This window comes from Gymnoscopelus microlampas, assembly GCF_963454915.1.
Source record: "Gymnoscopelus microlampas genome assembly, chromosome: 23".
Lineage (NCBI taxonomy): Eukaryota > Metazoa > Chordata > Actinopteri > Myctophiformes > Myctophidae > Gymnoscopelus > Gymnoscopelus microlampas.
In genome coordinates, this window is record NC_139960.1 from 22564520 (window position 1) to 22708698 (window position 144179).

At 41.9% G+C, this 144179-nt stretch overlaps 4 protein-coding genes across 4 annotated transcripts; 2 read left to right on the forward strand and 2 right to left on the reverse strand.

The window, feature by feature from the left end:
- Window positions 1–2054: 2054 nt before the first annotated feature.
- Window positions 2055–5584, reverse strand: phax (phosphorylated adaptor for RNA export). Its single transcript, XM_084049790.1, has 2 exons — window positions 5443–5584; window positions 2055–4229 (listed from the first exon to the last, which is right to left on the reverse strand). The coding sequence occupies exon 2, from the start codon at window positions 4220–4222 to the stop codon at window positions 2990–2992; it is 1233 nt and encodes a 410-aa protein (XP_083905916.1). The 5' UTR covers window positions 4223–4229; window positions 5443–5584; the 3' UTR covers window positions 2055–2989.
- A 1128-nt stretch (window positions 5585–6712) lies between these two features.
- LOC311040298 (mitochondrial-processing peptidase subunit beta-like) lies at window positions 6713–14076 on the forward strand. Its single transcript, XM_084050494.1, has 13 exons — window positions 6713–6815; window positions 7388–7531; window positions 7617–7703; window positions 8033–8162; window positions 9029–9227; window positions 9321–9400; window positions 9888–10000; window positions 10120–10263; window positions 10632–10792; window positions 11205–11290; window positions 13186–13274; window positions 13388–13463; window positions 13839–14076. The coding sequence occupies exons 1-13, from the start codon at window positions 6732–6734 to the stop codon at window positions 13901–13903; spliced, it is 1458 nt and encodes a 485-aa protein (XP_083906620.1). The 5' UTR covers window positions 6713–6731; the 3' UTR covers window positions 13904–14076.
- On the reverse strand, window positions 14022–23816 carry dnajc2 (DnaJ (Hsp40) homolog, subfamily C, member 2). Its single transcript, XM_084050493.1, has 16 exons — window positions 23619–23816; window positions 22262–22452; window positions 21420–21495; window positions 21197–21295; window positions 20590–20812; window positions 20076–20141; window positions 19880–19971; window positions 18776–18897; window positions 18384–18533; window positions 17604–17692; window positions 17193–17262; window positions 16542–16723; window positions 16073–16173; window positions 15618–15728; window positions 15077–15222; window positions 14022–14160 (listed from the first exon to the last, which is right to left on the reverse strand). Exons 1-16 carry the CDS (start codon window positions 23686–23688, stop codon window positions 14098–14100), a joined length of 1851 nt encoding a protein of 616 aa, XP_083906619.1. The 5' UTR covers window positions 23689–23816; the 3' UTR covers window positions 14022–14097.
- Window positions 23817–38895: 15079 nt separating this feature from the next.
- Window positions 38896–115408, forward strand: kcnc2 (potassium voltage-gated channel, Shaw-related subfamily, member 2). The gene is made up of 5 exons (XM_084049467.1): window positions 38896–39586; window positions 101189–102128; window positions 103748–103924; window positions 112963–113058; window positions 114416–115408. The coding sequence occupies exons 1-4, from the start codon at window positions 39032–39034 to the stop codon at window positions 113022–113024; spliced, it is 1734 nt and encodes a 577-aa protein (XP_083905593.1). The 5' UTR covers window positions 38896–39031; the 3' UTR covers window positions 113025–113058; window positions 114416–115408.
- Window positions 115409–144179: the final 28771 nt, after the last annotated feature.

The window sequence follows — 144179 nt, forward strand, 5'->3', positions numbered from 1 at the left end:
CCTGATAGAAGAGTTATAAAACAAATCAAACATCACAGGTACTACAGCAAGCCTGATGACGCATGCAGTCTCAAGTTAATATTTTTGGTTTATTGTACTTTTTGTGCAGTTGTTTTTTTGTTGTCCATGTATGTCATGTTGATGCATGCATAATATATAAGATTGTCAATAAAATAAAAGAAAAGAAAACTTTCATTTCAAGGACCCCAAATATTTATATTTGTCCCAAGACCCCCATCTGAAAATATTTTGTGCCAGGGACGGTATTGAGTAACCAGGTTCCCCAAGACAGCAAGTAAGCTGTGAAACAAATGTGTGTGTGTGTGTGTGTGTGTGTGTGTGTGTGTGTGTGTGTGTGTGTGTGTGTGTGTGTGTGTGTGTGTGTGTGTGTGTGTGTGTGTGTGTGTGTGTGAAGCAAGCTTCTTGCATCTGGTGGAGCCAGGTTACCCCCATACAAGATTAGTGTGTTAAAATAATCCAAGAATATTCCAAATTCTTCAAACATCACACTTCATTGAGCTTCCAGATTGGCTATTTTCAAATAGCCACATGAGTTTAAAAAATAACATTATAGAGTAATGGCTTTAAGTGGTTAAACTGATTCTACCTTTGTTGCACCCAAAGCAGCACACCGCCAGACATCAACACAGAATTTCAGTCAGCTGAGAGCTTTAAAGGGGTTCTTAGGCTGCTAATTGTCTACTGAGCCAATGGCATAGAGAGAGGTGTGAGTTAAAAAGCACCTCCCCAGATCTATTAGATAGGCAGGGCAATTAAGCAGGCTGTTTACACTGAAGGTATCTAGATTAGATTAGATTGGAACTATAACACTACAAAATTGAAGCTGATGAATCAATGGGTACCCTTTCCTCATTGGATGAAATGTTGTTAACTCACCTGAAAAAGTATTTTCAGCTGGAGCCTGGAGGCTATTATTGTTTCCGTGCCTGGATGGACCATAGGGGGAGTGTTCAACGACAACAACACCTGTTGTTGAACACTCTATTGAATTATAGCAATGAACATCAATGGACCTTACAGCTCTAGCAATGATTACTTACAGAATATAGATGTTTAACCTTTTTTAAACCAAAGAAATATCACTTAAACTTTAGCAGATGCTAACCCCATCCAGATTAAGTTTACAAAGTGGCATAGTCAGCCAACAACAGGATAAGTCCTCATTAACTATATAGAATGCCAAAAAAACGTCAAAAATTACAGTTAACTTAAAGGTAGAAATACTACAATTTAGAAATACTCTGTTACAACTCCTGTACATGGAATTTTTCTTATGAGTAAAAGAAAAAAAGCATTGGCATCAGAATATACTTACAGTACAAAATTACTCAAATTCTTCACAATTTGTAAAACTTTTTCAAAAATAGCCCATCTACAATCACACAATGCATTGCATTGTGTTGCGTTGTAAGCTTGTAGTAGATACATGTTTTTTAAAAGTACTCATTGTCTAATTCCTGAGCATGACCACAAACACATTGCTTTGTGCCTATATACCCAGGCAGTGCAGGTAGCATTGCTGATTAGGTTTAGTTTGCAACAGAAAAAGCGTTACTACCATCTAGAGGACATTAAGAGCATTGAAACAAATAGGCTACAAGTCATTGAGGGTTGAGACTTGAGACATCCTATTTTCTAAGAACTTGACTGCCCATCACTAATATGCTATATTTATAAACAGCTATTTTACGTGGCATATATTAGTGTAAGAGCACCACATTTCTGCAATTACGTTTTCTCATGATTGCCAAATCTGACTCCATCCCAGTACCATGCTTAGATTAGAGGTCCAGGTTTGTGTGTAATTAATTTGCATTATCCCACCAATTCTAACTGCAGTATTAGCCCACTGAGGAATCATTTAAAAATATCCCTGTCCAGAAGTTAATAGGCTCCTAGTTCCAAATATATACAGGGTTTGTCACTTTATAATCCCCACCTGTGTTATCCGTCTGGAGTTTGCAAAAGGTGCAAACAAAACATTATTCAGACAGCTTTGCAAGTTTCTCATTTCACAGAGACAGACAGCCAACTTTGTTTTTGAAATGTATGCTTTATGTGGCGGAAATTCAGTTACATTTCAGGAACCTACAGTATGGACTCCAATATCTCAAATTTCCCAGAATAATGTCACAGGAAATTTGAAATTTAACATTTCCTAGCATAGCCCTTTCAGAAATGTCAAAATTATGTCAAAATAACAAACTGAAAACAACTGGACGTACAGTGTTGTTCCAAACTCAAAATCAAAAAAGAAAAACAAATCTTAACGCCACTAGACAATGTTTTTAAGTGCCATTTTCAATTTATATAACTCACACTGCTGGAGAACACAATGAAAGAACATTTTTAAAGTTTAACACTACAGGAATAGGAAGAAACAATTTGAACAAAAATCAGTAGTGAAGACAACGTAAGTAAGCAAGCAATGTTCTTTTTTTTTAATCAACTCAGGTCTAATGTGTAACAAAACAATTTTGACACCTCACTCATAGATTGATACATAACTTTCAACTAGAGCCAGACTGATATATCAGCCAATATTTGCCTTTTTTTTGTAATTGAAGATTGGAATCTTCATATGTGTCCCATTGGCCAATTTTAACCTAGTGTCCCTATTTTGTGCACGTCATTATAGGCGAACATTTTCAAGTTTTCAAAATTGTTCAAATACAGCAGATCTAAAAGCTCCCAACACAGCTGTCAGCTTGAAGAACTGCCGTTTTTTAATTTTCTAGTTAATATTTGTTTTCTCTTCAAATTGATCAGAGTTGATTTTGCGACATGGGTGATGCAACATGATGATGACTAACACATGTATCAATGTGTTGCCATTAACATCAGATGAGTTGAATAGTAACGCATGCGTGGATGTCCCACGCACAGAAAATGCTCTCTACATTTAAATGTAATCACAGTCCACGATCAGATCAGCACCGTAGGTCAATAAGGAGGTGGTCATTTTGCCTCAGAAGACCTCGAGGTCTGTGGCGTTGTAGACAACAGGCGTGTCCTCTATGCCCAGGGCAGGCTCTGGCTGGTCCTCTTCTTCAGCCACTTCCTCCAGGGATTCCAAAGCCTCGTTGGTGTCGCTAGCAAAAGTCTCTCTGGACACGTCGTCGTGTTCCTGAAGGTTCAACGTGTTGATGGCCTGTTTCATCTTCTTGGCCACAACGTGTCGCCTCCGTTTCTGGGCAGCCTTTTTGCTCTTGACCTTCTCCGTCGTCTCCTCTTGAAAGACCTTCTTGACCTGTGAGCCCGTGATGCTGGGCGTGTTCTTCAGCAGGTTCAGATACACTCCCCCTGGAGTGCGCCGCCTGCTGCCGTCCATAGTGTACACGCCGCCATTTTCCTCAAGCGTGGCAGTCTCTCCGAGTAGCTCTATTGCCTTCTTCTTCCCGATCACACTGACGACGCGCTCTATCAAGTCCTTCTTGGGCTCCTGCAGCCTGTACGCTATCTCATCGATCACGCTGTGATCAGGGTCATCTTCAGTGATCTCATAGCGACCTTTAATGTCCATCTCAGCTCGCGGGCCCAGTCTCTGTTTCGCTGACCGCTTCCTCTTCGAGTGGCCACCTGCATCTTCGTCTGCATCCACCTTGCCCTTCATGTAGGCATCGAGCTGGGCATCCAGCATGGACACTTCCCCATGGTTCATCTCCTTCTCCTCTTCCTCTCTCTCCTTCTCCATCATCTTGCGGGCCAGGACGTAGTTGTAAGTCTCCACGTTTCTGCTAGCCATGCTAACCTCCCCCTCCATGCCAAATATGCCCAGCTCTGCTGCGACAGACTCCTGGCATTGCTCCTGAACCACAGAGCCCCAAATGTTGTTGATCTTGCGGCCCGCCGGTGCAGACTGAGCGCTTGGAAAGGCTGTGCAGCTGGAGGTGGGAGGAGGTGGTGGTGGTGGCGGGGCGTTGGAGACTTTTTGACGTTTGTGCCTCCAGACGGCTGCTTCTTCGTCGTCGTCCGAGTCACTGTCGCTGGAGTCTGCCGTCTTTGCGGTGCTGCGGTAGCTCGTGGCAGAGAACTGGGGCATGGCCCTGCTCTGGAAGGCCTGCCCACTGAAACCTGAAGCACCTGCAGCCCCCTGGGGCCCGGCGTCTGCACCGCCCCCCATTTCTGAATCAGAGTTTGGGCCGGAGGAGATCTCTCCATCTTCCAGGTCGTCGTCCATTGTGTTCCTGACCCCAGCCATTTCTTCCCTGCACGTCAAGAGCATAATAAGGAACAACCGTTGTTTTCCAGCTACTTCACAGTTAACATGTGTGGTGTACTGCTACAACTTTTGGTAGGCTTAAATACAATTAAACAGTGGTGGAAAAAGTACTCACATTCTTCACTTAAAGGGATATTTCACTTTCAAAAAAACTTTTGGTCATTTTATGGTCTACTCAGGCTTTAGTGAGCCCTCCAGACCGTTTTTAAGTTGCTTTATTCAGTATTTAGATATTTGATATTCATTTTACCAGCCACGCCCCCTTCCTATACAAACCCATTATAACTTAAAACTAAAAATGTAATCTGTTTAACCATCAAAAACACCCGTCCTTGGTTCTGGTGACTCACCCTGCCCTCCTAATGCGTGAGGGGGCCGTGTTTTTTTTATTACTTTTTTCATTTATTTTTAATATTTTTTTTTTGGAAAATGAAAAAATTAAATACAAAAAATATATATTAAAAATAAATGAAAAAAGTAATAAAAAAAACACGGCCCCCTCACACATTAGGAGGGCAGGGTGAGTCACCAGAACCAAGGACGGGTGTTTTTGATGGTTAAAAAGGTTAAAAATTGAGTTTGAAGTTATAATGGGTTTGTATAGGAAGGGGGCGTGGCTGGTAAAATGAATATCAAATATCTAAATACTGAATAAAGTAACTTAACAATGGTCTGGAGGGCTCACTAAAGCCTGAGTAGACTATAAAATGACCAAAAGTTTTTTTGAAAGTGAAATATCCCTTTAAGTAAAAGTATCAATACTGCAAGATAGTAAAAGTCCGGAATTCAAAATGTACTTGAGTAAGAGTACAAAAGTATTACCATCAAAATGTACTTAAAGTACCAAGAGTAAAAGTACTCATTATGCAGAATGTCCCATTTCAAGTTTTAAAATGTATACAAATCTTTTGAAAATAGCAGATCTACAAGTTCACAATGCGAGGCATTGTGAGCTTGTAGATGGACTATTTTCAAATGGCCGAAATATATGTAGGTCTGGATACACTCAAGTAAAGTACAAATACCTCAAAATTGTACTTAAGTCCAATACTTGAGTAAATGTACTTAGTTACGTTCCACCACTGATTAAAATACTGCAATCAGCAACAATAAACAAACAGGCCTAATACACAAATGTATAACTGTGTCATTCAAGAAGCATGCATTTCGTCTCCATGGAGCCTTTGCTTATTGCTCACCTCTTCACTTAAATTGACTTCTTGTTGCGTTGAGTGTGACGCTTCAGAGAATGAATGGAGGTGGATTAGCAGCAGATCCTACGTTAAAACGTTACTGTTTAGTTGTTGTTCATTCTCTGGGCGCCAGTGTTTCTCCTCGCCTCCAGACAGAGAATGCTAGTGTTGCCAGATTGTGCGAAAGAAATAAGCAACCAGGTCTAGGAAAACAAGCCCAAAAGAAGCGACTAGGCCACACGAGCACTTAAACACTATGCATCAGCTATCTGAAAATGGCAGATCTACAAGCTCTTAACGCGTCTGCTATTTATTTTTAAGTGAAAAAAGTGAAGAATAAATGTTAATATTCATTAAAGACAAATCTGATACAGGTTGTCCCTGGCACACAATATATTTAGATGAAGATCCATGGCCAAATATATAATTATTCATTTGGGGGTCCTTGACATGAAAATGTTAGCGAACCACTGGTTTAGACAACATTAGGAAACAAGCAACTTCACAGAAAAACAAGCCCAAAGTCGCTTATAAAAAGCAGACATGGCAACGCTGGAGAGTGCGCGCTTGGCTCGTCGACCAGCAACTTCCTTAACATTTCCTTATTGGACTTTTCAAAATAAAGCAGCATTGCCAGGTTTTGCGAGAGAAACAAGCAACCAGGTCTATGAAAACAAGTGCAAAAGAAGCGAGCCCAGTCTTCGCCCTTTAAACATAATACATCGGCTATTTGAAAATAGCCAAAGTATATACAAAATAAAATTGTCCTTAAGTACAGTACTTGAGTAAATGTACTTAGTTACTTTCCACCACTCCACTGTCTAAACTACAAAAACATTATTTTCTAGGAGCAGTGAGCGTTGGTCTTTCTTGAATGGGATCAAGTCACGTTGCAGTTTGCTGATCCGGTCTACTTCTAGAACGGATACGGAAACGGTAGGTACATGTATGGGTATGGGTGCAAATTACCGGATACAGTAGGCAGGCTCTAGACAGGATGTACTCAGAGTTATAATATATCTAGAGGACGCACTGTTAGAAAGGCACTGTTTACTTTTTTAAATGACACTAGGTTGAGCAGCAGAATTTGACTTTTTGCAGAATTTTAGATTTCAGTGATGGGATATTTGACATGATGCTACACACTCGTGTACAGTAGGCGGCGATATGCACCTTTAAGTTGGTTGCGAACCGCCATTAAATAAGAGAAGAAGAAGAAGAAGAAGAAGAGGACGCACTGCCTGGTGACGCGAGGTCACGCTTTCCTTGCGTAAGATTTCATCATCACAAACAACATGGCGGCCTCCTTACAGCGCCTCACGTCCGCAGGGAGATATCTCGTTAAGAACAACGCTTTGAAAACAAACATCTTAACCAGGGTAAAAAGACTCACTTACTATAGACGTTGCTGCTGTATATAATCTGCCTAAACTGTGCCATTATTCTCAAACATTCTCATGTCAAGGACTCTAGTCTACGCAGTAACGTTACATACAGAGACAAGACAACTCCCCCAACCGTCTAGATGCAGCTTGACAGCTTGACAACACTTATGCCATGATTAGGCCTATATATGTCCTTATTTTAAGAGTCATCGCGATTTTTTTCAGTCAGGTTGTTTTTATTTATCTACCACCCATTTTTCTTCTTAGAACTTCTATCTAACTCACCACATATCTTCTCTATCCCATAGTTGGATCACACAGACTTCTATCTAACTCACCACATATATTCTCTAGTCCATTGTTGTATCACACAGACTTCTATCTGACTCACCACATATCTTCTCTAGCCCATAGTTGGATCACACAGACTTCTATCTAACTCACCACATATCTTCTCTAGTCCATAGTTGGATCACACAGACTTCTATCTAATTCACCACATATCTTCTCTAGTCCATTGTTGTATCACACAGACTTCTATCTAACTCACCACATATCTTCTCTAGTCCATAGTTGGATCACACAGATTCCAGGCAACTCAAGCTCAAGCTGCCAATCACGTGGTCCTTAATGTCCCTGAAACCAAAGTGACAGCTTTGGAAAATGGACTACGCGTTGCTTCCGAAGACTCCGGTCTCTCTACATGCACAGTAAGTTTAGAGTATGTAACCTGTTTATATAAGAAACGTTGCCCTAAATCAGAGGTTTAATCGGTTATAATCGACTGTCTTACAGGTGGGTCTCTGGATAGATGCTGGCAGTCGTTATGAGAATGAGAGGAATAATGGCACAGCCCACTTCTTGGAACACATGGCATTCAAGGTGAGAAGATACTAGTAGAGCTGCTTTTGCAATACTGACTGCCACTGAACAATTCTTTTCACCTCTGCCTTCTTCTTTATTTTGGGCTGGGTCATTGGGTGGGCTGCAATCTGCGTTAATGACCTTTTTTTTCCAACAGGGTGATTTAGTATGCCTGCATAGCTTCAATGCTAGTAAAGTTGGGCTGTTTTGATAAACATTTTTTCACTGATGAATGATACGTTATTGAATGGTATACTAGCTTTTACATTTTTGAGGACCCCTGTCAAGTTGAGCCTGTGGAATCATCCTAAACTACGACTCATATTATCTATCTGTGTATCTGACAGGGTACAAGAAAGCGTTCCCAACTTGATCTTGAACTGGAGATTGAAAATATGGGAGCGCACTTGAATGCCTACACATCGAGGGAGCAGACTGTGTATTATGCCAAAGCCTTCTCAAAGGACCTGCCAGGAGGTACGATCAGTGTTGTAGTGCTCATTTGATAGCTGGTTATATGCTATTTTAATGACGTCACATGCACGAATATGTGCACATGCATACATGGCACGCACGTACACGATCAAAATCACAAATGCGCAACAGAGTCGCTCTGACTAGGCTATTTTTTGTGTGTGTGTGTGTACACAAAAAAGTCAGCATGCTGCTGATTATAGCTTCTTTCACGCTAAAACTCAGAAACTCACTTTTTCAGCATGTGCAGTTGTTGTAGAACCTAATAATTCCATGTAGACACGCACAGCCACAGACAGAAAAGAGGCGAAATGACCTCGCATTGCTCTGGCTGCCTGGGACCAACATTGTGAGTTTGTTTAGAGAGATGGGGTGTTGAGGTGTTAACTGCTGTCTATTATTTCTTTAAGTACCATCAACAAAGCTGCATGCTAGGCTTCTACAGTGTATGTAAATCGTGCAGGCATTCAATTTGATTCGATGTAGCAGGCAGGCACGCAGTCTCGTGGGCATGCACGTGCATGCCAGTGTATCTGCGGCCGTGTGTGTTGGTCACAAAAGGCGGTCACGCGCGGTAGCAGCGTATAGCAGACCACTGCACCACTGGATATGACGGAAGAGAAGATCTGTATGTTTATTATGTTTAAAGGGCGAAGGCTGGCTCGCTTCTTTTGGACTGGTTGGACAAATTCCTCAAAATAGGATGATGATGACAATGTTGGAAACAGCCAGCATCCAAGGCACTTTAGCTGGAGCCTGGGATTTGAAACGGTTGGAAAGGATACCGAAAAGAAAAGTGTTCATTTTAAATCACCCATAACACAGTGTTTCTGTTTCCGCTCTAATTGTCCCCGTTTTCGTACACCAAGCTGTGGAAATCCTGGCTGACATCATTCAGAACAGCACGTTGGGTGCGGCAGAAATCGAACGAGAGCGAGGAGTCATCCTGCGGGAGATGCAGGAAGTAGAGACAAATCTACAGGAAGTGGTCTTTGACTATCTTCACGCAACTGCATACCAGTCGACAGCTCTGGGCAGAACCATCCTCGGCCCCACAGAGAACATCAAGTAAAGCAGCTTTACTTTCTATTGTTTGTTTTATTAAGTTGTTTGTCAGAGACTACTAATAAAGCTATAACTATAAATGTGTTTGTGATGCAGGACCATCAACAGGGGAGATCTTGTAGAATACATTACCACTCACTACAAAGGGCCCAGAATAGTGCTAGCTGCTGCTGGAGGTAAGTCTGTATATCATTTGAGTTATAAAGTCAATTTGTCACTTAGGTTTGACGGGCCTTTTACAGATGTTACATTTAAAGCGATGTGGAACTTTGGTAGAACCTTGGGTTTTGTAACTACCGGGCCATGATATAAGTCCAAATATTGTCCATCTTTATTATCTGTTGCTTCTACCACTACTAATTCTTGTTTGACTTAGTTTATACTGAATGCTAAAAGTGTGAGACTTACGTCACCTATTTTGGCGTAAATAAAGGAAACTTTACTTCTATGTAACTTATTAAAAATGACAGCAAAGAACAGAGATACCACCAACCATATAGCAACAGGTTTTTCAGAAAACTGTTAGGATTTAGAGGGCCTTTTTAGAATTGGCCTCAGGTCTATAAAGAATAAAGAAGTGGGAGCATATTACCAGTGTGCATATTTTATTTTATTCACATCAAGATATAAACCTGAATACATTTGTTGTCTATCTTTGATCAGGAGTCTCACACGATGAGCTAATTGATTTGGCCAAGTATCACTTTGGCAAGCTTCCAGCCAGATACAAGGGAGAAGCCCCAGAACTTCCACCATGCAGATTCACAGGAAGTGAGGTAAGGAGCAAGTTTTCAACGGACACATCATCTCACCTTGCAGTCAACTTACAAATAAATTGACTAGAGTGACTGATTGCATGATCTAAGATTACAGTGGAATTATTATTTCCTTCTAGATCCGTGTACGAGACGATAAAATGCCACTGGCTCATATCGCTATTGCAATGGAGGCAGTAGGCTGGTCACACCCTGACACCATACCTCTCATGGTGGCCAACACTCTAATAGGGAACTGGGATCGTTCCTTTGGTGGAGGTGTAGTAAGTACAGTGTGAATGTCAAGTCACTCACATGATATGATCCAATGTTAGCATTGAGCTCATCAGCAAAAAAAATAATGCAGGGAGTCTCAACCTTTTTTAATTTCAAGGAACTCCAGTGTGATATGCACTGAGCCATAACATGGACCCCCATTTGATACGATGTACCTCTCAGACCCCAATCCACAAAGTACAAACTTTACTGTTAATTTAACTCTGAGAATGTAAGACCTGCAAGGGTCCATTTGGTGCCTATCAATCATTTTAGCCGAGGACCCCCTGAAAGCCCTTCAAGGACCCCTGGGGGTCCCCGGACCCCACATTGAGAACCTGTGTCCTACTCCTAATGGACCCTTTCATCCTTGTAGAATCTGTCCAGCAAGTTGGCACAGATGGCCTGTCAGGGGAACCTGTGCCACAGCTTCCAGTCCTTCAACACATGCTACACTGACACAGGTCTGTGGGGTCTCTACATGGTGTGTGAACCTGGCACCATCAACGACATGATGCACTTCACTCAGATGGAATGGTAAGCACTGTGTGGCCGTGGCATGGAAAGAAGTCATCACACCAAAATGAGTTGAATGCTTACAAATGGGGCTGGGCAATACTACCGATATATTGATATCGTGGTATTAGACGTCTTAGTCTTTTAAAAAAGAATTATATTTTGTCACAATAACCATAAGATAAAATATTTTCCCAGCCCTACTGTTGCACTGTTAAGCCTAATTTATACTCGGTAGTACTGTACATTGTCACTTATCAGCAAGTGACAACATTGTGTGATGGGAGTATACATTATGCTTTTGAGCAAACATGCACTTCACCAGCATGAAAGGGTACATTCAAATATATCTTGTAACAGCGCAGTATCATGAATAGTCTTGGTTCATGCCTCATATCTAAGCAGTGTATATTTTTGGGGCAAATGACTACAGGATGTCACTATGTACGAGTGTGACGGAGAGTGAAGTGGCAAGGGCGAAGAATCTTCTAAAGACTAACATGCTTCTGCATCTCGACGGTAAGGCAGACTCTTATTGGCCCTCATTTATCAACGCAGCGTATAAACCGCCGTATATTTTTCCATATATTCGGCGTACACCAACGTCGAAGTCACATTTATCAACGCATCCTACACAGCTGATCCGAGCTTACACTTGGTCCCAGCGTTGATAAATGTCACGGCTGAAACGAGCGTCATTTAAATAACACGCCCCATAAATATTCTCAAAACGCCCCGATTTTACGACATGAAGACGAACCAGAATACGACCAAAGACATGAAAAGCCAATAAGAAACAGCCCCCCCCCCCCCCCGCTGGCCTCGCCGCACACGCACACGCACACGCCTCTCTCGCTCGCTCTCTCTCTCTCTCTCTCTCACACACACACACACACGCCCGTAGCGTATTGTCACGTAGGCTTGTAGCCTACATGAATGACATATTATGATACCAATCACATCGGCATGAATGGAATACTTTTGGAGATTAATGTATTTAACCCATACCGAGCAGTGCGCGTTCGAGTTACACTAAAATAAAGCCCTCATGTAGGCTATTCCCATTTCCCAGTGAGACTCGGACCGTCGGACGGGCGAGTCCCGTCCCGCTCCGCATTAATGAGAGATAGCCTGGAGAGAACATTAATGAATGAAGGCTGGTGTGTGTTGGACCATGGGTTAAATGTCTGATCTCCCGGTGGCCATGAAAATATAACAGCAGCGCCGCCTGTTAGACCGGTGCTCGCGCAGAAGAGTGCTCTCGCAGAAAGCGCCCGTATATTTTGAAAATAGCAGATCTACAAGCTCACAACGCGTTGCTGGCTTGTGAGCTTGTAGATCTGCTATTTTCAATACAGACAGATCTACAGTCTTATCTGAATGACTGTTAAAGCAGTTTGTTTAAATTACTTTATAAAATGTTATATTTTCACAGGGATTATTTATTAGTGTAGATATACAGATTTATGAGTGGATTAGGTGTCTAATGCCTCTCAGACAGTCAAACAATGCTGCTCCGCAGGTCTAGGATGGAATAAACGGGTGCAGCCAACGTCAACAACTGGTCTCGACCAGACGTGAGATCTCAGCGTACCGTAGGATAAAGCCCACGTCAGGATATATTGATAAATGCCGAAAATTGCGGTGATCTCGCCGTACGCCCATTATTTGGTCTACACCGCGTTGATAAATGAGGGCCATTGTCTCCGCCAGGCCGAAGGCATGGTGGAGAGTATGTTTTCGTTTGATTTCCTTTGGTTCCACCAAGCTAACATTGGTCAAGCTTCACGTGACAATATGTTGAAAGGGTGTGCTTTGATTGGCTAGCAAGACGCATGACGAAATACATACCTATAAATAGGTGAGTCACTTCGAAACATTGCATTGCATGTTTCGAAGTGACATCAGTGCCATCAGCCAAGCTAACATTTAGTCAGGAGATATTAGCAGAAAAAGTTTATTCCAATATTTGCTGGCGGAGACTTGTGCTCCGAGGAGCACATTTTCTAGTTATATATTCTATTATACCTCCCCAATTTTGCGCATTACCCATTGCTGCCAAGACGCTTTTAAAGAGGCTTTGTGCATCTTACATTTGCTTTTGTTATAACCCCCTAATACCTGAGGCAGATTATACAAAATTAATGCCTTCTAAATCAGTAGTTCTCACGCATTCAAGGTCTGTTAAAAAATAGCATATGTACAAGCTCACAACACGGCACGAAGTAACACGGCGTGGGCTTGTAGATCTGCTATTTTTTAATAGCCAACGCTAAAATCTAAAAAGATTTCCCGGTTTTAATGGGTTAACAGTATTGTTTTTAAATTCATTAGTCTGGTATTAGCTGAGTGACAAACCCCTCGATTCTAGTATTGCTGCTAATTTATTTTCCTTTTTACATTCAAATTGTCAGGATCCACCCCGATCTGCGAGGACATTGGCAGGCAGATGCTGTGTTACAGCCGCAGAATCCCCCTGCATGAGCTGGAGGCCAGAATCGATGTGAGTGAACACAAACAGAATGATCAAGACACTGAAGTATGTAGCAGGGTCCTTGACAATTGTGTTGTCTGTTTATTTTTTTTAAATGTTGCCGTCTGTGCCCCTCACTCTAGGCCATAGATGCCAAGACCATCAAAGAAGTGTGTACAAAATACATCTATGACAAGGAGCCAGCCATCGCAGCAGTAGGTATGTTGGAAACCCTTTTCAGTGAACATTGGTAGAATGTTCACACTACAGTACATCTCCATGTGTTCATTAAAAGATTAGCTGCCCTGATATTGGTCACCACTGATTCTAATGTCCAAAATATGGACACTTGCTTATGTATTGAAGGCAACTAAGACTATACTTATTGCTGTGTCCATCGCCATCATTACATTAGTAATGTACACCGAAATGTTTTCTTTGAAAAAGTATCGAAATCAGCTTTAAGAATTTCTTTTACAAGCAGCCTTAATAATTAGGCCACTAATCACAGCCAACAAATGTATGTACAGTACAATATTGCACAAATTCAAGGATTTGTTTTGCTATTAAACGTAATTTATTTATTCTTTACAGGTCCAATTGAACAGCTCCCAGACTACAACCGGATCCGTAGTGGGATGTACTGGATGAAAACTTAAATGAACACAAGCACTCTTAAGGATGTATTTGCTTCCAATTACAAGAATCCCAAATGTACAGTATATAAAACAAAACTTTACAAACTCAGTATTTAAGTCTTTCTGTATGTTTTCCTCTCCTTTAATTTCAATAAAAAATAAAGACCAACACAATAATGTTAAAATAACGACAACTATCTGTTCTGTGGTTCTTGTCATTTTTTACTCTTCGCATGCTCCTGTGCAGCTTTCTTGGCTTTGACCATCTCCACCAATTCCTGTTGGAGGGAGACACAAAAAGGAAGCAAATCATGTTTATTGTAACCAATGCACTGATAAACATCTTACTTAAAGGGATATTTCACTTTCAAAAAAACTTTGATTTTATCATCTACTCAGGCTTGTGTGAGCCCCGCAGACAGTTTCTAAGTTGCTTGATTCAATATTTAGATATTAATTTTATCAGACAAGCTCACTTCCTATACAAACCCATTGTAACATGTTAGATTCATCAAAAACACCCGTCCTTGGTTCTGGTGACTCATACCGCCCCCCTAATACGCGAGGGGGCCGTGTTCTTTCAATTACTTTTTTCATTTATTTTGGAAAATAAATCAAAAGAATTCTCGGAAAAACACGGCCCCTCACGCATTAGGAGGGCAAGGACGGGTGTTTTTGATGAATCTAACATGGTTAAAATGGAGTTTGAAGTTACAATGGGTTTGTATAGGAAGGGGCCGTGTCTGATATAATGAATCGAGCAACTTAAAACTGTCTGGGGGGCTCACAAAGGCTTGAGTAGATGATAAAATCACCAAAGTTTTTTTGAAAGTGAAATATCCCTTTAAACAGTACGACAATTGAAATCATAAACTGCATGATAGGAATGACACGTTTTAACCACTTTGTACAATAAATAGCAGATCCACAAGCTCACAATTTAAAAAAAAAGAAGATATGCCCAAAATACGGAAGCCAGGTTTAAAGTGTTAAAACCGGGAAAGCGTCCGTGTCATTTTAGATTTTTGCATTGGCTATTCAAAAATAGCAGATATACAAGCTTGTACATCTGCTATTTTTGAATGTGAGAAGTACTGATTTATAGGCATTTGTAGAAATCGGCCTCAGGTATTAATATACATCCCTCTGAATGTAGTTTACTGGGTATACATTAAAAACAAGTCCTCGGCTTACCTTGTACCTCTTCATACAGTCCTTTTTGGAGCGTCCGGGGACAGCCTCGGCGATCTTCTCCCACCTCTCTGCGGTGCTGACTGGGTAGGTCTTCAGAGCCTGTTCCAGAAGTTTCTGCTCCTCTGTGGTCCAGGGAGCAGCAGGATCTGGGGTGGCAACAGACAATAGTTTATTATTCATTGCCATTATCATCCACGTGCTGGTTGTTTTCCAATGTCTAAATGAATGTCAATATGCGTACCATTTCATGAAATTATTTTTAAGTGCCTATGACTGGCCTTGTTCCAGCCATGGATTTAACAATTTCTAGAGCAGTGCCCCTTAGGGGTGTGCAGAATAATATATACGTATATATGGGGAGGGAAAAAGAAAACATAATTGACTAACAAAACTGCCAAGAGCCCATCAACTAGCTGAGGGCTCAGCCTTACTAGGAATGTCACTTGTTAGCCACTGATCAGCACAGCTGGAGTTCCTTGCTCAAACGTAATAAAGTAAACCCAACTAATGATGACCCTGTTAGGATGTCCCAAACACTCACCATCAAATCTCTCTGAGGGCATTGCGTTGTCCACGGTGGGTGGTACTGCAGAATGTTCCTTCTTAAACTTCTCAAAGGCTTTCTTGTTGATCTCATCTTTCTGCCCAGGATCTGAAACAAGAGCAGTGTTCAGTACACTTTGATGAATACATTCCTGGACTGGTCAATGACTGACTCAATGCACTGCAATTTCCAGCTTTTTATTCTCAGTGTCTTACGTTTAAACTGATGCATTATCAAATAACCAGACCGAATGGCATGGCAAAAGACTTGTGTAAATCAGTCAATTTGGGTCATTACCATTCAAAGACTACAAAAAACATCCACGATAATGAAACGCAAAGAAAAAAAATCCTGACATTTCTAAGAATGTAGAATATTTAACTAAAAACGCATTCTCCGACATGTCCATGGGATCCCAGTAAGAAGCAGCTTTAAACTGGTAATCTTCTCACCCAGCCGCTGGAGATTCTTGGCTTTGTTAATGACATCTTTGGCCGTCCTCTTGATGCCACTGCTGGAGTGCAAGTTCATGTAGTTGGCAACAACTTCCCATCTGGAAAAAGACAGATCAAAACACGGGTGAAACAATCCTATCCTACAGTTAAATGAAGAAAACAGTCCGTCCTTCTGTATAAACGTTTCTCCTCAGTGGGTTGACCAATCAATCTGAAATTGCACTTGGGCATTGACCATTGGCATTATGTAGGGAGTGAGGAAGCCGATTCTTCACCTTTGTCAATGCTGTTGCGGTGCGTGCATCCCCGGGTATAGAGTAGTCATTTAAAATATTTATATTTACTTGATATCACAAGTCCCCAGATAATACCCCATCCTTTAATGATAAGTTATGCTGATGGATTGCATTGGTAGCCGACTGGAATAATGAATCCCTCGACGGTATAAAGCTTTCACAGCGACTACCTGGCGTTGGTTCCAGCAGGGAACAGGTTGACTGCTTTGATGAGCAGCTGGAGGTCTTCCTCATTCCAGCCCTTTGCCCCAGTCCCTCCACCCCCGCTGGCCTGTTCAGCGCTGCGGGCGGCCCGGCTGGCCTGGACCTCTGCATCCCTCTCCTTCTGCAGCTGGGAATTCACCTCATTCACCTGGAAGGACAAATGAGCACATTTTGTATTCTTGTGAGAACACAGTATTGGCACATTTATTCCTACAGTAAATGTGCCAAACTAACCCTTTTAGACCTGAGGCTGATTCTACAAATGCCGTCTAAACCAGTATTTTTCAAATGCTATTTTTGAACATTTTTTTAAAAACATTTTGAATAATTTTGCATTTCTTTATCACAAATCTTCTGTTCTGGCGATCCCTGGCACAAAAAAGTCCTCGGTCCTCTGCCAAATATATATATACATTTTGGGGTCCTTGACATGAAAAGGTTTGAGAACTACTGATTTAGAAGGCATTTGTAGAATCTGCCTCAGGTCTTAATGGGTTAAAGAGGTTTCACTCTTCCTTCCATTCTCTTTCGGGATCAACCAATAAGCATGCCAAAACACAGTACTAGCAGTGGTCTTACACCATCCAATGCCCTGTCAAGTGTGGGCCCCATTTTACCTGCTTATCCACAGCCGCCTTGCCCTCCTCCTTGGAAGCAGAGGTCAGTGTTTCATTCAGGCACTGCAAACTGAAGAAATAAACAGGTATAATGAAGGGATTATTACAGTAATTAATCCGACACTAACCCACAATTCATGAAAAGAAATCAAATAAAAACACCTGTGTAAATGTTTGAATGATTTTAAATTCTGTTGATTAAAATAATGTTCTCATATTAAAAGAAGAGACCATTTGATGGTAAAATAGAGCTTCAAACAGCAGATAAGACAGATTGCCAATCATTCTGCTACTCACGACGGCACCACGACAACACTCTCATCCAGAGTTTGTTTTCAATTCAAGAACTAAGACTCTGAAAGAAAAATGGCATTGTTCTGGACTTGCTGATTTGGGCTTTGAAGCATTTACCTTGCTAACTCCAGACGATCACACAGCTTTTCCACCTCCTCCATCATCTTCACGCCGTCCGTTTCTGTGTCCTCAAAGTAATTCCAGTTCTGTTGAAGTGGGGAAAAGGCATGATTAATTGTCTCGACAAATAAATGAGTTCTCCTGCTCGCAGAGCCTTTAATACAGTGTTTCTCAGCAGTAGAGATGTATATTTTTTGAGGGAGCTGCTGCCAACACAATGAAACTGAAGGAAGTTCAACATCCAAATACACAAGATGGCCTGGTTACTTTCTTTGCGTTCGTTCCACAATAGGCTCTGTGCCTAACTCTAGTCCCATTTTTCACAAGAGGGCACACCTATTTACTGTTCCAGTTCATTCTCCCATAGGTTCGTTTGATAGGCTCAGCAGCAGGTTTGAACTGGAAACACAGGTGAAGGTGTCATGTGTTTCCGGAGTATGCCACCTTCTGGAAACCTGGGACTACAATTATGCACAGGGCCAATCTGTAGCCACACAGTTGAAACTCTGCCTGTAGTAGAACCCAGACACGCTTAACCACTTTAAAAAAAAATCAAAAATAGCATATCTACAAGTGTGACGCATTGTGAGCTTGTAGATTGGCTATTTTCGCACAACACTCTTATGCGACAGAGTAGTAGGGCATTAATTTACAAAAAAATAATTTAAAAAATACGGAGATGCAAGGTTTCTGCGGGGTTATGGGGGGTAGTGCACACCGATGAGGTGTTGACAGTGGATGGATGCGGATCTACACAGAACACTTGTGATATTTGACCTTGCAGGTGGTCCTGAGTTTCTGCCTCTCCTTCTTGATGGCCTTCTTCTGGATCTCCTTCTCCTTCTTTGCCTGCTGGGCAACCTGCTTGGCCTCCTCATCTTCCTTCTCCTTCGCCAAACGAGCCACCTCCAGTTCTGCCTGCCGGGCCTACGCAACACAACACATACACAATCTCACCACCACATATCCCCCAGATACTATGCTCATAATGACAGTCATTCAGTGAGTACCATTAGGTTACATGTAGCATTATCAATGCGTGTTATTCGATAAACCTATACACAGTCAAAATGGATCACAGTCCATTTTTACAGTCTCAGACTCTATTCAGTTTCAAAAGAGAGACTAGCGTGTCACCAGACAGATGGATGAATTAATGTGACACTGACCCGCTCCTTCTCTTCCTGTTCTCTCTTCTTGGCTTCAACTTTAGCTTTCTTTTCCGATTCTTTCCTGGATTTCTCTTCGTCCTTGAATTTCTTTATTCTAGGATCACAGCTATAGGCGGTATCTGGAGAGAAACGAGACTTGGTTAAGACATCCTGTAGTGTTGGTCACGTGATACAAGAGCAACAGGAGTGAGTATGAGGTTGGCTATATTTCTTTTAAATCTGCAATCCGTAACTTATTTTAAAATATTATTTTAACCAATCTGTATGTTAGGAATGTTAAAACAATGTAACTAGCACATACAGTGGTGGGAGGTGGTCTCACTTCTCTTCCACTTGAGAAATGTAGACCCTGATGTCAGCTAGGATACCTACTGGTTGACAATTACAACTGCCTCAAGTACAATATCTCCCCTGCCCTGGCCAAGCAGGGACAACCTCTTGACTGAGCGGTAGAAATTTGGCCACTTGTGTGGGAGAGCTAGGTTTGAATCCCAGGTAGAACATAGAAGTTACAGATTGCAGCTTTAAGTTCAGTACAAAAAGAGAGATAAACAAACACTCCTAATCTAATTCTGGTGATGATTTTGTTCATTGGTGTGAGACACTTATCAGAGCCAATACACATTTGCAAAACATGTTTCATATTTGTGTTGTACTGCATTAATCAGTTAACCCATTAACCCATTTAGACCTGCAACTGAGTCATTTTTAGATTTGAGCTAAAAAGCATTATTTTACACTTTGGGCTATTCAAAAATAGCAGATATACAAGCTCATAGCGCGGCACCGAGTGCCGCGCTACGAGCTTGTAGATCTGCTATTTTTGAAAAATCGTGGAAATGTGTGCAAATCTTGAATATATATATATATTTTAAAGCGAACATTTTTAATTCAAATCGTTGCTTCTGGGGGTCCCTGGAACAAAATATTTTGATGGGGATCCGCGGCCAAATACATATCATTTTGGGGGTCCTTCACATGAAAAATATTGAGCACCAAAGATATAGAAACATACGTTTTTCAGAAAACCTTTGGGATTTAGGAGACATGTAGAATCGGCTTCAGGTCTCAATGGGTTAAAATAATCAGACGTTTCCTTACCAACTAGTGTTCTTAATCTGGTCATCTCTTCCTTCTTTCTCTGCCCTCTGGAAGCACGATTTTGCTTTTCAATCCATCTCCTCTCATCTCGACTGGATGCAAAAAGGAGAGAGAAAAACATTCAGAAATTGAAGGACAACATTATGGGAACACAATTCATGGAAATGATATGGCACTGTGTGCGACTGGTGCTCACCATTCTGCCTTCTCCTTTTCCTCTTCATCAAGATATGAGAACTCTCTCCATGAGTCAAAGTTGTACCTTAATTGGAACATGTAGCATTCAGTGACCAGAATTCCACCTTATGCTCAAACTCTTCTCAATGGGTGAATTTGCTGATATTTAACGTGAATGTGTTGTTGATACTTAAGTCAGTGTCCATCAACAGACAGGCAGAGATTTTCCAGCATCTTTAACCACTTAAACCCTATACTTTGATGCCCAGATTCCCAAAGACTCTATAGGCCCCCTCCTTTTTCCCTGCTCGCCAAATATCTTTGCTGAAAATAGCCCAGCTCACAATGCACCAGCGCGCTGTGAGCTTTTAAATCTGCCATTTTCTGCGAATGTTCGCCCAGAATAGGGATACAACGGTTCATGTAACTTAATTACCACGTTAACCAATGAATGAAGAGTCTATGTCAAAGGAAATGACCTCCTTACGGAGTGTTCATAAGACAATGGAGTAGCTGACAATTCTGCCACTTACCAGAATGAGTAAAAATTATCCACTTCTTCAAAAGTGGACTCCAAAGTTCCTAGTTTGGGCACGTGCTTTTTGGAAGACCATCTGGCGTTTCTCTCAAAAACGGGAGAATACGCGTCAAAGAAGTTCTCTTTGCCCTCACTCTTTGAAGGCACAGCGTTTTCAAAGGTAGGGTCTACACTGTCAAAAGCTCTTCTTTTCACAGGGTCTGATAGGATTTCTATAGCTGAGGACGAGAAATACAGAAAAAGGATGACTTTTCGGACATACAACACTAAGAACACAGGAGATAGATTTCTTGACTATAAAAAAATCGAATAAATTCATTTATATTGGGAAATTACCCTTGCATTTACATCCCTGGGAAATCTTTAGAAGTTAACGTTCAGGTTACATCTCAGTTTTGACAGGGTAAAAACAGTACCAACATCATTTTGCACATGAGGGACCCAAAATCTAATATCTTCAGTGGGATTTTTCTTTCTTTTACTGTATAATAGCCATGTTTTCAGTTGTTTTAGTCTATTGAAATCCACATCTTTAAATAAACATCTGACTACAAAATTGCATGATTACCAACATTTTATTAATGAATTATCACCGTCATTACCTTTAGTTATACAAGTGAAGTAGTCATTGTCTCCCTCTACAATTTGTTCTCCAGCTGCTTTCCTTTTGTCAGGGTGGTGTTTTAATACCATTGCTTTGTCTGTTGACAAATTGAGAGAATGTGATAATCAGTGTTTATTACAAAAAACTGCCATCCATTAAGGCAAAGAAACCCAATAATGAACCTGTGAACCAGGAGATAAATGCAATCGCTTTTTACTCACGGGCAGCTTTAATTTGCTTTTGTGTGGCCTTGTAGCGCATATGGATCAGTCCAAGGACGGCATAGTGGTCCTGATTCTGAAAGTGGGGAAAAAGTTAAATAGAGTGCAATGTCTATGACTGGTCTTCCATTCTACGAGCTGCCTTGTCCTTCTTAAGCAGCATCAACTAAGCAGCACAGTGTTGATAACATGGAACTATTGGGTACTAGAGGTCCGGCTCACATAGCGGCCCTCACACCTACGTCGCACCACCAATCCAACCAATATGTCTGACAGTCTGAGTCATCGTGTCGGGGGCTTTGTCAGAGTACCCATCTGTGTCGCTTTTGTGGGGGGACACAAAAAGGTACACAAAAGGTACGTCCAATGGTGTAAAAAGGAGCCAAAATAAATGTTTACGCTTTGGAGCATGACCCAGTGTGTGGACTTTATTGTTCTTTGTGGATTCTGACCTCAGCCCAGCACTTGGTTTTTAGTGAGTACATGTGCGTGCTTTGTTTGTTTACGTCCCTTTTGTGCCCATAAAATGAGATCTCATCATATATGTCTGTCTACCTGTGTCCTTTTTATGTCCATATATGGAGATTTCTGTATCTGTCAGTCCATGTCCCTTTTATGCCCACATATGGAGATCCCTGATGTCATTAGTATATGCCCATACCCTTTATTGGCATGCCCATCTATGGGCATGTTGATTGGATCGGCGGTTCTGGACATCCATATATGCCTATATATGGCGATGGCCTTTAGCCACAGAAGATGACTGTGCGTATGGGAGCATTTTTCATCTCTAATGGAAGAAATGTGTGCTCCCCTACGGAGCATCCCAGTCAGATCAATACCTTCCAGTCTTTGGGGTCCAGCGTTCGGAGCATTGGGTACTCCTCCAGCTGCAACTCTTCATCCTCAGACTCCTCCGACAGTTCCTCCTCTTCCTCCAGCTCCTGGAAGGAGGCCGACACATTCCTGGTCCTCCTCTTGACAAACGCCTCGAACCACCGGCCCACTGGCTCCACCTGAATCTGCACCGAGGCTGGCAGAGACAGAGACCGCTTATCAGTTCAGTGAGGAAGCCCACAATGATTCCATAAAATAATTCTCACTATTTTTTAATTCCAAGGACCCCCCAGTTTGATATTAGGCCATAAACCCCCATTGATACCATTTGTTATCTCTGAGAGCCCCAGTTCACACTGTAAAGTCCCCCAGTGTTCATTTAATTTGAGTGTACAAATGGAACCAAATGGACCAGTTCCATTTCTACCCTCAAGAGTTACAGGCCCATAAGGATAATTTGGACCCCTGGTGATCCCCAGGCTGATGGAATAATACAAATTAAGAGAAAACATCCCAGATGAATTTCTAATTGACAGCAGTACCAGGTCTATTAGAAGGCAGCAACAGGTGGGACTTATGCAACAGCCCATTATAGAGAGTCTGACATTTTCTGGGCAGTGAATTGTGATGGAACAACGAAATAAAAGATGCTGTCAAACATGAAATAGCTTGTTTGTGGCTTATGTTGAGATGTCAACAGGCATTAGAAATCACTGCATCAAGTTCCTTTATACAGCTAGACACCAATATGCAACACACATTAGCACAGTGGTTCTCAACCTTTTCAGGCAGAAATAAATCATACTTTAACTGGGGACCCCCCACTCTGACAAGCACTTGGAATTGTAGTTGAGGCATTTTGACTCGGTTCCACAGATACACATTGTGAAAACAGCAGATCTACAAGCTCACAACACCTTGTAGAAGCTTGTAGATCGGCTATTTTCACAATGTTTGTCTCTTTCTTATATTATTTGACAATTTGGCCAAAGTTTGACCAGTTTTTATGGCATAATGTGTTGATTACTTTTGATGCAGCAATTATCTTTTTAGGTATTAAAAAGGTCGTAAGTCGTTAAATTGTCACTTCACTGTCATTGCCCCCTCCCAAAAAAAGGAATCATGTAGGGACCCCCTGGAGGTCCTGGCCCCACAGGTTGAGAACCACTGCATTAGCAGATCAACACCTAGTTTCAGGCAGCAAAATAAAAAGTACACTCACAACACTGAAGAGTGATGCGACACGTGAGGACACAGAATAGAAAGTGAACACACATGAAGCTATTAGCATGGGTGCTAACGACCACCATCAGAATACAGTGATGTTTGGGGTTAGCTTTGCTAGCAAGACTCAATGCTTACCAGCCACGGCATTACAGACGACTGTGACGTCCTCTTCACATGCTTCTAGCAGCATCTTCTCCACGAACATTCAGCAAAAACAACTCGTATTTAAAGGTTTATCTATAAAGTGCCGGTATGTGTGTATGTGTATGTGTGTGTGTGGCCCTCTTCTTCTTCTCGCACCACATGGGCCTCCCTCACCACTGCTCTACTGGAAATAGGGGAACTCGGTGTCACCCGGTATAGAGTCCGTGTTCGACCGTCTGCAACATCAGTGGTTCCCAATCCCAGTCTTTTTTCATTTCAAGTACCCCCATAATAACTTTTAAAAATGTGTGTACTTAGCCATGGTTCACATGACGCTCGTCTGTCATGGTATGACAGTCATGTTTCTGCACTAGTGTGTACTCGGAGTTACAGACCTGGCTGTTTGGATGGAACCCCCTCAAGGAACCCTGAGGGTCATTCCTAGGATCCCACTTTGATAATTCAAAGTTCTCTCAAACATTTTATGTTTGAACAAATAAATAATAATAATTATGATTATTATGATTATTATGATTATTATGATTATTATTATCATTGTTTTATAACACGGACCCCCATTTGTCCTCCATCAATTAAGTGAAAATGTTCAAAATTATTACAAATGTCTCACACATTTTCAAGATTTAAAAAATATATATATATTTTGATAGGCAAAGTATAATAGTGTTAAAATTGTTAAACTGTTCCTCATTTTGCTGGGGACCTGGAACCCCCTCAGTGACACCTTGGGAATCCCTGGACAATCCTAGACATTCTGTTCCAGTTTGATCAAATATGGTTTTATGCATAGAGTTTGGGTTTTATCTATCCATCCACCATCTTTGGTTTAATGCATGGCAGTTGGCATCCATATGCATTGCATTACTGCCATCTACTGGATTGTTACAGCTTCATAGTACAAACTCTTTCCAAAACCCTTTCATGGCATTGTCCAATTAAGTAAAACATAAGAGAACCTTTCCCACCACTGCATGACCTTGACCTTCCCTGAATATAACACACTGCCATGCACATTTTCAGCCCAATCTGACCGGGAGTGTTGGCTTGCATTAGACACACAGAGAACTTCAACTTTATTATATGGATTATTCTTATAGTTCAATCACTGGATATAGTAACATTTTGTAGCCCGGTGTTTAATAGATTAAAACGTTTACACCTTGAATCATACTCAATAAACATGAGTTCAAAGTTGTTTTTTGGTGGGAGGTTATTTCATAAGTGGGGGCATGGAATCTATAATACCATTAATTTCTGCATCATGCATGTCAGAATAGGTGTGTTGGGTTTCTTGGACATTCACATCCTCTTCCTTGTATTTAGCAACTATGACAAACAGATGGCAGCAGAGACCCAACGTACTGCAGATGGTATTCATTTTAGCTGTACTGTTCTTTATTGCAGTGGTTCTCAACCTTTTCAGGCCGTGACCCCCAAAAGAATCATATTTGAACTGGGGACCCACCACCCTGACAATGGAATGTCAGGGTGGGGGGAATGTGGAATGTATGTGGAATGTAGGAGTTGAGGCATTAAATGTAGTTTGACTCAGTTCCACAGAAATATTATGAAAATAGCCGATCTATAAGCTCACAACGCCTCGCGCTGCGAGGCGTTGTGAGCTTGTAGATCTGCAAAAACATTTGTTTTGCCTCTTTCTTATATTATTTGACAATTTGGCCAATTTTAGTGTGTTGATTAGTTTTAATGCTGTAATGGTATATATTTTTTGTATTAAAAAGGTCTTAAAAGTCATTGTCACTTCACTGTCATCTGGCAGACCCCCCCAAAATCACGTGAATCACTGCTTTATCGCAGCAGGCATTGGACTGCACACTTGCTTTTTGCATTCAATGCAATTTCTGTCTACAGAGATACAGTATGAGATTCAGTTATGAGGCTGCGGGAATCTGTTGATCGTTCCTGTTGTATTGTTTCAGTTAGATAAGATCCCAATCTGAAACATGCTTTTTGCTGATTACAATTGAACATGATGTAATGCCCAGCAGGTTCAGGTGCAGTCGGAGTAGTCATGACAACAACCTTTTAGGAACACTCTTATTGGTGACATTGCTCACCAAAACATCAAACCAACTCATATAAGCATTGCCTCACAGAGAGGAGGTGATTCATATTATCCCCTTTAAACCCAATACACATAAATGGTAACATATGAATGGCCATCAGTTACTAGTTACTGTAGATTTTGATTATTACAAAACATACATTAACCACTTCAGCTCTATATATATTTCAGCCATTTGGAAAATAGCAGATCTACAAGCTCACAATGCGATGCAACGCATTGTGAGCTTGTAGATCTGCTATTTTCAAAAAATATATATAAATTTGAAAACTTGTGAAATGGGACATTCTGCATAATGACTACTTTCTACTTTTGGTACTTTAAGTACATTTTGATACCAATACTTTTGTACTTTCACTCAAGTCAATTTTGAATTCAACTGTTTTATAACAGAGTATTTCTATATTTCAATATTGACACTTTTACTTAAGTAAAAAATGCAAGTACTCTTTCCACCACTGATGGCCATCACACAATACCATAACACATTCCCATAAGCAAATCATGAATAGCACAAAATCTAAATCCACACTTTACCACATGGGACACTAATAACAATATGGACTCAAAGTTGCTTTTGTAAACTAGGATAAGGAAAGAAAAAATGCATACGGTAGTAAATATATTTGTTCCATTCTTTGCCAGTTATTCTAGCCGTGAAATAGGCTAAAGCTTTTCTGACAGACATATAATATATAATGTAATGTATACTGTCACCATGCCCTGTGTATGGTGACAGAGAAAAACAACAGGCAATTTGGTTTTTACCCTGAAACGCTTTAGAAATACTCATTATTTACGTACATGTCTTCCACATTAAAGACCTGGCATTCTGGCAGTGTTATGTTTGATAATCTCTTCTACTAATGTCCTGAAACGCCGGAAAATGGTCATTATCTCAGTAGGCCTCTACACGTTTTCCACATGAAAGACATAGCATTCTGCCAGTGCGATGTTTGATAATCCCACTACTAATGGCTGTTTTCGTATCTGCTCACGGATACATCCTCTCTGATGAATTGACACGGCCTACATTGCAATACACTAGACCAGGGGTCTTCAACAGGGGGTCCGGGACCCCTAGGGGGTCCTCAGAGTTACTACAGGGGGTCCGCCAAATCTTTGTGTGATATGATGAGGCGTTGTGAGCTTGTAGATTTGCTATTTTTTGGAAAAGAGGTATGGAGGTGTAGAGGGAAAAAAGAGCAGACCAAGAAAACAAAAAAAGTTTAATCTGAAACACAATTTTATACAATATAGAGGGGGTCCCTGCTTCATCTGTCTCTCAGCTAGGGGGTCCTTGGCCTGAAAACCTTGAAGACCCCTGCACTAGACCAGTAGTTCTCAACCTGTGGTCTGGAACCCCAAGGGGGTCCCCCCACATGATTTTGGGGGGTCCCCAGACGACAGTAAAGTGACAATTTAAGGACTTTTGAGACCTTTTTAATACCTGAAAAAAAAGAAAAAAAGAAATGAATTGAAAAATGCGTGAGCTTGTAGAGCAGCTATTTTCACAATATGTATCTGTGGAACTGCTGCAAACAAAATTGAATTCCTCAACTTTTACAATTCCAAGTACTTGTCAGGGTGGGGCGGGGGTCCCCAGTTCAAATATTATTATTTTGGGGGGTCGCGGCCTGAAAAGGTTGAGAACCATTGGTATAGATTACATTAATGAATGAGGTGAGAGAACAAAGGGAACATGTGAGCTAGATGGAAGGTGGCTGAGGATCTGTCTGTCTTCTTCATGTAGAATATTTGTCACTTGCGCACAGTTTCTGCTCGCAGGACCTCTGTGTCTGTCACCTGGCAACCATCGTGTTGCTTAGATACAACACGCTGTTTCTTATTTCCAGTGGATCAAATAGAACCAGGGTTGAAAGACTTGTACATGTGAACAGGAGGAATTGTTGCGCACACGATGACAGTTCAATGACATTCAGTACTGATCATCCACAACTTGTGAAAACCATCTCATGGTAATATGTTACATTGAGAGACCAAATGTGTCACATTCTGTCAGAAATGAAGTGCGATGCATTGTTCAGATTCTTGTTTTCCCCCTAGGGATCACACACAAGCAGAACCTACTGTAACTGAGGGCTAAATTTGTCTTGTGAGCTTGTCGCTAAGTAAGCAGAGCTAATCTGGGAGACATTAAAAGATGGGCAACAGCACACACGCGTCTCAATTACACGCAGGGGGGCCGGGGGCACATTTTGAACTTTTGGGAGAGAGCTTGCATTTTGCATGCTTGCCTACTCTTTCCCTCACCGGTGCAGTGGTTCTCAAACATTTTCATGTCAAGCACTGCCAAATATTTGCCGGCAAACCCCCTCAAGGACCCCTGAGGGTTCCCGGACCACACTTTGAGAACCGTTGCACAAGTGAATATGGGCATAGTAGGGGCATAGTATCACAAGGATAGCATCAACACCCTCCAGACAGAGGACATGGTTTATCTTGAACAGGCGCCGACTCATCGCTTTCACAGAACCAGGGTGACCCAATTGAGCAAAGGAAAATGCCCATGACTCATAATGGTAATAAAATGTGTCACGTTCCCAAGATGACATCAGCACGTCTCTTCCCACACAGCAAAATCCCAAGAGAGTGTTGAAATTGACCTGTGTGTTGAATTTACAACTGGAACCCTAGCGGCCACTATTAGTGCAGGACCCAAAAGCCCCAAGGTTGACTTTACCCATGCAGGCCCTACAAGATGTGACATAGTTTTTTCAAATATTTAGGATGTCCCCTTCATGAAATGGATTGTCACAAGTTTAGCTTTTACTGCAAAGGTCATGAAATGTATCCATGAAGTGACTCACCACATAGGCAACAACAAAAAATGCCTACCCTGAAAGAAGGAGTTCCCAGTCAATCCTTTGCCATTTTCTACCTCCTGGTTGTTTTTACATCATACTTGTACAGATGGTCTACAGGTGGTGTAGACGATCTGTAAAAGTAAAAGTTTTACTTTTTTTTTACTTTTACTGCAAAATTCATGGAATTCATCCATGAAGTGACTCACCACTGCAAAAGAACGCCTTCCCTGAAAAGGGGAGTTCAAGGAAGTCAATCCTTTCTCATTTTCTACCTGCTGTTTGTTTTTACATCATACTTGCACAGATGGTCTACAGGTAATGTCCCTACATCCTAAAGCAACCAGAATGCCAATATTTGGTTCTATAGAGGATATGCGCATGCTTAAAGTGAATGGCACATCGAGTGGCAAATCGAGTGGCAAAGAAACATTCAAAATGAGTTTAACATTGTTTGATGTTGTTTAATGCAATCAGATATGACTTTTCTGTTTGGATGCATGGGCTGTCAAGGCCAGAAAGTATTTTTTGACACTCAGTAGGCATTCCTGCATAACTTCCGGGTTTGATGATGATGTCACACGCATATCCTCTATTGTGAATCAGCAGCCTTTTATATAATATAAGGCCTTATTAGAGGCAGTGTGACACAGTGTGTGGATCTTAAATGGAAAAAGAACAAATCACCGTAGTCTTATAAGCTTACACTTAAGAACAAACAAGTACAAGTCTGGAATTAAAAATGTACTTAAAAGTACACAAGTATTGGTATCAAAATGTACTTAAAGTAAAAAGTATTCATTATGCAGAGGGTCCCATTTCACAAGTTTTCAAATGAATAAAATGTTAAAAAATATTTTTTTATGGAGGGGGGACCAGGCCCCCCCCCTATAGGGAGGCCGAAGCTGCTCCCCCCTCCCTACCTAACAAAATAGCAATACTAAACGAAAAACTAAACGAAAACAGGGAACTGCCGGCCATCTCCAGGCCAAACTAAAGTTAACAAACTAACTTAAAGAAAAGGCTTTGTAGCCAGAACAAAGGAGGGCGTGGGAGCTGGTGTGTTGCTAGGTCTGTGTCTCCTGGCTGGTTTTACAGTGCCTTGATTGGGGCGGCAGCAATTACAGATCAGCTGCAGGTGTGCCAGCCTGAGTGAGAGGAAAGACAGTGGGGTTTAGTGAATGATTAATCTCTCAAGAACAGATTCTGCACTGCGTGAGAGAATCTGTCCTGAAGCTTCGTCCTAACGTGTACACATTGTGTGGGAGTGGGCGTGCCTTCAGATCAGGAAGCAGGCCGCGCTTTACCCAATCAAATGTAGTGGGCGGGATTCATGTGTCCGTCGATCTTTCCCTACTGGAAACCGGAAACTAATTTAACAATAGCGTCCGCGGAGCAGACAAAACCACGGAAAGATATTAACATTTGAACTTACTCTTTCATCATAGAAACAAGTGGGCTTATAACCAAAACGATCCATGTTCTCTGGGAGAAGTGGTGTTAGTGTTCCGTGTAGAAATATTGTTAGTGGGAATGAAATCATAGTCGCACCACCCGGAAGTGGAGCACTGAAGGCAGACTTAAACCATAGATATAGAAACCTAGATACCTCATTGGCCTCTGCACTTCATTGGAGCGACGTGCTTGATATGGTGGCCGCCATTTCCGGGGGGAACGGGCACTGGCCAATCACAGCGCGTTGACTATTGGCCAATCACAGTGCGTCTTTTCCGGGAAAAGACGCGCCCCCACCTTCCTCTGATTGGCCTACCGAACGCCCCCTTCTGTGACGCACACGGAAGTTTCCAGCTTGCCCCCACAAGCATAGAGGAAGCGGAAGTGCGTCCGAGATACACACGCTTCAGAGCCAGAGGAGGCGTCTACCTTTATATGTCTATGACTTAAACCCCGTTTCCGTGCGCACGGGTCCCACATTAGCATTGGCCCAGAGTCAACTGAGGAGGGACGAACAGAGGTCGCTGTTTTTCCTTTTTTCAGTTGAATCTGGGTTCCGAGATTGGTGAATGATTGAGTGAATGATACATGTCATGGCCACACGCAACAGTGGGTCAGTGGTGGAAAACGTACTCACATTTTTTACTTAAGTAAAAGTATCTATAGGCCTACTGCAATACTGAAATACTCTGTTACAAGTAAAAGTCCGGAATTCAAAATGTACTTGAGTAAAAGTACAAAAGTATTGCCATCAAAATACACTTAAAGTACCAAAAGTGAAAGTACTGATTATGTAGAATGTCCCATTTCAATGCGTCGCATCGTGACGCATTGTGAGCTTGAGTGAGTTACAGCACTTTCAGTGTTTCCGGAGGGACAATCTGCCTCCTGGTGGCGCTATAACAGGCCCATGTGAAAAACAGTTTCGCTGCGATCAAGCCAACGGTGCCGGAGATTAGCTGTTCACAGGCGGACACACGGATGGACGGATGGACGGACGGACGGACGGGTTACAACACATAAACTTAAACCATGGGTGGGTAGGGAGCCAACTCTGTGCAAATAGGCCTATAGCTCTAATAGCTCATTGGATTCCGTTTATCCAGCATTTACCATTGATGAAAATAATGGGCATCTTTTGAAGCTTTTCTTTTCAGTTATGCTCCTTGAAGCTCAATGTGGGTGTCTTGTTGGTCACAGTTATGCAGCCAACTATGCCAACTATGCTATTTCTGACTATTTCCACACAAAGCTTCTAGAGCATATGACGTTACCCCCATCACCAGCTTGTACTGGATATCTGAAGGCATTTAACACATTTGCTGTGACATGGGAAGGCTTTAATTATGCAACAGAAAGAGAATATTAATACAGAATGATATTCTACTCTTTCATTTTCATACAGTATATTAATTACACATTTTGATCAATAGGTCTCATTTAGGTGTAAAAGCCCATGTAAACAATCCACTTGTCACCAAAATAAATAATAAGTGAATAGATAATAGATAATCAGTTATCAATGCAGTTGTCGTTCTGTGAATTTTACTCTCTGAGTGAGCGTGAATGTTAGTTTAACTCTCATTATTTTCATTAAGTTGTATAAGACTTTGTATCAATATGACCTGAACTTATTAATGCTGTATAGTAAATGTAGTGCAGTACTAGAACCCAGAGGGAAATTTGGGTGACAGAAAGAATACCCATCCAATCTGAATTAATATCTGTAGGGTTCGATTTGCTTTTTTTAATCGTCAATGTCTGCTTCTGGTCAGACTGAATTAAATACGCATTTCCCTTTGGGAAATGTAGACAATCATATGTTTGATATCTATGTTTGATAATATTACAATTTAACAACAAAAGTGTCCCACAACACATCACGATGCAATGAATTGTATGCTTGTAGATTGGCTATCTTTGCTATTTGTTTGTTGTATGTTGTAGGCCAGGGCTTAAGTGGTTAAGAGTTTTGTTTTTGTTTTGTTTTTTACAAATCGAACCCTGGATATCTAGATACCTGAGCTTTGATGTATTGACATTACTGTGTATCTAGGGGCCAAATACAGAAATGCTATGTAAGGTTTGAGGGGAAAACCTAGTACAAACAGTGTTATTGCACATGGTAACTATGTAAGACTATTTCTATGGAATTTTGTTTTCACCTTTTGTTATAATTGTTTGGGGCTCAAATGGAGCATCTCAGTAGGCTACTTCAGGCAGACATGGAATTCAATCCAGTCATGCTCTTACACCCTTTTTAAGCATATTTAAGCAGACAAAAACAATAGAGTCCGCACACTGGATCCTGCTCCAAAAGTTTAAAATGATTTTTTTGCTTTTTTTGTTTTGTTTTAAAATGTATGCCTGTTTTATTTGCTTTTTATGAGGAGTGCCAGGTATACTGTATGACATACTGTAGGTCTTGAGACAAATTTAATCCCAAGCTTCATAATCAACTTTTTTCTTAAAAAGTACAAAACAGTCTGAACACTTGTGCAAGATAGCTTCATGAAATAAACGGTTTAATCATAACTTACAGTTCAACCAAGTATTTATTAATGAATGTGTCACAGTGGAGGAAAAGAACTGGGATTCAGCACAAATTGGCTGAGCACACTTAATTAGGAGAGCAGCGTTTAATCAGCGCAGCATCCATCTTCTGGGACACCAACCTAATTCCATCCTCGACCCCATGACTGGATAATTGCGTTTATGATGAACTGTGATTGTAAACAGAGAATACAAAAACTTATGCATAGAAGCTTGTGACAAGAATAAAGGTAATCCCTTTCAGCTAATAATGAGAAACACAAGGAAGGCTATCACATTACAAGGTTCCAACACCCACCCAACAGGAGCCAGTGCTGTGCCACAGTTTGATTGTAATTGTATGCCACCATCATTGCCATTGCCAGGATTCATTTGGGAAGACAATCTGAACTGCAGTGGAATGGACCATATCAGAACTGTTGGACCTTACAGTTAGCTGCCATTTTGCCAGCCCACTGGGTCTAAAACCTAATATAACTTTGGAGGGAGAACATTAGGAGAAGAGATGTAACCTGACTTCAGTTAGTTATATCATGTCCAAGATAACAAAACAATAAATAGATAATGAAAAATAAAACCCGGTGTGATACAGTATATGGTTCATAGTTTCTGCAATGGTGACCAAATGTCTACCCGCTTGGCCAGGGGAAATATTGCACAGCTTCAGGCGGTATTGTTTGTCAACCAGTAGGTGTTCTACCCAACACCAGGGTCTAAATGACTCAATGGAAGATATATAGGCCTGTCACAATTATTACATGATCGTCTAAATGCAATTATTGGCACGGGGTGAAAAAAGGGTTACAAAATCGTGGGATAAAAACTTTAGGTAAAAAATAAATGCACTTATTTGAGATATCGCAATTATGTTTGCATAATCGTCATAATCGTTTCCATGTTGAAAGGTTTTCACACATTTCCGAATATTAAAACGTGACGCATTGTAAGCTTGTAGATCAGCTATTTCTGCTATTACTTTTACATGTATAAAATTATTAAATATGTCAATAATGTCTGTGTATATTAAAGTTATTTGTCATATCTGCCATGTGGATTTTTTTATTACGATGCCTAAACGGCAAACAGAAACATATTTTTTTTCACATGTTCCAATGTTCAATGCCAAATACACAATTAGATCGTTAATCGCAATCATTTGAGTGACAATTAACCGTCAACTTAAATTTGTAATCGTGACAGCCCTAAAGGAAGAGTAGGGAGACCACCTCCAACCGCTGCGGTATTAACATATTCTACCATACAGAGTGGTCAAAATAAGGTTTTATTCATCATATAACATATTTTCCGGATTGCAAATGGACCCTTATGGGTTTCATTAGCACACTCTCATAGCTAAATCAACACTGGGGATTTTACTGTTTTACTTTTCTTGAACAGTGTTGGAATTAGAACTGCAATACATTACAGTTGCAGAGCCTTCCAAACCTTCAATTTCTTGCCAGTGATGTCTCTGATGTAAAGGTTGCCTCTGCTGCAGAAGTTCAAGAAGAAAATAAATCTCTCTCACTCTGTCTCCTTCTCCCTTCTAGTTTCACAATACTTTCTAAAGCTGAGGCAAGGTCACATCTCTGACTCTGTACTGTAGGGCTGTAAAAAGAAGATCTCAATAGAATAGTCATCACTTCTTTCCTATGAAACGTATATATTGTCCAGTGTTGTAAAGCTATTGGTCTATTGAACAGAATCCCTTTTTAATTATCCAATATCCACAAACACTCCCATTTACTGTAACTGCTATTCATCATATTCATTTGTGGTGAATGTTGTAAGTTCTTTCTCCTTAGAAGATTGTAGATGTTTTAACCAAACATGTTTGTATTGAGAAGTGTGGTTTACTATGAATGAGTTACAAATAGGAGCTATTTCCTTTTTTTTTTTTTTTTAATCCTCTTAAACAAAGATAAAACATGATGTTGTAGGCAGTTTGTCACTTTAGTTCATGTCAACCCCAGGAAAACGTGTGCTTTAGGGCACAGCTAATGGGGATCCTAACAAATAAACAAACAATAAACAATACTATATGATTTAACCACATAGAACCCTGCCATCCCATTTCTGGACATGTCACAAAACAGCAGATCTACCAGCTCACGTCACAATGCGTGGCAATTCAACATGTTGTGAGCTTGTAGATCGGCTATTTTCAGTGAAGAGATTTGGTATAGAGGGAAACAAATAAGGGGGAAAGTATAGACCCCTGAGTGACCCTGGTCAACAAAGTATATAGGGTTTCAGTGGTTAACTATCCCAAGCAAGTCAGGCTATAAATCAGGCTATAAATGATGTATGAAGAACTGCCTATGTTGTGCTGGACCACATACTTTCAGATTCAATTTGAATTAATCAAGGCTACTCGTCTAGCCTACATCCCCTTGGGGTCCATCTTGGGGGTTACACAGCTGGGAAAATGAACTGGCCAAGGACCTCCGCTTTGCCAATGGCTCTTTTTTTACCCTCCTGTCCCCGATAAAGATCAGCAATCTGGCTGCTCTATTTTTAGTGACAAGGCTACGGGGAGAAGAGATAGGGAAAATAGCCTGACTGTGTATGGTTTTTGTCCACGTATCGGTCAGCGCAAGGATGTCTGTTTATAGACAGAAACCATGTTGGCCCACTCTGCGTTGAAGCCAAGTCCCCAATACATCATCGTCTGTGATGGATGGCCTCATTATTACAACATTACAGCCTCTCCACCCAAAGCTCCAAATTCACCTGCTTGTTTATTTGAAATGGAAAGTGAGAGCAGCAAGTAGAGTAAAGGGAAACAGGTATCGGAACATGGTTTTAACTTTACAGAGTTTGTTATATCCATAGAAATAAATGTAGAGTGGACATTCCATTCATAGCAACGCTGTGATTCTGTGTCAAACACGGAAGAGGAATTAATCGAGCCATAAAAGCCTCTATGACACGTTTGTGGTGTCCATCATCAGGCCTTCCAGGAAAATTGGTGCCTATGTGAACATGGAAGTAGGCCACTAGAAGTAAGATATAAACCCTTCTAGTTTATATCTTACTTCCAAATAGCTAATTGTTCATTTGACACTATGGTCAGGCTCAAAAATGTATTTGATCATCTCCCAATAATGTGTCATTATAGAACGCTGTTTGTTGTGTCTGAATCCTCTGTATAGTGTATACCATTCCCTCATTATGAGCAACATGCTCATAATGTAATGCAGTTTACATTCTCAAATTATGGCTCCATAAATAGCAAGGTTCCAGTATACAGTATGCTCAGCTTTTTAAGCAAATTACTTTGGTTTGAGAAACTAATTAAGTGTGTTCCAGTTGGGATAGTTGGCCTGTACCTGTATTGAGAAGAGCATCTTAATTAAAATCACATTATGATGTAAATAAGGATTGGTCATATGATGTTGATTCCAGAAAGGATATGGTTGCCTTGAACTAGTCAATATAGAAAAATATGAGTAAGTTGGACACAAACTCAGTAATAGTAATTGGTTTGGGGAGAATAATGAATAGTGCCTTATAGGTTATTTTCACATATCACCACAACGAGTTACGAATTTAAATTAGCAGCCGTATTCGATTATGGTGCTGAAAGGACAGCTCCCTCACATTTGCCCAGTGGTGTAAAGTAACTAAGTACTAATTTAACTACGCAAATATGAATATAGAACTACCAACAAGCTACTGCAAGATGTTGGTTAAAATTACATGCAGATCACTACTCATCACTATACTCTGGTTATATAGCTCGTACTGTGGGAACCAACACACGGGCATCGATCAAGAGGACGTCCCACACCTACCTACTGTACATGGCTGTACTAAGGAAAGATGCTGGTGCAGAAAGCACAAAGGAGCTGGCCAGATGCATGGAGAACCGAGATGACTGGAGACTCCGATGGAGGGCTCGTCTGAGGACGACGTAGAGAGATATAGTGTAGGCCATTGGTTCTCAAAGTGGGGTCCGGGGACCCCCAAGGCCAGGGGTCCTTGGCGGGGTACCAGGGGGTCCCCAGCTAAATAAGTTAATACAACATCACAATCATTTCAACCACTTTAACCATTATTGTATTTGTATAGATGGCTATTCAAAAATAGCAGATATACAAGCTCAGAGCGAGGTACCGAGTGCCATGCTATGAACTTGTAGATCTGCTTTTTTTAGCGGTGCCAACCGCTCTACGTTTGACTCTGTCCATATGAGCGTCCGTATGTTATGTCCGTATGTTATGTCCGTATGTTATGTCCGTATGAGCACGGGATGAGCACGGCAAAGAAGCAACACATACAAACACACGCACACGCACACACACACACACACACACACACACACACACACACACACACACACACACACACACACACACACACACACACAGACTTGGAGATTGCCTATGCCATCTCTCCTCTCATTGGCCACCGTTTGACTCTGTCCGTATGAGCGTCCGTATGTTATGTCCGTATGTTATGTCCGTATGAGCACGGGATGAGCACGGCAAAGAAGCAACACATACAAACACACGCACACACACACACACACACACACGGACTTGGAGATTGCCTATGCCATCTCTCCTCTCATTGGCCACACGTGCCACTGGTTATCAAAGAGGGGTCCAGGGACCCCCAGCGTATGTTATGTCCGTCCGCCCGTATGAGCACGGGATTTTAAACAGCTATAACTCCAGTTTGCAGCATGCCACCAAGTCCAAATTTGGTATGTGGACTTAGACCACCAATAGGGACGAGCATGAATTGCTGAAGCCCCGCCCCCTCTGTCCAGGGACCCCCAGCGTATGTTATGTCCGTCCGCCCGTATGAGCACGGGATGAGCACGGGATTTTAAACAGCTATAACTCCAGTTTGCAGCATGCCACCAAGTCCAAATTTGGTATGTGGACTTAGACCACCAATAGGGACGAGCATGAATTGCTGAAGCCCCGCCCCCTCTGTCTTCCCATTGGCTGGCCTTGAAACAGCCATAACTCAAGTTCGCAGCATGCTACGGAGTACAAATTTTGTACATGGACTAAAACCACCAATAGGGACGAACTGTAACGTAAGCCCCGCCCCCTCTGTCTGCCCATTGGCTGGGCTTTAAACAGCCATTATTCCAGTTTGCAGCATGCTACCAAGTACGAATTTGGTAAGTGGACTCAGACCACCAATAGGGACGAACTGAAATGAGTTAAGCCCCGCCCCAAAGGCACCGCTTCCTTCACACAGGGTGTGATTTTTTTTTTAATTGTGAAAATGTGCACAAATCTTTTAATTTATAATTCCTTTTTTTTTAAAGACAGCATTTTCAACTCTTGCTCTTTGCTTCTGGGGGTCCCTGGAACAAAATATTTTGAGATGGGGATCCGTGGCCAAATACATATTATTTTGGGGGTTCTTGACATGAAAAAGCTTGAGAAACAAGTAACAACTGAGCCACGGACACAGAACCGCACACAGAGAGGGTTGAGGAGGCTGTGCCCTTAAAAACGACGTTTTCACAAGAAAGACGCTCATCTCACAGCTAGGCGGCTGGAACCAGTAAGAATTCGTCGCTTTTGGGTATAAATAATTCACATTTCACAACAGAATTTGTGATGACAATGTCAAATGACTGTTGGATGGATGACTGTTCCGTTCCATGTGACTTCACCTTCACCTGTCCATCCAGTAACCGGAACACTCGCCCCAAAACACAAACGCCCCAATTCTTTTCGCAGACTGCTCACCCCCAGCAGTTCTTTTTTTACTGAGGATGTTTTACTGAGGATAAGGTTAGAAATAAGCTTAGAGTTAGGCATAGTTTTACTGGGGTTACGTTTGGGAATAAGGTTAGGTGTTTGGCACCGTTTTACTGAGTTTACGTTCAGGAATAACATAGTTTACTGAGGTTACGTTTAGGAATACCAGGTGGCAACCGTTCCGAGGTCGCCGGATTTGCCCCGGGGCGACTGTGTTTTGGGGCGAGCGTTTTGGTATTCGTCCATGCGCGGTGCGCGGCGTGGAGAGGGCAGGGACTCCCGAGGCGCGCACGCTGGCTGGTTTGAGCGCAACAAGCGCGCAGTCAGTGTGTGTGAGAGCCAGGAGGCGCGTTGATGTTGCTACCAGTTGAAATGATTCGCACTTGGAGCTGAGGAACTGTGGGGAGCGTGTTGTGGTGGGAGTCGTGGGACCTAGTGACCCCCAGGTCCTCCAGTCTGACAACACAGAACACACCACACTGCAACACCTTCACTTCAAAGCACCCGCGTAGCTCAACATGTTGCGTACGGATTAAATCCAAGTTCTTTTTTTTGGGGGGGGGGGGGGGGGGGGGGGGAGAATTTTAAATAGACCCTGTGCAGTGTGTAATATGGATACATGTGTGTATGTGTGTCAGCAGCGCGCCTGTCGAGCTTTGCCGTTAGTTAGCTACTCTGGACTGCACTAGATCTCCCTTCTTTGTCAAGTGAAGTCATGTCTGTTACAGAGCGATGGGCAAGTTTGACGACAACGAGAGGATAGTCCTCAACGTCGGGGGGACGCGACACGAGACGTACAAGACCACCCTCAAGACCCTGCCGGGGACCCGACTGGCCCTCCTCGCCTCCGACGCGGACATCGAGGATGTTCTGGACCAGCTGCAACAAGTCCCCGGCTTCCTCGAGTACAACGCGCGGACCAACGAGTACTTCTTCGACCGGCACCCCGGCGTGTTCGCCCATGTGCTCAACTACTACCGCACGGGCAAGCTGCACTGCCCGGCGGACGTGTGCGGACCCCTGTTCGAGGAGGAGCTCTCCTTCTGGGGCATCGACGAGACGGACGTGGAGCCCTGCTGCTGGATGACCTACAGGCAGCACCGGGACGCCGAGGAGGCGCTGGACGTGTTCGAGTTGAACGTGGACAACGGGGATGAGGACGATGAGACGGCGAAGAGGCTGGGCATGGAGGACGTGGCGGCCGACGGCAGCGTCAGCCTCTGGAGGAGGTGGCAGCCTGTGATCTGGAACCTGTTCGAGGATCCGTATTCCTCCAGAGCGGCACGGGTAAGAGCGCACGGCACGACCCGGCGCGCGTGGAGAGTTTTAACCTATTTAGAGTCTAGACTCTACAGTTTTCTGGAGAAAAAAAAACATTGTTTGGTTCTCAAACTTTCTCATGTCAAGGACCCCTATGTATTTGGTCGCAGACCCCCATCTGAAAATATTTTGTTCCAGGGACCCCCCAGAAGCAAAGATTTGAGTTTAAAATAAATTGCTTTAAAAAATATAGATTTGCACACATTTTCAAGATTTTTTTCCAAAATAGCAGATCTACCAGCCCATAGCTTGTATCTGCTATTTTTTAATAGCCAAAGTATAACATTCCAGAGCAGCACGGTAAGAGCGCACGGAGAGTTTAAAGCACATCATCTATTCTATACGCCCTGTTTCCAAACTATAAACAATACCAGTGGTGGAAAAACTACTCATATTTCTTACTTATAAGTAAAAGTATCAGAAATACTCAGTTACAAGTAAAAGTCCAGTATTAAAAATGTACTTGAGTAAAAGTAGGCGTAGGCTACTTCATCAAAATGTACTTAAAATACCAAAAGTAGAAAGTAGCCTACTCATTATGCAGAATATTGGATTTCACAAGTAAATCTTTTGAAAATAGCAGATCTACAAGCTCACAACATTGTGAGCTTGTAGATTGGCTATTTTCAAATGGCCGAAATGTATATAGGGCTGAAGTGGTTAATGTATGTTTTGTAATAATGAAACTAGTAACTAAAGTTTTCCAAAAATTGTAGTGGAGTAAAGGTACTATATTTGCCTCTGAGATGTAGTGAAGTAGAAGTAAAAGTATTGAAAATTGGAAATAGTCCAGTAAAGTAAAAAAAATCCCTCAAAAGTGTACTTAAGTACAGTACTTGAGTAAATGTACTCAGTTACTTTCCACCACTGCATGCGCTCCATTTCCAAACTATAAACAATACACTTTTAGCCCCATAGGCAATATTGGAACGTGCTCTCTATGTACTGAATTCTTCATAGCCTCAAGTATTCTATACATAATCAAACGAATATAGGTTGTGTGACTTATTTTCATGGCGTGTGTAATGTCACTTTGTTTCATCCCTTGTGCCAACATTTGTTTTGTAAACCCGTACTGAACATTCTTCTCTTCAGCACACACGCGCCCCCAGTGAATTCTCAAATTGTAATACACAATAAGCTTATTGGATGTATAGCTTTATCAAAAGTGGTGTCACTTAGACTATCAATGTAACTATAAAGTGTCATGTTCGGCTGCTTGTGGACTGTTTAAAAGGCTTGTTTGTGATTCCCCTTGTCAGTGGGGGTAGGTTCAGGCACATTGGATTTGAAGCTGAAAATTATCAACATAGCAGCCACAGAAAACGTTGTCCACTGATGACCTTGAAAAAAAAACTAGTATTTACCCCCATTTTAATAAATGTGATGTTCCATGGATCAAAGGCTCTATTTTCAGCAATTCAAGCTTAAATGTAACATTAAAAGCCTATCAATGCATATTATCTTTGACTTGACAAGACCTAACACCTTTCATTGCTCTGTTCCTACTGAGCAACAGCTGAGAGGCACTGTTATGTATATCTAGGCTAATGAACCGTTTTGGAGAAGGGGCATATAAATACTGTAGCTGTCTTGTTGGCAGACTGACATCTCAGAAATGGTTGCCGACTATAACGACATGTTTTTGCAACGTGCAGTTATTGACAAAAATAGGCTGTGTTGTCACAGCAAATGGGCTTTCTGTTCATAGATAAACTGTAGCAGGAATATGGAACATTACAGCTGTCACCATTGACAAGGGTTTCATGTAGATTTATAGTAAGCATTTTGTTGAGTAGAACCCGTATGCTTGTAGCCTCTCTAAAATACATTCCAAATTTGATAACTAACTTGTTTACCTTTGTTGGGTGCCACTGTGCACTAGCTTTCAGATCTTTATTACTCTGCTCAGCTCAGTGTAGTTTTCTCCTGAAACACAAACTCAGTTTGAACAGTTATTCTGTATCAGCAGTCGAGTGAAGTTTCATGTAGGGTTTGGGAAGAGGGTTGGAAATGGAAGGAGAAAGGCACTTGAAGATGAATATATTATATATAACCTTTGAACTGTACATTTTAAGGGAACAAAACTTCACTCCTCCCTGCAGGAGATTGAAGCTGGAATTGATATGACGGCCAAAATCTGCATATATATTCATGAACATGTATTCATGTCACACATCTCTACAGTAATAGCCGATATGTGCGACATAATTTTAGCTGTCACTGTATGGAAATTGTGATAAATGTATAAGGCAAGTGTGACCTACACCCTATTAACGTGGGGTGTAATTTTGATGTTACAGAGGGATACACTGGTAGCTACTGTTGAGCGCATCATCCATAAAATAACATCATCCACTTGGTTCAATTCTGTATTGGGGTCCTGTGTTGCATGTTATTCCCCTCGCTGCACTTATCCTGTATCCTGTCCTCTTTGTCTACAATGTTGACAAATACTCCCTCCTGTACTGTGCAGAGTTAAAGGGATAGTTCACCCCCAAAAATATTTTTTTCCCCTATCGATTAGTCACCCCATGGAGACTTGAATTAATGGATACTTTTTTTGTTTTTGTCCCATTCCTAAGCCAATAATGTGATGACCGGCAGCAGTTCCAGTAGGAGACACGAAGAGTCTCCTTTGTGTCTCCTACTGGAACCGCTGCCTACCGGTCCGCTGGTCATCAAAAAAAGTTAAACGTTTTTTTTGGGGTGAACTATCCCTTTAAGTGTGCAGGCTTATTTTTTATTGTTGACGAACACTCCCTAATAATATGTATATTTTAAACTCAATAATTCATTGTTTCTGCACTTACATTGTGTCAGGGGACAGCAAAGGTCCGTGGCCCCTTTTATTTGTCTCTCACCGTCCATTTGCAACTCTTTCAATATAGACTGTGTTGGTGTTTTTTGCCTTTTACTATGTGGGACAAAAATTCATAGCATAGATTAAAATACCCAGTTCAACAGGATGCTTAAGTGGGTGAGCAGAGTAGACGGAACCTTTTTTGCATTTGTGGGTGCACACATCTGTACAACCAAAGCACCCCTTTAAATGTGCTTCCTCTACCAAGATTTAGCCAGCGTATGAGCTGAGATCAAATGAAACCCTCGCACCTCTTTCCCCCAATGTTACACAGAGTCCTGTCTACTATTTCTATAATTGCCTTCAAAGAGGTGGGGACAGGCAGTGCCTCATGTGGCCCATGCACCTCCTGTGATGGTGATGATGCTCTTGACAGCCAGCACACTAATCCTATCTTTGAGCAGGTTGCAGGAGGTGGGTGGCGGGAGGCGAAGAGATGCCGCTCCACTTTGATGCCTATAAGCCTCCTCTTGTGTGTTATTCCCGGGCCGGTCGGCTTTTAGTTAGCCTTGAACGCTATAAGGTTAAGATCTCTCGGACCTTGATAGCCCGTAAAGCCCAAGTTGCACTTTAGTTGAGAGCGGGTGTCGTGCACCGCAAAATAGCGGCAAGCTCACAACGGGTCACGCCGCAACGCATTGTGAGCTTGTAGATCTGCTGACAACTGGCGCACAACTAAGTCAGGCTTAAGACAGAGCGAGAGAGAGATGATTGCATGTGTAAAAACAGGCCTTTAGGGGCACTAATCCTCCCGTCGATGAAGCATAGAAAATAAGTAATGTGGATTTATCATCCGAGGAAATGAAAGGTATGAGTTTGGCCCAGGGCTCAAATGCTAAGTACTTCTGTAAGTGCTTAGTGAGTAGGTCAGTCAGTCTTCTTACAAACTGTTCGTCTGACACCAGTCACGGCAGTCAGTGTTCCTGTCCATGTCTGGGAGATGTTGATGATGATATTAGAGGTCAGCTAAATGAAAATATCTTAAAACAACCATCTTGTCATGTGAATATGACTAATGTCTTCCTTTCTCCAGGTAAGCTAAAAATAAGTTTGACGAAAACAAAAACAACACACTGTCCCCTTTCTGAACCTGTACATGAATGTGAGCCACAAATCAGATTTCTTCAGTTGTGCTCCCCATGCTGTCTCTGTTGTTTCTTCCACGCTGTTTTCTCTTTATTCCTGTCTGTCACAATTTGTTCTACCCATATAGACATGCACACATTGTGTGTGTGTGTGTGTGTGTGTGTGTGTGTGTGTGTGTGTGTGTGTGTGTGTGTGTGTGTGTGTGTGCTCTCCTATGTGTTAATCTGTTTGTCTCTCTCGTGTCTCTGTAGTTGGCCCTTGCTGGATTGGTATGGTAAAAAAGAAAAAAAGATTAACTCCCACCACCTTTTTTTCATTTCCCATGTTTGTGCCTGTAACTGTGAGGCAGAGGTTCACCCAATGGCCAACTTTGTACTCTTCCCTCCCCGCTTTCCATTCTCCCATGATCCCATCTGAGACTGCCGCTTGCTTTCCGCCACTTAAGAGGTTAAAAACCCACACCGTCTGGGTGCCTTGCCGCCGCACGCCTGAAGATACCAAAGCCAGGCTGCACGCTCAGCCTGCCTGTTGTCATAGTAACCTCATCGCTCATCGCCACAGCACTGTTTTCATTGAGAGCTGTCCAGTCCATGAAACCGATTGATTCCAGGAATCTGCTCGACCGTGAGCCTTTTGCCCGGTAACCCCATACGTCCTAGCTTGTACATGGATGAACGGCAAATGATGACGTGGCTACAAAATACAAGGGTGTTGAAGCATCGCTAACAGAGAAGTCCCCTGCGCCTGTTTCCTGCATTGCATGTAATTTAAACTGCGCCTTTAACCACGTAAGGCTGCAATCCATAACTTTTTTGTGTGAATAAAACATAGTTTTGAACAACCTGTATTGTAGTGTAACTCAATACAGTATAACTAATACAACTGTGGTGGTTGTAGTTGGTCTACCTGCACTTCTATTGAGGAAAAAAAGTTATTGCATCAAAGTTAAAACGCAATCAGCCTCTGCTGAAATGAGCGGTCTTAATCTCAAGATGTGTGAGACAAAACTATTCTAAGACCAATTTATACAATTTATACATACGTTGTATGACGGTGTTATGCGGCAAACACAGCCGATCTGCAAGCTCTGTGACGCGTTGTGAGCTTGTAGATCTGCTGTTTCCGGCATGCGACACCGTCGTACTGTACGAAGGAACAAACTTAAGCATTAGACCATTGCAGAAACTAGTCGGTCTGAATTCCCCCTTATAGCTCACCAGTACAAATTCCGGTGCTCGCACAGGAAACAAATCCCCAGTTGAGCATGAAAGTTGTGGATTTCAGCTTCAACCCTTACTTGTACGATGAATAGCAACAAAAAAAAGTCGAAATGTTTCTCTTAGAAAAAAAGAAAACTCACGAAAAAACAGTTTTGACAAACTATATGAGCATGGAAAACAATTTTCCCTGCACTGTCTTGTTTCGCCAATGTGCTCCCTCTTTCGCCACTGCTAGAGGTGTGCACGTTGCTTTCCCTGTGTAATCCGAGTCCTCGCTGAAGCATATTCAATAGCGACGGCGCCTGACGTTGCAGGAGGCCATGGCAGCTGATCTGGTGCAAACAGACTGCGAGGTCTTGTTGAGTAAATAAAGTCTGACGTGTAAACAGCAGCAGACCTGATGGTGAGCAGGAGAACAGGGCAAATGGCTGCCTGTGCGTGGGTGGTGATGGCATGCCGCTGGGCATGTTTGTAGCCACTGCCAGTCACATTAATCTTCCCTGTCAATCATGATCCTACACTCCTCTCATGGACTGTGATAACTCAACATATACGAGCTGTGCAGACTGCTACCGATACATTAGTTTGGCAGAGGACAATCTGGGAACCCATCGCCAAATGAAAAGGAAAAACAGCGCCCTCTGCTGTTTTTTACTATCTCAGTTGGCTCTGGGAGGAAGTCGACGTAGCACCCGTGCGCAGGGAAACCGGGGTTTTGGTCTGCCTTCAGCCTTTCACTTCCGGTGGTGCGACTATGTTTTCATTCCCACTAACAATATTTCTACACGGAACACTAACACCACTTCTCCCAGAGAACATGGATCGTTTTGGTTATAAGCCCACTTGTTTCTATGATGAAAGAGCAAGTTAAAATGTGAATATCTTTCCGTGGTTTTGTCGGCTCCGATGACGCTATTGTTAAATGAGGTTCGGTTTGTTTCTAGTGGGGAAGGATCGGCGGACACGTAAATCCCGGCCACTACATTTGATTGGGTAAAGCGCGGCCTGCTTCCTGATCTGAAGGCACGCCCACTTGTAGGCCAGTGCGTACGCGATATGACGAACCCCCCCCGACAGATTCAAACGCAGAGCAGAATCTGTTCTTGAGAGATTAGGCAGAGGAAGACTAAAGGCTTCACCTTTAGCAAGTCCATTCTTGCCCTATGTACATCTTTGTATGGTGATGAATAGCGACACGTTGCATTGTGAGCTTGAAGTTATGCTATTTTGCACACTTTTTGCCTATGATGACATACCCAAAATAGAGACACCAGGTTGAAAGTGGTTAACTGAGATCAACGCAATGTCATGACTGAGCGTTTAACACCAAGCAAAGGCACACAATGGAATGTGTGTGCCTTCAGAGAAAGTTCTTGGATACTTAATGAGAGAGAGAGAGTTGTTCTGTATGCATGAGTGCTTTAGAGGAAGATGCTATACAAGGCATTTCACCAAGCCGTATTCTGTCTATTGTCCTTTCTGCCATTCTCTGTCTCTCTGTCTCTCTCTCAATCTTTCATAAACACTCTCTGCCACTCAACATCACAACGCCTTGGGCTACTGTTGAAAATATCACTTCAATTATAAATAAAAGGAAACAATGTGCAAGGTGGAGTGCATTGTGTGACGAAGACCTTTTGACATTTGGAGGGGTAGGAGAGTGATGGATTGTGGGTAGACATTGTTATGGAAATCACTCTGACCCTGTTTGGCTAGCAAGAACATACACATTTTGATCGCTTTGGACTCCAGCTAGCATGATGTGCATTTGAGTATGAATGAAGCATTTTGGAGCATGTGACAAAAAGTGCATGTATGATTTTCCATAACAGCAGTACCTTTCTGTTTCTATATGAAACAAGAAAATGCAAGAAGTTTTTCTTTTGCACAATTTGCATTGATGATGAACTGACTAATGGAAACTGCATTGTGTGCTGCTGAAGTTGGAATTAAATTAAATGAAGATATTTCAAAGAACCGCCAGTGTCAGGTTTTGTTCTTTGATGTTCGACCTCACCAGGGAAATACTCTCCCAAACTGTCCCTGGATAATAGAGTATAGACCGCAGGGTTGGATGTGTGCATCTCTTGTCATGCATTTATGGATGCGATGGCATGCATGTTAAAGGTGTGCTGTCCTAGTCCTCCCATGAGATGCCCATGGACTGCCAAGAAGAGACCTGATGAGCACCTGCTACATTAGCGCTCATAGAAATGTCGTTTGTCTGGGTCGAACACTGAATAATTGATGCTTAGCCATTCAGTCTAAAAGATCGAGCACATCCCAAGGACAATGGATTTATTGAAATGGCTCTATTCTCTAGCACCGTTTTCACAACGTTGGGGCTCACACATTAAAAGGTAATTAATAAATCAGAGTTTGGAGATGATTCATTTTGATCTATGCCTCGTTCACCCTTCTGTGAAACCTAACACTGAGGAGAGGGATGAGATTGTATGTTGCAGGAGGTGCAAAGGCACTCACTCACTGACAGTAGGTACAATTTATCTTAAGCCCTATTTCATACTTTTCAAAAGTGTCACAAATAAGTGACATGTCGCACCACAAATCGTTGTGAGCTTGAAAATAGCTTGATCTGCTAATTGGAAGAGTTTTGAAAATAATTTGCCTACAATGACTTTCCTAAAATAGGGATGCCACGATGAACCTGGCCTACGGTCTTACAACCTGGATTGAAACTCATATCTTGTACGGTACATCTTCATATACTTTGGTACAGTACAGCAGTCTGATTATATGTAATATACTGTGAAAGACAGGGTCCTATCATAACCGGTTTGAAATGCAGTCAACAGCGTAGCGGATGGGGCATGGCGACTGACTTGGTATTATCTGGACCTGTGGTACAGTGGAGAGGTGGGTTGAATTAAGCTGAATATGTTATCAGTGCGTGTTGCAGGTGCATTCAATCATGATCAATGAGCACAACGGTGTACTGGTAATTTGCATTTGTGTTTTGGAAGAAAAGCCTCGGAAAACAACGAATCTATAGCAGCACAAATTGACCACCAAATGCAGTTCAATACTTTGTCCCCCTCTGAAAAAAAAGTTTTCTGAAAAACTATGTCAGTGGTGCTCTAACTTCAAGTGAAGGACCCCTAAAACTGTGTTTTTGGCTGCCGACCCCCATCTCGAAATATGTAGTTCCAGGGACCCCCAGAAGCAAATATTTGAGTAAAACATTTTCAAAGATTTGCGCCAATTTTCACGATTTTTCAAAAAATAGCAGATCCACAAGCTCATAGCGCGGCACGAAGTGATGCGCTATGCGCATCACTTCGTGTTGCTATTTTTGCTATTTTTTAATAGCCAAAGTATAAAATAATGGTTAAAATGGATCGGATCTAAAATGACAGATTCTTTCCCGGTTTTAATGGGATATGCCTAATTCATAGTCGACAAATGAAATGAACTACACAAAGGGACGTCCACAGGGTCTGCAGACATGTCCATGAGAAATGTTTTCTATAAATTTGGGTTGGTATGCTGAGCATGCTTGCCTATGAAAGGCAAGCGTCCGTGTACAGTCTGTTGGACTTTGCATCCGTGTATGTGTCTGCTCCCTGTGTTAGTTTACGAAAGGAAGGCTTCAAAAACTTTATTTGAAACAAAGTTTTGACGCCTTCTTTTGCGAGGCTTCCTTCCTAAACTGACCTAGTTGCACTTTGGCTCCGCATCAAGATAGGGGGATGTGCATACTATTTATCACTAATGCGCCCTGTGTTAAGCACTACAGGACTACTTAAGAAATGGTTTGATTATGTCCGGAGTACCTTAAGAAATGGCTTGATTTTGTGATGATCAGTAAGCCCAGTACGAAGGAGAAACCTGTATATCATGCCTTCAATATTTGACATGTGTCATGGTGGCACCATGATGGCGCACAACAATTTTGTTGGATATAAGCATTTAACTACTTTAACCCAGGTTTAAGTCCCAATTTTGGGCATGTCATTATAGGTGAAATCAGATCTATAAGCTCACAACGTGTCGCGATGTGATGTATTGTGAACTTGTAAATCAGCTACTCTCTAAATAACTATTTTTGTCCAAGTGGTTAATCATTGTGGAAACAATGCTAAATATATTTTAAAAATCCAGCAGCCCCGACTGCGCCTCCCCTCCCACATGGGTACATGGCGAGGCCCCAAAATACCAAACACACCCAGACAGGACAAAACACGTCACTGTACTTCAGGAAATTGTCAATTCAAGTGGAAAAGTGATCTTTATAAATACAAATAACAACAAAAGTGCTTCACAAGAGCAATGTTGGTGTAACTAACCGCATACCCTTTCAACTGTGACCCAACTCCATAAGTTTCACTTTCAGTTTTACTAAGCATTTCAGACATGAGGTGGTTCTGTTTCATGATGCCAGGCACGAACATTATAGCGGCATGAGACGGCTTGGCCAGCCGGCCTATAGCCATGCCATAAAAACATTTTCTTCAAATCAATAATTCCAAAGGAACCAATTACAAGGGAGATGCTTTTCCTATCTAAGATCAGGAATGCATCCAATACAACTCCCAGACTCTTTTAGGCAAAGGTCAAAGAACATTTTCAGCATAGATTTTCAGCTCAAACCAATTTAATGTAGAACGTGGCACACACTTTGAGGGCACTGGCCAATCTTGACAGCTTTTTTATTTGAATATCCAATATCTAGGACAACATACAGGCGGAGGCCAGCAAACTGGAAATGTCACGGCAACAATGAGCCGAGGGAAGCCTTACGCGTGCATGGAAATTGAGTTGTCATCCCATATCCTGGTAACCAGGGGTGGTGTGCTCCCATCTGAAGGCAGAGGTGCCTATTGAAGCTTGTAAATGTATGAGAGTTGAGTGTTTTTTTCCCCCCCATGATGCCAAGCACGCCGACTGTTTTCATTTTCTGTCTCTTGTAACTTTGTCAGATGCTAATTGTGTTCTTGGTTATCCTGCTGACTGAACTCCTGGCTTTCAACACGCTGATCATTTCCATTGGTTCAAAAGACCGAAGGTTTAAAAGGGAGCCCGCTGTTTAATGCAGCCATTTCTGTGTGAGCGTGACCCAATTAGACGAGCTGTGGTGCCAATTCAACATCCTGAAAAACATCAAAATAGAGAGAGGGAAACAGAGGGATGGATGCATAATGGGGGTGTAATGGAACATTGTAGATGAAGCAACACAGAAAAGGAAAGCATTTTACAATGGCATTCAGATCATGTTCCTTATCAAAGAAACCATATCTCATGTCTCGTATTGATTTATAGCCATTGTGAGGAATTATAAGTACACCATTCCATCCAGATGTTTCCATGAGTAAAGTCTGATGGTGTTCCAAAAACCCTGAAATGATTTACATGTTCTGTCATAGCCTTCTTAACCCATTAAGACCTGAGGCTGATTAAAAAAAATCTTCTAAATCCAAACAGTCTTCTGAAAAACTGAAAACAATTTGTTTTTGGCCGCAGACCCCCTTCTCAAAATATTTTGTTCCAGGGACCCTCAGAAGCAAAGATTTGAGTAACAAATGTTCGCATTATTTTTTTTATTTTTTTTATGATAAAAAAAAAATAGCCGATCTACAAGCTCATAGCGTGACCTATGAGCTTGTATATCTGCTATTTTTGAATTGCCAAAGTATAAAATATGGTTAAAGTGGTTAAAATCTAAAATGAGACAGATGCTTTCCCGGTTTTAATGGGTTAATACCTATCAAAGGTCTCCCAGTGATAATGATGATGAATGCTAATGCAAGTCTAACCAGCCTGGTATCGACTAGTCAGTAATGGAAACCTCCCTAGAGGTTGGCTCTTGGAAAAAGGGTCAGTGAGCTGTCTCCACCCTCTGGCACAAATTGAATGTCAGTTACAGACAAAAATACTAAACCAAAACTAAACTAAACAGTTGTGCATTCATTTGTCAGACATAATGGACTCAGTAGACCTCAGTGTAACATGCCATTTGAGTATACTGTACTGTAGCCATCAGTGCAGCATGGTCTGTCACTTTAAGTTCAATGTACTTAATTCAGGTTAACCCATTAAAGGACAACTTTTGTTTTTTACAACCAAAGTTTATATTTTAGCTTGTAATTAAAGTAAATAAAAGATGAGTGTTATTTTTTTTTTTCATTTACTGCTTTCTACAGTTTTAGCAATTTTCGCAATCTTTTTTTTTACAGTGGGCGGGGGCATTCTGTCCGGTGGCTAAATATGTATTTTTTACACAATAAAAAAGGTACGGTGTTCTTTGATGGCCAGATATGAGTTATTGGGGGCTAAAAAAGCTACTGTAAATAATAATAAATAAATCGCCAGGTTTTTGTGTAAAAAAAGACATGTTTAGCCACCGGACAGAATGCCCCCGCCCACTGTAAAAAAGATCGCGAAAATTGCTAAAACTATAGAAGGCAGTAAATTAAAAAAATTTAACACTCATCTTTTATTTACTTTAATTACAATCTAAAACATAAACCTTGATTGGAAAAAAACAAAGTCCTTTAAGTTGGCCCCCAAAATTATATGTATTTGGCCGCCAACCCCCATCTCGAAATATCTTGTTCCCAGAAGCAAAAATTTGAGGTAAAAATGTTCGCTTAATATATAAATTCCAAGATTTGCACATATTTTCAAATAGTGACGCGCTATGAGCTTGTATATCTGCCATTTTTGAATAGCAGATATACAAGATGTACATATATATACATATTGGGGGTTCCCGGACCATCTAACATCTTCAGAATTTGAATATGATAATAGATATACCAATGGATTTCCAGTTTTTTAACGTACTTACTGAATTGATTGAACTGAGAGTAAATTGACTGCCACCCTGCAATCCTGCCCGTCAGACTACAGTCTTTTTTTCCAGTTCTGTTGGTCCTATTAGTAATCCTCTACTGGATCCTGACTCTTTCCCCATCCCCATCCCCTCCTCCTCCCCTCCACGGTCTACCCAAGGACAGAAAGTAAACATTAATGCTCGGGTGCTTTTTGCTTCTTATTATGTACCATCAGGGATTTGTTGAAAGATGGATCCCTAATTCTAAAAGAAGAGGCTTATGGCAGAAGAGATATCTCTGTTCTGACTTCACCTCGTTGGGCACTTACTTTGTTCCTAAAAGGCATTCCAGCGGGTCTGCTAGACAGCTCTGTGAACTTCAGACAGCACGGTCACCTTAGAAAGAATGGTTGTCCTTAAGAAGAATGGCTGTCCTTTGATATCAAAGTACGGTTGGAATGATAGCACCGCACATCATTGTCATCAAGGTAAAACATCTCACCCAGACCCAGACTAAAAAAATAATATATATATCATTTCTTTCTTTTCAAAAAAATTATGTTCTCCGCAAATTTCATTCTGCCAATTCGCCTTGAACAATGAACTGCACAGTCCTTGTTGGTAACCCCCACCGTTGTCCTGGGGAGGCTGTAAACAACAACATGCCTCCTCTCTCTGATATATACAAGGAGTCATCAGCCGCTTCTTTTCACCTGACATTGAGGAGATCACTGGGAGGTTGTAACACGTTATGAGGAAAACATTTTCCCTGTTCTGTGTTCTGCCCCTTGCTGGGAGACCAACCTGTAAGAGTCATTAGTACAGCGACAAAGAACACAATCCCCTGCCGGCTTCCCACCCACGAACATCATAGCCAATTGTGTTTAGTAGGAGCACCCGGCATCTCATCGTTTCAATGCCGGCACAGCAGGCGTCAGACCTGCAAGGCGCTGCCGAACGAGGCATCTATCTGTTTCTTTATATAAATTATCTATAAAGTCACCAAATCTCTGCATGTCAGTCTGTCCGGGGCATAACTCAGCGGGCGACGTGCCGAATGCCAATTGGGGACGACCTACGGTTTCCGAGAACTGAAAAACCATACTGAGCGGCCCAAAGGAGGAGGCACCGATTCTAGGCCCTCAGCTTGACTGATTGGCAGGGCTTCCTGGCGGCCCAATCAGACCCTAAGCTTGACTGATTGGCAGGACTTCCTGGTAGGCCAATCAGACCCTCAGCTATACTGATTAGCATGGCTAATGGCGTTTGTGCAGAGCTTCTAGGCGTGTGCCGTCCTAGTATCTATTATTTCATGAAACGGGCACCTCCTGACCGAACAACGTCAAACTTAGTAAGTGGCAATTGTTGATAAATCTAATTGTACACTTTAGAAATGAGGGAATACTGAAGAGCTTCTTTTTCGTTTTATATATGGAGATTGCTCTCTCTCATACTGCAACAATTACAAGTATTTTGGGTTACTATTAGATGTGCCTTTTGAGGAGGTTATCAATGTCACTGCAGACTTGGCCTGCACGGTATTTGGAGCAGTAATCAATAAGAACATTTGTAAGAATCTTGGATATTAGGCTGGGGAGGATAGACTTACAAAGTAAGTGGGATTTTCCCATAACCATCTTAAGGCAGCAAGGATGTACTTAAACTACTGTATATAATATTAATCCAATTAAGAGCAGTTGAGTTCTAATTTTAAGAAATAGGCTAATCTCAGAACCAACTTCACCTTTAAGCATCAATATGCACCTGAACCATACAGTATGTTAGTTATCATTTAATCAGGGATCAAAGGTCAGTGTGTGCACACATCTGAGGTCTGGGACTCGACCTTCGGCCATGGAAATAGGTAGATACAATGCTATCACTGAATATCAGACGGATTATGTATTTAAATGTTTTGCTGCCCATACTATAATGATCTGAGAACTAATCTGTTTAGGAAGAATGCGCCAATTGATTTGATTTCTCTTGATGATGAACAAAGGTTTGTTTGTTTCAGGAAGATTATTGTTCAGTTATAGCTCATATTAGAAGTTATAGCTCAGTCAGTATGTAAAGCATTGAATAAAAGGTCCTAAATTAATGTATATATGATTTTCTACATATATCTGTACGTGTATGCAGATATATGGTGCTCATTTACTTTATGTTTGATCAATGTGTGTTTTGTAAGTCCATATGGGTTGGGCACCAAGGAAGCTGCATAACACTGAAATAAAAACAATCCTCATCAATCTGTCTGTCTGTCTGTCTGTCTGTCTGTCTGTCTGTCTCTCTCTCTTTCTCTCTTTCTCTCTATCAGTCGGCGGGCAAACAGATATGCCCAAATATGGACATGCACAAATCACCGTTGTCAAATGGAGATTCCTAATGTCAGCACAAATTGATTATACCCAAAATATGGATAGAGAGAGAGAAGGAGGGGCGGAGGGGAGGGAGAGTTTGATCAGAGAGAGGGAGGGAGAGAGGGAAAGTGGGGGGATGAATGAGAGGAGGATGGAGGGAGGAGGAAAAGGAAAGAAGGAGAGCCTATTTCACCCATGCAATATTCCGGCCAATGCTGGGTAGTACCTGAGCAACTTGTTGTCAGTGCAATAACCAAACTGATAATGTGGCACAAAGAAATAGCATTTTCTGCTTGTATTACACTGTATGTATATACAGTTCAAGTGCATGTTTGTCTGTGGCGGACATACAGATATGCCCATACGGACTAGACATTTGCAACACGTTGTGAATGCAATAACATCGGCAACAACGGGCAGGCACATAACATGCTGCATTACACCCAAATATGGATATGCCCGACGTCAGCACAAATCGTCACATGCCTAAATATACAGATACGTGTGCGTGTGTGTGTGTGAGAGAGAGAAAGTATGCTCATATAATCATGGAGAACCCTACCCTCAGCCCAAATCAACGTTGTTAGGCAACGGTTATGTCTAGTATAATAAGTGCCTGGATCATGCCCAAATATAGCCATGCCTGATGTCACAATACTGACTGACATCATCCAGTGCTGGGTACCGAAACCTGAACAACTCTAGTTCAGGTTTTAATATCACACTGTAACCTATAACACCGGCAGCACCAGGCAATCTTATAATGCATAACGAAGTGCTGCCTTATCAGTATACAGTATAAAACAGTCAAGCGTTCTTGACTTTTGAGTATGCTGCTGTCTTGCTTAACACACTCAACCATAACACTGTCACGTAGCTCGACCTCAATTTACATTAATGAGCAAATTGTAGAATATGTGAACTGTAGGCATCAAATATGACATCATGTAAATTATCCAACATTATTTCTCCCCCTTCTGGGGAAATGCCTGGATATTCCCAAAGAGGGAAGCCAGTAATGCCTGGAATATGATTTATTATTCAATTGGCCTTTACTGAATGTCGGCCTTGCTGTCTCTCCTTGTATCATCCAGGAATTCCCAGCATGAATAAACTCCTGGGAAATACTTAAATTGCAGCCTTCTACACCACTCTCCTATCAAGTACTGTAGCTTGCAGTTTCACAGTAAAGACATCATATCAATAACATTTTTGCAGTCTTGGCAAGAATAGTGCCCAAGGTTTTGCATTAGATTTGAGCAAGATTTATAGGAACAAGATACTTAACATAACTGACTAGAACACTAGATGATTAACCCTGGCATCCCTATTTTGGGCAAGTTCTCAAAAATTGCATAGGCCTGGCCTAGTGGATACGACGCGTTGTGAGCTCGTTTATTGGCTCCACTATGTGACACTGTTGTACGATGAAGTATAAATCAGGTTTACGGGTCCATTTGGTTACTTTTGTAAACCCTAAGAGTTGAATAAACACAGGATTTTACGGTGTACTCTGACTTTTTGTCCTTACCACTGTGATTATATCCAGTTTCTGGTAAAGTGATCTTTTTGCTTATCCTATCCTTATGTTTCCCTGGGCCCCGCTGGGGATAATAAAAACATAGTGAGAGAATACAAGAGACGGGGGTAAATCTCTCGGGTGTTGAGACAATTCCCTTACTTGGTCTGCCGTGACTGAGGCCATTTTCCAGAAGCAGGTCAGGTTGAAGGGTGAGGACAATGGTGTTTGTCTTCTGGGAAACATATTGAGATGTCTTACGTTTGCTCATGCATGAATGTGAGTCACATACTAATTTAGGTGCATTATAAATACTGGCCCTTCGCTGGTTTCTGTTTCTTCAGTTCCTCTAGAGATGAATGTAGGATTAACGTATTACTCAAAACGGCCTTCTCTTTTTTTTTTTATAAAACATGTGTGGCCTTTGACTTGAATTGAGAAGCATAAGCCCACATGCCTTCCGCAGTTTCCGTGTTTTATTATGTCTTTATTATAATTATTAATTTCAAATGGTTATGACCATGACATCTTAGCCATGAGGCTGTTGGAACATTTCACGATAAGTATCATCCTAGTGGATTCGATATTGTTGTGGATTTGATATTGATATTCTTACAAACAGGAAGCAAAGGGTAACAGTATTTCATCTGATCTATTATCAGTGGTGGAAAAACTTAGTATTGTTCTTAAATACATTACATACTTTTACCTTACTGGAGTATTTCCATTTTTTTATACGTTTGCGTCTACTCCACTACATGTCACTGTCAAATTGTTGCGAACGCAGCGCAGCGCGCCTCCGCGCAAGTGGAGCTTACTATGACACCGTGCTCGGCTTGTGTGTGTCTCTGTGTGCACTATTGTGTGCACTGCCTGTGTGCAGTCAAGTAAATGTCCAATATAGACGTACCATACATCAAATGAAAGGTCTTTGAAAACTGAACACACCTGTCAAGGTTGTGTTTAAGCCCGCCCCTTCCCCCGGAAGCCACGCCCCGGAGAAGGCTCCTAAAAACTCCCCATTGAAACCCCATGTTAAATGAAAAGTGCCCGAATCGCTCCCAAACTTTTTCTACCCCCCCTAAGTGGGGGTCTACGAACAAATACTTCGGGCTCGGATTTTGGCTCCGCCCCCCGGAAGTGGGTGAAACAGGCACCTCAAACACTTTGTTGAATTGTTCAAAAACATTAAAAGTTTTTTTTTGTGAATTTGTATTTTTCTAAGATGCTCCTTTTAACGCGGAATTTCTTCGTATTTTTTAATTTTTTTTATTGGTTACTTTTTTTCAAATATATATTTTTTCATTCATTTTTTTTTTTTTGCGTTCGCCTCCCGCGTTTGCGCGTCTTACTTGTACTTTTTACTCCACTACAATTATAGAATTACTACCGTAGTTACTTAGATTTGAGAATTGAGTACTTTTTCCACCACTGTCTATTATGTTGTTCTTCTGCTCCTGACCTATGGGGCCACATGACTCAGGAACCGTTGGATCCCAAGGCTATTTACCTATTATGTTCTTCCACAGGCTCACCTCAAGGCTGTGTTCTCTCACCCTTACTTTACAGTCTGTACACAGACATAAAGTATATGTACAGTACATGGGCCAAAGTAAACATGAGAGCAGGACCATATTGAAATTCAAAGGTGATGATCCAGTTATTGTGAGTCTACATTATGCGATAATGAATACAGCCACAGCCCAGTCTTTGACAAATCATTCTTGGAGCTTACAACTTATAAGTCTATGATCCTTAAAAGCCCGTTTAAGCCCGCCCCTTCCCCCGGAAGCCACGCCCCGGAGAAGGCTCCTAAAAACTCCCCATTGAAACCCCATGTTAAATGAAAAGTGCCCGAATCGCTCCCAAACTTTTTCTACCCCCCCTAAGTGGGGGTCTACGAACAAATACTTCGGGCTCGGATTTTGGCTCCGCCCCCCGGAAGTGGGTGAAACAGGCACCTCAAACACTTTGTTGAATTGTTCAAAAACATTAAAAGTTTTTTTTTGTGAATTTGTATTTTTCTAAGATGCTCCTTTTAACGCGGAATTTCTTCGTATTTTTTAATTTTTTTTATTGGTTACTTTTTTTCAAATATATATTTTTTCATTCATTTTTTTTTTTTTGCGTTCGCCTCCCGCGTTTGCGCGTCTTACTTGTACTTTTTACTCCACTACAATTATAGAATTACTACCGTAGTTACTTAGATTTGAGAATTGAGTACTTTTTCCACCACTGTCTATTATGTTGTTCTTCTGCTCCTGACCTATGGGGCCACATGACTCAGGAACCGTTGGATCCCAAGGCTATTTACCTATTATGTTCTTCCACAGGCTCACCTCAAGGCTGTGTTCTCTCACCCTTACTTTACAGTCTGTACACAGACATAAAGTATATGTACAGTACATGGGCCAAAGTAAACATGAGAGCAGGACCATATTGAAATTCAAAGGTGATGATCCAGTTATTGTGAGTCTACATTATGCGATAATGAATACAGCCACAGCCCAGTCTTTGACAAATCATTCTTGGAGCTTACAACTTATAAGTCTATGATCCTTAAAAATCAGGCTGTGGACTGTGTACAAAGCTATAAGTATCTTGGGACTGTCAATATAGAGTCTAAATTGACCTTCAAGCTGAAGTTACTGTGTGCTGTGTGTAATAAGCGACATCAGCATTGTTTTGTCTCAAAAACTGGCCTGTTTTCACATTGACAAAACCATGATAACCCTCTATTATCGGGTTTTTATTGAATCAGTCTGGTATTTTCCCCTTGTGTCATGGTTTTGTGTCTCTGAAGAATACAAATTCTCTAAACCAAATTGTAAGTTTATAGGTGAGTCTCAATTCAGGTCTTTACTCCTCACAGCTTCAAAAGAAAATTCAAGGGCTGGATTGGGGGTACGTCCCTGCGACATACTGGCATCATGTGACATCAAGTTGCCCCACGCTACAGGCTCCTGACCTTTGGGCCAAATGGCTCGGCACGTGTTGGTTCCCAAGGCTATTTGCACCACTTGTTTTAACTGGATTTCTGAATCTCCTGCCTGTAAAACAAATTTGACCCGCCGGCACAAATAAAGAGATTGCTCACGACCCTTGAAATAAGTTATTTTGCTACAGGAAATGTGTTCATTTAAAAATAGACCTGTAGACTTTGCGAATGAAATTCACAATTCACATTTCACTGTTTACGAGTCATCTACCTTCAGACAAATTGCTTGAATAATTATTCAGCACCAAATACCTCACACCTATCAATTTGCTGTAGGGTTCAGTGTAGATGTATGTATATCCAAGCAGCAGCCATGTCCGCTTATTATGCTTGAAAACATCAGTAGTTGCAGGTTGTGTTTTTTGGGGCTTAATTGTTTCTAAAGTGTAGTTGCTTATTTTGGGCTTGCTGTTTAATGTTGTTTAAACCAGTGGTTCTCAAACATTTTCATGTCAAGGACCCCCAAATCAATATTTATTTGTCTGCAGACCCCCGTCTGAAAATATTTTATGCCAGGGACCCCCCATACAAGATTTGTGTTGTTAAAATGTTTCAAAAACACAAATTGTTCACATTTTCTTCAAGATGTTTTAAAAATAGCAGATCTACAAGCTCACAACGTGTCGCGACATGTTGTGAGCTCATAGATCGTGATGCGATGCTTTGTGAGTTTGTAGATAGATTATTTTCAAATAGCCGATGTGTATAGGTTTTAAGGGCTCATTTAGCCTAGTCGCTTCTTTTGGGCTGGTTTTCATAGACCTGGCTGCTTGTTTCTCTTGCAAAACCTGGCAACACTGCCAGTACCGCTGGCTAAGGAGCCATTTTAAGAGCTTGATTTGAATGCCACTGGAGCGCAAGCCTCTCGGCAATATGCCTGCTGTTAGCCAAGACCCAGTATCTCTCTCGCTCTGGTGTGCGAAGGAAAGATATTCTTTTGCATGTGAGAAACTTCATCTAATCAGCATGCGTGCCACTGTGTGCGTGCAAGCTGCTGTGCGTGCAAGCTGCTAGGACGAGGAAGGAGTGTTTTAAATGGACCTGGGTTTTAGCAAACAGAAACGCGTGTGTAGAGTTGCCAACCCTGTTTCACTGCTGTACTAAGTGGATTTCATCTGCATAGCATGGTCTTCATGCAGAGAACATATTGTCACTGTCGAGTGGAAACATGCATGTCCAATAATGTCAATGGAAACAAGAACCTGTATTCCAATGAATCCACTGTAGTTATTATTATTTAGTCGCAAGCTCAAAAAAGGTATACACCCCTGGCCCTGGGGGACCCTCAACAAATATAGGTTTAAGTGGTTTGGTTTCCATTTGTACACTATTCTGAGTTAAATGTTTTACTGTGTATATAGATCTACCAAACTATTGGACTGAAACAATCAATTGTAATTTGAACAAACTGTTCAATAAGCTGTCCTGTTGCTTTCTAGTGTTTGATGGCCGTAGTTATCTTTGTGTTCATACAGTCATGCGCATCTGTATTGTAACTGTTTTTTATAACTCGATTCCAGCTCATGGACCCTGTGGTTGTTGTGGTGATCCATCAAGAGTGACCCCCCCCCCCCCCACACACGCACGCACGCACGCACGCACGCACGCACGCACGCACGCACACACACACACACACACACACACACACACACACACACACACACACACACACACACACACACACACACACACACACACACACACACATTTATTTGGATCATTTTCTGCAGGGCAGGCTTGGCTTCTAAAGTACCTCCATAAAATACTGTGCAGTCATCTTGTGACCCCATGAAACCCAGAGAGAGAGAGAGAGAGAGAGAGGGAGAGGGAGAGGGGGAGAGGTGTGAGAGAAGGGTTGAGTGTGTACTAGCATAAAAGGAGTATGGGAGAAGGGGTGAGGGTGTACTAGCATTGTGTTTCTTGAGTCTTATCTAAATGACCTCAGATATCATGTCCACCCAGACGCTGGACTGGGCCTGATTTGAGGTAAACAGCTTGACTTTGGGAGGATTACACTTTTGAGCTGGCGGCAGAAGAAATGCAAGCAGAACTCCTTCTGCTAGACTAGACTAACCCTCTCTCGAGTGTCAGTCATCACGGCTGAAGCCAAAGAACGTTGCATCAGGGGATGTTCAAACGGCTACCGCTCAGACATATAACTTTGCATACTTGTTAAAGCGGCTTCGGATCAAACGGGGTCAGCTGTGAGATGAGTCAACCCTCCACAGTCCTTTCAGAAAAATAAATTGAAAGAAAAAAGAAAAGGAAAAAAAGGGGGAAAAAAGAAAATACAGAAATCACGTGGGGTTCTTCAGAGTTCTCAAATTTCAGCGTGTTGCCACATGCCGCCATCCGGAGTGCTAATTTAGATTGTAGAGTGTGAGTTGCAATTTTTTACCCTCTCAGAGATAAGATAACACTCCGGATTTCACTGTACACTTCCCCTCCATTGTCTAATCTGTTGTCATTACTGTACATGTGCAGTGTATGTCAGTGACTCTCAAACGTTTTTAAATTCAATTACCCCCAGTTTAATATGCATTAGGCCACCGACCACCATTTGATATGATTTATTTTCATCTCTGTTAACTTAACTCTGAGAGTGTACAAATGGAACCAAAGCCATTTTGGTTCCATTTGTACACTCCGAGTTACAGATCTAAGGTTCTTTTGGTTCCCAAATATCAAACATTTAGCTGGGATCCCCCTGGAACTCCCTCAAGGAGAACCACTGGTGTATGGTGACTCCTCAAAGCAATACGATATTTATGCACTTCACAGGGGTAAAAACAATCATGCACAGCGTGAGACCTGCCAGGTCTCTGCCGGCTGCAGTGTCAGATTTAAATGCCACGGTGTCTACATGGACTTGCAACCCAGCATGAAAATATAACCCTCTTTTCTCTAGCACCCTTGTACACCTGGCCTCCTCAGACACATGCAATTATGCAATATACACTCCTTTCTAAGCTCTCTGCCTCAAACCATGCTCTCTCTCCTTTAACAGTCTCTTTAGCACAGCGCTGGAGGATGCTAGTGAAGTTGAGGAGAAGGGTCCGTTTATTTCTCTCTCACTCTCACACACACACACACACACACACACGCACACACGCACACGCACACGCACACACAGAGTTAGTGTCGAAGTGTCCTCGAGCAAGACGCTGAACCCCTAATAGCTCCCGATGAGCAGGTTGGTGCCTTGCATGGTTTCCTCCGCTATCGGTGTGTGAATGTGTGTGTGAATGGGTGAATGTAATGCACAATCTATCTAAAGCGCTTTGCATAAAAGTGCTATATAAATGCACCATTTACACACACACACACACACACACACACACACACACACACACACACACACACACACACACACACACACACACACACACACACACACACACACACACACACACACACACACACACACACACACACACATCTTTTTACCATAACCACTCGAAACCTAGCATCCCTTTTCTGAGGAGAACTTTAGCCAAGAATAGCCTATCTACAAGCCCACAACGCCTCGCAGCGCGAGGCGTTGTGGGCTTGTAGATCGGCTATTTTTGGCAAAGAGCTATAGGTGTAGAGGGAAAAAAAGAGCAGACCAAGTAAACAAAAAAGAGTATAATTTACTTGAGCACCTGCCCCTCAAAATGTCTGTGCACGCCACTGCACACACACACACACACACACAGAAACCTTTCCATCTTTACCGTTATCTTTATTTCATCTCCTAACTGCTCTCTCCTTGAGACTTGATTAGACTGCAGTGACAGACAGGCGGCCCCGCCGCCCCTTAGATTCTGTGAACCACGGCTAACAATTAACATTACCAAGAGGTTGTGTGCATCACTGCACCACTGGTTTTCTGAGACGGTAGACAATTGCACATCACAAGAATAAGCTATTTATGTTGCTGTGGTTTATTCTGTGACCACAAGTATCTCGTGGATATCAATGAACAGCACTTAGACTAGACAAGAAAATGAGAACAAAGGTCAGTCGTTGTTGCGTTTACAGCCACCAGTCTGTGCAAGTATGATCACATTCCAAGTAAATGTCAAATAACTGTTGTGTACATGTGCACTTTGTTTTGCTGTCAGTGAGATGTTTTTATCCACTTAAATCCTATTTATTTAGTTGACCAGGGTCCCCCAGTGGTCTATACCAAGCGATGCGTGGCGGCGCGTTATGAGCTTGTTGTACTGCCATTTTTGTCGAACGTTTGCCCCAGAACAGTGTCGCTAGGGTTCCTGTGGTCAAAAGGTAAAAACTGTGTTTAAATATGTGTTTTCGTTTCGATTCATTCAGTGTTTATGTGTAAACTTGTATCAAAACTTACATGATATAGGCCGTTGCATTGTGTGCCCTTCCTTTTGATCTCTTGCTCTCTGTCAGTGAGTCAGACCACAGGGGAGCCATATGACATTGGAGAAGCCCTGCATTCATGCCATCTGTACAGCTCCTGGTCTGGACGGGCAAAGTATAATGATCACATGATGATATTAACGTCCCTCCCACCCCCACCCCCCTACCCCAACACGCACGCACGCACGCACAAACACACTCCTCCCAGCCACGAGGAGTCTCACCGGCAAGCCATGCAATTGTATAATCAGTATGAACAGCCATTTGCAAACTACCACTAAGGCACAATAACGCACACATACAAATTCACGATCAATCCTAATTACATTTTGCACACACACACACACACACACACACACACACACACACACACACACACACACACACACACACACACACACACACACACACACACACACACACACACACACACACACACACACACAGACGTTCTGAGAAACATTAATCAGGAAGCCATCAGTAGAAGACTGTGTCATCCTAATTGTTTGCGTCAGACCTGAGATTCCCTTTGGCTGAGTGAGTCATTGTCTTCTTTGATCCACATTTGCTCTGACCTGTCAAACATCCGTGGCATCCGAGAACAAACCATAGCTGACTGCATCACCAGTGGCACAAAGAATGATGGATATTATTATGGGTTTGGTGTATGGAAGGGCACAGTGCACAGTAGCAGTAACGATCGCAAAGAGTCAACGGCATGTGATAGCTCGGCTTCTATGTTGAAACAAAACCTGATTATCTTCAGAACATGAGTAGCAAAGGTTCCATTAGGAAACACAGAGGAATTTGTTCTTGAAAGAGACTGCCAACCATTTCTCCAGGCTTTAAGATACTAAATATAGAGCCCCAATGGTTTCGAAGGGCAAAGTATCAAGGGGAAAGCCAAAGCTTTCCAAAGCTGCTAATTTATAGACCTGTTTACAGGATCTTGACATGTAAAGCTACTCAAGACAGAGAACCCTTGGACAGGGAACTGCCCTGGGTACCCCCTAACACCTGACATCAGCTTTGCAGTGCTGGTTCTGGAACAGGGGCCTCACATCCACTAGCCAAGGCCAACCGTAGTTGGCTGTAGGACAGGGTGAGTTACAAGTCGTTACGAGTTGTAGCAGCATACTATGGCATTTGTTATATATTTGAATATAACAAAATATATATTCATAATATATGTTATGATATATCATGAAAATATATATACTCATGTGAAGTGAAATACCTCTCAATATGCATATAAATGACCCTGTTCCTCAGCGGAAATGGACTTTTTGGTGTTATGAATGAACTTAAATGTCGCATCACAGGTTTACAGGTGTACAGTGAGTGAAATTTGTTTGTGTGAAAGCGCCATCGTTTTGTTATCTCCATTAAAGAGAAAGGGAAGAAGAGGGGGGGGGGGGCAAGGGGAAGAGAGAGAGATCAATAAAACAACAGCAATTATGTATCTACATATTTACATACAGTAGTATATCTATCCGGTGCGGTAAGTACCTGAGGTAAAACACAAGGTGCGTGAGCATAGCAGCAGATATATACTGTGGCTGTGCAGTAATGCGTGTGCAGGGAGTAGGAGAGGGCTCAGCACACATCCCTGTGGTGCTCCAGTGTGTGTGTGTGTGTGTGTGTGTGTGTGTGTGTGTGTGTGTGTGTGTGTGTGTGTGTGTGTGTGTGTGTGTCGACACAGACATACACACCCGCATCAATAAAGCTTCATCAGCCTTTGGACGGCTCCGCAGCAGGGTTTTTGAAAATCGTAACCTGAAGGTCGGCACCAAGGTTGCCGTCTATAACGCGGTATGTTTGTCCACTTTGCTCTACGGGGCAGAAACATGGACGCCATACAGACGGCATATAACAAACTTGGAGGCCTTCCACATCCGCTGCCTTCAGAAAATCCTTGGTCTGTCCTGGGAAGATAGAGTTCCTCACACGGAGATCCTGAAGAGCACAAATTCCAGCTGTATGGAAGCAGCTGTGGCCAAAAGACACCTGCGGTGGATAGGACACACCATCCGCCTGCCTGAACACCGCCTGCCCCGCCAAGTCCTCTACGGACAAATACATGATGCAAAGCGTGCTGCTGGTGGTCAAAAGAGACGCTACAAGGACTACACCAAGGACCTTCTAAAGCGCACTGCCATCAACCCCACGCAGCTTGAAACCCTGGCACGTGATCGCTCAGCTTGGCGAGACACTTGCGCCAGGACAATCACACAAATAAATGACAGCAACCAGCAAAGGAGGTCTGAGAGACGTGCCCAGCGACACCAGAGGACAGCCGGCATCCCCCCAACGTCCGTGCTCCCCTGCCCTATCTGCGGACGGATGTGCGGCTCACGCATCGGCCTCCACAGCCACATCAAGTGGCACCAGCGGCAACAACGCTGAAACCCCCCTCCCCCCTGGAGCAAGCGTCATCATCGTACACGATGGACAGCTAAGATGGTGTGTGTGTGTGTAAAGTAGTATAAGAGTACAGGGACCAATGCGAACATTTCTATAATGCAAAAGAACATCCCAGACCCAGAGACCCGATCGGTCCCGAGTGAGAATTAAAGGGAACATGCTTCCATGCATCCCTGTTCTTTCACTCCTGTGTTTTAGCAACTCTTTCAGACTATATTTCTCTGACGCACGTTCACTCTTTTCTCTGTCCCTGACACAAATGTGCAAACTCATACACACTACTGTACAACTCTCTTGTGAGATTCCTTGATTTGGCTCTGGTCGTGCACGCTCTCTCCCCTAGAATCCCTTCATCTGGCGCGCACACACACACACACACACACACACACACACACACACACACACACACACACACACACACACACACACACACACACACACACACACACACACACACACACACACACACACACACACACACACACACACACACACACACACACATGCGCATGCATGCAGGCATGCACACCAGGAGGGACTTGTAAAACTGTCAGGATGAGAATAGAGGGCCCTCTGGCAGAGGGCAGACGAGAAACATTAGAGCCACGGCATAAGGTCACATTTTATGAGGCTTAGTCTTAACCCCTCCAAATAGAGGTGATTACGGTAGAAGAGCTCGATTCCAGTCCTGCTATGCTGCCGTGACGGCCTGTATTTGCACTCGACCTGACACTCCTACAGTTACACAATGGCGTGTCGCTGACAAGTTGGCAGCCGGCTCCATAAATTCATCACCTTGCGGAGTCCATGACTTCACAGCCATGTCGAGTCTGTGTTGTCGGATCAACAGTGGTGTCAGCGCCCAGACAGTGGTCTGATCAAGGGGACATTGTTGATGGAGCTGATGAGATAATGCACTTATTCCTTTGCCAGTGTTACTGGACCACTTGTTTGTTTAATCACATCAGGGGGAGGGGGGGTATTGACATTTCCTTCAGTGCCCACAGTGTGCTTGAATTAGCCTGACATTGTATTTAAGGACGGTCATGCCATCAGATGTCTTTTTTTCCACTTTTTAAATCTCTCCCTCTCTCTCCCTCCCTCCCTCTCTCTCTCTCTTTCTCTCTCTCTCTCTCTCTGGCTTATGTTTATTGGCTTATGTTTAGCTGGACTCAAATGTTAACAGAAAACAAAGCAGGTGATTCTTGCTGGCTCGGTGGAACGTTTTTCCTTCAGTAGCTCTTAAGCAGGGCGAAGTCATAAATATGGGAACGACGAGACAACCCAGCACAGACACGTGATTGATTGATTGATTGAATACTTTGTTAACGGTTTGCAAAAAAAGCACAGAAAGTGCAGTTCTATACAAGAGGATGCTAAAGGGAATAAACCCAAGAAAGCACTATGGCTTGTTTCCATTGGGATCCTGTGTACTCAATTCATTCATTGAAACATTTAGTGACAAACAATAATATACAATAATATGCAAAAACATAATATAAACGAGTAGTACTCAAAAAGAAAAAAAATACAGTAAACAGTTCTGGGGGGGTTGGTGGGGGGGGGGGGGGGTGGCATTTCTGGTGATAGGCTTTGACTTTTTTTACATGGGCCAGTTACGAATTGCACCCACCTCTAAGTGCTCTTTTAGAACGGTTTTGAAGGAGAGTAAGGATTCACACTTTTTTTATGGTAGGGCATTCCACAATTTAGTGGCATAGAATGAAGTCTGTAATGACACCTGCAGTGTGTGTGAGTATGAACTATCGTCCATACATCAAGAGGAAGGGTTGAGCAGTAACAAACAAAAAAGCCACAGGCCTAAGATGATGATTGTGGGGAAACACAGGTGATCACTGAGGTGTGCGAGTCGGAACACTAGAGTGGAAAATGCAGACACACCAGGGATGTGCAGGATGGGCGCTTTCCTAGTGCTCTCCTCTGCACTGTCTGTTTGTGACTCTGGCCTACACATTTACAACCTTTTTCATAATCAGGATATTCTTATAGGCTTGGAAAACACCTTGATGCCATTAGAGGCAGTCTGGTAGATCAACAGGCACTATAGGCGCCCACTCCATCACACATACTGATTGTGATATATGTACGGATCATGACCTTATCCAGATTTTCTGTCTGTCCGTCTGTCTGTCTGTCTGTCTGTCTTTTGGACACCCATTTAATTCTTTGAATCCCGATTATTTACCTCTTCCCTTTTCTATCCCCAATCTCTGTTCGGTAGAAAGCACCCCCCCACACACACACACACACACGCTCACATGCTTTGTATCCTATATAATGACCACCTGACCAATCGCAGTACAGCGAGATGTGTATTTGTGTGTTGACTTCAGTGTAGGCCTATGTCTGTTTTGCATTGATGCCGCTTTTGGCAGAGTCTGTACCGTAGTCTCCCTTTGAAGGAAAGACTTTCACACGGTTTTTAATGAAGCAGCACGGAGCCTTGCACTCTGACCACAATTTTCCTGCCACTACCAGCATGGGTCCTTGAGTAATCCTGAGTTTTTCTGGTGTTTGTTACACTGCCAAGCGTACCCCTACGCCTCTCCATGTCTCTGTTTTCATTTTTTTTCCTTATCATCATGCCTCAGCAGGTACGCTGTTGTTTTGGTACTGTGTTGTGTTCTTAGAACACTAATGAATTGAGTTTACGTGCAAAATGGCTGCCATGGGTGCTCAGACACTGTTCATTTGTCACTTGGGCAGGAGTTAGTGAGCTTCGAAAGACAGAAATAGCTTTTTGGGTCGGACTGCCAGGTCATCTCGACCCAATCTGCTGGAACTGAGGGCCCAGTATTTCATGGGCCAGCTGGCCAGCGAGGCTTCGAGGCATTCAACCCCAAACAGAAAGACTTTAATATCCCTCCCTCCAGCCGCTTCCATGAGTCTTTCTCCAAAGCCAGCCAATTGTTGAGTTGACTGTTGTGACCTCACTTACCCTACTGGGGTGAGCCTATCAGTGCGTAGATGTGTCCTATATAAACGTTTGTGTGTATGCCCTTCCCTTGTATGAAGGGATGAAGGTCTGATGAAGGTCTGAACAGGCCGAAATGTTGACAAACGCAATACATACAAAGCAGAGCTTTTTTCAGCATTACCAGTGTGCAGCCTGTTTTATTTCTCAAACAGCGCCTCTGAGTATTGTACAACATACATGAAGTGCCTTCAACTCCCTTAGTGAATATAGTGCCATAGGGGATAGTGTTTGAACATCAACGTTCCACTAAAATTCACTTTGTGTTCCGTCTCGGGCCTAGATGTGAAGTTTCAGAAGAAATGAGGAACTGAGTGAGGGACTGACTTGAAGGCTGAGCTTTGATGAACTAAGCAGCGCTCAACTGAATGTCATTGCAAATAGTGACAGTCTGGTTTCAATGCCGTGTGTAGATGGTGGAATGTACACTGTCCTGGAAGGAATTAAAATACATCAGTGGTCCATTAAGTCGGATGTGTCTTGTTGTCCAAAGGTAGCACACAAGACTAATAAGTATTGTCATGGAAATTGAAGTCAGATATCTTGTCAATTGAAAAGATTGCTATTGCTATTGCTGGTGTACTTGCAGCAGTTGGTAATCATACGTAGGATTTTTTTTTTAAATCCCTGTGATTGTAAGGAGAACAAAAGGAGGGATGCATTGCGTGCAGTGGCGGAAAGTAACTATTATATTTACTTGCATACTGAAGTGTACGTAATTACAGTTTTGAGGTAATTTTACTTTACTTGAGTGTTTCTATTTTTGTGATACTTTATTCTTCTACTCGAATACATCTCAGAGGCAAGTAGTAGTAGGCCTATTGCATCTTTCCCCACTGCAATTATTTGATAGCTTTAGTTACTAGTTACTTTGCAGATTTAGATTACTAGAGATCACAATACCTTTAGTTACTATACATTTTGATTATTAATAGAAAACTTACATTAAAGATGTAAGTAGCCTAATATGTTTTGGTTAAAACAAAAAGGTTTTTGTTAACGTTAAAGCTATATATTCTGATATCATTTCGGTAGGTAACACTGGCTATGCATCCCATGTCTATAATGCATTATAACCTACTTATAACACTGTATAAATATAGTTATAAGACCTCATAAATACTCATAATGCTTTATCACAATAATCATAACACATGAAATCTTTTATAATGACTTATACGGTCAAGTATCATAATACTTTAGATAATTACTGGTCACTCACAGACTTTTCCTTTTGGCCTGTCATATCATAAATCATAGTTTTATTATAATTCTCATAGTTGTAAAAATACATTAGCCTATAATAATTATATAATGCATTATAACCACTGTTATAATGCATTATAGTGTTGTTATAAGTCACTATAACTGGTCATTGTGTGCTTTAAGTATGCAAGAACAACAAAACATTTCTGCCTATACTTTCAGGAATGTAATTACTTTACTTAAAGCACCCAATGACCACTTATAGTAACCTATAATCACACTATAATGCATAAAAACAGTGATTATAATACATTACAACATTATTATAATGTATTACAACTATGGCAATTCTAATACACTTTGATCTTGCAAATAAAAAGTATGTTGAGTGTCCAGGAATGATGAAATATAATACTTGACCTTATAAGCCATTATAAAATGCTTTACAGTGTGTTATGATTGTTATGAAGCATTATGATTATTTATGAGTTCTTATAACATAATATACAGTGTTATAAGTAGATTATAATATATGGGATGCATCATTTCTATGTTTGTTCGTTAACAGGGGTCAGGTTATCCAATCAGCTTCAATTTTATACTATTCCAGGTCCAATTTTGTCTGCTCATTGTTTGTTTCATCACTTCCAATTGCAATTGTTTATCCAGTATCCTTTATGAATTATCTCTCCTGGGAGGTGTGTGTGTGTGTGTGGGGTGTGTGTGTGTGTGTGTGTGTGTGTGTGTGTGTGTGTGTGTGTGTGTGTGTGTGTGTGTGTGTGTGTGTGTGTGTGTGTGTGTGTGTGTGTGTGTGTGTGTGTGTGTGTGTGTGTGTGTGTGTGTGTGTGTGTGTGTGTGTGTGTGTGTGTGTGTGTGTGTGTGCGCGCGTGTGAGCGATACATTCTGCACTGCTATCCTAGAATGACCCGGGGCAATGAGGCGTATAGCGTCCAGCAGACAGCCTCAGTGGTCATCATCATTCATATCGTTCATGCAGCAGTTCATCCATCACTGTTATGTACTCATATGATGCTCATAAAGACTCAGGTGAGGGACCAATTCTCCCCCATGATGACTTATGATGCTACTAACTGGTTTCAGTTCTACTACACAGCAGAAAATCCTCAGTGTTCATTTTTACTCTTGAGAGTGTACAAATGGAACCAAATGGACCCGGTCCATTTTGTAAATTCTCAGAGCAGGGGTCATCAATATGTCCGTACACGGACAAATGTGTCCGTTGCAAAGACTTGGTCTTGTCCGTGACAAATCTTTGATTTATTTTTTTGCTGACCATTATAATGTTCTTATTTTGATCATAAGACCCAATTACTGAATGTCAAATCTCCAGGTCTTCTTCAGAATATGTACAGTATGACACTGATTTACTATGACACTTTGGCAAAATAGGAGTCCAACTATAGTAGTGGTTCTCAAATGATTTATTTGCAAGGACCCCCTTAACTCTGAGAGTGTACAAATGGAACCAAATGGACCAGCGAGGGTCCATTTGGTTCCATTTGTACACTCTCAGAGTTACAGAACTGTTATGGTCATTCAGGGCTATAGCTTGTTTCTGGTAATATTATTGTCCACTCATTTTTTATGTCCATGGCAAAAAATAATTTTGACAAAAATGTCCACCACAAGCCAGCATGACGATGACCCCTGTCTCAGAGTTACAAATAGGTAAATGAACACTAAGGATTTTATTGTGTGTCCTGGCTGAGGTATCACTTTTAACCTTTTAGCCCTGGCCTGGGTGACACCTAGAGGTGAAAGGATGAACAGAAGTTAATCCTTGTTCACCCATTGCTTTCATTTCTTTGCTTCTCTGGTGCTGCTGTCTTTGCCTCATCCTCTCTTTCTGATCACCTATGCCAGTGGTTCTCAACCAGTGGTCCGAGGACCACCAGTGGTCCTTGGGGGGGTTCCAGGTGGTCCCCAGCCAAATGATGGAGAGTTGGTACTTGGGAGTGTAAAATGAAACCAAATGGACCCTTACGGGTCCATTTGGTTTCATTTTACGCTCTCAAGAGTTAAATTATTGTTAGAGAATGTAGAAGAATTGTTATTTTGATCAACATTTGCCTGTTATCTCTCCTATGGTACCAACATCAATACAACATGGAGTTGTGGACAAAATCGTATCCAACGACAACAAAATAAGTTTTGGGTCTGAGAGGCTAAATCTCATCAAATGGTGGTCCGTGCCGTGGCTCAAATGCCAAATAAATAATGGTCCTTGATTTGAAAAAGGTTGAAAACCACTGATCTATCCTTATTTATTTCTCTTCCCCTCCTCTCTCTGTTTCCCTTCCCTCCCTCCCTCCCTCCCTCCCTCTATGTCTCCCTTCCTCCCCCTTCTCTCTCACTGTCTCCCTTCCTCCCCCTTCTCTCTCACTGTCTCCCTTCCTCCCCCTTCTCTCTCACTGTCTCCCTTCCCACCACCCTCTCTCTCCTTCCCTCCCTCCCTTTCTCTCTAATCATGACCAATGACCTTGAGACAGTTGAGACCGAGAGTTTGGACACTGCAAACTCTGAAGAGTCTGGGGAGGGATTGATGTCTATAATAGTCTGGCTTTGGATCACTGACCTCAGTTAGGCAATGTGAGCATGTGATGGTGCAGCTTTCAATACAGAAGGTGATACCCAGGGAGAGGGAGAGAGGAAAACGCCTACAGAATCCCGGAAGAAGTTGGAGTAATGTGAGAATTCTCTTTGGAGTCGGCGGGGCCAGTCCTATAACCGTGATTGTCTCTGACTGACTGAGTCACTGACTGGTGAAGTTGCAACCTTGGTCAGCTGGTTGGCCTAACAACAGACTAGCCAATCGCAGAGCAATCATCCTTCCAAACCATGGGATGTAGTCTATCCTAACTGACCCTTTCTTATCATTTGACGCCAGGGCTGAACAGCACTCACTGATGGATTGGTTGGCTGTCTGTGTCCGAGTGAGTGTCACCGTGTCCTGTACCCAATGCTTGGTTGCAATGCTGTGTAAACGTGGACCCCCATCTCAAAAATAGGGTGTTCCAGGGACCCCCCCAGAAACACAGATTGGAGTTAAAAATGTTTGCTTTAAAACATAGCCTATATATCACAGGGATTTTTTTTTCAAAATGACTACCAACTGCTGCAAGTAAACATCAGCAATAGCAATAGCAATCTTTTCAATTGACAAGATGTCTGACTTCATTATTAAGGGTGGACCTTAAATCATCACTGATGATGCACTTATGATTGGGGTATTAAAGTATCATTATTATAACAGGATCACCCCAGTGCGTCATCAAGTGATGATATTAACCCCGCCCATACAATTGTAACTTCAATAGTACAACAAAAACATTAAAGTGATTTTACTCTACAATTCAGTAAAACATAGCTCCCAGAATTTGTACACATCTTCAGCCATGCCTATTTATCATGTATAATGTTTTTAGAAACCAATCATTGAATTCCCTTTACAGGATCTTTATAGCATCTATCTATCTAGCTATTATTTTTATACAACATCAATCTCGTATTCTGCTCATCACTCTCGGGTTCAGGGATAACAAATGGCACACACACATACCCATTTTGCATCACAGCCAAGATCAAATTCCCTTCTCCCACTTCCACCATCTGTGTAACGTTAGACAAAGCACCTTTTAAATCAGCGTGGTCTGACACCAGTAATAGGATTCTGAAGAGGTGAAGACAGTCGTCAGCTCATCCCTCAGCGCCTGTCTCTTATGGGGGCGTGAATGGAAGAGGGCTTTGGACTCTGGTAGGCGGATGCATCTACGCCTCAGCATTCAAATAATACCAGTGGTGGAAAAAGTACTCAAATGTTTTAAGTAAAAGTATCAATACTGGAATGTTAGAAATTGACTTGAGTAAAAGTATTGGAATCAAAATGTACTTAAAGTACCAAAAGTAAAAGTACTAAAACGTTTGAAAATAGCAGATCTACAAGCTCACAACGCGTCGCATCGCAACGTTTTGTGAGCTTGTAGATCGGCTATTTTAAGATGTAGTGGAGTAGAAGTAAAAGTATAAACAATTGGAAATTCTCCAGTAAAGTAAAAGTACCTCAAAATTGTACTTAAGTACAGTACTTGAGTAAATGTACTTACTGTAGTTACTTTACGCCACTGAATAATACCACTGCAAATATCTGCACTTGGTTCTTACAATGGATTCTGCTATGGGTTCAAATTATAATAGCAGTGTTATGGTGTAGCCCGGCATTCCTAGACTGATTATGAGGATTCACTCGCCCGTTCCTCCACGGTATAACGTGTGAGTGAATCCACGTAATCAGTCTGGCAATGCCAGGCTAGTTATGGTGTGGTCACTTCATCAATAGAGAGATTTAACCACTTCCACCTGACGCATTCAAAAATGTTAAAAGAAATTCAATTCTTAATTATTATATATTTTCTTAAATACAACAGGGTTGGCTGTTCGCACCCAGCCAACCCCTGGCGAGCTTGGAAAGCACAGTTTGATTCTGGCCTGGGCATACAGTATATAGAAGGCTATATATACCATATACGTACTTGTATTGGTACCAGTTGTTTTGAGAGTGGAAGGTTAACCACATTATCCACATGAACCCTACAGCATCCTTATTCTGGGCATGGCGTAGGGGGGCGAACATTCTGCGAAAATAGCTATACGTTCTATAAGCTCACAAATTGTCGATTGTAGATAGCCATTTTCGGCCAAGAGATTTGGCATAGGGACCCCGGGCAATGAAGTATAGGCTATATATTTTAAGTGGTTAACGCTTTTTTTCGTCTTCTCATGAATATCAAAAATGGCAGATCTACGAGCTGTGTAGATTGTCTGTAGATTTAGATTGGCTTTCACTATTTGTTGTACAAAGAAGTATGCAGGGCTTAAGTGGTTAAGAGTGAGAGAGAGAGAGAGAGAGAGAGAGAGAGAGAGAGGGCAGGAGAGAGGACAAGGTGGAAAGGTGTGTAGTGTCTAATAATGTGTAAAAATCACAACTATGGCCCTTAAGTCCTCTGTTGGCTGTTTTGAAGCATTAGCATTCATATCTAGTTGCTGGGGACTCATCTTGTATGTTTCAGCAAAAGGCATTCACTGTGGTGTGTGTGTGTGTGTGTGTGTGTGTGTGTGTGTGTGTGTGTGTGTGTGTGTGTGTGTGTGTGTGTGTGTGTGTGTGTGTGTGTGTGTGTGTGTGTGTGTGTGTGTGTGTGTGTGTGTGTGTGTGTGTGTGTGTGTGTGTGTGTGTGTGTGTGTGTGTGTGTGTGTGTGTGTGTGTGTGTGTGTGTGTGTGTGTGTGTGTGTGCGTGCGTGCGTGCGTGCGTGCGTGCGTGCGCGCGCGTGCGCGTGTGTGTGTTGAGGCGTGTGTTTGCCTAAACATGTGTGGATGTCTGGCAGCAGGGAACAGCAGACTGCTCCCAAATGTCAGTTTGCGCTGTGCAGGTTGCCTGGTAGCATATGCTGATTACTGAGGTTGAGCAAGCATGCTAATTTGCTGAGAATCTACACTGCATTCAAATTGTCGCAGTTTAACTGAATCTTTAGCCAGAGTATAATGTCAGAGCTTTATTATATAATAATATTTTAAACCTTTTACCATACAAGAGAATAATGTGCTCCTCTGAGCACACATCTCCTCCTGGCTGGGTTGCCTAGCCAGGGCTGTGTAAGTCATGGTTTGCAGCTGTTAACAACTCCCTGAGTGCCAGGATTGCCAGAATTATTTCAGAATTGATTCTGAAAAGTGCCAGAGTTTTTTTCACAGAAAACAAAAAGTGCTTAGGAAGCGAGATACAGCCTTTTTCAGTTCTAAGTTATACAAGGAGTGGATGGAGCTGCACATCTTCAGATGATGATATCTTGGGTTCTGAACATGTTTTTCAAGAAAAATAAATAAATATATACTATTTTTTCAAAAACACGTCAAACACGTTTATGGCACCCAGCGCCATAGCGGTAAAAACACGTGAAACACGTTAATGGCACTCAGTGAGTTAGGATGCAAGGAAGCTTGGGCGGGTGGGGTGAGTTGGACGTTGCATACTGTACATGATTTTTGTAAGAAATAGGCCCGTCCCACTAATTATTTAAGCCAATTACAGACAAACAGTATGAAATATCAAAACCCTGTTTGACACTCCTTGTGTCACATGATCATTTGTCCTGAGGGTGGCACCAGAGGAAAGATCATGTGGTTAGGGGTCATCCTCCAGGGACCATGGATGTGTTCCAGTTTCATGGCAGTCCACCCATTAGATGTGGAGATATTTGGGCCTCTCTTTTGAGGGTGCTGGCGCATTGTGCCGATGACTACTCAGCATACAGTATTGAGTTTTCTCAGAACTACGTGCAGGGCAGGCACTACAGCAAAATATTCTGTTGGTGCTGAGATTCCCAAGGTTTGTAAGCTGCCATCATCACTTGGCACAATACCAGGGAAGTCGTGAAATACTTGGGTATGATTGTAGTTGCATGCAGTATACAAACAATGACCAACATAGGCCTAATATATTAACTTTAACTCTTTAAGACCGGGAACGCATCTGTGTGTCATTTTTAGATTTATTTGGCTAGGTGCCGCGCTATGAGCTTGTAGATCTGCTATTTTTTTTTAAAGATTTTTTCTCTTTTTTTTGGCGGACATTTGTGTAACGGTCTGAGTCAGGGCAATTGTAGGACCCAAGTGCAGGAGGAGACAGAGGCTGAACAGATCGATTCAAAGGGGTTTAATAACTCAAAATGTAGGAATACAAACAGGAACTAAGCCAAAACAATACTACACAAACATAAGATAATGAACAAGCAGTGACATAGTGCAAATACAGGGTTTAAATAGACAGGGAAATAATAAGACACAGGTGAACTCAACAGACAATCAACACTGGGATAGGATGGGGGACCAAGAGGACACAGGAGGAGGACAAGACTAATCACAAGGGAGGTGAGACAAGACAGGTAACAGTAACTAAGCAGACAGGAAGGCACAGAACAATACTACAAAATAAGGTACGCAAACGCAGGGCAACAACAGAGTAACAAAATAACAAGACTAGAGACAACAACATAACAAAGGCCAAATAAGTCCACGACCTTATAAGGGCAGTTAAAAGGCTAAATAATAAAGTCAGTCCACGACCCGAGGAGCGGACCGTGACAATTTGTAACTCAAATCTTTGCTTCTGGGGGTTCCTGGAACTAAATATCTTACAAATGGTTGCTTTAAAAAATATATAATCCAAGATTTTGCCACGATTTTTCAAAAACAGCAGATCTACAAGCTCATAGCACGGCACTCGGTGCCGCACTATGAGCTTGTGTATCTGCTATTGTTTTGAATAGCCCAAAGAAATCTAAAAATGACACACAGATGCGTTCCCGCCCGGTCTTAATGGGTAAAGAGGAGGGGTAAGGACATTAGAGGTTTTCAGTGGAAAAAAGGAAATAGGCAGTTTAGGTCTAGTTTGCTGGTGATGACCTACGAGGCAATCAAGGGCATTTCCACCCCCTTGCCTTCAGGACATGATCCAACACCACACCCCTTCCCACACACTTACATCAGCTAACACAGGAAGTCTGTCCCTCCCGTCCTTATAACGCCCTGGCCATTGCTCCAAGCGTCCTAGACTCTCCTCCCTGTCCTAGCTGGCTCCCTCCAGCTGTGGAATGATTTGCCCCCTCATTCAGGACTGCACACGCACTCCCCATTTTCTCTTCTTAAAACTCTCCTTTTCAGACCCCACTGCACCCCCTACTCCTCTTTCCTTGTATACCATGTCACCTATTGTTTGATAGGTGCTATTTGCATATACGTTGGTTACTCGTTCACATGTCTTGCCATTGAGATATACATATTCTGTTTATTTGACCACAAATGCTAAGAATGTATTTAGATAGCATGTTGTTTTTGACAAACGCTTTGGCAAAAGTGAAAGAAGACTCGTTTATCGCGGAAAGGCCGGTGAAATAGTGAAACAATGGCTGCTGAAGAACCGGTAAAACAGTGAAACGTGTCGGCACGCCAGCACCCGTTGCTGAAGCGAACGTTTTCCCCTGCACTCAAAGCTTTTTATTGTTGTTTGTTCACACAACATATTTATTCCCTTTGTTTTAAATCACAGGATAGGAGCACTCTACGACTGATGTTGCTTTTGGCATTGTGCACTATTTCTCTGGAAGTGTGGCATAGTGCTAATGGGAAGTTAATGAATCATTAAGGATTTTCCCCCCTGCAATAACGTGTGATTTAGCTAAATGTATACGGAAGATAAGAGCGTTTTCCATCTTATCGTTATTATTTAATGAGATAAGTACTATGGATGGATCACTGGTAAGCTATAATGTGATGTGAAAAAGCGACAACTCACTCTCTCTCTCTCTCTCGCTCTCTTCCCCATTAGGGGTGGAAATCACCAGAGAGTATTTGATCTAGTATCAGGGGATGCTAGAACCACAATATGATTAGGCCTATATTGCTCTTTGATAGAACTTTACTGTGCAAGCTTTTGTTGATAATCTTTAACTAGCATAATCATTATTGATGTTTGTCAACAGATCAATTAATAATCACTAGGGAGGGTATCGCAATCAGGGATAAAGTGGAGTGTAAACCGGCTGAAATGTTCTTTTCTTTTTGTGATCAATAGTTTGTATTAATTTATGTCACAAAACGAATCAAACTATGCCAGCATAATATAATATACAGTATATGAAAAGCAGTTCTTCAATGTGTTTTGGTGAATCAGTTATTTTGTTGTTGCAAAGTAGCAACAATCAAACTGATGCTGAATAAAAACAAATCTGGTTTAGTCAGGGATGAATGGTTAATATGAAAATGCCATTTGTTTTGTTTTGATTGTGTTGTGAGTGGTCAGTGACTGGTGTTCATCGTACCCACAATGTATTGATTTCCACACACACCCACATTCTCCATCTTTTACTTAAGGATTCCATTCTCCCGAGCTACTTGTTTTATTATTCATTTGTTTTATTTGTCGGTAGCCTAAATCAAACAATTCAAGAACTTCAGTAAGCACTTCAACAACATAACACCCGTCATCTAAATGTAAGTGATATATCTGAACTAGAACACTCACTTGATATTAATAATTCAGACAGAGAGTGTACCATAAATAGATTTTATGACAACACTGTAGTGTTTGATCCCGTTTGAAGATCCAACGACTCGGATAAGCAACAATTCCTGGAGCCATTTCAAACATTGTCATTGATTTTGATTGCATTTGAATTACTTGCACCATTGACAGGGTTTTAGAATAGAACAGGGTTGACAGGGTTTTAGAATAGAACAAACCGGAATAGTTTGAGTTATTTATTCATATTAGGCTATTTGTAGACACACTGTTGTGTTTTGTTGACAGTTCACAGAGCTATCCAAGTTCATATTATGCAATGCCAAACATACTCAATGACCCCCCCCCCCCCCCCGCCGCCGCCCCACACACACACACACACACACACACACACACACACACCCAGCTTTCAGTGTGATACTAATATCACCATAAGAGACATTTTGGACATGTAACATACAGTAGATATCATTCACCCACTCAGGACTGCACTTCCTCATTCTCTCATGACAGAACACATGTATTTATAATGTGCCGCTATATATATTTCCCCTCAGACAAGATATTTATACCGTGCTGTATGTCCTTGTCAATACAATGCTGTAACATGGTGATAGATAAATAATTCATTACCTGGCCAATTATTCTTGACACGGCTCCCGTGGGTGGAGACAAAGTGATTGCTGTATATTTCCTTCTGACACTGAAAATGAGGCGTGTCAGCTTGAGAATAAGGTTATTTCACATTTAGCCCGGGGCTGCACATTATTCACAGAGGCCCATATCCCGGACCAACATGGCGCTGAGGAATACTTCCTTAACCCATTCGATCCGGGAACGCATCTCTGTCATTTTAGATTGCTTTGGCTATTCAAAAATAGCAGATGTATAAACTCATGAGTTTGTAGATCTGCTATTTTTGAAAATAATCGTGATATATATTTTTTAAATCTTTGAACGTACATTTTTTAAAGCGAACATTTGTAGTTCAAATCTTTGCTTCTTGGGGTCCCTGGAACAAAATATTTTACAAATGTTCGCTTTAAAAATATATATTCAAAGATTTGCACAAATGAGCTTGTAGATCTGCTATTTTTTAGAAAAGAAATCTAAAATGACATAGGTGCGTTCCCGGATTGAATGGGTTAACCTCCATTTACAGCACATCTATTTTCAGGTTTCTAGGCTTCCCACCTGTGTGTGTGTGTGTGTGTGTGTGTGCGTGCATGCGTGTGCGTGTGTGTGTGTGTGCACGCACGCGTGTGGGTGCATATGTCCTTGGAGTTATCGGACATCAGAGAGGGAGCTGCTCAAGTGTGCATATGACTGCATGAAACATTCAATAATTCCTTTTAGGATTGTGAAGGAGAAACTTTCAAACCTCCCAGTTGTATCCAACAACAGCTCCAGAGCCCAGAGCCGAATCAACACTAGCTCTCATAGTAATGTAACTAATATATTACACTGGTGTTTTTGTGATTTCAAAATGGATCACCACATGTACGTTCAGCAAAAGTGCGCGCGCATGCGTGCTTGTGGATTTGCCGACCTCTAATTTGGCCTTGTGAATAGATTCTGTTGAATGTAGGCCTACTGTAGCTCTGGTCCATAGCGTTAGAAGGAGTTCTCCTTAACGCTATGGTCCTTTGCGCTCGCACCACAGGCTGCGCAGCCTCTTGTCTGTAGTAAAAATTTAAAATAAAATAGTGTCCCTGATGTGTCCCCCCAGTTCATATTCCGTTCTGGCGCCCCTGGAGTCGACCATGAGTGGTTCACAGCAAATCCCACTGTGGATTATATTACTGGTCAGACAACCGTAGATTGCATTTTACCATGGGTGTCCATCTTGTTGAGCGTGATAAGCAAGTGTGCACTGCAATTCTAACTTGCCTGGAGGCAAAGTTTAGACAGAGGTCAACCCCTCAGACACCAGGGGCTTCGAGCGTTGTCCAATTGCATCCTGCCATTTTTAAATGAAATTCTTTTCGATAAGGTCATTTGAACGCTGACCCAGGATAGTCCAGAAGATATGTGAATCGTTCACTTTTTCATAGAAGCACAAAACCTGGTACAATTTGGGACCCTGACCCTTTTCAGAAATGGAGCTGTAATCACAAATACGCCTTGTGGTGGCCATTTTGCTTTCCGCTATAACCAAATGATGTATTTTGCACCTGATAACAAAGAATAGATGTCTACACCTGTTATGATGGTCAAGGATTACAATGATACCATGTACAGTACAACATCACAAACTGTTGAGGTGAATAGTTAATGGTGATTTCAGACAATGTTCAGGACCCCAAACTGTACCAAGTTCCATGGTTTGAGAAAAAACAAAGTGAACGATTCACCTCAAATTTGGCACAAATCCTCTGGACCAGGAGAACCATTTTATCAAAAATGCAAGGTTCACCTGCCAGCCACAGAGGATAATCAGTTCTGGCATTGTCACGCCGGGCCTTGTCCTCGCGCTCGGCGTTCCTTGGCGGCCACTTTCACATTCCACATCGCCATAGCAACAGCGATATAGCCTGTATCCTCTCTCACCGAGAGCCACAGCCCCAAAGACTTTGGAGGATAATCATAATCAGCTGTGATAATCAGCGAACCGACAGGAGGAAAGCTTGAAATCAACATGTTCTTGGTGTCGGGCGGAAACCTTGTATGTCCGAGACCGTTCCTTTTATAAAAAACATTTTAAAGTAGTGATAATACCCCATCTACAAGCTCACAACGTGTAGCATCACGACGTATATCAGCTATTTTCACTATTTTTGTGTGACACTCTTTAGGGCAATAATCTTTGAAAAAATGTACAATGTTGAAATATGGTCATATGTGGTTTCTGCCCGCAGCGATGATTTCTTGTCATCTGGATTCAAGGGTTTAATTTCTTGGATTGGATTAATAAAAGTATGTTAACTTGCAGCCATAGACCATGAAGACTTGCGATTTATACTGTACGAAGGTGTCCCGCGGCAGAAATGGCAAATCTACAAGCTCACAGCACGTGACGATTGCGACTACACATTGATTAGTTATTTTCGGTGCCTGACAGTGTCGTACAATGGAGTTTAAATTTAGGCATTACAAACTGTTAGATGAAAGCTATGTTGTTGAGATGTTGATGTATGATTCTATCTTCTGTGGAACTGCACAACGGAGTCCAGAACTATAATTTGCATACGGGGCCAAGTATATCTCATCTTAACTAACACAAATCTTTTATGTTTGTATCTGGAAGACTTTGCTGGGGTGAAGATTTTATTTTGCGATGCCACCTTTTATGAGATTCATTTAATAATGTATTTAGAATTTATTTAAGAAGAACTCCAACAGCCAAACCCCACTATTCAGACGAATACATGACTGTCTGAATAAGTAAGACGGGCAACAAAGCAGCTGCTTTGTTGTCTTTCTTATAAAATGAGAAAATGTGCCTGAAGGACCGAACGTGAGTGCTGGCATCATTCTATTTGCCTTGAACTCTTTGGAGCCGTGCACCCGGCAAGTTTGTTTTATCGTTTATATTTGACTGAAATGTGCTCGCATTCTTTGTAGTTTGCAAATGGTTTAGTAACAACCCACCTCTCTCTGCATTTGTATGAAACTTCCTTTCTGGCTCCATCTAAGTGCACAGACAAACAACATGCCCATTTCAGTCTTTGTAGGTTTAACCGTGATGTGATTTATAAAATGTTACAGTGCATGGTTTATTTATCAGGGCCAAACAATATCCACTCTCTCTTGTTGATAGAAAACAAGAATCGTTTATCCCCCCCCCCCCCACACACACCAAACAAATAGGCAAAAATCTTCTACATTTTGAAAAATAGACTTTATATCATGACGTAAGCAGTGTGGTGTGTTTGTTTGTCCTATTGATTATCTATGCTTGCACTTTAGAACACCCATTGCTCTGCACACCTAAATCGAACACACCCATCATTAATTTGATTAACTGCCTCTGTGTTTCTAAAACAACAACTAAAAACAAAATCTGCTTGACTTAATTTCCCTTTAAGTGGTTACAGTTGAAAGACTTTCATGTGTAACACACATAAGGTTTGGGTAGAGGTTGTAACTAAGTAACAGTAACTAAGTGCATTTAAGTACTGTACTTAAGTAGATGTTTTGAGTATTTGTACTTGAATATTTCTCCACTACATTTCTAGGTAGGGAAAAGTTATATTATGAATTAACCACTGAAGCCCTATTTCATATAGTGGAAATAGCCGACCTACAAGCTCACAACACATTGCGTTGTGAACTTCTACTGTAGATCTGCTTTTTTCACTATATTTGTTGATTTCTGACATTTCTGGAAAATCTAAAATGTCTTAATATCAAAATTTCAATACAGCAATGCATTGATGTTAAATGGAAAATGAATACTGAATATAATACAATTTTAATAATAATAATAATAATAATAGTATATGATAATATTGAATTCTTAAGTATTTTTTAAATGAAGTACTCCACTGCTTTAACTCATGTACAACTTTAACTTGTAGTGTACTTTGTCTCAAGTACTGGAGTTGAGTGCTTTGTCCACCACTTGTTGTACGTTGGGATCTCTACTTCTGGCCCCAACACAGCTATTTGTGTGTGACCCACTTCTGGTCAGGATTGACTACTGTAAATAAGCCTGGAATCTAGAGCAGACAACTCATAACACACATACAGTAACACCAACGTGACAAATAACAGTCTTCTAACAGTCCTATTCACTGAAGACAGAACGTGTTGCTTTGTAGCTGGAGATGATTGAAGTGTGTGTGTGTGTGTGTGTGTGTGTGTGTGTGTGTGTGTGTGTGTGTGTGTGTGTGTGTGTGTGTGCTGCGTCCAAGGGGGTATTGCAACTAAACTCGGCTTCTTTCTCTTTTTACTCTCCATATAATGGGATGTTTGTTTCTTTTAAATAACCATAATATATTCATGTATTCAGAAAGTCTTGGGAGGGCTGAGCAAATGCCAGCCAACTAAGCTTTTAATCACAACAGTAAAAGGCCTACATACTGACATCATTTTTTACACTCCGACACGTACACACGCACGCACGCATGCACGCACACGCGCACACACACAGACAAACCCCACTCTCACTCTTATCTGTTCCTCTCTAATGAACTCATCAATAACATGAGGACAGGAAATGTGCTTTCACAGAATGTGTTTGCCAAGTTCAACTAACTAACTTCTTAGAAAAGAACACAGATGTTGTCCAAATACATCAGTGCACCACTGTATTGCAGCATCAGTGAGACAGACCCTCAAACACATTTAGGTTGAAAGACAGACCCTAACAAGCCCTCTCATCCCATGCAACTGGCAGTGCGCGTTCAGCTTCCAATTCTGTTGTCAAATTGTGGATCTTCTACTAGTTGAGGTGCCTGCACATTGCACGATTTTGGCCATCTTATATGATCATTATATGTCACAGGATTTGATGCGATATGAAAAAGGTAACATTGTGATTATCCTCCCTGTCAGACTGTATGGGTTGAATTGAGTCTACCCATCACATTGTGTGATGAAATTGTGACCAATCATATGCCGGCCAATGCAAAACAAAATGGAAAGGAGAAAAATGTTGACCCGGTTTTGACTTTTACATGGCACTTTCATGATGCTGTCTGCACACAGATAGTGATTCATTTCCCATGATTTAACCCATGAAACCTGTAAAATAACCACAGTCATTTTAATCAGAGAGAGGAGTATATACAGTACCACCACCGGCTTCGAATGCTATCAATGCATTGAATGGGAGATTATCACGTTTTATCAGACCATTGAATGGGCGAAGTAGGCGAGCTACCGTCTACCCCGCGATTTGTCAGACCATTCATTGGGCGTAATCAGGAGCTACTGACCTACCGACGGAGGCGGAGCAGTCCCCACAACAATATTTACGATTCTGTCCATATCGGTACATAACTCGAACGGCGCTGAGTAGGCACAGGCGAGGGTCGCACCGCTCCGGACGGCAACTCAGTCGCCTTAGCTCCTTCGGTGGCCCGTCGCGGGGCTCCACCTCGCCTGAGACTGCGCGCCTCCGTCATGGTCCGAAACCGAAACAACCAAAACCAAAACCGAAACTAAAGTATTTAAGTCATCTCCGTCGGTAGGTCAGTAGCTCCTGATTACGCCCACTGAATGGTCTGATAAATCGCGGGGTAGACGGTAGGTCGCCTACTTCGCCCATTCAATGGTCTGATAGAACGTGATAATCTCCCATTCTATGCATTGATAGCATCCGAATCAGGTGGTACCACACTGAACCAGCCATGTTGACTGAATCATTGAGAAATCCAGGCCGTTTGACAAATGAGGGTACATGAAGCCTTTTCCCTCTGATTTTCCATTTGCTTAGAATGTGATCAGGATGGTTCCATTTGTACACTCTCAGAGTTACAGAGCTGTTAGGGTCCATCTGGAACCTCCTATAAGGGAACCGTTAAGGAACCGGACCGTTAAGAGGGAATCGTTAAGGAACCGGAGTCGTTAAAATCCTAAAGGATTCTCAATGTAAATTGAGATATCATAATGTACTACAGTATGACTATCTCATGCGCTGGTGATAAACAGTTTATAGGACACATTAGTCCAGATTGGATACGTCAGTGATTATATATACGCTAGCAGCACACAAGTTCTCCTGCTCACCAGGAACTTTCCTTTCATAAGGATTTTTTTTTTGCCCGGGACCCAATAGTGAAAATAGCAGATCTACAAGCTCACAACGCGTCACTTCGCACCACGTTGTGAGCTTGTAGATCGGCTATTTTCACTACTTCTTAAAAAATTGTTTAATAATTTATGGAATTTCTTTGATTTTCTTTTATTTATTCCTGAAATGCTTTTGAAAAAAAACATAGCATTTTTTTTTTAATTCAGATTTTTTTCTTTTTTTAAATATTTTTTTGAAAATGTTTTGAATTAATAATAATTAAAAACAAGATGTAGGGAAACACTGTGCTACGGTATAAGCATGCAACCACTGAAACATTGATGGGGAGATGTTATACGTTTGTTCTTGTGCAGTTATATTTAGTTGCACAGCCTCCCCTTGGACTGTTACATGGGAAGAATTTTTTTTCTCCCCCAACTGGGGATGTTGAATACAGTTATGTCACAGTAACCATTCTTGTGCTGTCTGCAGCTAAATTAATTCTATTCATTCTGACTGAATATGATGATGCACAGGGCAATGATGAAGGGTTACAGTGGTCAAGGGCTATTGTTACTGTACCTCTACTATCTAATTGGACCATTTCTTAACAGAGAAATGCTGAAATGAAATGTTGTGTCACTTTGCTGACTGACATGTAATGTCATCCTTAGGATGTAATTTGCTTCGTGCTAGGCAATTTGCAGCACGTGAGGCTTGTGAGTCTTCTGTACAGTTAAAATTAACTTCATCATCTGTTTCATACTCGAGGCCTTCATTAGCATTATCTTCAGGCATTCATACTCTAAACCAGCTGGTCTTCAACGGGGGGTCCGGGGATACTGCAGGGGGGCCGTCAAATCTTTATGAGATAGAAACTTTTATTTTCTTATTTTTACATTAACCACTTGAACCCTCGCATCCAACGTGTCGCAAGCTCAAGTTTTGAGGGTTTTAAGTCATGAAAACACACATTTAACAGTGAATAGTTGTGGTTGTGAGTGAATCATATTAAACTTTTGTTGTGTGTGTGTGTGTGTGTGTGTGTGTGTGTGTGTGTGTGTGTGTGTGTGTGTGTGTGTGTGTGTGTGTGTGTGTGTGTGTGTGTGTGTGTGTGTGTGTGTGTGTGTGTGTGTGTGTGTGTGTGTGTGTGCGCACGCGCGCGCGCGCGCGCGCGCGCGTTAGTTACAGTATGATTGAAAAACCAGTCAGGTTGAAAAAGGAGTGCCCGTTTTCTTCGAGTTCACTTCCCGTGCTCAAAAAAAGAAATGAAGTCTCGGAGGTACCGAGACTAGGGGGGGGGGGGGGGGTGATTTACGATTCTATAACTCGGACGGCGCTGAGTTGGCTGAAGGTGACTTCGCAACGCTCGGCACGGCGACTCGCTCGCCTAAGCTCGCTCTGCGGTGCCTCTCGTGGGTCAAGTCACCTTCAGACGGCATATACCTCTGGTACCTCTCTATACAGTATACCTCTGGTATGAATATATTATACATATATATGAGCACCTGTGCTCTAAGCGATCATTCTAATACTATAGTTTAGTTTGAATGTATCTATATTGTATATTCTATTACAACTTTACGCAGTAAACCAAAGTTGACCATTGAATCGGTATAAATGGACCATTTAGTTAAATTGACACTTAGGATTGTACTGTGCACATATTATTGTGTTTGTGACCTTTTGAGGATATGTGCAGATGGAGGGTACAGTGGCTGCCGAGGATTCATCCGTCTTTACCTCATCTCCCACGTCGACCCCGCCGGCTTAAGTGATGATGAATTATTCAAATTGGAACGCCTGGAATTTTTTGATAGGCTATTTTTAACCCAGCATCTGGTTGGTTGCCAAAAGCTATGGGTTTAGAAGGGTTTCCCAGGCGAGCCGGCTGTCACGTCACGGCAGGCTGTATAATGAGGGTGGGAGAGGGTATGAGTGCGAGTAGGGGTGGGAGAGACAGGGATAGAGAGGGGGGGGGGGGGGATCTTCCTGTTATGTGGAAGGATTTCTGTTTCTTTCTCTCTTTCATTCTGTGCTGCTGGGGTGTGTTCAATGGAAGCCTGTTCATATCTGTAACCGCCACCGATTGTTGACTCAGCGCTCAATTAGTAATGAAAACAAACAAATTGAAACCCATCCATTTGGTCGAATGAGTGACAGCAGACCGAACTATGGGTTTTGTCTTCTGTCCACACAAAAATAAATCCCTTTGGGGAGAGAAAGAGAGCCGGAGAAAGAGAGAGAGTGGGAGAGAGAGAGGGGGAAACCCTTTCCCTGCCAAAGAACACACCCGTTAATCTTTCCCTCCCATGCCTCCCATTTTTCCATCTCTTCGCTCTCTCTCTCTCTCTCTCACACTCTCTCTACACTTGCGATTCACCATCTTGTGCTGTCAAAAAAAAAAGGCGCCGTTACCATGGCACCAGCTGATCAAGGGAGGAGTGCAGCCCTCCTCGTGACAAAAACATCCTTTTGTTTGGGCGGTTCATTGTACTGTAGACCAATTCAATAGTTGACTCCTCTCATCTCCCCTCTATGCTATTCCGTACAGGACTTATTCTCAGCACTGCTGTCCTCCGGGGCACTTGCTATTCCATATATAATCAAGCGTCGTCTCTGTAGGATATGGCTAAGATGAAAGTCAATTATTTTGACAGCTTAATTATGCATGCGCTGTGTCCGTGTTGAAGTAGCAACTGTACACCTCATAATGTTGATTTAACTACTACTTTAATTTTAGAACAGGGAACGGAATGTGACAACACTTGCAAATGGATTCCATGTCTGCCTCCCCGGGCACATCTTTCATTCTCTACACACTTACTTGGTTGTAACACAGGAGTTTCAAGGACTATGGTAACCATCAACAATTAACTGAAATACACTTCCAACAGCATGATGCTATCCCTGTTGTTCTATTATGTATGCTTTATATATAGGCATATATGGATCTCCAGTTGTCCTGAACTGCCGATCCAACTGATATGCCCATATTTGGGCATGCCAATATATGGGCATATACTGATGACATCAGGGATCTCCATGTATGGGCATAATAGGGACACAGATGAGTACAATGTCTACTCTGACAAAGCCCTTGACACTATGACTCAGACATATCAGTCAGATCGGCGGCGTAACGTAGACCTGAGAGGGCTGCATAGCGGCCGGAACGCCAGCTTTCAGGACCGAACCTCTATATATATATCTAGCCACCCTAATAGACAAAGACGGACTTAGTTTATCCCGTTCGCCGACTACTACAGTAGCAGCATACCAGTAGTGCAATCTTTTCCAAACTAAGCACAAATATCGTGCATGCCATGGGAAATCCAATACGCTACATTGTATGCGTGCAATTTGCATATTTTCCGTACAGTTTGTAATTGTATTAAACTAGAAGCTCGGCCCTGCTACGCAGGGCCTCGCGTTTAGCCCGCCGCCACGCCCACGTAGCGCCCACGGCCACTTGGCAGCGCATATAAGTGGCATAGCGTCATGAGGGCCAGTGGGGCCGTGGCTCGGTCAGTGAAGACCAGTGTTGGGATAGTTACTAAGACATAGTAATATGTTACTTATTACATATTACTTGTTTAAAAAGTAATGTAGTTACTTTACTTATTACTCCCTGCCAAAAGTACCTAGTTACTTATTACTTTAGTTACTTTTTTTTTCTCGCCCCCAGTAATTTGCATCCTTTCTCCCCAAAAGTCTAACTTTGCATTTTCAACATTAGCAGTTGTTTTTTTTTTCTTTTCTGCAGCCTACATTGTAAAATCCTCATTGTACACTCATTTGAATTATATTAACACTAAGACTTTTACAGTGTATGAATTCATAACTTACAGACTAAATGAAAACCATTTGACGACTATGAATTGAATACTAAGGACCTCAATGGAAACAAGTATTTTAAATGTATTTAATGTATTTTTTGCCTAATAAAATATTCAAATTCAAACACCTGGGCTCAAACAGATAATGACTCATCATGAGACACAATCTTTGAACAACTTCTGTTGTTTATTAAAGCTCCAAACATAAACTAAACAAACATAGATAAAAACATCTTCATAAACTGCTATATTTCTTTGTAAACAAAATGTATTCTAATAAAATACAAAAATAAAAATGCTCCCATAGCAACACATATCATCGTGGGCTAGGCCTATGTACTAGGTTAAACAAAACAGTTAAACAACAAAACCTCTTCATAAAGTGCTTCATTTCTTTGTAAACAAAATTAATTCTAATAAAATAAAAAGGCTCCCATAGCAACACATATCATCGTGGGCTAGGCCTATGTACTAGGTTAAACAAAACAGTTAAACAACAAAACCTCTTCATAAAGTGCTTCATTTCTTTGTAAACAAAATTAATTCTAATAAAATAAAAAGGCTCCCATAGCAACACATATCATCGTGGTTCGTGGGTGTAGGAAATGTAAACTTCAAAACAATCATTCTGACTGACTGATATTTAGTGCATCATTCAGGACACAAAAAAACATATCAGGAAAATAAATCAAAAGTGTGTTCCACTTGACCACTTCATAGCAGCCTACAGCTAGGCCTATGGACTAGGCCTACGGTTAAGTGGGCATTGGACAATATGCTGGTGGACCCACTTACAGCCAGCCTCTCAAAAACCTTTTATTTGACAGCAACCAACTAAACAACAAAACCTCTTCATAAAGTGCTTAATTTCTTTGTATACAAATGTATTCTAATATATATATTTATATAGAAAATAGCCGACCTACAAGCTTACGGCGCATCTTCATCGGTTAACAAGTCGCTTATAATAAGCAGACATGGCAACACTGTTTGATCCGGTTTAAGGGCGGCCCGCCCTTCCGCAGCTGATAATAATTCACACAGACATGAGCGCAACGTTTCCGTATCCGCTCTAGACCGGATCAGCAAGCAGCCTGCATAGCAACTCGATCCCAACCAGTCTACCATTATATCAATGGACCAAAAACAACACAGGATCAAATAAACACACTCAAACCCAGAGTACCACCGAGGCTCGTGAAAAAAAGTAATAAGTTACTTTTTGAAAAAAAGTAAAGGTAATATTATTACTCAAAACGTGAAAGTAATTAGTTACGTTACTAGTTACTGGGAAAAGGTAATAATATTACTTTAAGTTACATATTACTTTAGTTACTTCCCAACACTGGTGAAGACCCTGTAGCGCGGATGATATGTGGCATAGAGGGGCAGATTTGAAATCTCCAGAGGAAACGTCCGTGGGCTACCATTGGTTCAGCGATGTGTGGGGGCGCCCTGCGGGCCCTCCTCCTCCACCAATGTGCAGTATTGAGAGCCCTGACGTCACAACATTTGGAGCGATGGGCACTGCACTCTGGTTGGTTAGGGTCCACCTAGGGCCCAGATAGAAGCCAGTTAAAGCCTGCATGGGCAAACCCAGTTAGGACCCGCCTTGGTCCCACATAAACGTGGCTAGTTGGGGCCCACCTAAGGGCCAGGTAGAAGCGACTTATAGCCCGCATGGGCATAGCAGTTAAGACCCACCTCGGCCCCACATAGAATTGCCTAGGTGGGGCCCACCTAAGGGCCAGGTAGAGTCGGTGGGGACCCCCCACAGGCCAATGTTAAAATGGTAGCACTTGTTCCTCAACATAGTGTGAATGTGCGTGCAAAGTTGACCACAATCGGACGCTGCATTCATGATTTGCGGCATTTTGTGCAAACTTTAGATGTGAATCTTAGCCAATCGGGATGGAATATGAAAGATTAAACAGATCCGTCTTGATCACATGACTATAGAGATCATGTGTACCGATTTGCGTGAAATGTAGATATAATCGGAAGGAGTAATGTAAAGAAATATGTTGTACATAAGGCGGCCTCCTGGTGGAGCTATAAAAGAGAAATGTAGGGGAAAGGTTTTTCCTTGACCTCTAGAGAGTGCACATACAAAGTTTTACACAGATTGGTGCAGGTATAGGTAAAAACACAAATCGGACTGTTATAGCGCCACCATGAGGCTGATTAGAAAAATCTCAAGTGGAATTTCTTGCTCGGCATAGTGGGAATGTGGGTGCAAAGTTGCACGGAAAGTGCATGCTGTGTTCATAATTTGAGGCATTTTGGTCAAAACGGAGCAGTCCTGGAAACTGTGGAAGCCATTTTTAGTCAAGCAGGATGGAAAATGAAAAATCTGAAAGAGCGTGTTTTTTTTAATGACTATAGAGATACTGTGTATCGATGTGCGAGATGTTAGGACAAAATATGTAGCAGTACTGTGAGAAAATGTGTTTTGCAAAAAGCGGCCTCCTGGTGGCACTATAACAGGGCCATGTGAAAGAAATGGGGCAGAGGTTCTGAATTGGCATCCAGGGAGTGTGTGCACAGTTACGCTGCGATCAAGCCAACGATGCGGGAGATTAGCTATCCACAGAGCGTCGGACGGACAGGGGGTAAAACATACTCTCGCGCCATCCCTTTCGGCCTGGCGGAGACAATAAAAAAGCTAAAGTGAAGGAAAAGAGCATTACTGCAGCAAAAGTAGTCAACAAACTATACTATAAAACATTGGCCACATTGTCAAATAAATTAAGAAAGAGGCAAACATGTTGAAAATAGCCGATCTACAAGCTTACAACGCCTCTCAACGTGAGGCGTTGTGAGCTTGTAGATCGGCTATTTTCACAATATTGACTTGTGGAACGGAGTCAAACAAAATTGGGGGGGGTCCCCAGTTCAAATATGATCTTTGGGGGGGGGTAGCCACTGCCCTAATCGGACCGAAATTATCTGAAATTACTACATGACCATAATGCAGCCTAAACGTGCGTTGCACGGGGCGGTCCTGCCATTACGTTAGTTACTGGAGTTTCTGTGGAGCTACACCAGAAGACACACACAACATACACCATCTACAATGGACTAACGGAGCAGCAATAATAACAGTTACCGCACGAACGTGCATTGTTGACAAAGTGATTGCACAGCCGCTGCAGGCATGACAGCCACGTTAGCGTTAGCTACATGCCAACTATCACAGCGTCCTGTCCGTCGTCGCTGCGACTGACTCTGATGGCTACAGCCATAGATAAACACAACAGCAAGCTCTCTGAGATGCCATTGTCTGGGAACTGCTCTTAGCGTGACACGACCAATGAGAGTGAGCGCTTTCGTTGTTGCTAAGATACGGTGCATGGCACACGGCGTCTCTGCCCCATAGCTTGTAGATCTCTCACACATGATTGGCGTAGGCTGCGTTGCCGTCGACGCTGATTGGCTGCATGTTGCTGTGACGTTGAAATGGGGTGCCAGGTCTGCTTTGTGTGTAAGCGATTTTGGGCTCATTTGGGCGCGCTTTTGGGCTGTTTTCCATAGAGCACGGCAGGGCTTGTTTCTGTCCCGTGACGGATGTGGCAAAGAAGGTGCAAAACGAACCATCCGGAAGTAAAGTGCGAAATGAAATATATAGCACTTTATGATTATTAGAGAAGGAGACAGATGTGAAGGTGGAAAATGGAATGTAGGAGGTTATATAGTTTTTCATGAGCGATTTTTGTAGCAAGTTGTGAGTGAATTGGGCCACTCCTGTGGGCGGGGGGCTGAATAGAACCATTGGGGTTTGGGAAGGAGACGCTCTCTGTTTGAGTGGTGAGATGACATTATTGCGCAATACTGATTGCGCAATACTTATTATCGCTCCAACGCTATATACACATCACATTTTTCCAGTTACACAGGCCATGCATGGACACGGACAGTCACACTGTTCCAACGAAAAACAAACAGTGAACACACTACCTGCCTCTCTTGCTAGCGTATGTCAGACTATGTATTGTGTATGTGTATGTGTATGTGTATGTGTATGTGTGTGTGTGTGTGTGTGTGTGTGTGTGTGTGTGTGTGTGTGTGTGTGTGTGTGTGTGTGTGTGTGTGCACAGACGAATAATTTGTTCCAGCTCCATATACGGCCACAAAAGGGGCCAGGTCCATATATGGCCGTATACTAATGACATCAGGGATCTCGATTTATGCCCATTAAAGGGACAAGGACTGACATATGGCCATATCAATCGGATCGGCAGTGCAACGTAGGTGTGAGGGCCGCGTAGCGCCCTGAACTCTAGATGTTCGGGCCGCTAGTAACCTCTAGTACATATAATTTACTATATATATAATCATATACAGTATATAAATTATATATATAAATATATCAACACCTGTGCTTTAAGCAATTATCCTAATGCTATAGTTGTCATTGGGGAAGTGATTCCTCTGCATTTGACCCATCCTAACTACTTAGGAGCAGTTTACAGCCACAGTGCAGCGCACGGGGATCAACTCCAGCTGTAATGCCGGTCCCTTGGTGAAGGGTAATGAAACTAGTATCTATGTACCATGTTGTTTGTGTGAGAGGAAAGTGGAGAACCCACGCAAACACGTGAAGAACATGCAAACTCCACACAGAAGGCCTGCTGGGGCTCGAGCCTTGAACCCAGGACCTTCTTGCTGTGAGGCGACGGTGCCAGGCAATCACTCCTGCACCATGCCACCCCGAAAACCCTAATGGACTCTTCGCTCGTTGGTTGAGTCATACACCGTCACCACCTGCTACCACATGGTTGTTCTTGGTTGTGGAATGGGCTGCAGAACCCATTTTTTGGTCTCTGTATACAAAGGTCAATTCCTCAGTAGTTCCCAGTACCCAGCTGTCCTCAGAACCTAATTTGTAACCCAGGTTCAAACATCTATGAAATTCAGACACAGTAATGAAACATTGTCCAATTGATGGTGCAGGAGTGATTTGTACTGTAGCCTCACAGAAACAATTGTGCTAGTAGAATATTAGGATGTATGCATTGCAATATTTAAAACAAACATTCAAGATAAGCTGAGACCAATTTTCTGTTTGCAATGTTGGATCGACAGAGTGGCTTATACTATGCATGGTCGCAGATGAAATGAAGTTCTGTATTTTACCTCGTCTTGTCATATATGTTGACTGTTAGGAGACCACATGGCAAATCCTCTGCAATCTTGAAATAGCTTTAACACAGTATTTCTGTGATTTAAACCGTCATATAAATTAATTCAATTAATAGGAGTGCCTTCCCTGCATCGTTAACCAGAAAAGTCATCTGTTGTGCAAAACGCCTGCCCTCGTTAGCTGCTTGTCCAGAAAATATTCCAATGAAAGCATGCCAGTGACATGTATAATTAGCAGCTCTATTGCGTACAGCGTTGCAGCTGTCCCTGTGTCAGGCTGTTTCCTTGTGTATGTGAAAGAGGGAGAGGGTGGGGAGGAGAGAGAGAGAGAGAGAGAGAGAGATTCTCCTGTCATTAAGTAGATGATCAACATCCCTCCCTAGTGTGTTGTCAGTACCGTGGCAGAGGAAACGGGGGGGGGGGGGGGGGGGGGTGGGTTGCTTTGAAGAGACACAGCACCACGGAGTGACAGACACCAAAGCACATATGGACTCATATCTCCGCCTGAGGTCTCTATTTTCAGCTGTAGCTTTGCAACCAATCTGAGTGTGTTCGCGCGCTCATTTGTGTGTGTTTGTACGTGGGAAGGAGTGTTTGTGTGTATGCTTTGTGGTGTGTGCCTCGTTGTCTCTTGTATCTGGTACATTTAATTTACAGTCATGTCTTCGTAGACTACAGTACATAGTAGGGTCAACTACTAGTCGACTACTACAGTGTAACGGCTGGGCGATATGACTTCAAATTAATACCACGATTATTTCAAATGTTTGCCTCGATTACAATAATGAACAATTATCATAAGTGAAACTAGCAGATCTACAAGCTCAACAAATGTTCACTATTTTTGTATGCCAACATTATGTTGGTGTAATGTTTGTTGTAACACACCGAATATAATACAGGCTAAAGTGGTAAATCAAACTAATGGATTTAGTCCTTTAAAGTCTGCTTCTCAATTATTCAATTAATCTACACAAGCAAGATTAAGTTGGTTATTGGTTCTAAATATTGGTTTCTGTATACAGTATTTTCAGGTACTTGCCCAGCTAACTTAATTGACTATATACTAGGATTTTCACCAACTGCTAGTCAATTAGTCATCTACTACAGTACAAAATTGTGATCCATCATCCTACAGTACATACGGTGACATGTCACAATAGAACGCTTGAACTTTATACTTTAAAAAATTGCATTTTCATTGTTACTTAGAATTCATCTCTCTGTGCCTTTCTTGTGGAAAGCCTGCCAACTTCAAAAAATCATGCAGTCATGAAATCCCTACTACATACATACTGTATGAGGGCTGGTGCACAGAGAGTTTGCGGTATTGGATTTACACGGCTATTAACTTACATGTGTGTGTACAGGGCTTTGGAATCCTAAATCCTGATTAGAAGTCCATTTTAAGAGATCATTCATGCAGAAACAGCAGGGTATCCCCATACAAGCCAATTAGCGCAACCCCACAGGTTTGTCTGTGTGTGTGCTGTGCATTTGTTCCCTGTGCATTTGTTCCCTGTGTGTGTGTGTGTGTGTGTGTGTGTGTGTGTGTGTGTGTGTGTGTGTGTGTGTGTGTGTGTGTGTGTGTGTGTGTGTGTGTGTGTGTGTGCGCGCAATTCCACAGTAGGCTATCTTGGACTACAGTGTGTTAGAACCTCCGGAGTCCCCTTGTGATTATGTCACAGAAGCTTAGTGCTGGGTTTGTTGGGGCATGGGTCCAAGCCAGTATGGTGGTGGGTGGGGGCTTCTTCGTCTTTGTCCAAGATCTGATTGGACTTAGCACACAGGGCCTGCCTGCAGAACCTCCCATCCATGGTGTCAAACAGATGGTGGCGGTCCAGAGGAGGTGGGAGCAGCACGCTCTCTGATTGGTCCAAACCGGCAGGGGCCGGGTCTCTGAAACGGAGTGCCTGTGGGGGGGATTTTGCCGTGGACAAATGCCAAGGTTTGGCCAACGTGTTGTGCCAACAGTTGAAGGGATGTGTGGAAAAACACCAAGAGCCAAACAGTGTTCTGTTTTTAGCTTTGTGATGAGTGAGTTGCGGAGAGGCCAGGATTTACCTTCAAGTACTATTACCACTCTTTCACTGCTCACGGGGACCAGAGCAAGGATTCCTAATGCTAGGGTTCAAGTGGTTACACTTCAGTGCCCTATTAGGCATGTCATAGTTGCGTCGCGAGCTCGTAGATCGGCTACTTTCGGCGACGGGATTTGGTGTAGGGGGACAAAATTAAGGGGGCAAGGATAGAACCCCATGAGACCCCTGTCAACGAAGTGTAATAGAGTTTGTGGTTAAGTGGTTAATGATAACCAATCATGAATGAACCACCGAATACTTTGAAACCTTTTCACATCGGCCCCATATGCATCCTGAGGACTGCTGCGCTGCCACGGCCTGTTGGCTCTCACGATTCCAGTCCAAGCTGCAAATGTAAACTGGTGGTGGGTGCAAGTCCAGGGGGTCGTGTGATTGAGCCGTTTGGCCCGTTATTTTCCTCTCGTCTCTGCCCGGACTGAGCCACAGACATGCATGGCCCTGGGCACTGGCGGCAGCCATAACAAATGATGTGATTCATCTTACTAAGACTCCACTCCACTCTGCAGTGACAGAAATGGTTCTCCATCAGTGTTTGGTTTGGCTGATAGGGCTGCTGATTGGATGTCATCCTCACAGAGGACAGAAGCCTCTTCTGTAAAAGTGGGAGGGTTTTTGGGGCTAAATTACATGTGTATTGTTTCCATGACGGACGCTTGTGGTCAGTGCCGGCTTAATGGAAGGGCTTTAGGTGCTGCAGCACAGGGCACCAACCTTGGGGGAGCACCAAACGGTGGGGAGAAAGTGATAGAAGACTCAACTATCAATTTTCCGCGCAGCACCCGCCACTGCCCCCCACCCCACCACGGGCACCACGAAGGGTTAATCCGCCCCTGCTTGTGCTAACCCAAAATGGGGGTTTAGAGAAACATGTTTTCAGTGTGTGTGGGTGTGTGTGTGTGTGTGTGTGTGTGTGTGCGCGCGCGCGCGCGCGTGCGTGTGTTAAGGTTGCAGTTTGCAGGTGATTGATTTAGTGCTTGTGTGTGCACAGCATGTGAATGGGTATATCTACAGTATGTGCACGCTCACGAGTGAACATGCACCCACATACACTATACTGCATTGCCTAAGACTGGGCAATATGGACAAAATCAAATATCTCACAATGTTTTACCAAAAACCTCAATATCAATATTATGTCGATATTGTGGCGATACTATTTTATTTTTTATTTTTACATTGCAAAAATTGCTGATTTACAAGCTCACAAAGCATCGCAATAGCGCACCGAAGTCCTGACGTCACTACCAGTAGAGGGCGCTTTTCGCAGGTTCGTGGCTTTACTTTTTGTGTTGATATCCTCATTGGGGAATCTTAGATCGCTTCATATAAGAACTGTGTTATAAAAATAAACACGCCACCCAGGCGATTTTACTCATATGGATATAAAGCATCGACTGAAGGTGTAAATGTACACATTTACCCAAAGAGTAACACAATATAAACACTAGAAACGAGTCAAACAACCCAAAGACTACATTTCCCATGAACGAGGCTGCTGCAGGGACAGTGATATCAGACCCGGAAGAAGTAGTTCTTAAGACTTTTAAGGCAGAATTCATTCCATTATCACCAGAAACAGGCTGTATCAAATATGAATGAATATCATAAACGGTGCAGAGCCACCCCCCAGACAAAAACGCCAGGGTGGTGTGTTCATGTTTGGAACACAGTTCTTATATGACGTGATCTAAGATTCCCAAATGGGGCCCTCTAGTGGCAGTGACAGAAGCAAATCCACAAGCTCAAGACGCTGCGTGAAGCGACGCGTTTTGAGCTTGTGGATCTGCTACTTTTGATGCTTTTGAATTTGAATCCTGAAAAGTAACAGTTTTGGGTACATGAGGTTTCCACCCCGACAGAGACGATATATGGCTAAAATCTAAAATGACACAGATGCTTTCCCGGTTTCAACAGGTTCAGTGATTAAAACCAGGAAAAAGGCAGTAATGTCATTCATTACGATCTCCAAAATCCCAGACGATTTCTATTCGAGTCTCAGGTTGATGTCTGCTGGGGAGACAATATGCTGCAGGTGTGAACTCCCTGTGTGCGTGTGCACAGGCTATATGAGACAATCGCACCTCAGCACAAGACAGCAGCTGCTGTTATGCAGTGGTGTAAGTAACTAAGTACTGTACCTAAGTAAAACAAATAAACATTACTCCACTACAATGATTTGAAAACTTTAGTTACAGTACTTTGTAGATTTTGATTATTATTCCAAAACATACATTAACCACTCCAGACCTGTATACTGTACATACTTTGGCTATTTGAAAATAGCCAATCTACAAGCTCACAACGTGTCACTTTGCGACGCGTTGTGAGCTTGTAGATCTGCTATTTTCAAAAGATTTTTATACATTTTGAAAACTATAAATTGTACATTCTGCATAATGAGTACTTTCACTTTTGGTACTTTAAGTATATTTTGATGCCAATACTTTTGTACTTTTACTCAAGTCAAATTTGATTACAAGTTTGATTTGACTTGTAACAGAGTGTTTCTACATTGCGGCATTGATACTTTTACTTAAGTAAAACATTTGAGTACTTTTCCCACCACTGCTATTATGCCACGCAGCATCCTAGCACACCAGAAAAACAACATACACAGTCCTGCTGTTTGTTTAGGACGATGTCACGCAGAGAGAGAGAGAGAGACCAAGCTGAGGTGGGTGGAAGGAAAGAAACAGTCTATTGTTTTGGATTGCGCTCTGTGAAATATTGTTTTCACCAGAGAGAGTATCACTGCATTCTTTCAGAATGTATTGAACTGGGAATGTAAATGTACGAATGTTCCAGTGTTTACACACACACACACACACACACACACACACACACACACACACACACACACACACACACACACACACACACATGTTATACCTATTATTATTTAAAGACTAATAGTTTTGTTTGATTATTTTACAATGTGAATTATTTGTAAAAGTAGGTATGACTTTTTTCAAGTAATGGACATCTCATATTGGAACTTGCGTGATTAACTCTAAACTTCTATACACAAGTGACATTTTGTAGGTGAGCTCATGAATGAAAAAGGTTGTACGTGAAAATGTAGGCTTAATGTTCTGCTTCAGAATCACTGATTTGATCTCTTAACCACCTAAACCCTATACTACGTTGACCGAGGTGCCCCAGGGGTCTATACTTGGTCCCCTACTTTTTTCCTCTACACCAAATTTCGTCATCGAAAATGGCTGATCTACGTAGAAGCTCACGACTCATTGCAATGTGACATGTGAGCTTGTAGATCGGCTATTTTTGACGATTTTTTCCTTATTAAGACATGCCTTGAATAAGCTTAGCGTTCATGTGGTCATATTTTTCACATTCCATGTGCTTGTGCTGTATTCAACACCTGTAGAGTCTGGACTTTAAGCCTACTTTATACATTTATTTAATTTATCTCAAACCGTTATTTTTGCATTAGATTAAACATATTCACATAGTGCTCCCCATGGAGTCATCTGCTGAAAAGTGAGAAAGACTTTCCCTGAGTTATAACCACAACAAAAAAAAAGGAGAAAGTGAAATGAGGCATGCGGGGAGACACGGTCACATGCATAATGTATGGACACAGGACAAAGTGCATGCTGTAACCGAGGGAATGCACAGAGGCAGTCAGTCCGTTCACAAACAGGGTGACCCAAATAGTGGCACTGATATTTTGAGACTGCATGACTCATGCTATCCGAAACAAAGCCAGGGTGCGTGTGAAACGACTTCTAGAGAGCTCAGTAGGCAGTAGCGAAAAAAAGTGGATGCGCTGTGGGAGGAAAGACGAGAAGATGGAGTGACTGAAATAATTGCAGGGCACTGAAATAGTTTGAACAATATCCAGGGTTAAAATTACCCCCAAATATTACTGCAATTTGTTATTTGGAGATCATTAACAGCGCTTCATCATAGAAATGTTTCTGAAATATCTTGTCACAAAGGTATTGCCATTGGAGACAGTTGCTTTGAGAGAAAGGGGCGGATTGGGGGGGGGGGGCTGAAAATAATGGCTTCTACTTGTGGAGAGGAGACAGCGGGACTTAATCTGTTTGTGTGCCCAAGAGCGCTTCTCTGACTGCAGTGTGGTACCATGTCCCGTTGTCAGCCATATGTTTAAATGCCTGAGACAGTTGGTCTGACATGGGAGAGACAGGCTAGGGAAAACTTCCAGAGGTGACCTCTCCTCCCTGCCAAGCAATGGCTCATGCCGGACAGCACTTGTGAGGATCGGAATAGAATTTGGGGGCCAAGAGCTTGCCGGTATAATGGATGCTTTAGACATACTTTCACATGGTAGCAATTAAGCTTAGTAAACTAAAATCCCCCCCTGGACCTTTTGAGAGGATCTCTCCAGTCACCTTTTTCCATAGAGCAAACACTCACACCTCACATCATGAATTAGTAATACTAGTATTTCCAAACAAAAACAAAGATTCTAAACACTGCCTCCCAACCTCCCACTCCCTCCTCCACTGGTCTTGTTTTTTATTTGGTTCCACCACCTTCTTATGTACAGTACCACCAATTCCCTCCACTGCCCCACATACCAATAGCAGTAAATGACATCGGACTGCATCTAGAATCCTTTTGCCGCGTTCCCACGAGGAGCACGGGAAAGAGTGTTTTTATTTGTTGCTTTTGCTAATTGACTGCTTCTCTTTCTGGACTCTGTTCAATTTGACCCAAGTTAATTATTGTATAAGTTGTCTCAGGTTTCTCTGTCTCTCCACAATAAAGGAATGGAATAGCATGTTCATTGTTGTTTAAAAATCCCCACAATGCCAGAATTGAGATTGATAATATATTTGTCTCCGTTTTTCCCCTGCCTATCTCTCCTCTCCTCTCCTCTCATGCAGTTTGTGGCCTTTGCCTCTTTGTTCTTCATCTTGGTCTCCATCACCACCTTCTGCCTGGAGACCCATGAGGCTTTCAACACCATCAGATTCATTAACAAGACGGAGCTGGTGCGCTCCAACGACAGTCAGTCGGACCCGGGCCCGCAGTACGAGATAGAGACAGACCCGGCCCTCACCTACGTGGAGGGCGTATGTGTGTTCTGGTTCACCATCGAGTTCCTGGCACGTGTCATCTTCAGCCCGGACAAGCTGGAGTTTGTGAAGAGCCTGCTCAACATAATAGACTTTGTGGCCATTCTGCCTTTCTACCTGGAGGTCGGCCTGAGCGGCCTTTCCTCCAAGGCCGCCAAGGACGTGTTGGGCTTCCTCAGGGTCGTGCGCTTCGTGCGCATCCTGCGCATCTTCAAGCTCACGCGCCATTTCGTGGGACTAAGAGTGCTGGGCCACACGTTGCGGGCCAGCACCAACGAGTTCCTCCTCCTCATCATCTTCCTGGCGTTGGGGGTGTTGATATTCGCCACCATGATCTACTACGCCGAGCGCATCGGCGCCAGCCCCAATGACCCCACCGCCAGCCACCACACCATGTTCAAGAACATCCCCATCGGCTTCTGGTGGGCTGTGGTTACCATGACGACACTGGGCTACGGTGACATGTACCCGCAGACGTGGTCGGGCATGCTGGTGGGAGCGCTGTGCGCCTTGGCCGGCGTGCTGACGATAGCCATGCCCGTGCCCGTGATCGTGAATAACTTTGGGATGTACTACTCACTGGCCATGGCCAAGCAGAAGCTTCCCAAGAAGAGGAAGAAGCACATTCCTCAGGTAGTGCAGGGAGGCTCCCCCATCTACAAAGCTGACCTCAACACCACCTGTAATAGCACTCAAGGTGACCTGTGCCACGTTAAGGGGAGCAGGGTACTAGAGCGCAACCGATCAGGTAAGACCGGCGCGTTGGCAGAAGGGAGAGAACTAAGAGGTACATTACAGTAGCAGGGAAAGGGTTATTTATGAGCTGACAGCAGTTGAGGGAAATCCATAGGGGATCTAATTTCAAGGTGGAAAACACTGGCCATTTGACGGATTCCCCCCTGGGAGTAGAAATTCCCCCCCAACCCCTCCTCCACCCCCTCGAGGGCCTATAGCACCGTAGAGGCTTCTCCATAAAATATTGAGCACTCGTGCCTTGCGGCCTTTCTCCCTGGTTACCACGGTGATGAGAAAAGGAGATGTGAAAAGACAGGGAGGGAGATGAGCGTGATTCCGGTGAAATATTTTGTTTTAGATAAGAATGCTGGTTTTGTCAGGGAGTAGCCCAGCGGTGATTGTTCATTTGTTATTTAAACCGTAGGTGGCTGTTTTTCCCCTCTAGGCTCATGTCAGTAATTCACTGCGACATGTCTGATGATGATGGAAATTAGTGTCAACATCTGCGTTCTTTACTTTCTTTGAATTATAATGCGGAAATTCCTTAGAGTATGTGAGTGGTCTGGGTACCCCCCAGTTATATATTAGATGTGAAATCCTTGTATAGTGTTTTTTTTATTCACGTCACAAACCAATACAAGAACAGATTCATTCATCTTGGTTGCCGGGGAGATTTCCACAGGGGTCTTTTGAAATACAAAGCCTTGGATGTTGTTTTAGATCAGTGTAGTGTCCCTTTCATGAAGCCACAAGTTCAAATTGGAAGGGTTTCATTCCCCTATTTATAGCAGTTTTGGGGAAAGGGGGATTTAAAAAATACAACTGATACCACCTCACCTGATATCACCATATCAGCTCAACTGTACGTAGTATTCTGTAAGCCAATCTATTAGTAGTACAATTTACTATTTCAGTGACATTCTATATTCTAGCTTCAATGTTCAAAATCATTTGTTGATTTCTCAGTTGGTGGACATCTCCCTTTGGAATCAAGCTTAAATAAAGATGAATTTTTGTTAGTAAACTTTATACACTGCAATCTGTCCTGCACACAGTGTGTACTGCAGTTCCCCACCATTAGATTTCACCTTATTTTATACAATTATATAGTTGATATACTGCAATGCAGTTGTTTCTTTCAGTGACCTTGTTGCCAGAGAAGTCGTTGTGCCTTCTGGCAGCTAAAAAGAAAATCTAAACTTTTTCTAAGCATTTCCCAGTGTGGCAGTACTAGCACTGATATTATTACTTATACAGAAACGTTACATATCCACATCCACATCCATATACGGTAGTATCGTATCAATGATCATATTCAGCCTCCAACATTTCTTGACACTTGCGAGCGTTTAACACCTTTCCGTCCCCGTATTATCTGTCATTCCTCGATCGGCATTCTTCTTCTGTGACCTACAATAACCTCTGACCCCTTTTATGCTGCACACTGGTGATATTTGTGCTTTATATGTGGAAGGCTGTTTGATCTTTCTCCTGGCTTTGATCCCCTGAACATCAATATTTATCTACGTACAGTACTGTACCAACATACAGTACTGTACCAACATACAGTACACTCAGCACACACACACACCCTTTTCTCTGCCATGACCCCTGCCATCCTGACTTCCACAGTTCAGTCGGCAGACTGCAGCGGGGGAAGTGACCTGACTATGTCCCCAGAAGAGAGTGAGAGCGTTCCCATGCGCCGGTCTAGCACTCGAGAGCAGGACCGCAGCAGTACCGGGACCTGCTTCCTACTGGCTGCCAGCGACTACAACTGCCCCACTGATGGGGGGATTCGCAAAACAGGTACAGGTATCTCCCCTCAGGATGGCCTGATACATGCAGCATTAATTGCATGCGGTATGGGGGTTACAATGTTCTGTTACCTTTGTTATGAAGTTTCACCGAACCGAAGATTTTATCACATAAACCAGCATGGAAGCTACATGTTCTTACCTCTGTTTTGCTCTTCAAACTGATAGCAAAGATTAATGATGTTTTAATCTGAGCTAACTGTTCAAAATACTGTTTAGAGCCCAACCAATGCTGATTTTGGAGAGTCCATCAATTACCGATGTTTTGACTGATATTTTGTTAAACAAAAGTGCAAATTCAAATCAATTTGAAAAACGTAGACTTGATTAAGCTGCCCTAGGAATGCCAGGTTGAAAGTTGTCAAAATTTGGACACATCGGCTTTATAACTGCCGATATATTTGATGTCATCATCAAACTGGTATATCGGTCTGGCTCTAATACTGTTGGATATGATGTGCATGGTGGTGTTCATTCATTGCTATATGTTTATTATTTGCTATTCATTATTCATACACCTGGATCCAGCTCCATCTGAAAGGTATTTTTTTTTATCACAGGTACACATGGGTTTATAGACCAAATGTGACCAAATGTTAACAGATGACAGATAACATGTTCTCTACCTTTTGAAGTGGGTCTTAAAAATGGCGTATTGTGTATTTGGCCGCGGACTTCCATCTCAAAATATTTTGTACCGGGGACCCCCAGAAGCAAAGATTTGAGTTAAAATATATATTCAAATATTTGCAAACATTTTCACGATTTTAAAAATCAATTGCTGATCCACTTCGTGCCGCGCTATGGGCTTGTAGATCTCCTATTTTTGAATAGCCAAAGTATGAAATAATGCTTTTTAGCTCAAATCTAAAATGACACAAACAGATGCTTTTCCGGTTTTAAATACCATGACATATGACAAGAAAACAACAAAAAAATCATAATTTTCTTGTATACTGCGGTCATGCGACAAAGTATAGATTAGCCTTCAGGCTGCCATGGTAATGTACCCTGTAGATATGGAGGGATGATGCGCTTTTCATTAGGACAGTGTACAACTCAGAGACATATTATCTTTGTGTTCAGGTATATTGGATAAATGGATGAAACTATATATCTTGATTCACTTTTTAAAAAATTGGTTGGCTGACTTCAGTCTTAACCCATTTAGACCTGAGGCCGATTCTAAAAACGCCTTCTACAGTAAATCCTGACCTACGTTCTCTGAAAAACTTCAAATATTTTATATTACTTAAGTAAAAACTTAATATTATATATAACTTAACTATATATATAATAACTTAATATTACTTAAGTAAAAGTACAAAAGGCATCAAAATGTACATAAAGTACCAAAAGTAAAATTATTCATTAGGCAGAAGGTCCCATTTCACAAGTTTTCAAATGTATAAAATAAAAAAAAATGCTTTGAAAATAGCAGATCTATAAGCTCACAATATGTTGCTTTGTGACGCGTTGTGAGCTTGTAGATCGGCTATTTTCTAATTACCAAAGTATATACAGTATATAGGTCTGAAGTGGCTTTGTAATAATAATCAAAATTTACAAAGCAACTAGCAACTAGTTTTCTTGGGTTAAAATAAGTGTTAAATAGCTCTATATTCTGATAGTACTCATTGCTATAGAGTGTTTGTTCAGTAAAAGGATTCTCCTCGTCTCTCCAGCTCTTTATAAAACAGAAAATGCATTTTCGTTTCAGTTTCAGTTTCATTTCCAGTTTTATCCAATCAGGATAGAGAACTCAATCAGGATATAGATTAAACAAGTGAAATTGGAAGTGATGACACTAAGAAATGAGCAGGCAAAATTGGAACTGGAACACTATAAAAATTAAGCTTAAAAATGGGTACTTTATCCTGATTGGCTGAGATTTTGACACCTACCGGAAAATTTATTTTCTGTTTATTAAAGAGCTGGAGAGACGGGGAGACTCCTAACAAACACTCTATAGCAATGATTACTATCAGAATATAGTGCTTTAACCTTTTAACAAAATACTTTTTGTTTTAACCAAAAAATATCACTTACCCTACCTTTAAGTAAAGTACAGTGACAGGTTAGCCTCAAGAGGATATATCACCTATTGTGGAACTAGGAGAAAACACTATGGGCCCTATCTTGTGCGCCATCTTTTTGAAAAACATTTTAAAATAGTTTAAATAGCCGATCTACAAACTCACAATGTGTCAATGTAGATCGTCTATTTTCAGTATTTTAAAATGTTTTTCAAAATAGCCCTATGTTTGTTAGTTGTCAGGAGTGTATCAGCTTTTCCGCCCTCAAACTAGAGGCTATTAGCTTGCTTGATTGCCCCCAATCAAGTTAAGCTACTGCAGATATAAAAATGTATTTAAAAAATATACATATAAATATACATAAATATACTCCAATTATTGTCATCAAATATCTTTCTCATATATTATCCATCGCTTCTGGTCCTGCAGCCGTGTCATCTGTGAAAAGGTCAAGCTAGGAATAGAAATGGCCTGCCCAGCTCTTTGACTAAAGCCAAATGCCATCATGCAGTTCACATAAACGCCATGGCATAGGGCAGCTGGCGAGATTCACACAAAGCCTCACAGCGCAGTGCCATGCCATTGGTCCCGACAGCCCATTATTCTGAAACCCAGATATTCGGAAACATGTCCCATTGGACCGAAAGCCTATTAGTCCAATGGCCCATTATCCCCAAAACAAATTCTCGCTGTTGGGAAGGCCCATTGCTCCAAAAAAAACTAAACAACAAAAACACACCCTTTGGAGTTGTGCCCTGTCCATGGTGCTGAAACCCAAAGATACAGTTTACAAAATGCTTAGTCTTTGCTTTTTAGTGTTCCTATTGGCTAAAAATATCATGGCTTAAAAAACTTTAATTTAAAGCGGCACTATGCAACTTCTTTTATGAATAAAATGTAATCCTGTCCAATATGTATGGTAGAGTATGTTAATACAATATCATCTATAAAATTGGGGTGGTTGTATTTTGTCTCCCTGCTCTTCTACTGAGACATTTAGATCGTGACACACATTTTGATCTCATGGTCAAGATTCATCCCCTGAGCAAGCAGACAGGCTCTCTTTTGATCAATTGTAAAAAATGTCAGTACTTGCGCAGGTTAGGAAACCGAGTTCAAATCCGGGGTAGAAGAGGAAAGTTACATGGTGCAGCTTTAGTAAATACACAACGTGACACTTACTCATTGAATGTCCTAAGCGTGAGGCAGATATCTCCAAGTAATCTCCATTCCATCCAAGCTTCAGCATGATTATTACATAGACTAGTAGACTAATAATCGAATGAAGGCGTAATAATGTTTAAAGCTCTCGTGAGAATATCATCTCTACCTCACCAGAAATATTAACATTCTATGTCGTAACTTGATCCAAGCTTTCATACTTTGGTGTATGAAGGAGCTTTCCAACAGTAGTGTTCAAGCTGCCAACGGCCTTTCAGTGAGTGCCTGCATGGCGCTGTTATATGGATGTAGTCAGAAGCCTGTTGGACTACAAATGTATTGACGTTTTTGGTTAGGATGAGATTTGGTACTCTGTACCACTACCAAGTAGAAACCACACCAGCTTAATATCTTCCAACCCTACCCAACACACAAAATGCACATTTTAATTGTACTAAAGAACAACAACAGAAGATAAAATAAATGATTAATGCCGGCCGCTTTGTTCATGGAAAAATTCAAAATACACTTCAAGGTGAAATATTAGGCTATAATATGCACGTTTTGCGAATGAGGTTGAATGTGTGGGCATTGCGCCACTCATCAACACTCCCCACTACTTCTCTAGTGATGCTTTTTGGCCTCATATGTAGAAGCTCATTTTGGCCAATGGGCACACTAAAAAGCAAGCAATTTGTAAACTGTATCTTCTTCGGGTTTGTACATCCAAATAAACCAAGATATCAAGGGCAAAAGAGGAGAGAGGTAGCCCTCCACCCACACAAACATGAACACACTCACAGCTGATTCACCACCATGGACCAGGCTGGTCTCGTACCAAAACTGATGTCTGCCAAAAACAAATTGCACAGTTTATAAAATGTCTACAGCTGCTTCTACAGTATCTGGATCAAACATTCATGAGGTGCAAATTCACTTAACCCATTATTAAGACCTGGAATGCATCTGTGTCATTTTTGGATTTGAGCTAAAAAAAAACACGTTATTTTAGACTTTTGGCTATTCAAAAATAGCAGATATACAAGCTCATAGCGCGGCACAGAGTTTGAGCACCACTGATATAGAAACATACGTTTTTCATAAAACTGTTGGGATTTAGAAGAGATCTGTAGAATCGGCTTCAGGTCTTAATGGGTTAAAACCACTTAAACCCCCTAGTCTTAGAGAACCAGACCGCTTTCTTCCGTCTGCGACACGTTGTGAGCTTGTAGATTGGCTATTTTTGGCAAATGTTCCACCCACAATATGCATGCTGGGGTTGAAGAAGAGGTCAACTTTATATCCGTGGTAATAGCAAAGGTATTAAGTAGTCTAAACTAGGATTGGCACGCTCAACTCATGAGAGATGGATAAATGAGGGGTAGGGCTGCCCCAGCTCAGGTCGTATTCTTAGCTTTTGTTTATTTGTCATGTTTAACTTTATATTAGACTGATTAACAAAATGATGAAATAAGGGGCATTGTTTTTGTCGGATTAGATGTGCACACAAAAAAGACAGGGACAAGTATAGTTCAACTTCATACGGATATGTTATTGGCAATTGGCATAATAAGTGCCTATCCCTAAATAGATGGTGTTATATGTCCAAAACCGTTACTTTTCAGGAAATTGAAGGAAAAAAAAACAGAACCTGTGTTCCAAAGGATTCAATGTAGCTATTATTTAGCCACAAGCTCTTATGTCATTTGTTAATTATTTATAAAACCAACAGACTGACCATTATCATTTTCATCAGAGAAATTAGAGGATATCCAAGCAGACATAACGCATTGTGATGCAACACATTGTGAGCTTGTAGAGTGGCTATTTCCACAACTTTTACGTGACACTCTTGTATGATGAAGTAGGGCAATAATTTACCAAAAAAAAAAAGTATAAATATGGTGATTCAAGGTTTCCACTTGACAGCAACAATAGACGGTCAATATAGGCAATACTATTGAACAACTCTTGAGTTTGTCTTTTTGAGAAACTGGGCATTTGTGTTCGGGATAATGGGCCATCGGACTTATAGGCTTTAATTCGAATGGGACATTTTGGGGATTATTGGTGTTGAACAAATAGGCAGCACCCCAAGCACGCTCCATGTACACTGTACAGCACTACTTTCAAAGGCATAGCACAACAGTCATGACCTAAAGTGCAAGGACAGAGAGTCGCAGAATGCATACAGGAACTGCATTATACAGCATGTCTGTTATGATCAAATATAGTTTTAGAACATTTCTCATCAGAAACTTTTTTATTATAGTCTTTTTCTGATTGTACAAAAATAGAGTGTAGAGCCTAAAGCGGAGTTGTGTGGCTTAACTCCACTTTATCTCTGCCATCTCCAGACATTGATGTCGTGTTAATACTAAACCCTGGTTAATTGCCTTTTATCAAAAGTTAACAGCCTCTCCAGAAAGAAATCTAAATGCCCTGCTTTTATTGGGTTTACTGCTACTCTATCCAAGCTAGAGCAGGGAAAATGATCACAGTTGCACCATAAGAACCATTCTGTAATTTGAGTAAGCAATCTAATCACTGAATTAAAGCAGACATTTTGGCATGGTGAACATGACAAGGACAGTCGAGGCAATTTATTCGTTTTAATCAATTCCACAGATACTGTACACGGTTAATATGCAGAGATAATGCACTTTGATGTGTGTGCTACTCTCCTGGGCTTCATCTGAAAACCATCAGGCCAGGGGGATACCCTGCAAAATGACTTAATATAGCATCAAAATGAGTTGAACCACTTTAACCCTACAGTATACACATGGCCTTTTTAAAAATAGCCAAAATGTGAAATATTTGGAATATGTTTAAAACATTTTAAATATAGAAATCTTGAATGGGGGTCCCTGGTACAATATATGTTCAGATGGGGGTCCGCGGACAATATATTAATTTGATGGTCCTTGACATGAACAACTGGTTTGAACAAGCAAGCCCAAATAAGCAACTATACACTTTAGAAACAAGCCCAAAAAAACGCAACCCGCAACCTACCAATATTTACAAGCAACTTTACAGAAGAACAAGCCTAAAGTTTCTTAATAATAAGCAGACTTGGCAGCACTGCGTCAGGCTCATCTAGAACAGTGTTTCCCAACCTGGGGTCCAGCCTTGTCTGTTTGATCTACAAGCTCACAATGAGTCGCATCGCATTTATAGTGTGTGTGTGCGTGCATCATGCATGTGTGCGGGGGGGGTCTCAGCTTTTGTCCGAGGTAAGAAGGGGGGGGCTCCAATAGTGTACAGTAAGTCATATACCCCGTCTTGCCGATGAGCATGGCATTGTAGCCGTCTCAGACTCAGGATAATCTGCCAGGTATGACAAAGTGCTGCTCAGATTCTATGGAGTTCATAAAACAAAGCAGCCCCTCTTCTCAGTAAGGGCTCCGAGCCAGCAGTGTTTATTTCGGCGTGGGCAGGCATCCAGCTTCGTCTCCGTCTCCGCTATCAGTCGGTTGGTGGCAGGCGCCGCCGTGCTGATTGGCTCATGCATTAAACATGGAGTCCGTTCGACTGCCTGCCTGCTACCTGTTGGCACAGGCCCGAGCTGCCCTTTGATCCGCCCGTACGGACGGTTTTGAATCCATGACGGCTTAATTTACACCCTTCCTCTCAGTGCAACAAATGTCGCTGTATCCAGTATTGTAATGAGGTCACGTTTTCCATTAGCTCTCATCTGTGTTTACGTCGGCTGATTGGCATGCTCTGCTAATGATCTGGCTGCTTTTGGCTCGCTTGCTTGTTACTGTGCACACGGAAATGATCTGGAAATGGACCAATGCAAATTTGTCTAAGTGCATTCGTTTATTATTTAGAGAACTAAGTTGTTACACTGGCTACAATGTAAGTGCTAGTAGTACTAAGTATTATGGGTACTTTCAGTCATAATCATTAACAATACAACATTCAGTACAAAATCTAATCTGTGCTAGAATGCACAACAAACTCCTACTGTACCTGTCTCTCCTCATTTCAATGCTATGAAATCCCACAGCTTAACCACTTCATTTAAACCCTATACTGTTGACCGGCATCCCCCAGGGCTCTATCCTTTGCACCCTAATTTTTTTTCTCTCTACAACATTTGGTGTAGACTCTTCACCAAATGTCTTTTTTTGCAGAAAATAGCCAATCTACAAGCTCACACCAACGCGTTGCAAAGTGATACATTGGGAGCTTGTCGATTGGCTATTTCCACCAAATGTTTGCCTATTATGACATGCCCAGAATACAAACTCTATGGTTCATGTGATTAAACAACATTGCGAGTTCCCTTATTTGCATGTTTTACTCTTCTGTTTTACTCTACTTGATATACATTCTGTACATGAAAGGGGTTCCCCAGCCAAATGAAGAGTAGTTTAATTTAACTATAATTCAATTCACTTGAAATGATCACGATACAAAAAACGTACGCATGACCACTTCTAACAATGTTTCAATATTATGAATCAGTTTCTCATGAACAATTAAGACATAATTTTAATCAAACCATCAGGTCCGCGCACACACGCACGCACGCACGCACGCACGCACGCATGCACACAGTTACTGTTTGTCTCACTCCTGTCTCCTGTCCTGTCTTGGGTGACTTGGCTGGCTTGGACTTGGAACGTTGACCGTGTGCCTGCCTGTCTGCCTGCCTGTCTGACTGCCGGCCTGTCTGCGTGTGTGTTCATGTCCTGTTCCTGCACCTCCACCACCTCTCTGTCGCTCACTATGTGAAGGCTATGAGAAATTCCGAAGTTTAAACAACATTGCGGGCATGACTGGCATGGCTGGCAATACTCTGAGATTGTGTCCTGTGACATCGCCCTACGGCTCTCCTTGTCCACTGAGGCGCTCCCGTTCCCCAATACCCTCGATCCTGTGAGAGGTCTGCTTCTGGTCCATTTAGGCCCCGTCTCAACCAGCCACGCCTAAATACTACCCCCCTTGATATTTATAGTGGAACAATACTTTAGATATTGTGAATTGTGGATAAATACTTATAGGCTAGCTCTAAATCTAATGTTAGTGAATTATGGCCACAAGTCGTACTCCCTTCCTTGAAGGTAGATTTACTTAGCTAGCACAGCATCCTATTGTGTCTGGTCAGTCCTCCTCTGAGTTTCCTTTAGTTCAAGAAAATTGCAATAAAAAGGACTCTGACCAGTGGGTTCTAAAGTAGCAGCCATAACGCGAAATAAAAAGGCATCTTGATAATCAGGGATATTAGATGTTTCTGTATTTAGATACAATAATAAAGAATAAAGAAATGTAGTAATAATACATGAGATGAAGTTAATTTGATGTTGAAATGACTGACTTTTGTGTCATTTTCCCTTCTGCAATTGCTGGTTTTGTTTACGGCGGGTGTGGCGGGGGGCGGGGGGGGTTCCGAGTTTTGAAAAGCATGTCTTCCCGACGGTCACTCTCTCATTGCCGCTGGGCCTGCTCATGTTTGCATGGATCACCCTGTGGCATCATCTTGCCTGCCAGCGAAGAAAGAGGCAGGCAGTGAATGAGCAAGTGGATGAGGAAAATGTGTTGGGATTACGGCGGGGTGGGGTGGGGGGACTTGGTGGTGGCACTCTCGTATTGTGTCTGCATCGTTCCGTCGGCTTTGCCTAACATCCACAGAGAGAGCTGAACATTAACAGGAAGCACAGAACGCCAACAGGGTTTTTGGTTTCTCTCTGCATGTGGGATGTTTGTCTGCTGCTTCTGTTTTCAATTAACCTAAACCCCCTTTTGTGATTTCCTTTGGTGAAGGTGAACTGTCGCCATGTTGCAGAGTGCTTAAGTGTCTCTGGTTGTTCACTCACAGATAACTGCAAAGAGGTTGTCTTTACTGGTTTCACACAAGCAGAGACCAGCATTCTAACTTAATGGCTTGAGGGAAAGCACCGCCATGGTGAAAAAGGTAACATTCCTTCAGAATGCTGGGCATGTTGGGTACGATTGCAGTGCACAAACCTTGGTTTTGGTCATTGTGTGTGTGTGTGTGTGTGTGTGTGTGTGTGTGTGTGTGTGTGTGTGTGTGTGTGTGTGTGTGTGGTGTGTGGTGTGTGGTGTGTGTGTGTGTGTGTGTGTGTGTATGCAAAAAGGGGGTAATTGAATATTTCTTCATGAGGCAAAGGCACTGTATAAGGCAGCAGTCTAATGAATTTAACGCAGATATTTCTCTATGCCATTGCACAAATCCAATACAAATCCAATAATCCTACACCACTTTTTCCTCCCATTCATTCTCAGTGATTCTCTCTGATCAGCCCTCAAGTAGAATCCCCATGAAAAACTGACCTGGCCTTGTGTTTTGTTAGTTTTAGTTATAGCCATTCGTGGCTTATGAGAATTTGTATTGCTCACACATAAAGGCATTTTGTTGCACCAACAGGTGAAGGATAGCAGATGTTGCCATTCAACAATGTGCCTAACCCATCTCTACATACCAGTAGCAGAACGTTGCTTAGCAACTAGCTCACAGTCAATGCATCTTACACATATACTGTAGCTTGACAAAAAGTAGACCAATTAAAGGAAGCATTCAGACTAATGTTTCTCTACTGTGTGTGTGCAGACCAAATTATTGAATAACCCCCCCACTGGGCCATTGTAATATATGATAGAGCATTTCAAATTACAAATATACATTCAAAGAATGCCATAGAATTGTAAGATTTGTACTTTATTCCTGTTTACATTATTTTAATAGTACCCTACATCAGTGGTTCTCAACCTTTTCAGGCCGCGACCCCCCCAAATAATCCTATGTGAACTGGGGACCCCCCCACCCTGACAAGCACTTGGGATTGTAGTTGTTGAGTTGCATTGCGAGGCGTTGTGAGCTTGTAGATCACAACGTTCAGTTTTTGCCTCTTTCTCTGGTAATATTTCACAATTTGGCCAATGTATAATTTGATGATTACTTTTGACCGAGTAATGTCTTACTTTTATTTTATTTTTTTCAATATTAAAAAGGTCATAAAAGTAATTAAATTGTCACTTTAGAAATGTGCAGATACCCTGTATGCACTTATACTGTATGTTGGTTTGTTTACTGTTGAGTGAGAAAACAATATTGCACATTAAGCTAATCATCTGGGGACCCCCCTGGTCCTGACCCACAGGTTAAGAACCACTGCCCTGCAGTGCATGTTAGTTTCTTAAAGAACGACATTCAGTCGAAACAGATGATGCATTTTTGATATTTGGAGATGTGACCTGTTTATATGTTTGTCCTGACAATTCATTTTCATGTTGAATGATGGTGGAATAAGACGTGTCATCAGCACGAGGAGTTATTGAAGTGTGTGGACCCCGTCTGGAGATCTAACGCCACTCTGGGGCTTGGGACCCACAGGACATTACAACGACCGGGGGGAACGGACACACTAATCAAGCAGACTGACAGCCTCCCACTTCACCACTCGGCGAGCGCGAGACAAACTCATTACCAAAGGCAATTCTGGGGAATCGGTGGACTTTGACAAGCATTTGCCTTTTCCCGGATTTGTTTTTTCTCCTATATTGGACTTGAGCTGAACTTGGAACTGCCACCCGTGGGGAGGGGGGGGGGGACTAAAGAGAGAGGAATGAAAAACAGACACGTCCTTCAAAGAGGCTTCTAAATAGATGTTGTACTTGTAAATAAGCAGATCAAACGGTACATACAGCCCTAGAGGCTCGGTGCGCTCATCTGTCCTGGCGAGTCCGGTAACAAGGTTGTCGGTCGCTAAAGTGGCGCCGTGACACACATGTCAATCACTTCTTCTTGCTATGGTATCCCTCCTCGCAATAAGTGTATTAAGATGTATCAGTTGAGGCACTTTGTGTTCTAAAAATGGAGTGTATTCCAATATGAAAATCTACATACAAGTATATACGGTATAGAGAGACTAATGTGACTAAGCTGAATAAATGTGACATAATGGTCATCATTGCTTTCGTTTCCCGTAGGAACCTTCAGTGGATTAATTGCTCTGGTGTGTGTTTTTAAATGTTTGTATACTTCAAACTCCAGGGTAAGACCTGCAACATGCAGCAAGGGGCAAACCGGTGGACGCCAGGGACAAGCGTAATGTATACTGTCTCTCTTCAAGACAGTTCTATAGCACATATATCTGAGACAGAAGCCCCGTACCCCCCCTGTCCCCGCAAAGATACGTGTTACCCTGGGCACACGGTAGCAATCACATGCACCAGTGGTCCAGGACACCCTCAGGGTTCCTTGAGGGGATTCCGAATGGCCCCTTAAAGGTCTGTAACTCCGAGAGTGTACAAATGGAACCAAATGGACCCTCACGGGTCCATTTGGTTCCATTTGTACACTCTCAGAGCTATGGAGAATTAAAAAGTTTGAGAACCACTGCCATAACACCCAACCGTTCAGATCAGATTTGCAATAAGCACCACCAGAAAAAAAGAAAAAAAACGCACCGATCCACACTGTGATTTCAGCGATTAAAAGAAACAGGCACAAGTCGAGATAGCCGTGTTAACGATCTTCTGAGCCCGATGGTGAGGTGAGACGGCTGGGGGTTGGCACGGTACAACGAGGTTGGGTTGCGATCTGCGCCTAGTATGACCTGTGGTTGGCTGGCTGCCAAGTATCGATCTGCACCCACACAACCCTCCCTCTCTCTAATAGTACACATGCTGCTCTAAAGCCAGATTTATGCTTCGTCGTATGGTGGCGTGGCGCATCTACAAGCTCACTACGCGCTGCGGGTGTGACTGCGTCGCGAGCTTGTTGATCTGCGGATTTTAAAGCTTGCGACAGACTCGTACGCCGAAGTAGAAATTACGGCATTACCCTTTGAATCAACCAAGGGGTACCAGTCATTGCTTATTTTGTCACTGTCGGGTGGAAACCTCATATTATGTCCAAAACGGCTATTTTGCAGGATTCAAATTCAAAAGCATCTAAAGTAGCAGATCTGTAAGCTCGAAACGTGTTGCTTCACACCGCATTTTTGAGCTTACGGATCGGCTACTTTTGATGCTTTTGTGTGACGCTGTAGTATGATCAGGTAGGGCGTTAATTAACGGGAAAAAAAGGTTAAAAAGTTAAAATATGGATATAGGAGGTTTCTGCCCAACAGTAACGATTTATAGGACAATGTAATTTGACAAGGTGTTTTGGTGGGAGGGGGGGGGGGGTCCAGAACAAGTATTTATGTGTCTTATTGTAGAGTATACTGCTTGGGTCCTTTGTAAAAGTCATGGTACCGTAGTCCAATGCTGTGCTTCTCTGTCCTGTCTTCATTCTGTCGGCCTTTTGATCCAACTCCATGTTTTGTATGTTTTATTACTGTGAGGAAGATTCTAGATTGAAGTCTGTGTTTGTGGAGCCTTTTGTTGGCTTTCGAAAAGTGCATGCTGAAAAAAAATAAAGAATAAAAAAAACATAATGTCAAATTGTAAAGAAAATAATGAAAAAAAAGAGACTGTATAACACGTTTAGAAAAATGTGTATAGAGTTGAAATAAATGCTATGTGACAGAATCACATAAACTATTTATCTTTTAACCGACTGCTGCTTTCTTTACTTTACACAGTATGACAGTGATGGTGCGTGATGTGCTACTGTGTTTCTCTCCTATACTGGGCTGAACATGCAATGAGCAATAATCAAAGATCTGCCACATAGGCTAATATATCGCCATGTGTTTGAAAAACAACCAGCCTTCATTTCACACAACCCACAACAGCCCCTCGACCCTTTTTATGCCTAATTCGTGCTCTGTTGTATGAAATTGCCGGAAATTGCTCCCTGCGCGTAGCGGTATAACTCTGGCTTTGTATCCTACAGTATATTGAAATTGGCTCTCTGACGTCACTCTAACTCAGACATAACCATAAACAAACGCCATACAAACCCCATACGCCCACTTATAGGCAGGGCCGGAGTGGGACTCCAAATCTGGCCGGGAGATACACGCCCACCCAGGCCACCCTGCGCGCGCGCAGCGCGCGCCGTTTTTTTTGGGGGGGGCCCTTTTTTTGGGGGCCTTATTTTTGGGGGGCCTTACAAAAGGGGGGCCTTTTTGGGGGTTAAAGGTAGGGGGGAGGCCCGCAGCTGCACTGAGCTGCAAGCAACACTGACTGCATTGAATTGAAATTGACTGTGGTTGGCCTGGCCTGACCTGATATTTTTTTTTGATGCAAAAAAAAAAAATTTTTTTTTTTTTTTTTCAGGCAGGCCACTAGAGGGCAGGCCACCGGGAATAGTCCCGGTCCTCCCGACGGCCAATCCGGGCCTGCTTATAGGCATGTCACTATGACTCAGACATAACCATAAACAAACCAGATATATCCATATGCATATATGGAGATCCCGACACTATGATTCAAACATATCTGTCAGATCGGCATAGTGTAGGTGTGAGGGCCACGTAGCGGCCCGAACCTCTAGTTGTACATATATAACCTGTATTTACCCTGTTCTTAAATATATGATGATGGCGTAAGACATACTGATAAGTCATCCGTATCGCTTCCCCAACCCCATGTATGTGCTGCCTGTTCATTCTTCAGCTCACGTTCGGTAATCAGCATCACTCTGCACTGTATCTCTGAGACGTCCCAACTATCTTTACTCCGGTATCCATGGAAACAAGCCGCGCAGACGTGCCGAGGAGATGTAAACAGCTGGGGCTGGGGGTGTGCTGGAGAGAGAGAGAAAACTCCCCCCCCCCCACCATCAACCCAAACCAACCAGTCACCCCACCCACTCCACCTGACCATCAACCCCCGACGTACACCCCCCCAGATGCTGTCTGGTGCCAGCATCTGGAGAGTCAAAATCCAAAACTCACGATGAATATCGCATCAGAATCACAATCTGCACAGTGCAAAGACATTCCAGGACATTAACATGTGTGTGTGCGTGTGTGTGTGCGCGTGTGCACAGGGCTCAACCACACTACTAAAGCACACAATGAAAATATACAGACACACAAAGTGAGCATTTCATGGTAGCCTATACCGGCGATTCCCAACCTGTGGGCCAGGGCCCACTGGTGGACCGTGAGGATATTGCAAGTGGGCCCCCAAATATATGAAAAAGACGTCAGTTTTCGTACTGTACTGTACGTGATACCGATAAATAGGAACTTAGTAAGTATAGTACGCTGGTTCCATTGACCCAAGCTGCAACACGATCGATTGATTGATCATGAAAATAAACACGCTCTGAAAATGCACATGGCCCACCCCCCACACTTTCCAGATTTTCAAAGTGGGCCCTGATCTAGACAAGGTTTGGAACCACTGGCCTATTACTGTACATGTTTGATTTGAGGAAGCTACTGTACAGTGTGTCAGTGGAGCCCAGTGGTGGAAAAAGTACTACATTTTTTTTACTTAAGTAAAAGTATCAATACTGCAATATAGAAATACTCCGTAAAAGTCCGGAATTCAAAATGTACTTGAGTAAAAGTACAAAAGTATTGGCATCAAAATGTACTTAAAGCACCAAAAGTAAAAGTACTCATTATGCAGAATGTCCCATTTCAAGTTTTCAAATGTATAACAATCTTTTGAAAGATTAGATCACATAGTGACAGAACACTGTCCAAAAAAACTAAAAAACTAAAAACAAAACAGAAGTCTCGCTATTTCAATCTCGTCTAGCGAGACTTAGAAGCTATTCAAATTTGTGATCTAACGCAAGGCCTATCCGCGCACGTTTTAAGCTGTGGCGGACCCGGGATGGAGTTATGACATTTTTCTACTGTACCATTCATCCTAAGATATCATAACATCATAGAAAAGGTAAGAAAAACTTAGACCAAAATTCTCCTTTAAGCACAGTACTTGAGTAAATGTACTTAGTTACTTTACACCACTGGTGGAGCCCCCCTGACGGCAGCACTGCTGTGCTGTCAACGTGACACTGTGTCACACATCACTGTCACAAGGCTGCGGAGGCCGATCGATACAGACACAGTATTACATGATGTGATGACTGCCACTCATGATCACAGAGATATCGCCCTGTCCTTGACAAGCATTGGTGTTAGAAGTGCTCAGGTTTGTTACTTAAGCATATAAGTAAAGTAGCAATACTACAATATAGAAATAATCTGTTACAAGTGAAAGGCCTACTATTGACAATTTCACTTGAGTAAAAGTACAAAAGCATTGGCATCAAAATATGCTTAGAGTACCAAAGTTAAAGGTAGGGTAAGTGATTTACTTTTGCTAAAATAAGTGTTAAATATTCTGTTTACTAAAGAGCTGGAGAGACCCCTGTGACCGAACAAACGCTCTGTAGCTCTGTATATACTATCAGAATATATATATAATACTTTAAAGGTAGGGTAAGTGATTTGCTTTGGTTAAAAGGTGTTAAATAGCTCTATATGCTGATAGTAATCATTGCTATAGAGTGTTTGTTCAGTAAAAGGAGTCTCCTTGTCTCTCCAGCTCTTTATAAAACAGAAAATGCATTTTCGTTTCAGTTCCAATTTTATCCAATCAGGATAGAGAACTCAATCAGGATCTAGATTAAACAAGTGAAATTGGAAGTGATGACACTCAGAAATGAGTAGACAAAATTGGAACTGGAACACTATAAAAATGAAGCTTAAAAATGGGTACTTTCTCCTGATTGGCTGAGATTTTGACACCTACCGGAAAATGTATTTTCTGTTTATTAAAGAGCTGGAGAGACGGGGAGACTCCTGTTACTGAACAAACACTCTATAGCAATGATTAATATCAGAATATAGTGCTTTAACCTTTTAACAAAATACTTTTTGTTTTAACCCAAAAATATCACTTACCCTACCTTTAACCTTTTATGAATGTCTCATTTCAGTTTTCTTTTTCTTTTATACCTTTTTTAAAATAGCCAATCTTCAAGCTCACAACAAGTTGCATCGTGATACATTGTGAGATTGTAGAATGGCACTTTTTGAATAGCCAAATAATAAATTAGGGCTATTGTAATGATAATCCAAATCTACAAAGTAACTAGTAAAAAAAGTTTTCAAATAATAGTAGCGGAGTAAAAAGTGCAATATTTGCCTCTGAGATGTAGTGTAGTAGGAGTGGCCTACAAAGGATTAAAGTACCTCAAAATTGTAGGCTACTTAAGTGCAGTACTTGAGTAAATGTACATAGTTACTTTCCACCACTGCTGACAAGTACAGTATATTTATGTTCGACAACAGCATGGCATTTAAATCCCGATAAGTGCCATGTAATGAGATTGGCGTATAGTTGGCGAGGGCAGAGTGAGTCAGGAAATAGAGTGGGGGAGCCGCTTCCTGGCTTTGTTTCAGGTGCATACGCCAAAGCCACGCAAAGCGCTCTGACTCACACTCATTTGTTTGACATAGAGCCCCCCATTGAAACGCACACGGCCATTGTAGCAGCATGTGCCGAGTTGTGAGCACACAAGTGCTGTAAAAACGGCATTACTCTAGCTCAGGGGGAGCTAAAGGAGAGATGAGATGACTGTGATTGCTGTAATGACACTCTCCAACCTATACAGCAAGACGTGTGGCTCCTCCAGTGGTGGAAGTACTGAGTAAAAAGTAGAAAAACCACAATGCAGAAATATAGGAGTAAAAGACATGTATTCAACATTTTACGTGAGTATAAGTACAAAAGTGTCGGCATCAAAATATAATTACAGTGCCGAAAGTAAAAGTACCCATATGAATGGCTAGTTTGATATTTTTTTCTGTTTCAAAATGTTTTTTTAATAGCAGAATTGCTCACAACGCGCCGCAATGCAACGCGTTGTACCATTGTAGATCGGATATTTTCTAACAGCCGAAGTACAAAAAGGGGTTTAAGTTGCAAAAAATGCAAAGTAGCTGGTAACTAAACTTTTCCAATAATTGCAGTGGAGTAAAAGATTACAATATAAGTACAATATTTGACTCTGAGATGCAGTGGAGTAGAAGTATCAAAACATGTTAATTACGGTAAAAGTACCCTAAAATCGTACTTCTGTACAGTACTTGAGTTAATGTACATACGAGTAGTTACTTTCCATCACTGTTCAGCGGTCCTCACCAATACTTGAGGACAGGACACTTGAACTTGAACCTCAGCATCCATATTCTGGGGGGAATATTAGACGATACAAGTTCACAATGCGTCGCAATCGCCTATTTTTGGCCAAGAGATTTGGTGTAAACGGGGAAAGAAAACGGTCCAAGTTGCAACTCTGGTCCTTTTCACTAAGCCTAGAGGGTTTAAGTGGTTAAGGCCTGTGAGTAAATTAACTCTTCCTTTGAGCAGGTTCTGGGGACCCTGGAGACTGGAGAGACAGACGTGTTTGGTGAGAAAAGCTTTTGAAGCGGCTCTTGACTGCTTTGCTGTACTGGAGTGCTGATGGCATTTGTGTTTCAAGTGCTGCTTAAAATGAATGGAAACGGAAGATGACAAGTACAGCTGCGTTTCCTGGTATAGCAATGTGAAGAACAGGCTTTCAAAGTGGGGGCCCTGCCAATTGAAAGGAGAAAACGAAATCATAAAAAAAACAAAATATACAAGATGAAATTTCAAGTCAAATTCATAAAATTATTATGCCAGTGAATAAATGAATAATAATGGCATTTTTCTCAGAGACAAACGTTTTATTAACCTGTCGGGTATTGTAATAATTGTGTGTGCGCGTGTAAAGTGTCTGCCTGTATAAAAATGACAATTTAAATAAAAATTTGGGGCATGTCATTATTGTCAAATATGTAAAAAAATATATATATATCAAAAAGTTGCCGAACGACTACTTTCGTTCTTTTCTTTTCTTATCTTTTATTTTATTTTCTTTAAGTCATTTCACAATAGGAGGGCTGTTAGTAGCCACTAGCCAGAGGCTATGGCTATTGGGGGTCCTTGCCAAGGACCTTGGCATGGAAAGGTTTGAAAACCCCTGGTTTAGAGAGAGGAATAACTATGTGAGCAACCTGCTGTGAGGTATAAGGCAAACCACCTGAGGTAAGGTAAGGCTGTGCACCTACACAACTGCATCACACATTAAGGGCACTGATATCAATAGGTTAACCACTTTCAACCTGGCACCCCTGCTTTGGACATGTCATTATAGGCAAACCTTTTGGTCACACTTTCTATTAATTCTATGTATATAATGCATGGAAACATAGTCATAATGCTTTATAAAATGTAACACTATAAATATACAGTGTTTGATTCCCGGGCGTTAAACATGCATGGTGACAACCTATAGGCTCTCTCAGGCAATTTTCATTATGAATTTCTGGCATCAAGACTACATCCACTCTATTGGTTGTTGCATAATGAGAGTAAAACTCTCATGTACCCGTGCACAAGATGTAACAGTAAAGAAACCTTGAAACTGTGCTCCAACATGGAGCAAGGTTTGGTATTAAGTCACGAACACCATACCAATACCTGGGGTCCCAGTCAGGTTCCATTTCTTAAATACTAAGTCACTAATACCATACCAATACCATTTAATAAGACTCTCAACCTGTAGACATACAGTACTGTAATTAGCATTCATAATGCATAGGAATATACTAAATCACTGGTTCTCAAAGTTGGTTCCAGGGACCCCCAGGGGTCCTTGAGGTGGTTACAGGGGGTCCCCATGCAGGGAAACAATTGGTGTCTCAGAGTTATGGGGGTTCGTGGCCCTTAAGCATTGTAAACTGGGGGTCCTTGAAATGAAGAAGTTTGAGAATCGCTGCACTACTGTACATATACACTACTGTATATGTCTTGTTAGTTACCATGAATGTTGCTCACCATGCAGGAGTAATAGATGTGCCTTTTTGAAGGTCATAGCAGAGGTAAACATGGCTATTATGTCTGCAGACAGAGCGCCACATAATTGATGATCTTGTCTCTGTGATTGGACTGAGCCTACAAAAATGGGTTTGAAGGTTCCTTATCAAGCTCTATTGTTGCTGTCGCACAAAAAACACAAACAGTAGATAATCTTTTAGAATTAAGAAATCATTGATGCCTGTGTACTTTTGAGGATCAGATACTGTAGCAGCTCACTCCACACATTAATTACCATTTAGAATTAATGAGACAGAATTTAAACACACAGTTTTGGATCTATTACCCCACCCCCTTAATTGCAGGTCCAAGAATTGTAATTTTTTCTGTGTCCCCCATGTATTTCCGCAAATAAGATCACTCAGTGACTAATCCCATTAGTCAAGGACAGCAGATCTGTTGCTGTCACTTGTACCTGGAACAGGAACTCTTAAATATTGACATTGACTGATGTGTTTTAAAAAGATGTTCTGTTGTTTCTATAAACCACCATTTATCTGGTATTCAAATGACCTAATCGTATCTGTAAACTTCAAATAATAGGCCTACAATAATTTCATAATGAACAATTCAATTAGTATGCTGAAGGATAAACAGAGGGGTGGAGACATGGCTGTGATATGGTATTGGTATTGTCTGAGTTAAGGCATTCAATTTAGTTTGACACGGTTCCACAGAAAATATTGTGAAAATATCAGATCTACAAGCTTACAACGCCTCACAATTTTGCCTCTTATAACATAATTGACAAATTGACAAATATAATTTGACAATTTGGTCAATGTTTCTGTTTCACCAGTTTTTATGGTATAGTTTGTCGATGACCTTTTACGCAGTATGCTCTTTTTTCTTTTCTTTCTTTCTTTTTTTTGTTTGTTGAGGACCCTGGGGGTCCCCACCCACAGGTTGAGATTCACTGGTGTCCTGTACTGTATACTTGCATAATGTAAAAATGTATAATTAAAAATGTGTCAAATGGGTGCACTTTAACATGGAGTGACTTATTGGAAAACATTAATTTGAGCCAATTCGCCCGCCTTTAGCCCGAGACGGGCAGTTTTAGTCGGACATGCCATTCACGATAGCTCAATGAAGTAACAGGTAATTAAGCTGTCATCCTTCAGAGTGGCTTCTATAATGGTAGCTGTGAAGCCACACATGAATCTTAATCTAACTCTGCGTCAGCACGTACACCCAATGCCAAAGACACGCAGCACAACTCAATGAGTGATGAAATGAGGTGAAATACTTATGGTGCCTGGGTCATGGGCATTCAATGACGTCCATTATTTAATGCAACGTGTCATTGAAGTCTGTTGCTCTTTTTCAATCATTCCAAATGCGTTGGTGGGCCTTGCCTCGCAGATGTCTGAATATGCATATGAACGCACGCACGCATGCACGCACCAGCGCGCACACGCACACGCACGCACACACACACACACACACACACACACACACACACACACACACACACACACACACACACACACACACACACACACACACACACACACACACACACACACACACACACACACACACACACACACACACACACACACACACACACACACACACACACACACACACACACACACACACACACACACAGTGGGCGAGAGAGATTGAGAGACACATAGAGGTTGGATAAACCAATAGCAATAAAATCATATTAGCATTAGGCCAAGGCAGTATTAATGAGTCTTCGAGCGGAAAGAGTGCAAGAAGGGTTATAAAATGGATCTTTAACAGAGATTTAAATAGATGGACAATTGTAATTTATGGAATCGTTTTAACTGTTGTTAATTATCTTGTGGATTATTGCCAGCAGCTGTCTCACACACAATTACCAATACCAGATTAAAGGCACTACATAGAAAACCCACCTCAGCACTTCTCAACTTAGTGAAGATTTCAAATGGCTTTAAATGCACCCAAAACACAGTCATGAAGGTTACAATCTTATATCATCATATTACCATTTGCACAGCACAGCATATCTATCCTCTTCAAGTTTCTGCCTCATCTTAGCAAAATGTATTCACATGAGAACCTAATACAGACTCAATCGATGCCCACCAGAAACTGATTTAGGGGTGAGGAGGAGGGCCCTGCGGGCATAGCATCCATCTATGGAGACCCCCTCCACTACCACAACCCCCCCCCCCCCCCCCCTCAGGGCACCCAATTCCATTCTCACATTTTACTTTTACTTTACTGGAGTATTTCCAATTTTCTATTCTTTTACTTCTACTCCACTACATCTCACACACAAATATTGTACTTTTACGCCACTACAATTATTTGAGAACTCTAGTTACTTTGTAGATTTTCATTATTATTACGAAACACACATGAACCACTTCAACCCTATTTAAATGTTGGCTATTTGAAAATAGCCAACATTATCTAATAGCCAACATTATCTATATAACAATATCTACAAACTCACAACACGTTGCGATGCGACATGTTGTGAGCTTGTAGATCTGCTATTTTCAAAAGATTTTAATACATTTTAGACATATGATAACTTGTGAAACAGGACATTCTGCATAATGAGTACTTTTACTTTTGGTACTTTAAGTATATTTTGGTGCCAATACTTTTGTACTTTTACTCAAGTAAATTTTGAATACTGGACTTTTACTTGTTAGTGTTTCTACATTGCCGTATTGATATACTTTACTTAAGTAAACAAAAAAATAGAGTACTTTTTCCACCACTGGTTCAAATTCAGATGAACTAATGTGAACCCTCTATCCCTGCATAAAAAATAAGTTTCCGTTACTTTGAGCCAGAGGTGTCATGTGGGGTCCTACAGGATGGCAATTGCCACCCCCAAGCGTTCACATTTAACCTCAAATTCGGTGCATTTTTGCATATTGCTCTCAATCCACGCCCATCACTCTATACTGTACAGTACATGTGAAGTGACACATATTCTTGTCAGAAAGAAAAACACTTTTAGCACCTTTCTGGCACCCCTATTTTGGGCATGTTATAGGCTTGTATTTCTATTTCATTTATTTGTATATATATTTTTTAAAGCAGATCTACAAGCTCACAATATGCCATGAGTTGCCGCCTTGTGAGCTTGTAAAATGGCTATTTTCACTATTTTTGAAATAGTGCTTATGTGGTCACTTAACAATCAGTGTCACGATCAGGATTAGCGCTCAAGTGTGGGGCTTATTTTACAACCGTGCACTTGTCAGCTTTTTTAAGGTAGCTGTACCATGACTCAAAGTAATTTGCAATCCATCTCTTCATTATGGAAAGTCTGTCCATCAGAGCAAGAAGTTCAATCAAACTATTGGACTCTGTTACACGGGCATAAGTTCAACTAAACTTCTTTTTATAAACAGCCAGTCATGCATCCAGGCATGAATGTAAACCAACTGTATGGGGAGGGGGGGGGGGGGTATTGATCTTTATGTGCCAGGCAACACTGCACTCCAGTTTCCACTGTAATGAAACATAATCGCTTAGCGAGTGTCAACTTTGCTGCTCCCTCATAGCCAGCTCTCAGTAATGTATGGGGATACATGGAGAGAGAGACAGACACAACAAATTAGTAATAGATATATACATGGGGGATTGTGAGAATAGAAATACAGTACACTACAGTGGCTACAGTGGCAGTGGCTAGATGCAGTAAGCTACAGTAAGCGAATAATCAAGACACATAAATTAGAATAATTTGGAAGAGATGGTGTGTAAAGGAAAATTAAAAGGAAGAAAGAATAATTAAGACCCGTTTCTTAATAATTGGTCTAGCTCTAGTATAGGAATCAAGAGATACTGTGCGGAGAGAGATGGAATTCAAATTTTCATCTCTTCAATCTCTTCATTCCAATTTCTCCTGATTGACATCAGCTATATACATGTGTTTCATTTTTCTCTCAAGAGTTAAAGCTGCTCTCTCAAAATAAATGATTGAAATGGGTTTATGTAGCTTAAAGCGTAAGTTCAATAAGGAAGATCTGTCTCTCACGCTTTCATCTTTATTGCTTGGGATGCTCCACAAACATCCTTTCATTCACAGCTTGAAGTGTGAGCACTACTTCTAGCCAATCTGCCAATCAGCAGATTGGGCTCAGTCTCTAAATATCACTGCCTCTGATCCTGTCGTTCTCTTTTCAGCAAACGACGAGCAACCCACCTCCATCCTTAACTCCACCTTCATACTGTAGTTGAGAAGGAAGGAGGTTCATCTGCACTGCCACCACCAGTCCAATTGGCAAAGTGTTTTATCTTTTATTCAATAAAACATTTCGTTTGCATCAACTTGGTCTCTCCTTTATTTAACTACATGTTTTGGATATATTCATTTTGAGATATTATTGGCCAATGATGTGTTGAATGTTTTTAACTGTTATAATATACAATGTTTCCCTTTGTTTACACCATCTTTAATATGGAAAGTTTTTAACAAGCTGTGGACCAAGATTGTGTTTTGTATTTCCTGACATGTTTATATTAAGTGATATATGATGCCCTCAGGGGGCCAGACTGCATGTCCTCACTGGGACACACCTGTGTAGGACTGCACCTCTATCTCTTTGTTTCACTACACCCTGGCCTGAAGAAGACACAAGTCGACACGCGTTGGTGTATTTTAATGTCTCTCTAGTCCAACTAGAATTACTTTTACTTAAAATCCACCCTGAGAGCCTGGACATGGATTTTTGTTATGCCTTTGGACAGCATTTTTCCTCTCTCCTGAATGCCAGCAGTTGTTTGGTGTTTCTCATGCTGAATTGAGACTGTAGGTCAAAAATGCTTTTAACCTCTGAATATAACACAGCAAACCCTTGCGGGTCTAAGTCAATTGTGACCTGGTTTTAATGACAGGTCAGTCCTTTTTAGATTTGTCAGGCATTTGGTGAAAGACTGGGCCTTGGAGAGACACTGAAGCATATCAGCCAAGAGCCACTTTATGCAAACTTTTTTTTTTTTTTTTTAAGGATCTGAACTAGGGCCGGGTAATTAATATCAAAACCGATATGTAGATCCAATAATCTACTTAATCTTGCTCATGTAGGTTAATCGAATATTTGAGAAGAAAATGATTTGTAATTGAAAAGAATGTCATATCAACAAATTACTAGTCTGATTAACCACTTGCCCATCATGGCAAACCGCTCACACCCCCTCCACGGGGAGATGGGGACAATTGTGTATTGGGGGAAAACGATAGATTCATCTACCCCAGGTGGAACCAAATGAGACTTTGTATGTCCTTTGTGCCGGTATAGCTACAGTATAGAGGATTTACAATGAGGCACACGATGGTCGCTCTGCTAGGACAACTGCCAAATAACTCTGCCTTGGGGGGATACCAGGGGGTCCCCAGCAAAATTAGTTAATAAAGCGTCTCAATCATTTTAACCCCTTTATCCATATTTTATACTTTGGCTATTCAAAAACAGCAGATCTACAAGCTCATAGCTTGAGCTTGTAGATCTGCTATTTTTGAAAAGTCTTGAAAATGTGTGCAAATCTTTAAATCTTTTTTTTTTAAAGGAAAACATCTTTTATCGTGTTTGTTATTTTTATTTGTCCATTTCATGTCTTTAGTTGCCTTATTGATCAATGAATACTTCTGGTTCAACGGCCTCTGATATGATTAATTCTGGGCCTTTATTGTGCAGGGGAGCCATAGCGACTGCTCTTTATAAGAGTAATAAACAGTACTAATTGAGTTACTTTGGTAGCAACAAGCACATGGTCACATAAAGAAAGCGAGGGCTTTGTTTTTGCGTGGACCAATAACGCATTCAACCTGTCAGCACCTCAGGCCTGAAGCTTTGCGTCACTCCTGCATTTATGCCACATTTGAGGAAAACAACCAAAACAGTGCTAAAACATTGGATTTTACCTGGTGTGATATGTATTTTCTGTTTACTAAAGAACTGAAGAGATGGGGAGACCCCTGTTACTGAACACTATATATCAATGGGAATATAGAACAACTTTTTGTTATAAAGAACGACCTACTTACTTAACCTTGGTGCAATTTCATTTCCACTCTGGCTAAGTCTGAATTGACCTCATTGGAGTTTCCCCAAATTGGAAGCAAGAATAATATATCAGTTTGGCTGGCATGCAATTTGATGGGTGTTTGAGTATGTTCCAATAAATGTGAAGATCATAATACTCTCTGATAGTTAATCTTGTAACACACTATAACACTCTCTCCTTAGAGTCCCACTAACTTTGTTTTGCTCTGATGGGTCCCGCCTGGTATGTTAACCATAACACTAGGAGGTTAATCTCGGACTGTTTTCAGAACAATACATCTCGGTGTTCTTCTCCGATACGATAACCCTTCTGAAGTGACCACTGACCAGTCAGAGCCGAGGCCAACGTGTTGTTTGAGACATTTGGACGCTGTTTGTCCAAAGATAAACTGTCACACCATCATCATCATCTTCATCATCTACCATCCTCATTTTCATCATCTTCATCTGACGACATCATCACTCTCCACCAATGGCAGGATTACACCTCCGATGGCTGGACGCTCGATGTGTTTTCCATGATGTCATATGTTTATGTTAACGGATGCTGTTAAAATCCAGTGCTTTCTCTGTTCAACGGGAGAGAGACACGACCGATGATGCCTGCAATACCTGTGATACTGTAAACCTTCCCAAGTCTCTCTGTCTGTTAATACAAGATATTTCACTATATCCAATGGCTGCCTATGTTCGAGTCTGCTTTTCTTTGTCGCCTTTATGAAAGTGTCTGGTACTTTGTGTGGGTGATAAGGAAAAACAGCTCCATCACTATCTTTTCACATCACTCTTTTCACTCACTCATGTGAATGAGTGAAACAGGACAATAGGTGCACCTGCTCTATAAGTCATCCTTCAAGAGTGCATAACATGTGCATTGTTCCATACAAGTGAACGTAATGAACCTTTATGACACCTACATACATATCCTGCATAAATCCTCTCAAGTGCTGGGTTGTCCCAAGTGTAATAAAAGGGCATATTTGTTTTAATGATTTCTAGCATGTCCTACTGTGAAGTACCTGTGATTTCACGTAGCTTTGAATTACCAAGCCTGGCAAGCCATAACCTGCAACCACGTTCTCTCTCTCTCTTGTAAAACCTACTTTCACTTCTCCTCAATCCACTCTTGCATGTCGAAATGGCTTGTTAATGCAGCCAAGTAAGGCAAGATTTAAAGGGTTATCAATTCCCTCTTTTAAGAAGCCCTGCTCTGCGACCATTTCCCTGGAGGCAACGGTACATTTGGGTGGTCTTCCATAACATTCACCCAGTGACAGCGGCACTCAATCAGCTAATGCGTTATAACTGAGTGTGTGCGCTTTGCGTGGCTAATGACACTCGTTAGACTCTAATTGCTGCTAATCTAGGCCTCTGCAATGATGTGACAATGACATGTTCAAATGTAGGTTCAGAAATCAACAGCTTAGTGATTAGTGAAAGATACACGAACAAGGAGAAGCCTGAGAGATTGTACTGTAAATTGAGTAATATACCCGTAAAAGTCCATATTGTCAATTCATTATTTAATTATAACTGCAATAGAAAAGTAATTATAACGTTAAAAAAAAGCCATAAAATGCTAATCCTATTCATTTGGTGCATACATGCAATCACTGACTGTTAAGCCTGCCTTGCGTAGCTGCTCATTGCAAATGCCTATCCATTCCTGAGGGTAAATACAAATTCCCCTAAGAGCTCTCAATTTTGTACTTCAAAAAGGCATTGATCCATGTGTTTCAATTATGACCTGACTGAGTGGAACCGAAGGACAATGTGCCTGAAGGAGTTAACGGAATGAGTCGAATTTTGATGTGGACAAAATGACCGCCCACACATATCGAGAGCATGCTGCTCTGAATATAACATATTGAGTTAATCAGCTTCAACATCCATAGTATTGATCTGAAATAAACAGCAAGCAACACTTACAATAATATAGGTCAAATATTGGTGACAGAATTGACTGATTCTTTACACCTGCCTGTAACTGGTTGTCTTTGTGTTTGGGGCTGTATAAAAGTTGAGGTCAGCATTCACGGCAGGGAAAAACTATGGCTCAGCCTTTGTATTTAAAGTCAAATCGCTTGACCTCATTCAGTGCCTCATGAACCACATATTCTACCGTGCAGTTCATTTTTCAGTATGATTTAGAACTTCATTATGCAGAGTGGGTTTTAGCCCTTTTTCTTGTAGCATCTGAATTAGTACAGATCTGGCAAGGCAATTACTTTCATTATCCCCTTTCACCTGCCCTGATAGCCAGGATTCATTAGGCTTATCAGTTTATTAATCCACGTGTAATTAAGTGGCTGAGACCTCCAGGGCCCAGTTCAACAGAAATGGCCTTGAGTCATAGAAAACTTTTCCTTTGGAGAATGACTTCAATGAAAACACCCCTCAATGAGGAAAGTGGCTTATTCATGTCATCTTCCTTCCTTCTTCATAAACTCATGGTCTTAATAACAATAACAGCACATGGAAACGTAGCAAAACAAACTCTGCCATTTCACCAAGCGATGAAGCGTTGGATGGCGTCTTGTGATCTGAATCTGATAATTGGACGTGGAGTCAAGGAGACTGACATTCCTCACACGATGCTACGCTTTGGCTACCTCTTGTACTCTAGCCAGTTATAGACCACTTGATATTACTTAGATGACCGGGTCGGCTCTGTATTCTTTCCCACTAGTCTACGCCAAATCTCTTTGCCGTTAATAGCTGCCTACAAGCTCACAACACGTTGCAACACTACACGTTGGCTATTTTTGCTAGAATGGGCATGTTAGCTGTTCGAGACTAGACTGTTCAAAACAGTCTACCCAGACTTAAGTACAGTAACACCCCAGTATTAATGGCCGTCCACACTAAGCACAATAACTATTGTAAGCATCCCCCCCGATGTTGTGGCATGGACACTGCAATCCACTTGAGTTAGAATGTTAGTTAGAATATGTATGTGTAACCGAAGCTATGGTTAATGTGGTTAACCTAATATGTTTTACTAAATTGTTACATTGTGATATTATCAAACATGTAGCAAACATATCAGTCTACGTTTCCCGAAATGAAATGCATCATTTAATTCAGTCTGACTAGAAGCAGAGATAAAACATAATCCCCACCGACCATAAAAGTTAATGATCAGAGGGGGATATCAAAAGCAGAGGCACGGATTCTCCCCCAACCCCCCAAGAAAATTGAACCCCGGTTATAGTTATGGTGCTTGGAGTGGACGGCCCATTAGACAGAGCTTATGCAAGCAGAAGCATTATGAAGTGGGTCTGTCGATGTCTTTTTCTTCTCCTGATGTTCCTTGTTCAAATAGCCGAAGCCATCATCATTCCAAATGCACTTTTTTCTAGTTGAGACAGTTATGTGTTTGTGATTAAAAAATGTAAATGGATTCCTCTGACAGGTTCTGTATTTTACTGCTCTCTGCCTTCTTGAAATAGCTCCTTGTACTCAGTGGTGGAAAGTAACAACATTTACTTAAGTACTGTACTTCAGTAACATTTTGAGGTACTAAAATCTACTCCAGTACCTCTCACAGGCAAATTTGTAACTAAGCACATTTACTGAAGTACTGTAGCCTACTCTGAGGTACTTGAGTATTTCCAATTTTCTATACTTTTACTTCTATTCCACTACATCTCAGAGGCAATTACTTTACTTTTACTACACCACAATTATTTGAAAACTTTAGTTACTAGTTACTTTGTAGATGTTGACTATCATTCCAAAACATACAGTAACCAAAGAAAGGGAGCGATGGAGACATGGGCCTTATCTTGCGCACCGCCTTACCCCTTATCCCTAAACTTTTGTGCCATTTTTTACTACTTTGAAAAACATTTTAAAATTGTTCAAATAGCCAAGCTACTATCTACAAGCTCACAATGTGTCGATGTAGGTAGGCTAGTTGAACTATTTTAAAATGCTTTTCAAAACAGCAAAATATGGCTAATAAGTTTAGGCATAAGGAGTAAGGCAGAGAGGCAGAGAGAGTTATCCGGAGGGTTTACTGTATATGACATGATAAGAGAGGTGATAGAAAAATAAAACCATTTTAATAATGAAACGAAATGAGATCAGATGTAGCCTATTCAGTTGCTGAGCTACACAGTTCTACATACTGTAGGAGCTGAGAGAGGCTGTCAGTCTGTGAATACACACCTGTTATTGCAGAGAATTGTCGGCATTATACTTTCACCACTAGAATCTCTCTCTCTCTCTCTCCCTCTGTGCATACCACAGCTCTAAGCTCATACTGGAACAGCAGAACACAACCATGACACTGACACTCTCTCAGATTTAATTGTATACTTATGTAGATACAAACACGCTTGTGCACGCACACACGCACTCACACAAACCAAACCTGTCCTGCACACATACTTACACTCAAACCCAGAGTAAACATAATGTGATGATTTACTAGCATTTGTCAGTCATTCAGAAGTGGAAATACCAGGGATAGCATCTTTATGTCGGTTGAGGAAATGTGATTTGTATGTCATCATAAAAAAAAACTAAATGGCTGCCACCTGAAATCAATACATCAATTGATACGTTATTTCCACACCCGGCGTTGACAGCTCACTCTGCTTAACAGAGGAACTTGCACAGTAAAAGCCAGTGTCAATTTAACACTGCTACACTCTCAGGCTAAAGGTTTTTTAAAGGTTTTTCTAAAGGATTTTTAAACTCTTTGTCTTACTGGCCATTCAGTTATCTCCAACTTAAAAACAGACATTTTATTCAAGCTGTTTTTTTGGGGAGATGTGACAAAGAATAATTGATCCTCTTAGAGGTCGGTTATGGATGTTATCAAAATCCTAAGGGTGAGAGACGGCGTGTACCAAAAATGTGCAAAACTCCATTACAGCGCCTGCATTCACTTAGCATCCCCAAAGTGTCGAACGTTGCCTGGCAACAGACACAGAGGTGAATTGCAAAGCAAAAATGGTGCTGTCTCCAAGAAATAACAAACCCTGTGTTTATGAAGACTTTTGGTATAACTAGAAAAAAATAATAATAAAGACCCAAAAGTTGCTGCTACCAGTAATTTTGTTTGCCATTTAATATATATGTTTGTGGTAGAATACTAGTAGATACTCACAAGAATATGGTGCAGGGTTTGGCTGGATAAACACGCATCTCGGAAAAACATGCCTTTTCCCACGCGTTTTGGAAAAACATGCTACTCGTTCCTGCATCCATCCACAAACTTTATTTGAGGCGTTAACCTTTAGGGTCAAGAGCTTCTGCAAATAAAGGCTATTATACAAACAAAAAAATGTCCTTGGAGAATAAGCTTCGCTTCAACAGAAGTCCAATTACTGAATCTGAAAGGCCTTCTTTTGATTCTGTGCACTGCAAAAAAAGTGAAGTGAAGTGAAAGTCCTTCAAGTAACGTTACCCTTGCACACAATCAGTGTTTCCATGTCTGCTTATTATAAGCGACTTTGGTCTTGTTTTTCTGTAAAGTCTTTTGTAAATATTAGTAGTTGCAGGTTGAGGTTTTTTTTGTGTGCGTGGCTTGCTTCTTGAGTGTAGTTGCTTATTTGGGCTTGCTGTCTAATGTTGTCTAAACCAGTCGTTCTCAAACATTTTCATGTCAAGGACATATATTGTGGACACTATAATAGAAATGTTAGAATGCCAATCTGCTCAAAATAATTTCTGTTCTATCTAATTGTATTTCAACCATAGAGGTTTAACTTCACAGCAGGGGTCATGTCACAGCTCCTGTTGCTGTGACATTAACAACTGTTCCAAAGTCTATTTCCACTACACTCTTTCTAGCTCGTTCAGCAATACCATTGATGTTGTCTTTAAGTGTGACATGCCTGTACATATAATATGACCATTCAATACCATTGATGTTATCTATAAGTGTAACATGCCTGTACATAGAATATGACCATTCAAAGACAGCATATTTGTTAGAGTGGACAACTATAAGAAGAAGAATAAACCTTGATTGATTGATTGATTGATTGATTGATTGAGAAGGATATGTATGACATTGGTGCTCTGTGTGCTTTTGCCCTGCTGGGGGCTAGAGGGGTGTGGAGCACTAAATTGTCAACACTTATATTATTTTCCATAATGACCCCAATCTGAAAATATTGTGTGTCACGGACCCCCATACAAGATTTGTGTTTGGAGCTTGTACATCTGCAATTCTTTTAACATTTTTCTAAAAATCTGCAAAGAGTGAGAACTACTGATTTAGAAGGCATTTGTAGAATCGGCCTCAGGTCTTAATGGGTTAAGTCATTTTGTTAATGACCCTGCGTGTGTGATCATGCTACCTAATCTCTTCGTACGTGCTTGTTTTCGTAGACCCGTCTGCTTGTTTCTGAGAAATGGCCGCTATGAGATTTGTGATAAAGACACTGTGGGACCAGTGGGACCAAAAAAACAGGACAAATGACTGTCCTCCTCTGATGTACGAAATGATGGATCTGATGTTCAAAGAACTGACCTGAACTGATCCATCAGGTCAAAGCCAGAGGAACACAGCATCCTTCTTCTGTTCTTTGTCACTGGAAAGCATCATGGAGGGAAGTGTCATTTGTCCTGTCCTCTGCAACTCACAAGTTATAATGCCACACTGTTCTCCACTGTAGTAGTATTCTCTCTCTGTCTGTCTGTCTCTCTAACTCTCTCTCCGTCTCTGTCACCTGCCAGTGAGGAGCCCCCAGCGGGAGGATGTAGCACCGCCGTCCTACTCCTCCAGGTCGACATTCCCTGTAGACAGGCACCACCCCAGCCTGTAGAAGTCACTAGCACAGCGAATAACATCACACTCCCTGCCAGGTTCCCTCCCTTGAACACAGGCCACTTGTGTTCGTACTTCGTATAGATGCTTAGACAAAACTGGATGCACCGCAGTGGATTCAAACCCCTAGACTTTGCGGTGGTGGACAGGGATTTTACCCCTGGGCCACCCAAGCACCCTTTTCTTTTCACTATGGTGAAATAATGACGAAGGCCATCTTGGCATCGCCCATTCCAGCTGTGCCTTATCAATCTCATGAGCATCCCTTACGTCTGAATGTCTCCTGATTCTCTGTGGAGATTATGTTGTGGGCAACGCTCATGATTGAGTGTGTAACCTTTTTTTCCCCCTGCAAAGCCTAATGGGAATCATTACCATGGATTGGCATATGGGTATGTTATGCTTCAGAAGGAAGCCATCTGGTATTATGTTTCCTGGCAAGCATTCGCTTTACTGCACAACGCAGTGTTTTTATATCCAGGGAACACTGTGTGTGTGCATGGACAGAAGTTTCTCATCTTGTCTACTTCAGACCACCTGTCCCAGACACTACAAACGCATTCGCTGTATTCGAGCTGTATGCAACATTTCAGTCCACACTGTTATGGAGAGAAGCATTAGGAAGTAGGCCAAAACAAGTACCTACATAAACCACCTCTTCAAGCACTTACAATTATGGTACCTACAATGCAGCAGAACCTTATTGGGATTGCATATTAGTGTCTTCAACCAAGACACAAGGGCACACAAGTGTCAATGCCCGATGATCTGAAGGTCCGGAGGGCCCTTGCACTTGCCTGGAATGTCCTGCATGGGATGAGGAGAGTGTGGATTTGACTTGGGAGATAACCTCAACAGACGGCTGTTCGTAGCTACAGTGGAGTCAGTGCTACTGCATGGGGCCGAGACATCCCACGGGTCACAGACAAGGTCGCGGAGAGAGAAGGATGGGGCTGGCAGGTCAGTGAGGACACCGTGTCAGGCACCCGGGACTGGTGGCAAGCAAACTGACACTGTGGGAGCCAACACAAACCACAGCTAGGAAGGGAAAGAGGCGCAGCACCTACAGTATGTAGACAGACTGCGGCATGACAACGGAGCTACAGTAACAACACTGCAGAGCTCAAGAAAGGAGGGTGTGCGCTGTTGAGGGCAGCGATTCAGAAGTCCAGAGTTGATGTTTGCTAGTCCGCACCCTGTCTGTGTGTGAGAGAGAGAAACAGACAGAGACACATGGGCTCTTGAGACCCACAGATCTATGCGTTGCTCTACCAGGTGTTTCTGCAGGATTACAGCCTAGAGATAATTTGTAGTTACAGCACACACAGGCACATATACCCACACACACACACACACACACACACACACACACACACACACACACACACACACACACACACACACACACACACACACACACACACACACACACACACACACACACACATATCTTCTAGTAGCTGAAAAGTCAATAGTAATGTAAAAGACCTTGGGGTATTTGCCACCCTGCCAGTCGCACATTCTATCTCTTCGCTCTCACCCTTTGACATTTACCTTAACCTCTTTTGTTCCGGAGTTCCTGACTGTGAAATCCTCAGTGTTGAGAGTGTACAAATGGATAAAGTAACACTGAGGATTGGACTGTGTGCAGTATCGAACCAAGACATTCCTGTGATCCCAAAAATTACATTTCACCAACCATAACCCCACTTAGAATAAAAAATCTACAAATGTGTTGCATTGTGACGCATTGTGAGCTCAATTGTATAGACCCACTATTGTTTGCTATTCTTGAATTAAAAATACAAATATCTTTTGACAAATTTGCTCAAATTGTTACATTGTGAGATTATCAGACACAAACATCAAACACATTAGACAGTCTGTAATTCAGTCTGACCAGAAGGAGGGAAAACATTTTACACGTTTCCCCAACGTCCATAAAAATCAATGACCAGAGGGGGATACCAAAAGCAGAGGCAGCTAATCCAAGACTGAGTATACTGGGCCCTACTGCAGCGGTTCTGAGCACCATGGAAAAATATTCATATTTGAACTGGGGACCCCCCCACCCTGACAAGCACTTGGAATTGTAGGAGTTGAGGCATTACATTTAGTTTGACTCTGTTCCACAGATAAGTATTGAGAAAATAGCTGATCTACTACAAGCTTGTGAGCTTGCTTTGTAGATCAGCTATTTTCTTATATTCTACTTATATTATTTGACAATTCCAGTTTTTATAGTATAGTTTGTTGATTCCTTTTTTAATTTCTTTTTAGGTATTAAAAAAGTTTTTTTTTTTTTTTTGGTATTAAAAAGGTATTAAAAGTCCTTACGTTGTCACTTTACTGCCAAAATCATGTGGGGACCCGTCTGGGGGTCCTGACCCACAGGTTGAGAATCACTGCCCTACTCTATGACCTTGGATAAGATACACACTCCTGTCTCCCTTACAGATAAAACAAAGCATTAAGCAGCACGCATGTTATACTGTATGTGATAGGCCTGGACTCCATAAATCATCGAGCTGGCAGGGTGATAATCTCAAGCATCAGGACCATTTACTTTGATAGAGACTGATATCTCCCAGCCAACTGCTGCAATCACAACCAGAGGAAAATGCAGTAAGGTGTGTGCATACTAGTGATGCGCGGGTCGGGTTTTTTCATGACCCGCCCCGCCCCGCGACGGAACCCAACCTGCCTCAACCCGCCCCGCGAACCCATATATAAATCTATGGCTCAACCCGCCCCGCGACCCGCGATTTTTTTTTTATTCTGTAAAATCATGGTTAGAAAATAATCCCCAAGTGTATTCAAACTGTTTTATTGTTATTATTCTTATTCTTATTAGGAATAAAGACAAAACAAGAGCATGTGATTTCTTTTTTTTTTTTTGCGTGTGAGAGCGGCTGACCCGCTCACCCGCAGCCTGCATAATTTCCTCTGAAATTCTGACTCAACCCACCCGCGCCGCGGGTTGACCCGCGGGTTACGGGTCAACCCGCGCATCACTAGTGCATACTGTATACGTAACTTGACGAAACCACATGTGGATGAGGGTTTGTGAGCATACAGTACAAAGCCGCATGTGCGCGCGCGCACACACACACACACACACACACACACACACACACACACACACACACACACACACACACACACACACACACACACACACACACACACACACACACACACACACACACACACACACACACACACACACACACACACACACACACACACACACACACACACACACACACACACACACACACACTTTAAAATGCATTGGACTGTTTGCAGAATACCCAGTCTACAGTATCAAGGTGATCGCTGCTGTCGGGCAGAAACCTTGTATCTCCATATTTCAATGTTTTCATCACTTAATGCCCGACGTCGGCTAGATTCACTACTTTAGCTTGACACTCTTGTACGACGATATACAAGCACTATACTATATATACTAGCAGTAGATCTGCTATTTTCACTATTTCTAAAAATCAACGGTTTTGGACATACAAGGTTTCCCCCCCCTCCCGACAGTGACGCTATGCTTATCCTTCATGGGGGATGAACATTCAATTCTACCTACAGTAGCACATTTATCAAATGCCTCTCCATTACACAGATGGCTGCCCCTGCCTGAAATATCCATCAACGTTGTGTGAAATAAACTATTATCTAAACATGGAAAGAGATTCATATTGCCATAGAAGCTTTTAAAAGGGTATACATTTTGAAAAAGGAAACGGAGCCTTTTTGATACAGTTGATGGAGACATTCACCTGTCAGCCAATTTAATGAAATAAAAGCCAACTTGACAGGTGTTGCCACTTTCAGTTGACTAAACATTCCAGTACTTTGTTGTGCAACAAATAGTGACATTAGCTGGTCTACAGTACAAGCTTACAACTCCCATTGTAACACGTTTGGGAGCTTGTAGATCAGCTATTTTATTATTATTTGAATGTCCTCTAAAAAAAAGTGTAGCACATCATTGTCTCCGCCAGGCCGAAAGGCATGGCGAGAGAGTATGTTTTCTACCCCGTCCGTCCGTCCGTGTGTGTGTGTGTGTCCGTGTGTCCGTGTGTCCGTCCGTCCTGTCTGTGTGTTACCAGCTAATCTCTGGCACCGTTGGCCCGTTTGCTCCCAAACTGTGCACACACACTCCCTGGATGCCAATTAAGAACCTCTGCCCCAATTTTTTCACATGGGCCTGTTATAGCGCCACCAGGAGGCCGATTTGTGCAAAACACATTTTTTTACATTACTCCTACAGATTTCATCCAAACGTCATGCAAATCGGTACACAGTATCTCTATAGTCATGTGATCAACACGGATCTGTCCGATTTCCCATATTCCATCCTCATTGCCTATGGTTGGCTTCCAAAGTTTGCAGGATTGGTCCGTTTTGAACAAAAAGCCTCAAACTATGCACGCAGCTTGCGATTTCCGTGGAATTTCACACGCACATTCCCACTAGGCCGAGGAAGAAATGCCACCCTTTTCACATTGGCCTGTTATAGCGCCACCAGCAGGTCTAATTTAGCAAAACACATTTTTGGAACAAAATGCCTCAAATCATGAATGATGTGTCTGATTGCCGTGACAGACCTAAGAATAAATGGCACCCTTTTCACATTGGCCTATTATAGCGCCACCAGAAGGCCAGAATAACGTACCTGACCTGGCGGAGACCTGTGCTCCGAGGAGCACTTTTTCTAGTTTTTTATGTTTTTTTTACATTGGAAGACATTTTGTAGCATTATTTTTTGCATTGGATTTTTAATGTTTTTTACATTGGAAGACATATTGTAGCATGGGATTTTTAATGTTTTTTACATTGGAAGACAGTCTAGCATGGCATTTTTTTAATATTTTTTTTACATTGGACAACATAGTGTAGCATGCCATTTTTTATGGGTTTTACATTGGAAAACATAGTGTGTAGCATGCAATCTTTTATGGTTTTGACATTGGACAACATAGTGTAGCATGTCATTTAAATATTTTTTACTTTGGTAAGCATATTTGGATGCCGATACTTTTGCACTCTTGCTCAAGTACATTTTTGAATGCAGGACTTTTACTGGTATCAGAGTATTTCTACATTGTGGTATTGCTTCTTTCGTAGCACCTCTTCCTGGTGAAGTGTTTTTAACATGTAACTGCTACCACTCTGCTGCTATTACCCAGCTGATCCATGGTCAGCCGGCTCTTTAGCCATGTAGTTTGGACCGACTCCCATTTGCCCTTCAAACTACATCCATCCATTCACGGATTGCCATGGCAACAGGGCTAACTGTCAGGACAAAGCAACAGCAGATATGAAATAGTTATGTAAGAGAATTTGAGATGAAAGAGGACAGCTTTGTATTAAAAGTTACTACTGGCAAACAGAGTGACGTGTTTCTGAAGTAATCGCAAGGAACAGGGTGAATCATTAAATGTCATTAAGGATGATACTGTTATAGAACAGTGGTTCTCAACCTGTGGATCGGGACCCCCAAGCGGGTCCCCATATGATTTTGGGGGGATCCCAGATGACAGTGAAGAGACAATTTAAGGACTTTTCAGGCCTTTTTAACTCATTGAGTGCCCAAATTATTATTATCTATTTCTGGCCATTACAATTTTTATTTTTTTATTTTTTCAAAGTAAAAAAAAGGTGCTTAGGAAGCGAGATACAGCCTTTTTAAGTTATAAGTTAAACAAGGAGTGGATGGAGCTGCAAATCTTCAGATGATGATATCTTGGGTTCAAAAATATATATATATTTTTTTTTTTGAAAGTTTTTTTCTATTTTTTTCAAAAACACGTGAAACACGTTAATGGCACTCAACACCATAGCGCTAAAACACGTGAAACACGTTAATGGCACTCAATGAGTTAATACCCACAAAAATGTATGCCTTATGTAATGCCTCAACTCCTACAATTCCAAGTGCTTATCAGGGAGGAGGGTCCCCAGTTCAAATATGATTATTTTGGGGGGTCGTGTCCTGAAAAGGTTGAGAACCACTGTTATAGAAAACAACAGTGGTGGTAGAAGTACTCCATTTAAAAGTAATAATAATAGCAGCAATAGTACAATGTAGAAATACTCTGTCACTAAGTCCAGCATTAAAATGTTTACTTGAGTAAAAGTACAAAAGTATTAGCATCAAAATATACTTAAAGTACAGTACCAAAACTGAAAGCACTCATTTTGCAGAATGTCCCAAAATATTTCAAGAAATGTCACAAATAGCAGCACTAAAAGCTCAAAACTCGTCCCGTTGCAACATGTTGTGTAGATCTGCTATTTTTTAAGCATTAAACAGTGCTGGTATGTTTGTTTTGTTATAATAAACTAAATCTTCAAAGTAACTAGCAACTGAAGATGTCTGTCACCTGTCAAATAATTGTAGTGTCATAAAAAGTGCAATAGTTGACTCTGAGATGAAGTGGAGTAGAAGTATAAAGTACCGGTAAGTACGGTACTTGAATAAATGTACTTAGAGCTACCTTCCACCACTGGTGACGTGTTTCTGAACTTTACTGCACACGGTGCAGATGATGAATCAAATGTCACTAAGGATGTTACTGTTATACAAAACAGGAAACAGCAGTGGAACAAAGTTGAAAACGACAGTAGAGCAGTGGTGGAAAAAGTACTCACATTTTTTACTTAAGTAAAAGTATCAATACTGCAATGTAGAAATACTCAGTTACAAGTAAAAGTCCGGAATTCTAAATGTACTTGAGTAAAAGTGCAAAAGTATTGGCATCAAAATGTACTTAAAGTACCAAAAGTAAAAGTACTCATTATGCAAAATGTCCCATTTCAAGTTTTCAAAAGTGTAATGTCTTTTGAAAATAGCAGATCTACAAATCTACAGGCTCACAACTACTCACAAGGCGTTGTGAGCTTGTAGATGGGCTATTTTCACAATGCTTGCCTCTTACATTATTTGACAATTTGGCCGGTTTTATTGGCTTTCTGATGTGATACTTCTGATGTGATACTTCTGTGTGTGTGTGTGTGTGTGTGTGTGTGTGTGTGTGTGTGTGTGTGTGTGTGTGTGTGTGTGTGTGTGTGTGTGTGTGTGTGTGGGGGGGGGGGTGCAGTGTCTTGCTCAAGGACACTTTGACAAGCAGCTGCTCTACCTCCTGAGCCTCTGCCGCCTCCCACAGCAGTGCAAAAAGCAAATGTTTCCAATGTAAACCCTCAGTCACAACCTCAGACGCAAGCTTACCATTTCCATGACAACGCCTCACTCCAACGTCTCATGAAGTTAATTAACCCACTAAAACCTGAGGCCGATTCTACAAATGTCTTCTAAATCCTAACAGTTGTCTGAAAACCTGTGTTGCTATATCAGTGGTGCTCAAGCCTTTTCATGTCAAGGACCCACAAAATAAGGATAAGGATAATTCCTTTTAACAGGTCGTTCATGAAAGTCCTTGCGGTCTTGTTTCCAATGAGAACCTGTGAGCAATTAGGGGTTAAGAGTCTTGCTCAGGGACAAATTTCATTTCATCGACACATATGCTAACCTGGTCTAGAATCGAACCTGGGGCAACCAGGGCCTCTGGCTCCCTAGGCGGGCTCACTAACCATTCAGCTATGGCCGCCCAATGCGCCCATAGCTGATAAAATGATATGTATGGCCGCGGACCATGCATCTGGATTATAGCATATGCAGTGAGGTCCGCACAGGCATACTCTACATATACATGCAACTAACAGTGTGAGCAAAAAACTACAAGGAGGTATTTACAGATTGAATGCTGTGCGGTTTTATTTTGATTTTTTTTAAATTCTGTCGTTGTTCTGACATCCTCAGGGATCATTAGCTTCTCTGTTGACATCGTACCTGAATGGTCATTATCACCTCAGTCTGAACGGGAGTGTCAACTTCATAGAGGCGGGACCATACGACACTTGCACAGTATAGTTCAAATGTATGTAACACTTGTGACTTGCAGTGTTACACCAAATTTTGCATAAAGACAATTTCAGGAATCAGGTTGGGCTCAGGGAGTGAATGAAACAACGGAATAGGTTTCTCTTTTTCTTTACCAAAGTCAGTCTATGGCACTTTATTTTAGCCTAGCTAGGTGAACTATGGAAAATGCAAAACCTAAACTAATAAAATAAAAATACACACAAATACATTAACACAAATCCCCCACAATAACAATTGGTCAGTCAGTCACAATGTCCACTGTTCACTCAGTCAGTTGTTTCAGCTCAGTTTGTTCATCTACCCGGATAGTATTTAGTGTCAAAGGCCTTAAGTTCAGATCCTGCAATGAGATTATCTTACTGTATCTTTGGATCCTCAACTGGTGCACTCCTCCACCGATGACGAAGCTGCAGACTCAACGGCTCGTCAGCGCTGAGAAGATGATGAAGACCTCTCAATGGCTCCTCACTACTGAG

Coding starts and splice junctions, on each gene's coding strand:
- phax (XM_084049790.1), bottom strand. CDS start 4,222: ATGGCTGGGGTCAGGAACACAATGGACGACGACCTGGAAGATGGAGAG.
- LOC311040298 (XM_084050494.1), top strand. CDS start 6,732: ATGGCGGCCTCCTTACAGCGCCTCACGTCCGCAGGGAGATATCTCGTT. Junction 10,793..11,204: donor CACTTCACTCAGATGGAATG/GTAAGCACTGTG, acceptor AAATGACTACAG/GATGTCACTATGTACGAGTG. Junction 13,464..13,838: donor GCCAGCCATCGCAGCAGTAG/GTATGTTGGAAA, acceptor TATTCTTTACAG/GTCCAATTGAACAGCTCCCA.
- dnajc2 (XM_084050493.1), bottom strand. CDS start 23,688: ATGTTCGTGGAGAAGATGCTGCTAGAAGCATGTGAAGAGGACGTCACA. Junction 18,898..19,879: donor CAGATTAAGAACACTAGTTG/GTAAGGAAACGT, acceptor GTTTCTCTCCAG/ATACCGCCTATAGCTGTGAT. Junction 15,729..16,072: donor CAAGAATCTCCAGCGGCTGG/GTGAGAAGATTA, acceptor CTCTTGTTTCAG/ATCCTGGGCAGAAAGATGAG.
- kcnc2 (XM_084049467.1), top strand. CDS start 39,032: ATGGGCAAGTTTGACGACAACGAGAGGATAGTCCTCAACGTCGGGGGG. Junction 102,129..103,747: donor ACTAGAGCGCAACCGATCAG/GTAAGACCGGCG, acceptor TGACTTCCACAG/TTCAGTCGGCAGACTGCAGC. Junction 103,925..112,962: donor TGGGGGGATTCGCAAAACAG/GTACAGGTATCT, acceptor GTTCACTCACAG/ATAACTGCAAAGAGGTTGTC.